A 133,169-nucleotide genomic window follows, 5' to 3' on the forward strand; every position below is an offset into this window, starting at 1 on the left:
TCACAGATCTTTGACTTCCCAGTTTCCTTCAGTTCTGCACTGGGTGGCAGTGATGCTTACAAACTGCAGACCTCAGAATATTAAGTGAAAATTGTTGCCAAAGTGCTATATTTAGTAACATGTTAAGCAGAAGTAGGTTTAAAAGATCAATGGCAAAATTAAGGAAAGCATCTATCATTATCAAGCTAAATAAAATTTTGGAATAATGGGGAACAGACTTTAAGAGGATGGTATCAAAACTTCTAGAATCAGAAAAAAAAAGTGTTTTCCCTTAAAACATCTTTAGAACATCATCACTACAATCCTTTCTTTGAGAGTACATGTGTTATTGTAAGGTATCAGCTGACAGCACTGAATTCCTGGCACAAAGCAAAATGAAGGATGCTATTCCTGCTGCTTCAGTTTGGACATACAAGGACCAGAACTGTGAAGAACTAATGCTTTTCTTCATTGATGGCTTTTTTTTTCTAGTGTCCAATGTGGACAGCTCCAAGTCTCCTCCCCCAGACAGAGCTTCTCATGAAGGAGACTGATTTGAGGACAAAAAGAGATGCAGTAATTCTTTCAGGCCCCATTTCAGCAAGGCACTTAAGCAGATGCTGATGTCGATCACTGCTGAGCAAAGGACAAAAGCACATGCTAGTTAATTTTTTGTAAGCATCATGCAGTCTCCATGAGATGTTTGAACAAACCCTGGTGCTTAGCAGAATCGGAAATAAAGCTGATTAAGTAACTTCTGTGTTGTGAGTCCATTCAGTACCCACCTAAGGACACCTTCTGTGGTGACTGCTTCTTCACCCTGCACTCATGAACCCAAACGGGACTGAATTCTACCATGAGACTAAGAGCACAGATTTGCCTTCAAGAGATGAAATGTGGGAGGTCTACAAGTCCCCACCTACACTAAATGGCTTCTCTGCTATTGCCTATGCCACATCTCTATAACATCATTGGCAATGAACTGGGATTACTCCAAGTTTCTACAGTCTACACTGATATTTTTGCAGTTTTGTTGCCTCAATGAGACTTAGTTTAGCTTTGCTTAAATAACACACCTGAGTGGTGCACACTAAGGAATGTAAAGTAGATACTGTTACCTGAATATTATTAATATCTATCTATGGTGAATTAAATCTGGAGGTGATATATTTAATTATTGCTAAGAAGTCACCCTTGGTGTTATTGCCTACATACCTACAGAGCTTTGCTGTTAACCTTTCAATACTTTTATGATCATTGGCTTTGGACTGAGAGTTACACCACTCAATAATGACCTGATGTTTCATGGCTTAAGAGAGAATATTGCTAAATATATTTAGCAGTAGTAAATTATTGCTTTGAAAATTACTGCTCTGAGTTTTTAGAACATTAACAACCTAATTTTATTCTCCAAAAAAATTTTGATAAAAATCTACCAAAAATAAAACCAGGGAAACACCCCCACTTCTTATAGCAATTCTGATACAGCTCAGACCTACCAAGTCTGATTTTATTTTATATCCTCTTCATTTTTATCTCCTCCTCCCCACCCTGGAGAGAAGTTTTTTTCTTCCCTTTCTTCCCTTTGAAAAAAAAAATCTGACTTGATCCTATTTTTTTTTCCTGCCACAAAAGGGCAGGCTTGTAAGCCACACAATGGAACAGTCCTATTTTGGTAGAATTTTAAATATTAAAGAATTAGTGAATTTAAAATATCCTCTAACATAGTCTAAACAGTTTCTCTCTCAGGCATTTGGAAAAGCATTACAGTAGAATTTAGCTCATTTCAGTTTACATGGCACACTTGGTAAAAGGACAGATGAGTTGGATTTTAGTTAATTTCCAACTCAGATAAATTATGACCTCACAGTGGAAAATGCCAATTGCTGTTTTGGCTGTAAAAAATAGTTCTGAAATTTTGTGTGGAATTTTGTCATTCTTGCTGTTACTTACCACGGGAAAGCCTCTGCTTTATTACCTGGCAAATTCAATTTGATATTCAGTCACTGTTGGGTTCTTCAGTTCTTCACTTGTCCAAACTGCCCAAGACCCCTGGCTGCAACCCTTCCAGGCCAGCGCACGAGCTGATTGATAACCTTGGCTGTTAGAATGTAGGAAAACTAGACCCATGCACTCTGTGGTTCTTTTCTGTGTAACATAGATGCTAAAACTTCCTCGGGAGTTCACTGATTTGTCATGAGGAAATGAAGAGCCAAAAGCACCCAGAGAATGGCTGTTCTCTGAGTAGCTGAAGTGCCTGCAAGGGAATGATTATAAGGGAAAACAACCTCTGAGCTGTAAACACACACTGAGAGGGAGTGAGCTACAAATATCCTTTCTCTAGCTAACCTAATAAAGATCTGGACATAAAATAAAAACAAGTTGGTGCACGTCCTTTTGATCATAGTCTGCCTATTCCCCAAACCCTGTCATACCCTCTAATTTACAAACACACACGTACTTCAAAATAGGGAGCCTATCTATGCCCTAAGATGATAACTCACTTGACATTGACAGAAAATGTTGCTTACTGATACCTTTCTGTGCTTAGACATGCATAAAACCCCTTCATTCTTGTTCCCTGTAGCTTGCAAAGATACATGTGCTTCCTTCTAACCCAGTCTTATCTTGGCATATCTGCTCTAAAAATCAGAACAAGAAGTCTTAACATTCACAAACTAGCATTTTTCTATGAAGCTCTGTGGCTTCTTCCTTCAATAAAACTGGTTATTATTTCAAAATATATATACAACTCTCAGCAGAAATTTGGTGCTACATCTTCAAGTGTCTGAGGGAGCCACAGTTCTATGTGGTTATTTACACTTCCACAAGTCCTCATATGTAACCTCATCAAGGAGCAAACAGATAGAATTTGTACTGTAAGATCCCACATGTAGTTAAGCAGTTCACCTGGAATGGGCCATTTATAGTGGTGGAGTGCACACTAAGTGCCTGTGCAGATGTGCAGGTGTACAGCTGCATGCACTGCCAGGATTCTGTTGGCACATGTGTGTATGAGTGTGAGGAAAAAATGCATGGAGATCCCTGCCTGCCTCACAGGGCAGACGGCAGAGCAGACAGTGAAGGCAGACACACACTCGTATGGTGGAGCGTGGCTACTGCACACCTTGTCATGCCAGTGTGAAAAAGACAGTTGCAGGTTGCTGGTTTTGCAGCCATTCATTTTACATCTTGTGGGGAGGGGGGTAGAAAAAGGATTTTTTCAGTTCCTTTTTTCCTTTTGCCCCCCAGTAAGCATCACTGGAAGAAGACCAAAGCAGAGCAACTATAAGTTAAATACACACTTGAGCTTAGCTGCATTACATAACTCTGTAGGAGAAGCAGGCTGAAAAGATTTTTTTGTTTGTTTGTTTCTTTGTTTCACTTAAATCTCTGTGTTTTATTTCTCTTTCTTTTCATCTCTTAGCTCCCATCATTTTTTCCTCCTAGGTTCCATCATCCTCTGAAGAACGCTGGGTTTCGCAGGCAGGCGGCTAGTCACCTGCAACAACCGAGGGGTCCCGCAGAAGCTTCCAGGCTGCTGTCCGTGTCAGACGCCAGGGTTTGATCCGTGGACATGGATGAGATGTCATTGACAGATGAGGATGGAGGGAGGCTCTCACTGCTGTTCACTGCTGCACCTGTGCTACGAAAATGAACACCAACGTGATTAAACCCGAAACCCCAGAAGGTGCCACGTGATAAAGAGCAGAGGGTGCTTACCTGGTGGTACGCAGACCGTTGTATCCAGTGGCAAACCTCAGCAGGAAATGGGCCATACAAACTTTAGACATTGGATAATATTAAATATCTTATCAGGAAATTCTGTCCCTCACCAGTCTGCTTTGAAAAGTTATAGCTCGTAGAGTGTTTGTCACCCCATTTCGTTCTAGCCTGCTTGGATTTCCAAAACACACACCAGTCAGAGGCATGGCAGGATCACGCAATGATCACACCTATTCCTTGTCACCAACATGTTTTATGAAAAATCCTTTCCTTAGGATTTTTTCCTCCTGAGAAGCTGAGAGGCCCCAGGAACAAAATGTAAACTATGGTTATCTGCTGCTGTAGAATGCAACAGGTGATCTGTGATTGGTCTCATGTGGTTGTTTCTAATTAATGGCCAATCATAGTCCAGCTGTCCAGACTGTCTTGGCCAGAGACAAACCTTTGTTATTCATTCCTTTTCTATTCTTAGCAAGCCTTCTGATAAAATAATTTCTTCTATTCTTTTAGTATAGTTTTTAATATAATATATACATCATAAAATAATAATTCAAGCCTTCTGAAACATGGAGTCAAGATTCTCATCTCTTCCCTCATCCTGGGACCCCTGTGAACATTGTCACAATTCCTCATAAATTCTTCTCATATATTCCTCATATTCTCATAATTTTTTTTTTCATATTCCCCATAAATTCCTCCTTCTCATAAAATTCCAGTTTTCATAGTGGCAGTCTAATAGAGTGGGTGGGATCAAATCACCCAGTGGAAATGCAGAGTAGTTTCTTTCTCTTACTAAGGATTAGGGAAGTAAGCCCAGGATTTCAGCCTCGACTGTATTTTTGTACAGCCAAGTTTACCTCACCTCTCTAAAATAATGATGGTACCAGATATTATTGCAAAAACTCACTTTGACTTTATGAAATGAAGAATGAACCTTCCTGAGGTTATCATTAATGCAACTGAATATTCATCACATCCCTGAATATTATCAGAAATGATCTGCCTGATAAATTGAGACAACTGAATGACAAATACAGAGCCATGTAAAGAATGTATTCATTGTGCACCTATGACTGCTTAACTGTTACTGCTTATTAACCTCAGCTCAAACTAAAGTTTGCAGAGTAGCATAACCCTGTTTGATTGGTTTTTTTTTTCCCATTGAACTTTTTTGTTCTCTTTATACCAAAATTAGCATTGAATTCAGTTTGAGAGGGATACATTAATTTCCATTAAATATTCATGATAATAAAATGTGTAATTTTGTATGATCTTGCATAGCTAGAAATTACAGCTAGGCAGGTGACACAGGTCTTTGTTCTGCAGATAGATTCAGTTTCATTCTTCTGTCTGAAAAGTATGCTCAGCCAACTTTTACAGATTTTCATTTCCACCAAATGGCTAGAAATGAACATCTATTATCCAGTGAACCTACACAACTCATATATTCCTAATACAGAGATTAAAAGTTATCTCTACAGCCTAGGCAAAGTATATGCTGCTATGGCAAAAACAAAGGATTTTGTCACTTTCTAGTTTGCAATAAAACATTAATTTGAGAAAACAAGCCAACATACTATACTTCCAACCACCATTCTAAATTTCTCAGCTTTTTCTTCCCTTAAGCCACATCCACTGTAAATATGCACAAAACAGAGACAGATATGCTCACATTTAGAGGTCCAGATGGGAACTACTTTCTGCTGTTCTAGTTGTACATAATGGCATCAGAACCAATTAAATTCATTTACTCTCCTGATATATTTGGAAAATAAAATAGTTAATTTTGTAAATGCTGCAAAAAGAGCAATCTTAATGAAGCCTGACTGGTGACTGCAGACAGCAATCATCCATCCTCTCTGTCAGAAAATGTGTTTTGCAAAGGGTTATTTATGTGTACCTCATCATCCAGTACAATACTGTTACTTCATGTTTACATGTTATTTAATCATGTGGTATTTTATGAAAATACTAATCAGTCAAGACAAGTGCATTTATGAGTAGTCAAAATATGACTGAATTCATTCATATTAATGACTAAACAATATATTATCTTTCTGTGTTTACCATGCTGGGCAGAAGCCTGCCATTGAGTCATGAATCCTGTCTAAGAATAAAATGGAAAGAATTCCAGGAGGTTCAATCAACATTTGATCAAACTGTTGCTGTGCTGCTTTCTTTGGTGAACATGCATTCAACTTAGCTAGGCAAAATAACTGAAGAAATAGCTGCAGAAATTGTATGTGTGAAGATTTTGTTACTCTCTGTCTGATTCAGCACCACTGAATTCAATAAACCCTGCTATGATCTTCTCAGCAAGCATCAGTGCAGCCCACGAGTTTCTGGAAATTGCATTTTTATGGCTATTCCTAGTTTTCAGCACAATTCCACATGACACAACACAGATGTGACAGTTCCTGCTGCAGCCCCAGAGCACCCAGACTCAAAAGGATCCATAAAACCAAATGAAACCACACTAAACCTCAATGACAGAATTAAAGAGCTCAGCAGCACAAAGCAGGACTTGGGCAGTAACACTCAGACGCCCAAACAAAGCTGTCCCAGTCAGTAAGGAATGCTCCATTTGCTGGGCTACAGCAGTTTTCTCCTGGAGGGATGTGTGCCAGGTGAGACAATGCAGATATGACAGAGGTGCACTCAAAAGAGAAAAAGAGCCCCACTTATGAAGTCGTTGTTTGGCAGGAAGCTTCTCACTGGCTGCAGGATTGAGGAAAAGTGCTAAAGGTGAGAGCAGGTGAGAAACAGCTCCTGGGATCTGTTCCTGGCTCTGCTAGAAGGGATTCCTTCCTGAGAAGGCTCCTGGGAAATGCTATTAAATAGCACCAATGTAAGTGCCTCTGAGACTTCAACTCAAGTGATACAGATTTGGGGTAAAAAAACTGAAAGGAGAACTGCAGCTTTTGCAGTTTCAAAAAAGCCCAGGGTCTGTACTGGGAATCTGCTCAGCCTCTCATAAATTGTGTAAATAGCTCCTGGGATCAAGTGTGGCAGTACCTGGCAAGTCCATCAGCTGCTCAATTTAGAGTCTGCACATGACAGAAGAGGTGTCCTACTAGTAAAGGTGTCCAGTAGTTCCTGGGTGATGGCAATTCAGACAGCAAGTAAAAGGCAGGAAACAAAGAATCAAAGATCCATTTTCACCTAGAATGGGAATGCTAAAAATAAGCTGCACTAAGATCTCTGCTATTTACTATTCTCTGTACCCAGAAAAGACAAGACAGTTGAAAATGTTATGTGTGAAACTACAGCTGGGTAGTGAAGGCTGGGGGAGAGTGTGAGAGGAGGTTAGATAGTATGGACAGAACTTAAGTTAAATTCTAAATAATCTACAGCTTTGTATTAAACTTTTGGGGTTTTTGTTTTCAAATGCTGCTGTTTGATAATAACAGAAACACTTTTTTTTTGGACAAGCAGAAGTAGCCTCTGCTGGGACCAATTTTTGACACTGTTGATTTTGTTCACTGAACGTAAGTATGAGGGGCAGCTGCTTGAGTTTCCAAGCTGATATGTTGTACTAACCAATTCTTCACAGAAAAGAGATTGACAGCCTGATACACAGGCACTCTAAGTGGCTCTATCAATGAGCAATTATTATCCCTGGTGCTGTCAGCTTCAGCAGTCTCCTCCAAAACTCTTATCAAGTAATCATGGAAACTAAGCTCCAGCTTGCTTGCCATGATTATTGATAGAGCACTAAATCTCAGCTTTCTGAATTCTTGCCAAGAACGCCAACCAATGAGTAGAGTCTCTCTCATTTTCCTTATGCTCAGAACTGGTGTTTTACCTCTTTCTTCCATTATTTCATTCAGCTGAAAATTTAAGTCAGGCACACAAAGTGAAGAAAAACAGGAAATCTATTGTTTCATGAAACAGCTTCATCTTAGAGCAGTTTGAAATATTTTCTGAACTTCTTGGTGCCTAACATTCAAAAAACAGTCAAAGGGAAACAGCAGAATAAATGCTAGGTAAAAAATTACAATTTTGTATGTTTGAAAATGTTTTGGATAAACAATAAAAACCTTCCACAGATCAAAACCAGAATAGGAAATTGATAAAGAAATTCCTGAGTAGTTAATTCCTGAAACAAGCAACTACTGTGTTTCTCGATCATAAATCACCCTGCAGCCACAATTCTGCAAGGGAGAAAAATTTAAGGATGAGGATTTATCAGATAATTTTTAGGGCCCCAGATTTCTTTTCAGTGGTGGCACCATAGTTAGGTAAATTAAATCTGCAACTTCTGTTCTTTGCCACTTGGCAAGAGCACAGCGGATTGTTTCCAACAAATTACTTCATCCATGTCAAAATCCAGGTGCAGGGCTTGTGCTCCAACATCACCACCCAGCACTTTATTAACTCCCTCCATTATTGCCATGTTTCCCTTTGTCATGTCAATTACTAGTGATGTATTCTTGTTCTAACATAACCTTGGCTCAGCAGCAAGTGAAAAATGAGAGTGCAAAAAAAAAAAAACTCTCTGAAAATATGCAGAGAACACTGAGTTAAATGATTACACTTTAAGGAAAGGCAGTTTTACTCATAAATACTGCTGGAACACTGTGCTCAAAATCTGGGCACTTCAAGTTTGCCAGTGAAACTGTACCTTCACAAGTATGTATTTCTGTGTACTGGCAGTAACAGTTTGCATTTCTGTGAAAAGACTGCTGATGTGAATTTTACTCAGAAAAAATTTACTTGTGATTTTTTTGTGACAGAACTTTAAGTGGCTGAAGACAACTTTCCCTTTTCACTGAGGTGTCATCAAGTGTTGTCAGCCAGCTGTTCTAATGTGGTTGGACTTCTGAGAGGAGAGACTACCAGATTAGTACCAGACACCTACATGGGGGTGGGGTGGAGGTCAGGTGTGCAGTGTTGTGTGCCAAAGAGATTAATGTGTGCTAACAACCCCAATTTTGCTTGTTTCAACTAGCAAAGTATTGGTTCAGTTATCCACCCATAAGCAGTATGAAAATACCAGTGTGAGAGAAACCTCCCCACTCAGAGGAGTATAATCTAACCACAGCCAATAGCAGCACAACTGTCTCTCAAATAGCAAGAGGACAATTTTTAAAGCCCTATATTAACATGACACTGGAGTACTATTAATAAAGGTCAACCCATTAGAAGCACTGGATCTCATAAAAACTTCTTCATTGGCCTGCATAAGTGCAAGTGTAGCCTAAGCCCTTCAGCAATCTCCATTCCCTCTTTGCCAGTACAGAACAACAGGTTATTCAATGGGGCTGAGTACCTGAAGGAGAAGGCTGTCCTTTTACTACGCCATTTTTAGTCTTTTCTTCAGAATTCATTACTTCTTTGTAGATGAGTTCTGGAAAAGAGAATTGGGACAGTTACTGACAGAGGCCAGTGCCTGTGATCAGGAACAAAACAACTACCACACCCTGCTGTAGCCCTGAGCTTCCCAAGTCTGCCCTGCCTTGTCCTCCCAGGTCTGACAGCTCTATTCACTCTAAGACCTCTCTCTTCCATTCCTCTCCTCTGCTCTCCTCTCCTCCCCTTTTAGAGCCAAATGGAGCCAAATGGGATTCAACCAGAGCAGTGGAACTGTTTAATGCTGCACTGTCTAGAAGAGAAGCAGCACAATATCACAGCACCTTTTACTGTGGCTAAAGTTCAGATGCATTGCCCTGCTGAACATTGTTCTCTTCTTGGATTTCAGTGAAGCACTGGAAACCACACCTCCTGTGTTAACATTAACCTGTGTAGATAATGATAGCCCTCAGAACATTTTCCATATTTTTTGCTATGTTTTTACCATTTTGCCACTAAAATACTCCTTCCCATGTAATTCTAAACTGCAATTACCTTTCCATTCCTCGATTGTATGTTCCCTTTCATCCAGCTGTTTATCATATATCTGAGGAGGAGGCTGCAGGAAAGAAACACAGCTGTTTAGTCAATTGTCTGTTATACTGTAAATAATCAGGACTAATTACTTAATTAAAGATAATTTCTCCTCTCTCTCTTTGGAATCCATCCTGTACATGCAAAACCATCTGAAACACATTTGAATATTAAGGGATTAACACTTCTGGAAGTCAACTCTTTTTGTGGAAGAAATCAACATACTTCTCTGTTTCCTTTCTTAAAAAGGAGGCATAGCTGCAGTTGAAATAAAACCCAGGTCAACAATATCATTGTGCTTCTACTGAGCCCAGAAACTCCACACCCAAACTATTTGTACCAGCAGAGAGGTACTGTCAGAATACCAAATAGGGAGAAGCCTGCAAAAATTACTTCTATCAAGTATAAACACTCTTTTTACACCTTCCATAGAAAAACTTGTATTTCTCCTCCAGACAGAAATAAGAGGATAGATTCCCTCACTACTTTAATTCCCAAACAAAATTGTAGAATCAAAAGGAACAAGTTATCAGATGCACCTGTTCTCAATTCACACAACCACAGAATCTTTGGTTTATTTATCTTCTAATTTAGTTCAGCTACATCTTAAGCTGGGGTAATTGGCTAATAAGCAACAAGAAAATCAGCAGTAATCATTGCCTGGATTAATACACTCTGGAAACAAAGGCATTATCTAGGGAGAGAGCCCAGAGTAACCTTACTCATTACCCAGCTCCTATTTTTCTCTGGAGTCAAACAAGGGAGAGCAACCAAGCTGTCCTTCACTGCAGGATGCCAGAAGCTGCACCTGCACAGCATTCTACTGCTCTGCCCGTGCTGACCTTGCAGACTTTTTACTTGTGAGCTAGCAGAACCCACAGCTATGAGGGAGCCAAGGGTAACAAAAATTCAGCAAGACAGTAGCATGAATAAATCCCTGCTCTACAGAGGCAGGGTCTGTAACCACTCCGAAGCCTGTGCAGAGCACAGTCAAATGGAGCTCTGCTGAAAGCCCAGGCCAGTGCTTCACACTGGGAGAAGTGAAGCTTTCCCATCCAAATTCCCTGAGTCCTCACCTTTTCATTGATTCAAGACACAGAGATGAGCTGTGAATACCAAAACTATTTTAAGAATTTATTTTCCCACAATTCTCATTAATTCATAGGAGAACCGCAAAGCTTAGTGCACTATTACCAATAGATTGTAATCCTTTCCATGCTGACCACCCCTTTTCTGCTAACATGTTTGTTTTGTGGCTTTTTTAAAAACCAATTTCTAAAATTAGAGGGAGGAGGTTTTTAAGGATAATAAAATTAGAGGTTTTTAAAGATAATAAAATTAGAGGTTTTTAAAGACAATAAAAAAGTATTGTCTCAGCAATAGACCAATCAGAACAGCTATCATACCTATGCCCTCCTGGGCACCTGATTTTAGTCTTGGTGCAAAGCTTTGCCTAAAACTGACTTGGCTACTTAAATCAAACATCTTAGAAAATGACTGAGTTCATAATCATTAACTTTCCATGTGGATGCAGCTGCAGTGCCATAGGTATTCTTATAAATCCTTCAAAATGCACAGGCCAAATGAGAGTTACATAGTTTGCTTTTTTTTGGTGTTTAAAAAAAGACTGGATGTGGCACTTAGTTTCATGATTTAGTTGATAAGGTGGTGTTAGGTCATAGGTTGGCCTTGATGATCTCCAAGGTCTTTTCCAACCTAGTTGATTCTGCAATTCTGTAATTGTCAGAAAAAGAACAGAGTTCAAGTAGCATCAAATCAAGGCAGGGTGTGAATCAATCCTATGGGTGGCAGCATCTAGCTTCAGTTTAAGGCAGCCATTTTCTCCCCAAAACTGATTGATTTGCAAGCAGTTGCATTGGCAACAATAACAAAGAATGGAATCTATTTTTGGATGCGGAAGCAAAGCAGGAATTATATTTTTCTTATAGGTACTAAAACAACCCCCCTGTTTTTTCAATGGGTCTTGGCTCTTCCATTTTACAAATTGATTTTCAAAATATTTTTCAATAAATATAACATTCATTGGACATAATAATTTTTTTTTTAAAAACCCCAACAGAGAATACCCACATGGGTATCCTTCTGAGGAAAAAAAAGCAAACCAACCAAACAAATAAGTTAAACCAATCAAAAAACAATCCAAAAAGCAAAATACACAAAAGACAAGGGGGGTTTATGTTGTCAGATGAACAGCAGGAGACTACTGGATTTGTTAAATACCATTCTAATATCCAGAGAGGGGATATTCACTAGAGAAAAAACCAAAACATATGTTGAAACTGATGTATTCCCACTTTCCCATGGCAACACACATTGCTTTGCATGCCACTGCTTGAAAGAAAAGGCAATGGGCTGGAGCTCACACCCCAGCAAATCCTGCCATCTCTGTCCCTGCCTCTGCAGTGCTAGTGCCAGCACAGTGGAGACCTTGGGATGAGCTGTTTTTAGAAAGCTTGGCAGAGCAAGGCCTGAGTCTGCATTCTCTTCCCAGAATTGCAGGGTCTGGGGCAGTAGCTGTGGAGCAGCACAACGAGGCAGTGATGGAATTAGCAAGATAATGCAGACAAAAGAGGGACTGGAAGATGCAAAAATTAATAGTGTAAGGTTAAACATATTGTTAAATAGCTTAGATCCTTATAACAAGTGAATACATAAATTCCTTGGTGCTTTGCTGCAACCTAAATGGTGTCACTGATACCATTCATATATTTATTTTTGCAGTGCAATCCCAAGTACACCAGCGTGCTTGTCACCAGAGGTCTGGCATCTCTTCATTTACAAAGTGCTTGGGATTTCCCTCTGAATTGCCAAAGGATTGCACAGTGGGCTAGGCATGATCTCAGCTATGGATATGGAAGGAGAGATGACTCTGGGCCCTTTGTTCCTTAGAGTTTGTGCAGAGGCTTTTGGAAAACCCCACACATTATGTGCAGCAAGGAAATTGGAGATGGAGCTGCTTCTGAACAGCTGGACCATAAGGAGTCAAGATTACTGGGCTACACACAGGTGACTGAACAGCTTGAAGATACAACAAGCAAGCTGGAAAAAGATTAAGTCTGGTTCAAAAAAAGAAAAAAGAAGAAAAGAAATGCCTCTTTCTTCTCTAACCACTCCTCCTCACTGACATTAACAAAGATTTTTGTAGAAGCTGTGTTCAGCTTCCGTAATCAATCAGCTGTGAACAGATAGATGTTGTTGACTAGAGGAAATATCTGTGCTTGTGCACTAAGCAGAGCTGCACACTTCTTTTGTGAGACAACAGATGCACACCATCAATCTGAGCAGAAAACCAAGCCCTGTAACTGAGTGCTAAAAAACGTGGCAGCTCATTGAAGACTTTCCATATAACATCTATACATACAGAGCTGAGCAAGAGGAAAGAACAGCAGAAAAGATGCACAACCTGACAGCCTTGCTTATGTCATGTAGTGAAGGTGACACCTTCTTTGAAGTGTGTTTGCCAAGGTCACAGAGCTCTCCAAAGTGCTTCTCCATCATAATGGATGCTTAGCACTCACAGGTAAAATTAGTGGTGGGTGATTTGTTTGGGTTTTTTTTTAAATTGTGACAAACTAGTTTTAAAAATTGTCTTTAACAGCTGGTCATAGATAGTTTATATGGGGCTAAGACAATACAGCAGCAGTTTCTGTTCTAGACCTTAGACTGAGAACCATAAACCAAGTTTTTTTCATTAGCAACACTGGAAACAGCATCACATTAATAGACAGAAAGACACAGATTGGCATGCACAGAAAAATGAATGATAATTCACAACTCAGCCCCCTGTGGATGGTTCTAGATGCAGAAATACTCCAGTAAAATATAAATCCTATGAAAATAAAACCAGGAATGAGAGCTGTAGGAGTTATAGTGAATAAAACCCCACAAAACCTACCAGTGCTGTATAATACTGTCAAACATAGAGGAATGCTTGAAAGGAATATTTTTAACACCTAATGTTTCTGTTTCATAGAAATATAGAAATTTCTCTTCTAATGGATGGCACATATCAGATAATAAACAACAACTGCAGGTGCAGGAAAGTTCAAGACAAATTTTGAAACCAGTTAACAGAAACATGACATAATAATCTACAGCAAATTTTGCTGCTAGATTTGTTTCCATGAAATGGAACAAGTTTTCCCAAGCAGGAATCAATATGACATCACACATACATTGAAAAGGTTCCAAAATGGAATCCAATACAACATGAATGGTCTCTTTGAATATATCAATATGAAAATGAAGAACTTTACTTTTTTTTTTTACTGAACTTTTTTTACTTTTATTTTTTGTGCTAAAGCAATGTGTAGGAATCCATTTTGTTCACAATTTGATCATTTTGGGATAAAACCCAGTGACCTGCAAATAGGCATAAGCATTAGGGTAGATATGAAAAATTAAATACCAGATTTGGGATTTATTTGCAAACATCTCAATGAAGGATGAGAATGCATAGCAACTCCAAAAAAAAAAAAAAAAAAAAAAGGCAGCTGGGTAATTGAAAACAGTCTCAAGCACAGCATTTTCAGACAGGAAAATGGAGAAGCTAATATGTCATCAGGGAGATACTGAGATTATCTACAATAAACAGGAGAGTCTGCATGTAGAGGCAAGAGATATTGGAAACCTCTTCTTTCCAGAAAACAGAGCAATTGGAGGGTGAATAGGCATCGTGTGTGTCATTTATTCACATAATAGTCCAAATGCTGTTATGTAGGTAAATATCCCAACATCAAAGTAATAAAGATAATATTTGTTTAAAAGTGGATCTTAAACAGCTGCTGAAAAAAAAAGAGACTTCCAGGAGAGTCTTGAACTAAAGAATAAAACAGAGAAGGAAGTTCTATAAGTTCCTATTCTGATTTTGCAGTAGATTTCCTGTGCAGTATTAGTAAATAACACTTTTGCCCTGTGAACTCTTGTTTCCCTAGATTTAAATTAGGTGTGAAGATTGATAACAGGTTTCCACATCTGGAAATTCCACACAACCCAAACCATACACTACCTGCACGTTCTCCTGTTTTTTAAAAACACACATTTTAGCTGTCATTGGCTGAATACAGAAATTACCTTAACTGTCATGCTATTCAAAATAATTTCAGAACAATGGTGTATGCTCTGGAGAACCTAACACTGTGACTTTCTCATCAGAGATACTGTGGCAAGCTGTGTGTGCTGAAAAGAACCTGGCAAGCTACCTATGTTAGACCTAAGAATTCCCTGTAAATCCAAAATCCACAGGTGAGCTCCAAACCTGTGCAAGGCTGTTTCTAGCTGTGAGTAGGATGCTGTTTCAGAGCTGTTGAGGGCTTTGGCTGTGTTTGTTTTGTGCAGAAGTTCTGTGGGAGAGCCACAGCACTATTTGAGTAAGCTCCTGTGGTTGGTGAATAGCAAGTCCCACATCTAATAACAGCTCATCTTCCTCTCTGGGTCAGAGAATCACACTTGGCATTTAGGGCCACCCAGAAGAGTTTAATGCTGTGACACATTGTGGGAGAAAGGGTATTGCATTCCCAGCACTTCCCATTTGTGCACAGTGTTTGCCCATTAGAACAAGACATAATAGTTTTATTGCCCCCACAGAGTCTCTGAAAGACCATAAACTTATAACAGACTTATAAAAAAGGACTGCAACTGTCTCACTAGTCTGCTTTTTAACTGGCTAGGGCTGTTTTATCTGTTTCCCTCACATTTATAATGCTGTAAATCTGAGCAGACACAGAGGGTTGTTACCTCCAGGTTAAACTTTGACACCAAATTCTCTGCTTATTCCCTGAGCTGGCTTCAGTGCTCTGCACTGTCTACTCCAGCACATGCTGACATTTAACAATGCTGCAACAGCTCACTTCAAAATTCCTGTCACAATAAATGCTTTCAGTTACCTGTGCTCTCATGCTCCTGAATGAAATGGACACTGTACAACAGTGTCTGCTGGCTGCTTTTGATGAAGCCATTTACTGGGGAGAAGGAGAAATCTAACCAGACAGCAGAAGTCACCTAATTCCTCCCTCCCCAGTACTACACTGGCTGAAAATGTCATCTTGTTTAATACCTCTGTATCCTAATTTCTGTTATCCCTACTGTACAGGATTACTGATAGTGGGAGGAATTCTGTCTCATATCACAATATGGGAAGAGAACTTAAAAAAATCCCAAAACATCCCACTACCAAAACTTTACTTACATGATGAAAAACTTCTGTGTAAAAGTGCTTATCAAGTATTACAAAAAAAAAAAAAAAAAAGAGTGCTATGAACATGGGCACATGGAACACACTGCAGGTTTCTAAATCCCAGTGGGGAAACCAGGAAAAATAGTGGGAGATCAAGCAGTATGCAAGTTACCAAGCACAACTCTGTCACTAATTTTCCCATTGCTTTCTTGTCAGGTTCCCTGGCTGCACATTTGCAGGGCACTCTGTGAAAAAGCAGGGTTGCCTCATAGAGTCTCATCATGCTGCAAATTCAACATTCACGAGCCACATGGTCATTTCTGGGCTTTGAAATGTCATTTCAATGCTACTTTCTTTGTTCAGTTGTACCCTTCTGTGGTTTTGTTTAGTACAGTCAAATTTACAGAGTCAGATTATTAAGTGAATAAGCAAAAGTATCTACCTCTCAAACAGCTAATTTGTTGGGTGTTTTTAGATGTCTTCTAAATTCCAAGCCCACTATAAATATGGCAAGATCTAACAAAAATACATGAGATGAGTCATTGCCCCATTGCTCATGGCATTAGAAAATATTTACTAAATTTGATCCTAACTCTTCTGCAACTGTAACAGGGCAGATAACTCAGTGGAGTGCTTGCTGGAGAACTCAGAACCCTTCTGAGCAAGAACAGAAAACCACCAATATCCCACAAATATTTTTTTTTCTCCAGAAAATAATTAGTAAATGACTTATAGCTAACCACTGAAGGTGTGTCAGCATGAACAGATGGATATTTATAACTTAATAAACTGTTCATTTTGAAAAGAAAGCCTTCCAATTTAAGTTTCCCTCTGAAAATGAGAGTGGCAAAATAAAGCCCAAAAAAGTACTCCTAAATAACATCCTCTGAAAAAATCTCATGTGCTCGAAATTTGATGGAGGTTTGAACATTCAATTTACTTTTGAAGTTTACTGTACTTTCAAGAACACAGACTGAATTGGAGGATATCACTAAACAACAGTGATTTAATTTTACTAGGTCTTAATTTCCTATGGTGGCTAAATCAGATTTCTGAACCTGTTTTCATACACTTCAAACAAGGCATTGCAGAGCACCTCCCTGAATTTATACCTATAGCCATTATACAACATCTTTTATACCATGTCACTGAAGTGCTGACAGATTGCACTTATCCCTGTTAACACCAGCCTCACCAAGGCTTACAGAGAGGTGTCTAGAGCATGACAGGATTATAAGAAAAAAATCCATTTCTGTTTGCACACAGTGTACATGATACTGTACATTGAACCATAGCCCAGGAAAACACAGGAGCCCCTCCTTCCTTTTATGGAAAAATTTATGTCCTGCTAAGATTCTTCTGAATTCTGACTCCAGGATTTATTTTTTTTTTAGAATCCCCACTATTTTTTTGCTTAATTCTCCTCCTCTCTACATATATCCTTGAACACAGACATAAAAAGTGAAAAAAGACATAAAAGTTTGCTCTCTTCTACAGGGAAAGGTTTGGAAAAAAAGAGAGTATCTTTTGCCAGATTGAGTTCTATAGCTGAATAGGTGAGCTAGCGGATTCAAAATCCTTACGAGAAGAAAGCAGAAAATGGCTTCATATGCTTGAAGTGTTTTTGTTCCTCCCATCTATTATCAGTGAATGTAATAAAGAGAGATATCCTGTTCCTACAGATCTCACTTCACATCAATCCCCAGCCCACCCGCAGCCCCGGCATTGTTCTTGCCGGCACGCTCATTGTTGTGCTGCTGTAAAGCAGCAGGAATCCCTGAATGCCATTTGTGCTTGGCATGCCGAAGGGAGGAGTGCTGCCTCACTTACCGCCTCCACCTCTGCTGGGTCGTACCAGACGTTAATGTATGGATGCTGTAAGGCTTCATCTACTGATATCCTCTTGGCCGGATCAATGACCAGCATCTTTGACAAGAGGTCCCTGGCTTGGCTGGCTGGAACAAGGGAAGCAGAGAAGCACAGAGTTAGTACAAAACAACCTCTGCCTCCAGAGGAGGCTTAGTAGGGGTAGGAAAAGAGCAGTGGCACAACCCTTTGAGAGATTGGTTGGGTATGCATCTCTGCTCCCTTGCCTCCTCATAGCAAGAGCTCTTCAGCAATCAGTCTGATTCATTAGAAAGGTGCCAAAATCAGGGCTGACACCAGAAGCTCCCTAACAAGCTTTAGTGACAGTTTACATATGTGCAGATTCCACACAGAAGAATGAATAATACCCTAAAAAAACACACTTGATGTGTCTGTGATTATTAGGAGGATCAGAGTCCAGAAATTCACATAAAGTCTAAAATCATGGCATTACTAAATCAAAGCCTGAATCTTACAGGCACTCTTAGACTGGCTCAGTAAAACATCTGCACTTCTCTGGATGTTTTAAAGTTTCTCACCTAACCTGCTGTGAGGCATTAAACATTTCAATGAGGCATAGAGATTAGGTTAATCTTAAGGCATCCCCTTAGAAGCAATAATTTCAAATCTGTAGCCTTGGGGAATGGAAGTGTTTGGAACTGCTTGAGTCTTGTTTGTCCTGCATAATGAAATGTAAATCAGTGGGGCACATCATCCTGTACTACATATATATATATATATATATATACACACACACACACAAACATTAAATTTTACATTGCAGCATTGATTTATTTTACCTGATAATATATTCCATCGTGCCAATCAGGCAAACAATGCCACAACAAAGTCACAAACTCAGCTTTACATTACCCAAATGGATTTTTCCCAGTTGGAGTTTGTAAAAAATATAACAACATCTTAACCCACATGAAAAAATTATAACAACATATATTTCTGTTATTATTGCTATTATTAACTATGTAGCCTTCTAAGCTCTTGGATGGTCAAAATTATTTCCTGTGTAAACGAAAAAGACAACGAAAGGAAAAAAAGTTGCAAAAAGCAGTAAGTGCAAAAATATTATTAGGTATCTCATCATACATGGATGAGAATCTAAACCATTAATATTACATTGTATTTAGGCAGGGCATGGGATGATACAAAGCTGCACAAGCAGGGTTCCTGAATGCACTGTTTCTTGTTTCTTGGCTATATCTTCAGAACTGGCATTCAGGATGCTCAAATGTATGTACCCAAAAGAGAACAGCACTGTTATCTTTTATCAATGTTTGACAGTCATTTTTATTCATTAGCTGCAAATGCAGGAAAATTCCATTATTCAGTTGTGTTGTGGCAGGAGTATAAAATTCTGTGTAACTGAAAGCATCTGCCCAGACCTCTCCCCTTACTCCCAGAGCCAGGACAGTAGCTTGGCTATGAAGCAGTTGTTAACTGGAAGAAAATTCTGGGTCGTGTTATGACATGCAAATTGCAAGCAATTGAAAACCATTAAATGCCAGTGTGGTGAGTGGCTCCAAGGACTGGAGTGGTGCAGAGCCAGTGCACAGCACAGGTCTGCAGGGGCTCCGGGGCTGCCTACTAAAAACACAATAATCACTCTTTCCCATTGAAGGTCAATGCCCCATTCAAGTGAAAAAAATACTTCAATCTATGATTAAAATCACGGCAATTTTTTCTTCTACAGGGGGATATCTAGTCACACTGTAATTAAGTTAGTTTTCTACTTCACATATCTTAAGTGACCCACACGATTTTTCAAAAGAAGAAATACACCTCAGAGGATACTAAACCTCGGCTACTTCATTTTGGCTGATCTTGATAATATATTTCTATTTTCTAGTAAAGGCAGAGCTATGAAAAAGGCATTTGGCTGAACTGGTATTTTTCATTTAAAAAACCACGAGTGCAAGTACTGAGATCTCCCAATGGAAGTTTGATTGTTCCATTGTGTTAAAAGTTCAAGAATAAGAGTAAAGGAACACCTCAATTCCTTGAGGCACAGGATCATCACATGGAACACCATGGGAACATTCTCAATGCATCAGTGACTACGTTCCCTTGGCTGCCTGAGCACCAGGATCTCCAAAAGCCATTTGCAAAGCCTGCCTCTCAGCTGAACAAAGCCCATGCAGTCACTGGTCTGCAACTAACTCCATTAAATGGAGTGCAACTAGAGAGAAGAAAAATTGGAAAAGCCTTCATTCCACTGCAGCTGTTGCACATGAACCACGTCCCTTTGTCAGACATACCTTTGAGTTTGTTGTGTTCTGAGTCCGCTGGGAAGAGAGAGTCTGGAAACAGTTTGGGGAACGTGAGGCCAGCATACTTGGGTCTGTTCTCAACGTAGTTCCGTACTGTTGGCTGCAGCTTCTTCATGAATTCTGGACATGGTGTTCCCAGCTGCTCAATAACTTTATTCCACTGATCAATATCTGAACACCAGTAGTTAAGGGAAACAAAATGCAAACCCCCACATAGCCTCCTGTCATTTCTGCTTGTGTTCTCTGAGAATTCTCAGAGGTATTTAACTCCCTTCATAACATCTTTACAGTCACTATCCTTCTCACTATTCCTCCAGGTCCAACAGCCTGCAAAGGGAAAACTCTCTCACACAACTTCAGAACATTGTGTAGTTCTAAAACCATGACCACCACAGAACAACACACACTTTGGGCCTACACTTGTTACCTTTTTTTTTAAAAACTTGAAATCCAGTGACTTGCACTCCCTTTTTTTACATGCAGGTAATTGTCACTACATCAGCTTGGAAGAACAACATATGCACCTGCCTCTCTATTCAGTCTGTGGAGAGGGAGACCCAGCTGGCTTCAAGAAGCTCTGCACAGGACAAAAAACTTCTTCCACTCATCTGCTTTGCACTTTACTCTCTCCAATAACTTCACTGATGCTAATTTTTCCAATACCAGCCAACCAGCAACCCCTCAAAAACAATTTGTTTGATTTTTTAAGTACACACTGGGACTCATTTTCTATTGACAAATGATGCACAGGTGTAGACAGATGTTTCTCTTTCACTGAGAAAGTGACAGCTACATTGCTAATCTGATACTGGCTAATGGGGAACAGGCTCTAATGCCTAAAAAGAAAGTGTATTACAGACATTTTGTACTGATCTTTTTATTTGTTGGGGCGTTGATATTTTAGTTTTCTTGTGCTAACATTTAGGCACCTGATGGGTGTTATGTAGCTCTTTCAGCCATGTTCAGAACAAGACTGACTGCGCCAACAAAAAAGCAAATTATCAGTAGCATCTCTAGATCACACTAATTCACAGAGCTAAGAACCTGATGACTACATGGGGAAAAACTAAGGAGGGTTACATGTAGCTGTGGGTACATTGATACTGAGAAATATGACAAAGGGAGTTTTGCCGAGAACACACTGGAAAGAAAAGGCTTTTAAAAGACAAACATTCAAAGCATTTCAGCACAAAGATTTCTTTTTTTAAAAGTATTCTTTTAAGTTATTATTTTCATCAGTATCAAAAGTGTGGAGAAGTTTTCCAAATATTAAGACAGATAGCAGAAAAAATATAGTCAAGCAAAAACCAGTTCTTGGTTGCAGTAGCAATTTCAGATTTTAAAAAGTATTTTAATTTAGAGAAATGAAAACAGTCTTTTCACATATCTTGGAAAGTAAAGACAGACAAAATTTGGATTTACCTGAACTATCTTATTTGAACATAAAAAAGCTAATAATTAATTAAAAAATTGCAGGTTTACTAATCAAAAATGTTTAAAGGAATGAAAATCATTTAAATATACGCTTTAAGGATTCCAAAGCAGTGTTTTAAATGGTTTTATTTTCAGCTGAAAAAGGCTGCTAGAAGTAGCAGCAGTCTGGAAAGAATTTTCTGAATACCTCTTATTTTTTAAACTAACATGAATATTTATGTAGAAAAGCCCCTCCCACACACACCCTCTGTAGGTTATACGTAGCTTATCTTGTGTTGTCCTTAAAAAATATTTTTTTCTCAACAGAAAACTGAGCAATTGCAACAACAGTAAAGTTATCTAAGACTACAGCTGCTCAAAGAGTACCCTGAATATTTCATTAAATATTTCATTAGAAAATAAAGTGGTTTGACATTTTAGACTAATGTTCAGGTCAAGACACCTCAGTGACTGCTGGCTGAACTGCTTCAGAAGCAGCTCTCTGAGGAACTTGAGAATACAGAGTGTGTAAATGCTTTGCAGAGAAGAACAGAGAGTACAGAAATGAAGAGGCTGTTAGTGGTACCAAGAGAAGCTAAATGGGTGAGAAAGCCAAGCTCTAAAATCATCCCTGGAAGCATTACCTGTGCATGTGGAGTGAAGTGTTTGATAAATAGGGAGGTCCAAACACAGGAACTTGTTTCAAAGAAGGTCACCTCTGTACAGAGCAGGTGAACAATCTCCCAGGCATTTAGTGAAGGCCAAAGGAAAACCGATCTTTGGGATCACAGAATTAGGTGGGACTTGGACACACTGAGAGGGAAGATGTAGTAAGATGCCCTAGACATGAGCAATAAGGGAAGAGGGGTACAAAAAGTTCCCATAATAGGGCCTCCACGATGGGAACCACCGTCCGTGGTGACGGAGAAGGGAGAAGGAAAATCCACAGACAACAGATCAGCTCCCACTGCACACATTTCTTCTAAGCTGACAGAAAGGCTCTCAGTAAGAAACAACACACAAGCAGACTACCACCCACAACTGGGACATGTTGAGATGGAGTCACCACTGCAAAAACCAGAGCCAAAGGCAACAGAACAGGCAGAGCCACCATGTCCTGCTCCTTGACTGGACTTGATTTGCAGGATAGCACTGGACCTTTTGCAGCCCTGCTCTTGCCAAGAGCCAAAAGGTCAGGCTTTATGTCACAGCACCCTCAGAGACTGGTTTTGAGTAATGAATGATCTGAGCTGTGCTTCTTTACTGCATTTTTTCTGACTTATGTTGTTCGTATACTACCAAAACCCTTAAATAAAATACATTCATTTGCTCTTTAGATACATTTACATGTACACACACACACAAACTGACATGATGGAGCACTCAGAACTGCTTTTGACCTGATAACAGCAATAACAAAACCATGTTAAGTGAAAGCAGATAATGTTTGGGTCAGCTGGACACACACATTTTCTCTCTAGTAATGGTTCTCCCCTTACCTAGACCTTAAAACCACTGGATTATATTCTGAGGTCCAATCGATGAAAATGTGCAAGAATGTAATAAAGCTCTTGCAGAATGCTGGTCCAGCTCCATTTCACTGTAATGTCTTATGCAGTCACCACGTGTGATGCATCTGTGATACACTTGGTGATAAGAAGTTGTACTTATCATGGTATGAGATTACAGAAAAGTCTTGGAAAAAATCTGAGGTCTACACATGAAAGCAAAGAAACAGCTTTTTCTAGCTGCCAGCCAGCATTAGCTTCAGCAATTTTGCAGGAAACAAATGTTACTACAGGACAGTCCTAATGTGAATCAAAATCTACAGTAGGTGATGTGATTTAATTAGAAATTCAAACTATTGATATTATTGAAAAAAATGGTACTAAAAGTTAGTGACCACATAACTCTGACAGAAGTTTTCCAGAAAAAAAAAAAAAAGGAAAAAAGTTCCTTAAAGAACAAGAAAAAAAGAGGACCCTGTTTTTCCCCTTGAAATTAAGCAAATGTTAGACAGACTGACAGTTGGAAAGAATTCTAACCCAAAGCTCTGGAAAATGATGGAATTTCTGCTTAACAGCTATTTGAATCAGTTCAGCTGTCCATTGCCCCAAGCAGGATCAAGGGAAATGTGTCAACCATTCATAACAGCATCTCTATGATTTAAGACAGAAGAAGGGGATCTAACCTGGATTTATTAGCTTGCCTCTGGCACTAACAATATGGCATTTTGTAGCATTAAGTTGGTCACACAGAGTTACAGCAAAGATTTGAAAAAATAGATCTAAAATGAGTATCTTTTGAATGAAGATTTGTCACTGAGGCCTCAGGTTGCCTCAAGCTCACCCGCCACCTTTTCTCTTTGCAGCTTTATACTCTCCTAAGGATTGTTCTCCTTTGCTTTCTAAATACTTAGTTATTTATTTGGAAAATAACATGAAGCTGAACTGCAGATTAAGTGACATATTTTTCTAAAGCAAAGGCATAAAATTTAATGGGAAAATAATATTGTGAATAAACGATAAAGCATTTCTTTTGAAAAAAATCAGATTTCACAGTAAAGTCATCTATTTAGAGGAACAGGCTGAAAGTGTATCTGTATTTTTTCTGTGTGCACTGATGCAATATAGTTCAAAAACATGGATTAAAAAATCAGTGTTTTGTTCATTCAGTTGTAAACCTCAGATAAATAAAATTCCTGAAAATTTCCATACAACTATAAGGAAATTGAGTTTGTCTATAAGAGAAAATTTACAATACTTGTCTGTCTCAATCAGAAAATATTAAAAGCATTTATACAGGGTACAAAGTAGTAACTTGTAATTAAGAAAACAATTCAGACAACAAATTATTGTCTTCCTATCTAGCCTCAAGATCATAGCAATTTTTCTTTTTCCTTCTCATGATGTGTCTGTGTAAATTACACTTTTTTTGAGCAAAGAATTGGGTTTTGTTAAGTTCAACAGCAAGGTTTTGCAGGAGGAGTTACTGTTTGCCTTAGGATGTTTCAGTTATACTGCAATACAAACAACTTATTCTCTCATGTTTGTTCATCTGAAAGAGGAGCCTTTTTCTGAAATCCTCCTGGAGCAGTATCAATGGACTGTGGTGGGGGAAACAGGAGTAATGGTGCCAGAATGGCTGTTTGTAAGAGAGCTGCTGGAATTGTTCTGGACAGTGGTGGTGCTGTGGGAATCATGCTCCCCTGCCTGGCACACTGGACTGCTCTTGCTCCACCTGTCCAGCACCAGCTTTGCTGCACAGGAGCAGGATTTGCTCTTTCTGGATAAATGGGCTGCTTCTGGACATCATTAAAATTAGGACATGTCAAATCTTGCTTTTCTTAAGGTAGGCACAACATAAACAAAACAGACACAGGATGTTTTGTTTGTAACAGGCAGACAGGGGAAGATCATCTCTTTTCAATCTCAAAATCTTGAGGGAACCACCTTGCTAATTGTTTTCTTCATAAATCTGCATATTCCACAAACAAAAACTAACTGCTCCACTTCAGGCAATTTTTTAATGCTCATAACTTGTCAAATTTAGAATAATTACCATAAAAAGCTCTGCAGTTCCCTCCCCAACACCAAATTGTGGCAACAACTGCGAAGATGATAGGCCAATTTTTTTTTTCATTTTTAATTGGACCCTTCTTTTTAAAATAAATCTGCTAAAAAAGACACTAACCAGCTTCACTGTGGGAGACATCAGTGTCATATTTGTATTTTTTCCACAGTCCCACAATTTACACATTGATGCCAACGCAGTTTACAAAAAAAAACCCACACAAAAGGAATTGAAAATGCTACCATCTGACAAGACAGTAACTATAAAGCATTTTCTGTTCCAAGGTGAACACTTTGAGAAGAATGTGGCATTTGTAAAAATTAGACTGCAACAGAAAATACTGTGCACTGTTCAGATTAATAATTGCTATTTATATGGAATAACAGAATGTGGTGATAACAGGAACTAACATGTAGCACAAATAATTTACTTAAGAAGATTACCATTGATCATTCAGGAGTTAGGAGTTCATTGTGCAGATGCCAACATAACATTTGGGATGCCCATTTGTGGCTCCTTAAGTAAAATTTTCAAATACTATTTTTTGGCTGGTATTTCATTCAGCTGCTGCTCATCTGTGCTTACAAAGCAGCAAGCAAATCATAAAATCATAGAATGGTTTGGATTGGACCTTAGAGATCATCTCATTCCATGTCCCCTGCCCTGGGTGGGGACAGCTTTCACCAGGCCAGGTTGCTCAAAGACCCATCCAAGCTGGCTTTGAGCACTTCCAGGGATGGGGCATCCACAGCTGTTACACCACAAATATGTTACAGGTAAAAAGCCATAAAAGCCACCTAGGAGTTGGCATAGGAAGTAGGATCTCAGTGATACATTACAATCCTGAAATGTTTCTGTTTTTACTGTCAGTAAAAACAGAAACATTGCAGATATGGGCTCAGTTTGCTTCTGAATCTCAGGTGAACCTGCAACAACATGGATAAGAAATCAAGAATAGACTCCTCAAGCCCAAAATATAGAAAACAGGTTCCTGGAAACTGTAGGGTTTCTCCTCTTCCAGAATCAGAAGAAAATGCAACCATTCTGTGTTTCATTTGTGTAATTATTCAAAAGTTCCGTTTGCCTTTTACGAGTGAGTTTTTACAATAATTAACAGTTACTCAATTCCCCAGTGTTTAAGGAGAGACAAATTTTGGCCTCAAAGTTCAAGAATATTCAACAACATACACCATTCTATATATTCATGTATCTATCAATCTATTTCTATATCTATCTATCAGCTGAGCCACCTCCAGCAGCCCTCAGCTCACCAACACTTCATGAATTTTTATCATCAGTTCTATCTCTACATTTTCTCTGACTTCCAAGGAGTGGAAGCTGTACACATCACTCAAAGGAAGGAAAGTCAGCAAAGAGAAAAGGCTGAATAAAGAGAGAAATAAATAAATCTTCATGAGTAAATATAATAAATATGCAATAGAGCAGTTGTCAAAATGTATGCTCTGAAATGTATTATTGGATAGGAGCAAGTGTTCTCATTTTCCTTGTATTTACATACAGATGGCAGGTTTTCCAAAATAAAATGATAAGCTGTTAGCACACTGCCAAAGTTCAAACAATTTGTGTTTAGTACAAACATTTCTAAAAGAGTTACACTGCTGTATTGAAAATAATTAAGTAGGCAATGAATAACCTTTCATCCATTTAATAGTGCTGGGAGTGGATTTTTGCAGCCTGGGCACTCATTTTTTGGTAGTTTATCCAAGAGCAGCACTGCTTCCATGGAACCACTGCTCATCCAGTATTATTACTCACAGAAAAACCACACCAAAAAATTACTTTTCAAACAGAGTATAATTCTCATCTCTGATTTAAGGCAGAATTAATTTATTGTGCAAATACGCAAAGCTGCTTTTCCTAAGGAGTTTATGATTTCTAACTGCCACTGATACCCTGAAAATCACAAAATGCTGTTTCTCTTACTGTTGTAACCTTTAAATCTGTACTTGTTTTAACAGGTAAGATCACAGTAGACTTCTGTGCAAAATTTCTGCAGGCTCTATGTCTTTTTCAATCAGTTCAGATTTCTTGACAAAGAAAAGGTACAAAAAATTAGTTCTTAGAAGGTTTGCTGGAACAGTTTCCAATAACCTGTTCTCATGTTTTCAGAACAGTCCCTACATCTTCTGCTTAAAGCAGAGAAAGCTTTAGGGCAGTTATTGAGATCTTCATGCCTGAGAAAATAATTTTTCCACTAATCCTAAAAAGTACAAACCCATCTTTCAAAAAAAAAAAAAAAGAATGCAGCCTGTGCTATAATGACTTGTGTACAGATATTGTGGGACTTTATAGATAATTCTGACTCAATACAGCAGCATTTGTTTATGGATCCTTGACAAAGTTATTAAGCAAAATGTGTATATTGAAAAGTATTTTCAGAAACTACTGTAATTTTTCTGCTTTGTATTTCACCAGAAATGCAGATCAATTTGATGCAAAGTTTGTAAGTAAATTAACTCTAGTTGCCTGCAATCTATCAAAAGGTGAAACTACTGTTTCAGAACATGAGTCTTGAAAAACTCGGTTCTGTTTTTGTTGGAATAAAATGGCCAGAAGTGTGGATTTAAAAAAGAGGTCCTTCAAGAATATTGATGGCTTACATGTATTTCTGTTTATTTTCTGCATCTCACACTGGTCATGTTCTTCACTTTCTGAGCACTGAGTCTCAGCTCAACTCCTTCTCAGCTGAAGGAGTTCAAACTGCGAGAATCTTTATTGATGTTGCTTATCTTCTGAAATTCAGCTATCCTTCCTGAGCTCAAAAAGGCCCTGTTAACCTCCTGAATTCCACAAAATGGCTTTGAAGCTCTGCCCAGCATTTTTTCAGCAGCTCAGCCCAAGTATAAGCTCATCAAATCTGTTGATGGCTGGAGAACTTCCTCTACAAACACATCTGCTGCTGCACCTGGCACTGGCTGAAGGTTTCAAGAGCTCTGATATGACTGATACCTAATAACTTCAGGGAGAAATTTCATGTAGTCATAGAACTGTTTAGGTTGGAAAAGACCTCTAGGATCATTGAGCCCAGCACTGACAAGACACCACTAAACTCCACTGAAGGCTGCCGGGGCTGCAGCGATCCTGCACTGGTGGAGTTTGCAGTCCTGAGGGATATGGGTCAGGTGAAGAGTAAAGTCAGGACCCCAAATTTCTGGAAAGCAAATTTCCAGCTGTTCAAGAAGTCTTGAACAACAGGACCCTGTGGGAAGCTGCCCTCAGGGATAAAGGAGCAGAACAGAGCTGGCATGTGTTTAAGGACACTTCCACAGAGCACAAGAGCCAGAAATCCCCTTATACTCCAGTCCCTACAACATGCATGGCATGATTGCAGCTGTAGAATAAGGTAGAAGAAGGCTGCATAAGCTTGTGCAGCTGACATCTCTCTACTGAATATTGTCTCCCCGAGCTTGTCCAAGTACAGGATTTAAAGGCACATTCATCCTTGTCTGCCCAAACTGCCTGCAGCGGCTAAAAAAAATGTGTAACTACACTTTCACAGCTCAGCAGAGGACTGAGGCACCTCCTTCACTTCTCCAGATCATCCATGCAGCAATGAGAAAAGGTTAACAGTCTCCCTCATTAAATCTTGAGGAGACCATGTGGAACAAGAGTCAGACTCAGGTACAGCCAGCTTATCCCATTGTTCCTGAGGCAACACAACACACCACGTCCTTGCTCGAGGCACAATTAGATGCAAGCTTCATGCTGATTGCTTTCTGAAAGCAGAACTACTGCTGCCAGCATTGAAAAGAAGTTTTCATATGAAATTTAAAAATTCAAAGGAAAACAAGAAAAAGCTATAGCACACCAATTAGGTGCATCACATGCATAAACCAAAAATGGTGGAGAAATAGTAAAATTTTGAGGATTTTGGACACCGCCAATCATTCTTCTCAATTGGGAGCTAAAAGAGAACAGAGGTGGGTTCTGTTCTCAGCTTCACCCCAGTGATTTCAGTGAATTCAGATGGATTGCAGGAGTGGGACAAAGCAGCAGCCTAGCAAAGCACTCCACTCTGCACTTACTCAGAGGCATTTTCTGCTTTTCTGCTTCTGAATTTTGCTACTGAAATTTTTAAAGTTAGCTGAATGGTCTATTTAATTGTGTAAACAGTAACAGCATCAAATGACCTGTATTCCTTAACCACTGGAAAATGGCAAATAGTAAATTTTGCAGTCAAATATATGACTGACAGTGCATTTCTCATGAATATTCAATTTTCTGGCTTCAAAACTGCTTTTCATGGTTATTTATGCATAAAAATTGACACAAATTAGTATTAAATACTCTTCAAAACACAGTGTGGATGTGAAATGAAAGACTGCCTGTTAAGAAAAAATTGCTGATAGCAGATTCTGGTACACTGCCAGGCTTAACCCATTTTATGTCAAAGAGGAAACTTTTTTAAAGAAACGGATGTTTAATTACTTACATCCCTAAGTATGCTGCCCTTGAGCTCTGAGGGCTTAGAGTCCCTGCTGATGGAATTATCCAGCTGCCCAACTCCATCACTCCTCTGAAGAAATAATGTTTTTTACAGCAATGCTAAGCATTTTCTGTGCAGGTTTAAGGCAGAGGATGGCAGGAGGTCATTGATCTCAGCAGGCTGGGTTGGAACCTGCAGCTTCCTGACTGCTTCTCAGCTGCACAGATGGGCAGGGGAGCCAGAAGTGTTGAACCCCTGCTCGTGGCTGCTCAGCAGCAGGGAAGGGGTGTGGGGGATGGATTTGGAGAAGACGTGGCTTTGAGGAGCAGCCTGAAAGAAAGCGATGGCATCGTTCTCTGTCCATGGAATTGGCAGCCATGGAAGAGCAGAAGAAAAGCAGAGAGGTACAAAAAACACAAAGCAAGTTTAACAACGTATCATAAATAAAATGAAGAACGTGAACTCAATTACAGACCAATCCCAAAGAATTCAGCAGCTGGTGATGACAATTTCTGTGGAGTTATTGCAATAATAGATGGCACACAATGCCTTAATTATAGAGGCTTTGTGCAAGTTCTTTTTAACAAGCCTGCAGCTGTGTCAAAGAAACCAGTTTTTGAAGTGCTATTTAAGACATACTCAATTCTTTTTGGACTTATTTGGGAATATCTTTAAATCCTAGCTTATAAAACGTAGGTCTGTGAACATAAAACCAGTTATGACTACATCACTGAGGGATGCTTAAATGTTTGACTCCACAGTGACAGGAAACAGAAGCACAGCAGATCTGGAGCCCAAATCAGTGCTAATGATTTCCATTAACACACAGAAGGGAAACGTTTACTTTCACATAGGCAGAGGAGATGTGCTCCAGATCATACAAAGACACAAGGAAAGTGCATTGCTCATTTCAATATGGGTATGCTCACCCAGCATTTGGGACAAAACACAAATTAGAATTTTACTAGGCAAGGCTGTGAAAATATTAATGATATAATTACCTACTTTCATTTCTTTAATGCTCTTCAGATGATACTTTTTCCCCTATTTTGATCAAAATATTGAACCCTTTAAAATGTAAATGAGGTCAGAAGTGCTGAAGTGAGCTGGTAAGTATGTGCATTTACACACACAAGTGTACATGCACACCTACCCAGAGAAAGTTACATAAAAATTAATAATGCCTGGAAACTTCTCTGTCATTAAAGTACAGAATTTAAAATAGAAGGAAAACTCACACACAGGCCATGTCCATTTTTCATATTCATGGTCCTATGGACAGTAAAAGACAGGAATTAGATCAAATGTACTGCTCTCAGTTATTGTTACACACAAGGAAGTGTTCCACAATCTGATAAATACTAAAGTGCTTCAATAAAGCATGGAACACAATAAGAAATATGGCTGCCTCAGCCCTGAGTGCAGAATGGTCTCTAAGGAAAACAAATATATTCTTAGTCTGCTTGTCCACTGATTTAGTGTGTTTATCTGTAAATCTCTTCTTGTTGATGCCAAGAATATATTCTGCTTTCACATAATAGTTCCATGTACTTAAATAAAAGATGGCAGACCCAAGTCCATTACAACAGTTTCCCAAGAAACATCCAGACTTCTGAGTCATTAAATTATTACCAAGTGGTGATTTTAGTCTTGGGAAGAAGTTGTGCCCAAACTGAAACCATTTCCTACTTTTGTACTTTAATATCACCTGAAGAGCAACCAAACAAAGCAAATAAGCAATTCTATGAGTCTATAACAAATAAGCATTTTTACGATTTATGTCTGAGTATCACAGAGATGCAGAAATGCAGGTGAAACGCAGAGCCTCTAACATCTCTCCCTGAAGTAAGCAGTGACTTGTGCCTCCCCTTCTACCACCTTCAAAAAACCCTCATTTGTGCAACACAGCCCTCCCAAACACACACCACCAAATTAATAGAGACATTCATAACACAAAGCTGTGGTCACTGGCTGCAGAAAGCGATGCTGATGAGCTCTGTGGGATGCTGTTTTCCATCTCCTCGTGCTGTACGTACTGCGGCTTTCACCTAAGGCTTTTGCTGAGAGGCAGTGATGGTTTGTTGACATTTTGGTTTGCAGGGATTTTGCAGTGGGACTTAAGGCAGCTCTTTAGGTACAGAACAGAGGTGTGTCAGCACTAGTCCAGTGGGAAGGGGCTGGAAGGGAAAGGGTTGGAAGTACCTACAGGGGCCAGGATGGCTGCTAGGAAGGATACGATCAGTGCCAGGGAACAACACAGCACCTTTAATCATTTCTCCCATGATGCACCCTACTGACCACATGTCAACTGAAAACAAAAATGAAATGAAGGTAAACAAGAAAACAGGAACAGAACAACAAACAAATGAGAAGACTTATCCAATCATGCTATAGCACAGAGCCTGCAGACACAGAGCTGCCTCTTGCTCTCGGTGGCTGCTTTTCTGCCTGAGCACACAAGTTTCATGACAACAGAGCAGGTCTGAGAAAAATCAACTCCAACAGTTTCCATTACCCCAGTGAGGATGAAAGACAATGCCATTAAATACAGAAACCCAACTGAGACCCACGGCTGGCTACTGTGTCATAATAAAACTTTGTAATTAAAATTTACCAATTAATTTTGTCTTTTTCAAGTTTTCATTTGTATTCATTGCCTAGGTTTATGATGCTTTGTCTTGTAAATGAATGCTGGTCTCTGTATTCAATAAGGATATGCAAATTGCTATTCCTTTATCATTCCAGCTACCAGAGATCCATGCATATTTTCACAAGCTGAACTGCCAGAAGCCACAAAAGGAACTTGGGTCCTTGTGAAGACATATCCACTGCTGATTCAGGGTTATTAATAGAATTTTTGAGATCATTCAACTCCAACAATGCTTGCTTCAGGGCCTGTTGGCTCACTTCCAGCAAATCTCAGTGAAGCCAGCAGTCCATCACAGGGATCTTGAGAATCTCATGAGATTTCCATATGCCGTAATAGGAAGTGGTGATTTCTAAATAGGCCAGTTGAGACACAGAAGTGCTAAGCTGCACCTTCTGCAGTGAAATTCAGAGAAAATCTGGGGCCTATTTACCTCCTACAGGGAAGAGCAGTTCAGCTGGGTCAAACAAAGCTCACCACAATTTACACTGGACCACAAGATGAAACTCAGACTCCTTATATCCAGCACAGGATTAAGGTGGCATTTTCCCCCATACTGATTCCATGTAACCACATTACCTCTGCTGTCCTTGCTCTATGATAAGTCATAGGGCATGAAAGCAAGCACAGGGACAGACTGGTGTCTCAGGGCCAGGAACTGGGGAAAAAATATGAAAGCATCATGCTGCTTGGTTAAATTTACTCTTACAATTTCATATTTAGCAACAGTTTAAAGTGCATTTGACTTTGAAGACAAATGCCCTATTTGTGGAAATCTTAACATGCCTGGGTCTAAGGTTCCCTTGTTGCTCTGTTTAGCATATGAAAAGCTTCAACACTACACAATAAATAAATCAATCAATAAACAAAAAACAAAGAACTAAAGAAAAGGCTACTTGTTTGGAAGCAATAAGCAGACCTAGAGATGCAAATTATTGCTGCTTTCATCACAAGCTAAATGGCATGCAAAATGTCAGGAAAAGATAGAGCAAGCAGTTGTTTGTTCGTCTGTTTTTAATTCCTTTTTCTTTTCAGAAGCTGCCTCCTGACATCACTGCTCTATGCTGTGCTCCAGAGGGCACACACACAAGTTGAACTAGTGCCTTACTAAACTGCAAACCATGTAAAATCAGAGATGATTATTCCCCTCTGTGCCTGAGATTTTGGGAAGGAAACTCTTTGAAAATTTCCAAACCAGAAGGAGCAAAGATAAACACCTAAATATAACCAACGTCCTTCTTGACTGCTGCCTGGTTTTCACCTCCTGAGGCAATTAGAAATAAATCAAAGTGGAACCAGGATCTGGCTGCATGCTAGAAGTAGTTAGTTGGAGGTTAAGAATTTTAGCACATACAGCAGCAGCTGTCAGAAGTCCCAGTCAGGGCACTGAGACTTGTGCAAAGCTCCAGAAAGGACTGCAGAACTGAGATCTATGCCTTGATCCTCTGCTTCATTTAGTCCAACATCAATCCAGATGTTGTAGTCCAAGTAATTTCACTCATACAAACACCAGAAAAAAATCAAGAGCACCACAATCTCTAAATACCTGTATTCAGCTCCAAAGCACTGAAAATCTACACCTGGTAAAAGTTTTTTTTTTTTAAATGTGAGTAATCACAAATGCTGGCAATGCTGCAATAACACATGGAAGCTTTAATCAAGGGCAGGCTAACTTCTAGTGACAGACCTCTTAATGATTCAAGGTAAAGCTTCAGTTTAGCAACTATCTTACCTTCTTCATGTTTTTAAGATCATGTGAAACAGTGTTAAGGAATTTAACCTACAGCTGTTCAAGACTCTGAAGTGGAACTGTCGGGATTTGGGTAGCCCTTGATGGGAAACCCACTTGCCACTGGAATATCCAGGTCCTGGACTACCAGGAGTAGGGGATTTTTAATGTGGTCAGAAACTCTACAAACCAGATTACTGCACACTCTGGAACACATTCTTAAATGTGTACACACACTTCAGAATATGAATAAACTTGCCAAGGACACCAAATACCACCCTGGCATAGCCAGCTTGAACCAAATGCTCACCAAAAACCAAATGCACGTGGCTTCCTGACCAAAGGAAAAAACATTTTAACCATGCAGAAAATCTTCTCTGGGCCACCCCCTGGTTCTGATTCCCCACCAAACAGGTACTTCCTGACTCAAATGAGTGCTTGCTCATCCTTCCTGATTTCAGATTCCCTCCAGCAGAGATGCAGAAGGGTCAGGAATTGTAGAACTATCCAAAGATGTTTCTATATGGAGAGGACCTAAGTAAACCTTTCATAGACATTTCCCTGATAAATCTACATTCTCTTCCTGCAAAACTGGAGGTTCTCTGGGGCTTCAAAAAACATTGAGAGGGAGTCTATAGGGAGAATCTGTACCTGCTCTTGCCCAAACAAATTCCCACTGAGGAGGCTTTTCAGTCTTGCACTCAATAAGATCTGACTGTCATTCAATGAAAATTGTGACATTCAAAATGAAATTCATTCAATGCAAGCCACAGGACACTCCAGAGACCAGAGATGCATGCACACCTGAGTGAGCTTTGCAATCTTTTCCAACCCCATGGGCTGGTTCACACTTTCTTCCCAGAGCACTAGTGAGAATACCAAACATTCCCATTTGTAACAGCTCCTGTTTCAGTGATGCAGAAATCACCCCTCTGCCAGCTGAAAAGATATGCTCACCTCCTCAAAACTAACCGAAGAAGATAATGACAGACATATTAATGAACCAAATCATGACACCTGATTTTTCTTGTCTAACTGTAGGCCAAAATATTTAGCCCACAACACTGCTTGCCAATGGCTAAGGTGCAAACTCCAGTAAAATGTCAAGGGAGCTGAGTATGCCTGTGATAACAGCGAGCTTCTCTCTCTAAATTCTCCTAAAATGTACAGACACCTTTGCTGGGCAGGACCTTTCTTTACCTCCATCTCTGTTTTGAGTACTCCTACAGATCTGTACTGATGTCTGCTCTGAAGAACCATTTCTAGGCCCTTACTAGAATTTTCAGTGTGAAAAATATAATAGCCTGTACTGTATTAAAAACATTTTTTAAAGGTTTTTCTGTTATTTCTATGCAACCAAAAAAGGGCATGGTTTATAAAAATACAGGGTAGTTTTCAGTAATACATGGGCAAAGATTTTTTTTTTTTCACATGCTTCAGATACCACAGCTATAAAGGCTCCAGACCTGCCAATGCCAAGGAAAGTCTGTGATGTGTGGTACTCCCAATGACCATTGTGTAGATGGCTCAAACTCTTGAAAAGGATTAAAGCCCTCCCCAAACCACCAAACCCTTATCTCCCTCAATTCTGGTTAAGTCATGGCAAACTCCCAGTTTTGTGACACTCCAATCTCCTTGCTGAGATACCAAAACCCTCCCCTTTGTGCTTGTATTTGTTATATGCTTGAATTTCAACATATTTTAACAAGGGCTCGCCCAGCACAGTATCAGCTCAATCCATTAATGTTTCCTGAGAAAGTTTTTCCTTTCTAATTTGAAACACCACTTTCCTCATGATGTAATGAAAACCTTAATATTTCTCAATAACAGTAATAAGGTTCCTAAGTGTTTGAATAATTGCCTTAGTAACTTCTAATTTTTTTTCTTGCCAAATGCCATGGAACACAGGTGCTCTCCTGACAGATGCTATATGGAACCAAAAGGGAATTGCCACCATTTTACAAGGGTGAGGCTTCAAACCAACCTATGAATTTCTGTCTTTTTTTAAACTTTCTGTGACCCAGTGGGAAGCCTGCACTGGAGAACGCTCCTGCCTCTTAGGCTGCAGTGCCAAACAAGTGCTAAAAAATGACTGTTACAAAATGACTGAAAAAGCCAATGGAATCCTGAGCAGAAAGCTCAAGAATGAATGGAGGCACAAGGGATGACTCACACCCTTCCCTTTCTCCCATTTTCTTTTGGATATATCTATATAAAAAAACCATCACAGTTAAGAGAGACCTAGAGATAACCTTGCCAAGGAATGTGAAACACACTACTCTGTGTCTGACAGACCACAGCACTGAAAATCTGTTTTGTGGCTCCTGCATTTCCTAGCTTCAGGTCCTCTTTTAGCTTCTTTTACATTTTGATTTCAGAGTATCTCTTCTCAGGTCTCAAAGACTATTCAAGTGCTCGTGTTACCTCTTCCAGCAGGAAGCCCACAGGTAGTCTCTCTTTCTACAATACAAACAGATCAGCAGATCATTTGTATGGTTTCATATCTGGAATAAGAATCACAGAACATGCTGAGTTGGAAGGGACCCATCAGGATCATCAAGAGCAACTCCTGGCACTGGTCAACACCCCCCAGAAGTCACACCCTGTGCCTGAGAGCTTTGTCCAAACACTCCGTGAACTCTGTTGGGTTGGTGCTGTGACCACTGCCATGTGCCAGTGCCCAATCATCCTCTAGTGAAAAACTTTTTCCTGATATCCAGTCTAAACCTCCCCTGACTCAGCTTCATGTGATTTTGAAGGCGTTCCAGTTCTTTATTTTGATCCTGTCTAAATACCTGCATGCTCTTGACAAAAGGCACTGCAGTACTCTTTTGTCCACATGTTCTAAATCCTCTGCTCAGCCGTCTCAGCTCACTCAATTTAGCACAGCTGCCATCAAGAAAAAAGCTGACTAAGGCCACAGAAAAAAAACCCCAAAACATTTGAGACCATCCAATTCTCATAGGTGCCAGAAAACACAATTAAAACTTGCCTTGGTTGAAATTCCTACAAGGCAGCAGTACATCCTGAAAACCTTTAAGGTGAGTGATGGGAAACAAGCAGTGGATCATCTTCACTGTAGCACCTGGGATCCAGTCCAAGAGCCACTCAGATGACAGACAGCATGGGGGTTTCATGCTAAGTCAAATTACACTCTAATCTGTTGGAGTATTAATTTCTAAAAAAAAATTTTAAAATTAAATTTAAAAAAAATTAAAAAAAAAAAGGAGAAAAATGGCCAGAGCCAAATCATCCTCACATCTACCCTGAGATCTCTTTGAAAACAGGACTCACTTCATATGAGCAAACTTTAAGACAAATCCTGAGTCCAAAACCAAATACCCAGGGAAGAATAATCCAGGTCAACAAAATCCAAACTTAGCTATCAATTCCATCATAGCTAGCACACACTTAAGCAGCAGGCTAACATGAATCAGCCGATCCCATCTGGAAATCCAGGCCAGTCACACTTAACAGTATCTTTTAAATAATCCTGATGCTAGTTGCTGGTTTTGATTTTAAGACAAAACAATCCTTAAGAAAATACCTCCTGAAACAAGTAAAACAACAGACTGTACTTAAAAAAAATGTAGAAGTTTTTATTATACTGTAGTTTAGGAAACACCCAAAAATGCTAAAATCACACCTATTAATCACTGGAGATCAAATGCAAAGATAAATTCTCTTTATGATTGGTGGAAAGGCAGCACCTTTCCCCAAAAGACTTTTTTGTTGAAAACTCTTTTTCTGAGGCAATAGAACACTTTCTGTCAGATGTCAGAGAGCATTTCTTAATCCCACCACTCTCAAAGACAGCTGGTGGGCAAGGGAATTTTTGAAAATCTGGCCACAGAAAACATTAATTCTCTGTTAATGCTGACTTCTCTTCACAATTCCTTTTGGATGTTCATCATTACACAGAAGAAAGCTGGAATTTTTCTCTCTTCCTACTTTAAAGGTATTTTCTCTTTTGACTGTCTAAGACTTTAAGCTACTTGCAGTAGGAATTCTGTTCTCCATATTTACAGTAGAAATTCAGGCCTAGCCAACCTAGGACACTTGGCTATTATCACAATGTATTTCTATGGCTAAATCACTGTTTTCCTTTGATCTGCTGAAGGACTCACAAGTGAAATTGCTATAGAACCATCCTCTACATGCCTCCTCCTTTCCAGTACTGAAAAGAAATGCTCTGATCACTTTATTTTCCCCACTAAGTCACGTGTGCCTGTAGAACATCTCTGTGGACTTGGAGCTCAGATCTTAATAACACTGTCTCACCTGAAAGCATTCATTTTAAGTTTTCCCTTCTCTTCAAATAAAAAACCAGAAATACATTTCCAATCCTTAAACTGAAATCTTATGAGATTTTGAAGATGTTATTACCTAGAGCTGAACCAGATTTTGGGAAAGCCCTGGGGTTTTCTAACATATTTCCAATGGCATCCAAGAGTTTGGGCAGTTTTTAGCTGCTCAGTTCTTTCCAATTTAACAAAAATTGAATAAGCATCAAAGAAACACTGAGCAAGAAACTCAGAAGTGGACTACAAAAGCTTACTGGAACTTGCCATGAATATTTTGGTTTGCAAATCCATCTGAAAATGGATTGAAAGGTGGATTTCTTCTTGAGAGGGTCTGATTTCTGACAGGAAGTTTCCCTGACATTTTAAAATGTCTGCCCTAGCTGAATAACAAGGAATGAGGGTACCTGCCAGGCAATTTCTACCCTGTGCTCTCCAGGACACTGGAGGCTTTTCTTACTTGTCTGAAAACCAGCTGCAGTCTATCCAGATTCCAGAGCTTTCTCACAGCAGCTTAAGAGAGGCTTTCTTGTTTATGCAGATGAGAGGTTCTAAAATTAATCACCTCCATGTTTTAATGTCCACAAAGACTTTAAAAATGAAATTTCATTTCAAGTCAGCAGCACCTGAGTGCAGTGGTAACTCAGTGGGATGGTTTAGGTGAGATTAAATTTAAAAATATTTTCTTTCCACAAAACATGGCAGCAGCTGTGGTTTTTTCCTTAGATGTATACTGTGCCATACACAAATGTTCCTACTCCAGACTAGAAATGAGTAAGCTCATATTGACAGCAAGTGCAGACAGGAGACTGTCTTTTGAATGGTTAAAAAGAACTGGTAGTTTTCATTTCTATACAGACTTCCCTCTTCCAGCCAGAAAACCCTCTGCTGGAAAGCCTTAAGTAGCCCAAGGGAAGTATGTCATGTACTTCTGTGAAGTTTACCTGCAGCTGCACAAATGCTTCTCCAGCTCTTCCTGCACCTGGGAGGGAGGGAGGGAAACTAGATCTGCTCCTCAAAGCCATGGAGGGGTGGGAAATCACATGGACCCATACACAAACCAGTCCTTCCAACACTGACCACTCATTCCTGGGATCAAACTGGTTAACAAATGAGTACTGACTTGGAAATGAATGTACAATTTTTTTTTTTAACTTCTCACTCACCTGAGTAAATCCACCATTAAAGCATGGTAGTAATTGTGACCTGGCCCACATTCTATTTCAGGATAAAGGATTTTCAATGATTTAAAAAGTAGGACTATCCCACAATTTACACAATGTTTCCTGCATTTGTTCAAAAATTCAGTTGTTTTTTGCAACTGATGCTGAAATGTTAAAAGAAATTTTAAGATTATTTTACTGTTATCCCTGAATACAATGCTGTCATAAGAGACTGTTTCCACAGCCAGACAGAAACAAAGCAATTCTCATGTTTGAATGATTGTTTAAAAGCTACATTGTTTGAATTATATAGCATTAACATTTTTTCTAGACAGGGGCAAAAGAACATATCTCCTAATTTGTTGTTGAAAAAGGAGAGCAACCCATTAACCACAATTCTATGCTTTTATCCTGAAACCATTCTTTGTATGAATTCTAGCTGCTCATCAACTAAAATCTCAGACTTCACTCAGAAAAGATTAAATAGAAATATCCTCAGTATTTACAGCTGAACCTCAAGTCTATTATAGATAGTTTAGTTTTTTGTGATTTTTGTTGTTTTTTTCTTTGTTTTTAAGAGGAAACGAGTGCATTGTTTGGAGGAAGCATTATGATGGTATTCCTGAGGTGGTGTTACCACTAAAACACAGCATAGCTAGCACACTGAATTACAGATCTTGGGGATGCTAGGAGCTGCTCTGAACTTCGAGGTTACAGCTGAAGGTGGGTGTGCTGCCTGCTCCTCATGCTGCAGGGACAGCTCTGCACCTTTAAGCATCTCAAAGCTACCTACTAATAAAGAAAATCACCATTTTAACCTCTCTGCCTTGTTTTGCATCCAATAACTTTCGAGCCCCTCCTCCTATAAGACTGGAAGCAGTAAAGTGCCTGCTGTCCCTCCATCTCCCTGTTAGTGAAGTAGAACTGCATCTTCACTGGGCCACCAAGCAGAGCTCAGCTTTCAGAGGAAGCTGACAGAGCTGTGAAAACAGGACAGGCAGGACCCAACTTTGACAAACATGACAGGAATTACTCAAAAGTCAGCAAAAAAATAATTGCTTCCATGGCTACACGTCTGTGAAAGCTGGGTTTTCTTCACACCAACTGCCAGTGGCTGCTGATGCCAGATTTTCTTGGTGCCTTTCTGCCAGCTAGCTGAAAATAAGATTCCTTTTTGTTTCCAAAAGTGAAGAGATGTTATGTTGCCTCATTTTATTCTGATGGGCAAAACACACTTACTTACATTTCCAAGCCAGCAGGGGCAGGTTTAGCCTGTGATAAACAGGAGGCTAAATGCACACCTCCTCTTTTGTTTTCATTTTCTAATATTGCTTTCACCACCTTGGAAGGGGTAAAAATAATATCACCCAAGACAAGAAGAACAAGATGGGAGGGAAATACAGTTTAGTTGACAACACAGACCTCATGCAAGTAAAGGGAAGTACATTTTTAAATCAAGAGAATCTGATTTCAGGCCAATTTGGAAACCACAGCAGAAAAACGGTTGCCTTAAACTGGGTGAGTCAAATTCTTCATTTTGTTTTAAAGAAAAAAAAATGTTGTATTGACTCAACACTGAGCCCATACAGCATTGAGATGAATCCAAAACCATGATGCATTAGCAAGCAAAAGATTATGATGTCACCACAAATGTTATGAAGTCAATATTTCCAAAACATAAAAGCAGAAAAACAGATTTACAGGAGTGACATGGGCCAAAATAGGACTTTTTTTTTTTTTCTTATTTTTCCTTTTAAGAGTAGTAAATAAAGCTGTCCAATTTGCCATCATAATGCTTTTCTTCTATATTGCTTATTGACATGACATAAATAGTATATAAAATAGAATGATTACAGGTTTTAGAGTAATTTAATTGACTGAAATAATTCTGTGCATCTGTTTTTCATTTTCAATTTTGTGCATATCATTAGTGAGCTGTTTTCATTTAGCCATACCTCTGAGATTCAGCTTTCTGCTTCTATCTTTACAGTCCTGGTATAGTCATTTTATGGTAAGAGGGATGGGGTGGAGGAGAGGAACAAATAATAGGTGAAGCTGCAGCAAATGGCACAAGGATACAGTCCCTTCCTGGAAAGAGGATTTTGTGGCGAACCATTTCTCCCATAATGCATCCCACAGACCATATATCCACTAGAACAGCAGAGACAGGGAAGTGAAGAAGGAGGGAAAAAAAGCAAAGTTAACTACAACATTTCACTCCTAAAGGAGAGGAAAAAGGTTGATCAGCACAGTACAGTTTGCTTTGCGGTTTTGTTGGGTTTCTTTTTCATGTCTCACCAAAAGCTAAAATAAGTAACTAAACAAATAAAAGCTGTGTCAGTCAGCTCAACAGCAGTTAGTAACAACAGTGGAAAAAGTTTAAAATCAACATTTTGGGTAAAGGTCCAGAGCTAGCAAGTAAAGATCAAGTAACAACTGCACAGACCCATGGTATTGATGAATGAATTTATGGCTCCACTCCTTTTTTTTTTAGGAAAAAACCAAAACAACCAGATAATGATAATCTGAACAAATCCTACTTGCAGAGCTTCTAGGCTTTGTTCTTCAGCACTGAGTCTCTCTGACAAGAGGTTCCAAACGGAACTGCTCACACAAGTAAAGGCCATATGGAAAAAATACCACCTCTAAAGATTATTTGAAACTCCTCTTTCAGGATCTATACCTATATCCTATCTATAGGTACATATCATGGAGCATGACTCGAGTGGACTCTGTTTTGTACTGTGTAGGCACTCAAAATAAATGCTATAACAAAAGCTCCAAAGGACAAATATCAGCAAGACTAAGAATATTTCTTATTCCCAATCCTGCCTTCAGATTTTAGATGAAATATGCACAGTTACCTTATTTGCTTGACTTGGATAGGAATTTTTTTTTGCCCTTTAAGTCTTTAAAAAAAAAAAAAAAGCTGGATAGATAGAGACAGTATTCACAGGAAAAAAAAAAAAAAAAAGAAAAAACCAACCAAAACCACCAAAACCTGTCTTCCATGTGAAGAGGTAAAAACTGCTTTGAAATGCTTTAAAAGACTACTTTGTTTCTGAGCCTGAAATCCTCATTTTCTGGTTACGTTTGACCTACACAACCAATTTTCTTCTCTTTTTCTTCCCCTTTCTTAACCTTTAAAAGCGGTCCAAAACAAACCAAAGAAACAAACAAACAACTCATTTCTTGGTGAAACAAAATAAAGGTGAAATGTTCCATTTAGGAAAAGGAGGGGACAGGTATCAGGGGCATGGGACAGCAAAAGCATGCCAGAGGCAGAGGCAGTTTTCTTCCTAGTGACAGTTTTAGGACTTTCCATAGAAGTGCAGCAAACTGGTGATAATTATGCATCTTTAGCCAAGTGCAGAAAGAAAATGAAAGCAGTGAACAGTCCTTATACAGGCAGTGTACATAGTCAGAGGGGAAAAAAGTTGGGGAGATTCAGTAATGTGGCAGCATAGGCCAGAGCAGGGAAGCAAAGAACAACCCTTCCTGTTGACTTCCTTGGGAGCTGGGTCAGAGCCTCCAAGCAGAGTAGCTCCTCTGACAGCTGAGCTTCATTTTCAAACATTTTGTTCTCTTCCTCTCTTTATTTCAGCTTTGTCCAAGTAAGACAAAGTAAGACATTCATCTTAAGCCAGATTCATTGCCCAGGGAAGTCAAAGGAAGTCTCTGTGTTAACCTCAATGGGCATTTGATCAGGACCCTTGGATGTGGCACCCAGCTGTGTCACAAAAGTGTGTCTAACTTTTTCTTGGTGCAGTTTTAATCATGTGAAAAGCAAATGCTCTCTCTGTCCTTTCATGGACAATAACAGCAACAATAATCCTAATCATCTACTAAATATCTGGAGCGGGGAAAAACCTACAAAAGAATTCATTTGACAATAGAAGGACTCTGGATATTGACTAAAGAACTACCTAAAGAGTGCTAGCTCAAATTTCTAATGGCACTTAGCAAAAATTTCAAACTAAATACTTTAAGGAATATTATTCCTTTATTTTCCGAAAATATCTAAGCTAAGACTCTGCAAAATAATAATAATAATAGTAATAAGAGTAATAATAATAGTTTCTCTACTTTTTAGACTTTTGTATTAAAATTTATACTTTAAACTCATAACCATTACAAATGATCCATACAGGGACTTGCTAATTTTGGAAGAGGTTGTGTGATTATGTTTTCAGTAGATGCTGAAGCCATGGAATTGGCTCCCAAAATCAGTTTCATTGCCCTTTACAGGATGCAGTTGGCTGATAGTAAAAGCTCTCCTGCAGGTTAGCTAACCTCTTCAACATAAATTAAGTAGGACACTTTTTAATAAATTCCTGATCTTGTCACATTTGCTGTATTTGCCATTAAAAAGTCTCTCCGAACAGACAAATTATACCTTTGACAGCAAAATCTGAGCCATAGACTATTCCCTCATTTCCTGCCTGGTCTATCTGGCACTCAGATGCAATTCTCAGTTTTGCTACAAAATGAGAACCACTTTAAAAGTTTTCCCTTCATCTTCTGCAAAATTTGAGTTTTTCCTTATCCACTTCTCTATAGCAAGCACGGCCACCTGCTTTTCACAATATTTCCAAGGACCAAGATCTCTCAGACTATTCAGAGGAATATCCTATTTACTTCTAGGGAGATTACATACAAATTATGTGTTTTGTTTCTTTTTTTTTTTTTTTTTTTTTTTTTAGTTTCAGCTTTTTCCTCTTCTCTGCAATTCTACTTGTCATTTTAAAAAGATAAACTCATACTGCAAAATTTATACCTATATCTTGGCAAGATGAAACCTGTCAGCAAAACCTAGGACTTTGTTAAATTTATCACGAAGAAGGAATTAATTCCTGAAATTCAGATCTAGCTCTGGATTTAGAGAAATGCTGGAAGGGCTAGGATTTTCTATTTCAGCTTGTACTTCTTGTTCCTTCAAACAATTCAGAGATCCAGACTCAAATTTAGAGCACGTCACTCCTTCAGCAATTCCAGTGGTTCCCACATTATTTCACAGCCACAGAAGACAGAGATGAAAGCTCTGGTCAATGACTTGACTGTAGTTGTAACTTCAAACATAACTAAGAATAAGTTTTATGTTACTCTGCAATCCCACACTGATAATTCACCAGCAGTGCAGCCCAAATACATTCTGTAGCTGCAGTTCACAACAGCGAGGAACTGCTCTAACTCCAGGTGTCATTTCCCACTACATTTCCTGTCCCTCCTTTGGGTCTCCCTTACAGTGGTGAAGCAGAGCTTGCCCTTGAGGGGAGCTGGTGCAGTGGCACTGCAGCCCTACCGTTCTCCTTGTAGCCCATTCCCAGGATGACCTCCGGGGCTCTGTAGTAACGTGTCACCACATATGGGGTCATCATGAAGCTAGTGCCTGCAGTCCTGGCCAGTCCAAAATCCAGAATCTTCAACGTGCAGTCAGATTTTACTACAATGTTACTTGGTTTTAAATCCTGCAAAAGACAGTGGAAAAAAGCCCCATGTGACTGTCCTTTATAAAGTCAGGCACAGCTATGATAGCGACAGATACTTTAGGTCACCCTTCAAATACTCTTTCCCTCTTCTGACTCAGTTGTTATCAGAAATACTTGTAAATATACAGCAAATCCTTGCTGTTGTTTCTGTAGCAAACTGTTCTGGAAGTTCTACCTCAGCATACTGGGCTTTACGTGGGTAACAGGAGCCTACATTAAATTAATTACATTTACTAGGATTACTATCCGAGTGCTGTTTTGATTGGATTATTTTCTCTTAATGCTGTGAACCTGATAGAGACATTCCACCTGCACCTGGAGAGATACCCTAATGCTTCATTTATAATAATTCAACTCATCCTTTGCTGGATGAATATCTGGCAGCCAAATCTATAACCCTCTGCTAAATACACGATGTGCCAAGAAAGGAGAACTTTGTAGAACAACATCCATTATGTGACCCACTTTATCAGCCTTTCTTTTCTTTAGGGAAACCACTTTTCCATTTTCAATCCATTGAGAATTCCCTCCTGCTCACAGTGACATGACCTGATCCCCCCCTGCTGTCAACTATCACACATCCACAGCCAGGTACCACATCCTTACCAGACACAGCACTGATGTGGAAAAAGCAAAATGAGAGGATGCATTTCACATAGACTCAGCAGTCTTTTCATTTGCTTCAGCACATGTAAATGATGGCAAATGCCAGTTCCATATCCCCTGATCTCTGACTGTGTCTTTTATTTATTGCACTGGGACACAGGGCTTTGATCCACAGTACACAAGAGATCCAAGTGGCATTTAAAGTCTTCGTGATCATTTTATATGATGCCTTAAGTTTTAAGCCAAAGGCCCCTTACCCTGTGAATAATCCCTGCAGAGTGAAGATGCTTGATTCCACAGAGCATTTGGTACAGAAGGTAAGACATTCGCTCATGGTCCAGCTCCATCTGAATGACCTGGCACAGGTTGGCATCCATTAATTCCATTACCAGGTAGCTGAATGGAAAAGCAAAGCCACAGGGTTATTTTTTTTGTGTGTTGAAGGCAAACTACAGCATCACCTCAAATAAGAAACAATGTCTTTTCTTGCTTTAAAACTCACTTTACTTCTGATGACTGGGAGTAACACATCTGGAGGCTGGGCCCACTAACCACAGCACCATGGTGGTGTTTGTATCTCACTGCTGAGACACCATTCAATCAACATACCAGGAAAACTGGTGGATTATTTGTCCTTTCTTGGTGCATTCCCCATGACACAGACTATACCTTACATGGGCAATCAGGCAGCACCACAAAGATATGCACTAAACCAAAAAACCCACGAGCACCAGATGATGTAACTGCTTGGCCTTTGACCACTGCAAGGATGGCTACCACAGTACCCATAGGAATCTGAGAGAAACAGAGGTGTCTGAGAGGGTAAAATATGCATCCCCATGCAAAATGCCTTCAAAAATCCTCCTCAGCTTGCATGACTTCACAAATTTCTCATTACAATTAATTGGTTACTCCTGGTATCAGACTACAGAATAGGAACAGATTTCCACGCAATGTATACAGAATATGGGAAAAGCAGGAAGATAAAAGGAGACCAAGAATATAAAACAGAGAATATTTAAAATTTCATTCACAGCAGGTTCATACTAGGCACAGTAGTGGTTGTCCAGCAGGGCAAGGTTTTGACAGAGATGCTGACTGTCTTCTGCACCGACCCCTAGTTCCCCAGGCAAATAACATTACACAACAAATATGAAACTGGTGGTTTTCACCTTAAATTATCAAAAGAGCTCTCAATATGGGAATTCAGAATATTTTTCTACCCACTAGACTCACACTATCTTTTTTAGAGGGGACTAAAACCTTTGTATTTTGCTGAGTTATTGCAATCAAGGTACAACATAATGCCCCACACATCCCTAAAGCTTTAGTTTAATAACAGTCCCTGTTACTTACACATCCTGGAACTCCTCCAGAGATTTCTGTGGTGTGAAGACATTTAATAAACTTATAATCTGAAAAGCAGAGTAAGACAAAAGAGTAAAAATAAGTGATATGCACAATCAGTTGAATCTATATTGAACTGTGTCAAAGAATAAACTGTATTTTCACTGCTCTATTTATATTAACAATTCTCACTTCATGGATCAGTAAAAAATCAGCAGCATAAATACCATAAATAATTCAAAATAAAATACCACAGATCTCTCAGCTTTCTTTTAGGTGCACTTGAAATCATCTGAAAGAGGGATAACCAGTGACAAAACAAAGTGCTAAGGGTGAGACACTCTCCTCAGTTTTGAAGTTGCAGGTTCAAAGACCAACTTCAGCTCAATCTAGCATAGCAGTCTTTGTGCTACAGCTAGAAATCTCTTATTCATGAGGAATGCTAATTTGAGGGGGCAAATAACCAAGGACTATCTTTTCAAACAGTAGTCCTTCCTTCTCTCTCACATGGCCTCAATTGCTTTGAGGGCACACACGTGCACAGGCTGGCTGACACAAATTCCATTGTGAGAGGTACAGCTTTTCAGTAGAAGCACTTTGAAACAGAGACATCCTGAGCAAAGACATCTTGCACAGTTCAAGTCCTTTTCTACTTTCTCTTCTTTGGTTAGCATTTTTGTTTGGTTTATTTTAAACGGGCTGGGCTGCTGAAAGACACTGGTAACAAGGTGTGAAAAAGAAGAGAGGAAACAACATGACCCCACAGATCTGTATTTCCCCTGTTTTTCCTCTGTGCAGGTAACAGAGGTAGATGACACCATCACTGCTGCCATGAAGGCAACGTCTGAATGTCTCCCTTCCCACATCCATCACCTCTTTAGGTTTTCTAACTGAAATTGTTCAACATTCTTTCTCTTTACTCCACACATTCTGACTGAATCTTACGTCTGCAAATGTACATTTACAATCCTCTCCTTCCTTTGCACTTCTCTGTAGAGACAGAAAATATAAAAAGCTCTGATCCAACCCATGTGGTGCTGGTAGCAGCTGTCATGCACCATGCACATAAAATTATGTATTTAAAATTAGTGACACTCCTGCTGCCCCTCTGCTCTTTCCGGACCATTAAAAAACTTCTCCCTCATCCCTGCATTTTCAAATCCTCATGCATTGAGCTGGCTGGGGGTAGCTTCCCTCAAGTCAACAGGGAAGAGACAGGAACAGTCCCAATCAACACAGTGGGAATGTAAAGATAAATAACTGCCCAGAAGTGAGGCAGAGAGTCTATAGTGTCAAGTCCTGCAATTTGCCATTTTAGGGTCAGTCCTTTTTCTTTCCATGTGAATATGTGATTGAGAACAAGTGTAAAATTTCCCCTTATATCACATTGTTTTAAGCTCATTTATGCTTTGCATAAGGAGAAAGAGTCATTGCAAGATCTGAGGGACAAGTAAACACTGCAAACTGAAAAATTCTCTCCTAATGAAAAGGAAGGGCCACATAGATATGGCAGCAGGCAATCCTACATATTTCACTACAAAAAAGCAAGTTGATACAGTGTCAGGCAGATAGCTCTAGCAGACAATGGTTAAAATAAGCATACAGCTCTGAAAGAACACTCCTGGTGCAGCATAGGAGTATTTTCATTCACTATGGATACTAAGTGATATACAGTAGATGGTGCAAGAAGCAGGAAAGTCTAGAACAATCCCAGCTTGGCAGAGCCTTTAAATAAGAACATGGAATACCCTCAGTCTCTCCTGTGGGCATGTAGTACCAGACAGTGTGTAGCCCTTGAGCATAATTTACTTGTAATTTCTTCCATTTAAAAAAGGAACTCAACAAAACTTCCTTTCTAACACAGCAATGCACATAGTATTTATCCTGCTGAACACTTACATTTTTATGATTCACACACTTCATGAGGACCAGCTCCCTGTAAGCTCTCTTGGCATGAGTTTGGTTCTGAAATGGTCTGCTGAGCTTCTTAATGGCCACGTTTCTGTCAAGGACGGCATCATATGCAGCACTGTAGTGATGACAAACACAGGGGTTATGCATCTTAGAGGGTATCCAATGCTTCTCATGGCAAATTCCTGAATCTCAGGTCTACCATTTCCTTTTTTTTTTTTCCGCACTGAGAAAAATACTGGGACAAAAGAAGAAGAGAGCTTCTAGTAAAAAAAAAGTAAGAGATCAATAGGAAATGTAGCACCACATCAGCAGAAGACACCACTACTTCTGAACTCCAATTCCATTGGAAATTAACTCTTATTTTCCAGGGGTAAGGCAAAAAATTTAAGTAACTTCAGATAAAAATACAATAAAAACTGGATGAGAAGGAAGCTGTTTTATAAAGCAACTCTCTGTGCAGGGCTACAGCAGAAAAGGGTTTTGATTTTTCTGTCACAGTAAAGAACACTTTCACAATGTGGCTCAATGACCAAGTGCCCACTTACCCAAAATGAATTTTGCGTTTTCCCTATGATATTTCTAATGAAATCAAGTTATTTAGTCATTCTTTGAGACCATATCATCCAATTTCAATAACATACCAAGGAATAGAACCATTTCACAAGGATTTTTACCAATTCCTGGTAACAAAAAAATTTGTTACATATGCACAGTTACAACTTTTGAAAATGAAGAAATACATTGATTGAGAAGTGAACTTTAAAAGCTGGGGCCCTGAAATCCTCCTTAAACTTTTATGTGTTTTTCACAACCTTCAGCTATTTTTATAAATGTCACTTCTTATGTATATGAGACACTTATTTTGGTGGTTCAAATCTGACTAGATTATTTCTGACTTCTAAATACCAGAAAGCACACTAAGTTCTAGAAGCATTCCCAAATGGACAGCAACCTCAGGCCCTCTTCCTGATTTTTTCCTTTTACCAAGAAAGAGGAATGGCATGACACAAGTTTTCTTCTAGTCCATGGAAAGCAACAGTATATTTCTCAGGAGATAAATCAACCAAACCATCCATTGTTCTAAAAATTGCTTTCCTAAGCATGAAGTAAATATTCAGAATCCTGCAAATTTTCTTCTCATTAACCCTTGCTTACTTCAGACACTCAGTGACAGAGGCCAACTAACCAAGTTGAGCAGAAAGCATGCAAACATCAGAAGCTTAGTCACAAAGCCAACAAAAACGTACATCTGTTCAAAACAGGTAAGAGACTGTTGGTAATGTTTGTCTGGGAAACCACACAAGAAGAGAAGGATCAGAATTACGGAATTTTCACTTCATCTGCATAAATAACACACCAAATGCATCTCACAAATAAGAACAATTGTTTCCTAAAGGAGAAGTTTTGCAAAGATAACTCTTAGGACTTATTTAGGAAGTCTCTTGAGAGTGGGTCTAAGGAAGTGATCTTTGCATGGCCACATCTGGAGTTCTGGGTGGTACTCCAGGCTCTCCAGTATGAGAAAGATAAAGACTGGAGCAATTCCACTGATGAGCCATGAAGATTATTAGGGACTGGAAAATCTTCTTACAGGAAGCAGCTGAGTGAGCTGGAGCTGTTTAACCTGGAGAAGGCTTAGGGTGGATCTTATCAATTTTCTTAAGTATCTGCCAGAAGGAGTAAAGAAGATGGAGCCAGACTCTTCCAGTGGTCCTGGGCAACCTGCTCTAGTTGACTCTGTTTTGAACAGGTGGGTTGGAGAAGGTGTCCCATATCATCCATTCTGTCAGTTGGTAACAATTCTTTATTCTATTCATGAATAAGGCATGAAACTTCCATGACCCAGCTAGTCACATGCACAAAGATAAACCAGTTAAACCATACAAGCAGCAGCTTAGGTGACAAGGCTATCAGAGATCCAGCCTGACTTTATTTCTCTCTAGCCACAGAATTTCACTCAACTAAACCTTGTGTTAGGAGGAGCATGGCATGTGATTTACAGCCTAACAGGATGTAGCAGAAAGCAAACCTCCTGTAGCAGCTGTCAGAACCGTGTCTCATTCTGATGTAGTTCAGCCACAATAGGGCATCATAAAGGCCACAACTAAAATACCCTTTAGTTCCATTAAGAAAGAATTGAACAAATAAAATGCAAAGCCCAAGGATTTAAATATACAGGATCTTTTAACAGTTAAATATTCTGTCCCTGTTGTTCATGGACATATACTGCAAATACACTCTAGCAGAAAAATCTCTCAGCTAATCCATACTACTTGATCACCCAACTTCTTTTAGGATGAAAAGCCTATGTAAGACTCATCTGAGCTGTGTAAGAGTGCTGTGAATCATTTAAATAATCTTTTGTCATATTTTAATCTCATTAGATACATCACAAAACTACTGACTAGGAGTTAGAAAACAACAAAAGTTTCTCTGAGCAAGCATTTTCTTCAGCTTCTGATCTCTGTTTGCTTTTCTGAATTTTCTCTCTCTTTCAAAGCAACAGACAAAACAATCAATTTAAAATGAGAAAACCAAAGTCTTCTTAAGCAGTTGGCTTTTATGACCTATTCCTGCCCCTTTGCATACCATGGAAGAACTAAAAATTCCTAATCCTTTGTAGAGGATATTTACTTTGAGACAAAGGATGTTGATTGCAATTCTATCATGGTCTTCTATCAAATGGAAAGTGTCCAACTGCTTGAAGAAGTCATTACATAAATTCATTGCACTGGGTAAATCCACAGCTCTGATGGTTTTTTTCTGTGTTAACCAGAAAGAAGCTTTTGTTTACAGCCAGCCAACTCTGCACTTAACTACAATGAAACTGCAGACACCAGATGTAGGTCCTCTCTCTGCTGCTTGCTACACAAAACCCTTACCTTGGAACACCAAGGTTAGTGCTGATGATAAGCCTTCTAAAGACAAACCTCAGTCAGTGGCAGAGGAGTGGCTGTGTAAACACAAGGCTCCAGGGACCAGGAATAAGAGAGAGAGTAATGAGTGTCTGTGAACTCTGGTGCAAAGGCTGAGTATGAAAGTCGCTCTGAATCTCAAATAAGAGACTGGACTTGCATCTAAAAGAGTTTCTCTGGAAACTCTATCATAACACCTCTTGCTCAACAGTGAATTTATTTTTTGATTTGTACATTTTATTGATTTTATAGCAGACTCTAAATTACCCCTGGTCTTGTAATAAAATGATAGCTTTACTGCAACATGAGCTCAGAAAAATCCTCAAAGTTTACTACCATGTCTCTGGCAGATGTACAGACAGAAAAGGCAGTAAATAAACTCTTTCCCCACAAATCCTCTTTACAGTTAGTTTGACATGGTAAATGTTAGTGCTAAAAATGCCTTTTAAAACTGTAAATAATTTGAAACAAACCTATTTAGCAGAGATAAAAAAAATTAGTGAATATAAGTTCATGACTACCAAGAGATATATGTAATCACAGTTATTTAACAAGGCTTTTTCCTGATTTTGGCAGGAAAAAAAATGAAACTCCTCCTAGCCAGATTTTCACAAACCCAGATCATCATTTACCATGATATTCTGTGTGAGCTCAGACTATGATGATCAATGAGCAATGATCTGTTGTCATGCACTTGGAGGACTAGGCATTCATTTTTACACCTATTTTGAAAATAAATGGAAAGCATTCTTGTTTCATGTCCAAGTTTCTATTTCAATAGACACCTACCAAATAAATACTTAAATTTATTCCTCCCATCTTTTCATCAACAAGCAAACTTAACATTTATCAATTCCATTATAGTCTACCCGTCAGAAAAGACTGTTAAACCCACAGAAAATTTTTTAAAGCCAACTCTTAGAGATGGGTTCTTAGGATAATAAAGGATAATGTGAAAATCACATTTAACAAGAATGCAAATGATGGCTCATCCTCAACCACCGAACCCCACCAATATATGGACTGGAACACCTTCTCTGGAAATGCTCAGATACACATCTAAATGTATTTGCACAGAGATAAAAAAGACAAGCCTAGATGGAGGTATATATTAATCCTTTCCACAGCAATTTCTCTGTGGCAATTTCAAAGCCCTTGGTTTCAGATAACTATCAGTATTGCAGTTTCTGAAGAAGTAATTTATAGGAAGGACAAGAACCAAATCTTCTTCCTGTGTCAAGCAAAACATCTGTAGGTGTGGTTTGTGAAGCTTTAACCATAAAATGCTTCAAGTACGTTACATTCTCTCTACTTGTGGTCCCCTTTCAGCCAAGTACTCCAACAAAAAAGAGTGAAAATGTTATTTTGCTTCAAGCAAACTTTTCTAAGTTTACTGTGACAGGGATTTTTTGGTGGGTTTGGTTTGGTTGCTCCTTACATTGCCCTCACGTATCAGTTCAAATTTTAGAATGAAATTAGACTTTCTCATTCTTAACTTGTTTTTTCTCCTCTTGGCATGTAACTTCCAAGTTTTTAAAGGCAGACATTCATACAAACAGTGCATATTCTGCTCTTCAATAATTACTTTTCAACAGAAAAAAGTTATTAGAGTGAAAACTCTACAGAAAGTTAATTTAAATATAGTGAATGTTTTCCATTAAACCAGTGGAAATAGAAAAGAATTCCATATATGCACCAGGGTGCAGAAAGTTTGCCCCAAGCAATACAAGTCAAAGGCCACTATAACAAAAAGCCTTTAAATGTCCTTATTAGGTTTGGAAGCAACCCTTTGTGCTGAAAATCCAAAAAAAATCCAGTATGACTGTACTGAAGAGCTGCAGACCTCTTGTCAGGAATGGATACTATACTCTCTGGATTACTTCCATTCCCTCTGAAAATGCAGAGAAATTGAGACAGTATTCTGAGCTGATGCTAAAGAAGACCAATACAGCCTCACAATGGATAACTGCTGCACTTTTCTTGTTGCCAGTTATGGCTCCAGCCTGATTTTTTGTGTGCTTCCATCAGCTCACAGCTTCTTGCAAGCCAGTGGAAGCAGCTAGATTAGAAAATATAACCAAGCTGCCTCCCCAGCTGCTACACAAGTCAGTTTTTCCCCATCACCAGATTCCAGTTTCACAGAATAAATAAATCAGTTGCCAAGGTTTTCCATGAGGTCCCTCATCATTGCAGAGATTATTGATTGGGCTCAAAACATTCCTTCCTGCATTGCAGATGCAATGTGCATGTAAAACATGCATGTAAAACATGTGATCCAGTATCCTGTGTTGGAAAGAAGTAACACAAGAGAGGACTGAAGTGCCTGTATTTTTTGGGATTATCATCCCAGTCCTTGAATGGAAATGCAGCATTGCTGTCAGGATTAATAGTGAATTCTGTAGTGCTTAAACTTCAAAGACGTGCCACAAAAACTGGAGAATTTTAAGAAAGAAGTTCAAAGTGTGTGGCTCTATTTTTACATTTCAGCATTTTATCAGGAAAGACAGCTGGGCTCACTCATCCCCTCCCTTGCCCTTTGGATGCAGCCCAGGATGTGTTTGGCTCTCTGGGCTGCCAGTGCCCATGGCTGGGTCATGTCCAGCCTCTCATCCACCAGCACCTCCAAGTCCTTCAGAGCAAGGCTGCTCTGGATCTGTTCATCCCCAGCCTGTGCTGCACCTGGATTGGGGTTGCCCTAATCCAGGTGCAGCACCTTGTACTTGGTCTTGTTAAAGGTCATAAACCTCCAAATCTGCTGTGATCTCTTTGTCTGTCATTAATGAAGACATTAAACAATCCTGGTCCCAGTATGGACCTCTGAGGGGCACCACGTCGCACTGATGTCCATCTGGACTCTGACCTGTTGACCCTCTAGGATGCACATGTCCTCCCCTCAAATCCACCTCTTGCCATTTTAGAGAGAGGGATGCTACAGGGGACTGTGTCAGAGGCTTCACAGAAGTCCTGATAAGTGATGTGAAACACTTCCCTTGCCCACTGATGGAGTCACTCCATCACAGAAGGCCACAGGGTTGGTCAGGCAGGACTTGCCCTTGGTGAAGCCAGGCTGGCTGTCCTGAATCACCTCCATGTCCTCCATGTGCCTTAGCACAGCTTTCAGGAGGATCTGTTCCGTGATCTTCCCAGGCACAGAGGTGAGGCTGACAGGTCAGTAGTTCCCAGGATCCTCCTTTCTATCATTTTTAAAGATGGGTACAAAGTTTCCCTTTTTCCTGTCATCTGGGACTTCACCTGACTGCCATGGATTTTAAAGCATCATGGAGAGTGTTTTGGCAACTACATCAGCCAATTCCCTCAGCACTCTGGGGTGCCTCCCATCAGATCCCCAGACACCTGTACATTCAGGTTCCTTGGTGGCCATGAACCTGATCTCTGCTTACAGTGGGAGGGACTTTGCTCCCCCAGTCCCTATCCTGCTGTCCCTCCACTGCAGAGGTGTGGGAAGAGAGACTGCCCCTGAAGACTGAGGGAAGAACTTGAGTACCTCAGTCATCTTCTCTCTGGGAGGGGGATCTATTACCTGGCTCAACAGCCTACATGCTTGCATGCAAACACCAAGTCCAAGCTCACATATCATTCAGTCCCTTTACTCCCACCCATAAAGGATTAAACTGTATCATTGCAATATTCATAACAGTCCAATTTTGAATCTGTATTGCTCATTCTTTGTCAACTACTACAGTCATTGCTTAAAATGTCAAAGCCAAGCAGCCTTTTGCAGCAAAAATAAAAGTGGAAGCAGAATTCATTCATAATTCTAAGGACAGCTGGATCTGAAAAGTTCTCTGTGAAATCTATCTCACAATTTAGTCATGCTGAGGAGAGCTCTTATCTGCCAGAATTTCAGATGGGAGGGTCTGAAGAAAGGTGTTTGAGCCATCATATATAAGACAATGTAAAAGAAGCTGCAGGGATAAAAAAGAATGGAACACTTATTATTAATAAACATATTTACAATAACAGGTAGTTATCTTTCTAATTACATGAGCTGGTGATGCCCTAACAAGAATCATTTTGCAATCCACCAGTTACCAGTTGTGTCTATTGATGCAAGCTAAAACTCTTCCCGTAGTCATTTTCTCTCACAAAGACAGTGGGGATACAGTGGGAAAGACGATGTGGAAGCAGCTATAAAGTTCACACATTGCCTGGCACACCACTCAATGGGCTCTGGTTCTGTTTGCCAGGAGATGAAAATATTCATGAGGATGCTGAATATGGAGCATGTTTACATACTTCTCATCTGCATGTGCTCTGCTAATCCTTCGTACTTGGCTTGGAAAGTCGCGCGGCTGTTTAATACTTTTCTGAACAGCACTGTAAAACCAGCACTTTGTACTTTCTGGTCTTGAATGTCTCTTGTCACTAACTCACTACACAGTCTGCTAGCTGCCAGGAGCTTTTGTTAGCTGCCAGCCTAGGAAATTCAACCTGGGCAGCAAAAGGAGCCAAGTTTCTTTTCCATCCTGCTTTGAAAGGGCTCTAGACCAATACGCTTTCTTCTACATGTGAAGCATGTAAGAGATGACAACCTCATGGTTTCCAGAGTATCCTACACTACTCACTCTTGGCATGCTCAAGGACTTACCAAAGCAGAGCAAAGTAAAAAACTGAAAAATGGAGCAGAGCTGGGGGTGCCTACCAATATTCATTGGCAGGAAATGCACGGGCAAAAGAAGCTTAAGCATGATTTGCAGGTAAACCATATTAAGTAGATGTTTACCCCACATGTGGAAAATGGGTATAAGACACTGAATTTGGCAAAGAGATCTGACATTTACTGCTCTGAACTCAGCAGGGAACACTTTGGACAGTTTTCAAGATTGTTAAGCAGCACAGCCAGAAAAAGTCAAGTTTCCTTGCTTACCAGCAATTTAAAATACATGGGAAATAATGGCACTGAGGCAGAGTCTGTGCACCTGGCAGAAGCTGAGTACCTACCACATTCAAAACTGTCAGTCACGTGATAAACCTGCTATTTTTTGGACCTAAAAACTGGAATAGAAACAGCTACTATCTTACTATTATTCCCTCACAACCATAATTTAAAAGACTTGCTTGCTTGCCTGACAAACAGAACAAAAGCTGTCACTTGGGTGAATAAGAAATGCTATTTCATTTTTCTTGCTGCATTTCTCAAATGCTTAAAAACCAAAATTCAAGAGTGGAATAAAAGTGTGCTGCTACCAATCCTTCACCTGGAACATGATAATCATGGGAGAAAAAAAGTAAGTTTAACCCTAAAAGGCTACTCAAATTCTCATTCCCCCCAAAACTGACCCTGCAATCTCTACGAGGCTGTTCTAAGCAGACAAAACCAGCATATTTTACCTGCTGCATAACAAGCCAAAGTGTCTTTTTCCAGTGGGAACAAAATGAAAAGTATTAGGTGCTGCATAGAGGTAAAACCTTACAAACAGAAGGCCATGTAAAATCATGGCTCAGGTCTACTACTTTGGCTAAGTAGAAAAGGACTGTGGGAAAGAGACTCAGCTGAATTAGGGGTAGAGAAGCGAGTTATACAAACCTAGCATGTTCACATAGTGGTGAATGGTGGTTGGCTGAACTATGTTAAGATATAAAGCTATGAAACTGAGAAAGGCCTGACTGCTTCAAAAGGCCTGGATTTTTGAAAAAAGCAGCTCTCCTTTGCACCTGCCTGGGGACTCTGTGTCACTCCGGACCCTCACCCCACAATTAGGTTTTTGAGTTGCCATGTTACACCAGAAATTTCAAGACTTAGATGAACAGACAGAATTTTAAAACACTGTCTTTGAAGGCAGAAAAGAAAAAAAGATAAAAAACCAACAACCAACCCCCTCCAAAAAATTACAAATAATACCCATAAACAAACAAACCAACCCCTCGATGTCCAATTTTTGACTTGCAAAGGGACTCCTGTATTTGAGTCTTGCTACTTTCTGCTCCCTTTTCTAACTATCTGTACCTATTGCACATTCTTCTAAGTTTCCCCACCCATGTCATGGCAGACATGCCTTGCATTGTTCACAAATTTCACGCAGGCCTCACAAAGAATATCTTCTTTCATACTGTCTTTCTATCTTCCACAACTTTTTAATATTTTTTGGCTGTCACTGGCTCTTATGATTGTCTAAGGACAGGTCCTTAGACACAAGTCTTAGGTACAATATATTACCTTCTGTAAAGAACTGTGAAAATCTACATTAATTTTAGGGAATAAATATCAGCAATATATGCTGATAAACAGCATTTAATTACCTGAGCTGCACTTCTTTCCAGACTGGCTCTAGTTATTTTAGAGTTCCACTCTTCTAACTAGTTTTTCTGGTTCCACTGCTTCTTTGTTCTGATGCCTGCCCTTTTATTTAGGTGCTCTGTCCTATTGCCCCACCTCCCTGATTCCATGTGGCCTTGGCCATTCTCCTACCCCAGGAGAAACCCCTTGGTCCTAAGAGGGAACAGAAGTGTTTTGTGCAATTGGTGTCATGTGAAACACATGGTGAACAGAGATGATGATGATGCAAGGGTGTTCATGTCAGTGGGGATAGGATTTCAGGTGAATGACATGGAAGGATAAGCCTGAAGTCTCTTAAGGAGCAGCTACAATGCACTGACAGTAGTTAATGCCAGTCCTGGTTTTCCAGGAGGAGCAAAGAGAACCTTGAAAAAATCTGTCCAGTTGAATCATAGTAGTGACCCCAGACAAATATAAGAAAAGGGAGATCTGTCAGTGACCAAAAGGAAGCTTTTGACAGTGCAGCAACAGACAGGCACCTGACATCTCTAAAGAGTGCTTGAAAATATCACTTTCTGATAGCAAAATGTGTAAATTAAATGGAGTGTCTAACCCATCAACACAGCTTAAGTTTCACAATCATCAGTTACTTCCCTGCAGACACAGAATTTACAAACAGCTGATACATTTTTAATGGCTCCAAGAGGACCACAGGTCCAGCACAGGTATGAAGAAACCTGCTCTATGCCTAAGAGTTGCACCAATCCAGCTGAAAACCCTGGCTGCCAGGGCTCCCAAATGAGCCTGACCCTGCCTTTGCAATACTGAATTTGTGACCAGGTAAAGGGAGCATTGCTGCCAGGGTTCACAGAAACAGATTGCACAGAGATGGTTCCCTCACAAACTTATTTACTTTTTTTCCCCCATCAACTTGCAGAGTATAAATATGGAATAGATTTTGCCTGCTTAACTGTGGTAGTCATGGAAACCACATGAGTTCTTTAAGGAGAAAGGAGTCAAAAAAGGACATAGAAATATAGGCAGTGTATTTTAGAGACAGAGGGCATGATTTCTTTGCTATAAAGGAATACCGTGGCACATTTTATTACATACCATTTGTGTTTACCACTACATTTTAAATTTTAGATTTCTCTCTAAAAGCAAAGGGAAATGAAAGAAAAGAAGACAAATGTGAGATATGTGGTGACTCCCTGCCTACTAGGAATCTCTGCATTCTGAAAGAAAAAGGACATTACCAAAAAGAAAAAAAAAGAAATGGAGAAATATTTTTCGGTATATCCTTTTTCTTTTTTTTTTTTTTTTTTTTGCTTCTTTCTCACTTATAGTCGTAGTACATAGAAGAAGCTCCAATAATTAAAGCAAACAATGACTCAAACCCAATCCATCTGTCCTATTTTTTAGATGTTATGTATAGTTCGTCACATGGCAACAATTCTCTGTGATCCTAACAGCATTCCTTCCACATCCAAGCCCAGTCCTTTGCTGCAAGAGCACTCCAAGATACAGCCTCTATCTCTCACTCCATATGCAAGCAAACTGTCTCTGGGTATGTGTTAATATGCAAACTCTAATAAATCAGCTTAAGAAACACAAATTTGACCAGCTTAAACAAGCACCTCCATTCAGTATTCTGGAGGTCAAACACAGATTGATACTCAGCCTTTGCTGTACCCATTGGGAATCTCTCAGCACCTTAAAACTCACATGCTGGTGATCCAGATTCCAAATACAACTGGGAAATTTTCTGTCTCTCTCAAGAACCAAGGCATAAGCACATCAGAACCACAAAGCAGAATGTGCTGTTTCACATGTACTCCAGATCAATGGGCAACCAAATACACACAGTTCTTGGTGTTTCAGAGCAAAGACATGCTAGAAAATCCAAAGAATAGCACAGTGTAACTCCAAACTGGGGGCTGGGGAAAAGCCCTGCAATGTACAAACTAATGAGGGTTGAAGCTTGCTGTGAGTTTAACTTCTGGTATTGCAACAAGAATTTCCCAAACTGTTAAAAAAAAAAAAAAAAAAAAAAAAGGAAAAAAACTGAAATCACCCTGTGCTGCCATGTGTAAAGGACGATATTAGCCTGGGGGAAAAAAGCTGAATTTGTACAAACTTATTTCACTATCAGTACAGCAACAGTTCCCAGAGCAAAGAGACAACTATTTCCTACCTTCCTCTCACAGAACACACTTGTAAAAATCTCTAAATGTTGTTTTCAAAAACCTCCTCAGGAGCAGGATGTCAAAGCACACAGCAGCACAAGGAAGAGAACATTGGCTGAACTAATGGACACAATTTGAAAAACCTACAACAGAATGGGATCAATCTGCTGTGCCAGCCAACAGAATGTTAAGCACAAGAAGCCTGCAAGATGTAACTGTAACTGGAATGGAAGCAACCAAACTCATGACATGTGCTCAGTTCTGCTTCATGTGGGACTCTGGGGCTGACAAAATGAATGCTGCCACTTTTCTGCAGGGCCACTGAAATTCTGGGTATATCCAAATACATTGTTCACACCCTTTTGCCTCTGAATGACATTTATTCTTTGTTCTCCTCTTCTGAGGAAAATTAGTGATTGATCCCACAGAGAACATCTCTGAACTTCAGTGGAACTGTACCAGTTTCTACATGCACAAAAGTTGATCTCTGCCACGGAATACAGTATTTCAATTCAGTGACACAAAGAAATCAAAACAGTATTACTGGGATAGCAGGACCACAATGGAGAAAAATATTGAAGTCTCAAAACTTGAATATACCAGCGTCCAGCTAAACAATACAAATAAAATTTTGTGTTAGCTGTAAGACACTGATATGACAACTCTTCTTTGTGTTTTTTCCACTGTACTACAGCAGAAGTATGAGCTTGGAATTGATTATGGTCAGAAGCATCAACTGCTCTGTCCTATGGCTTTTGCCATTATTCCCATTGCAATATCCCTTGAGATCCTTATAGCCAGCCCAGGAGTCAATGGTGCTACACAAAACCAGAACTGAAGGATAATCATTGTGCAAAAAAGCTCAAGTGTTTCTGCACCTTGTAGTGGACAATACCTGTCACATTTCTCCTCCAGCCTTTGAACACTCTGAGTTGAGTCACCATCCCTGCAGGTACTGAAAAAATTGTGCAGATGTGGCACCTGGGGACATGGTTTAGTGATGGACAGTGCTGGGGGAATGCATGGACTCAGTGATCTTCAGGGTCTTTTCCGACCTAAATGATTCTGTGGTGCTGCAATTACTTTCGGGAAAGAATCAGCAGATTTATAGGCTACAACAAGCACCACCATCAAAAGAGGCTGATCTGAAAGAACCCTGTACTCCATAAGAGTCAACCACCAAAATACAATTAAATCAGCAAAGGAGAACCTATGGTAATGTCAGGCAAGACAGGAAGCTTTTTATTGTCTTGCTGGCTCTACCTATTTACAGGGAACACTAAAAGATTGTTATCTCCTTTAGGTTCAGGCTCAAAAGTATTATCAAACCCCCTAATTCAAAGAAAGGTATCTGCAGCACATTTCCCAATTTACTACTTCAGGAATATATTTACAGTCTCCTCTATATCTGCAGATAAGTTGCCTTTCTAAATTTATAATGCATTCACTGAAAAGCTCTCACAAAAGCATAATTCCTGCTTCCATATCCTCCACTCAAACATTACTCACACAGAAACTTCCTGCATCAACAAGACAGAATAAAGCCCTTCCCAGCCAACCCCTCCAGTCCAGCTGACACATCATTAGGCCACATCTCAACATCATGCAGCATGAAAGCTTGTGCTCACTTTTAAGAAAAGATCAAGATAAAAGATTTCAGCTGAAAGGCATCATCAGACTCATTTATTTGATGTTCACCCAGACAACTTAGTTTTCAAAGCTATAACTTTTTCTCCTGATAATACACACAGGCATAGCCACCATGTGGTCATAAACCAGGACAAATGTCTTCTATAAGATACTGCTAAGATTTTAATTACTTGTGTCCTCAAGCCTGTAAGTAATGTCTTCCCTATCTGCCTCAGAAACCTGGACTTCACCCTTGCTTCAATCGTAAATTCAAAAACTGTCAGAGGCCCTTCCAATTGCTTTTGAAATATTTCTGTACAACACCATTTTTCTAGACATCACAGAGAGTATCAAAAATATCACAGGCAACATAAAAATGATGGCTTGCAAACCACAGCAGAAAACCTACAGATCAATTACCTTGCTTCCAGGCAAAAAGCACTCATCTAAACCATAAAGAAACACCCACTCCAACATCAGCATATTTCTGTTGATTTTATGGAACATGAGAATTCCTCTCCATCCACCAACATCCACCATGCACAAACCTGAGCTGAAAGTGACCTGCCCCTCTTTCTCAGCCCCTTGCAAAATGAGGTAGGTGTCAACTCCCTTCTAACATTGCAGAGGGGTATCAGCTACTTCTTCTCTCAGCAGTTTAATGGCACATATCTAATTAAACTCAGAACACTGCTTTCTGTTTCTATGACAGACTCAAAGATTAACTAGTGTGGTCACAGGCCTGTGCAGTTTTTACAACTACAGTTTGGTCTAATAAACTCCAAGTTGTGTTTCAGCCATGCCCCATCATTGTCATGCCTGTAATAACAACATGATAATAATATGCAAACACACCCTTCAGAGGCTCTCTCACAGATGTCAGTGTGATGTACAGTGGGGAAACAGCCTACACTTTCATAAAGAGCAGTGTTTGCAGGGGGAAGAGCAGCTTCCCTGCTCAAGAGATTCCAAGCAGCTTGTTTTCTTTCCTTCTTTCGGCTGCTAAAATCATTTTGTGACCATAGTTAACACAAAACCCATTGAAAGAGACCAAAGATTAATTTCCAAAGATTCTACATATACTGTCTGTATAAATACTATTCCCTCACTGGGTTTATAATTATTCCACATGGGCACAATTATAACAATCACACTACATGGTTTTGTCTTTTTCACATAATTCACTAAATTATCATCTCCTGAAGGCTTAATATCTTTGATGCTTCCATATCAAGAAAATAATTTTTTCTTTGATGTAATTTTTAGCACAATCCAGTGAAATCAAGTCCCTACTTTTTTCATAACCACATTTCCTTCTTCATGTGCCTGTTTCTGTTCCACGACATAAACTATTTTCCACTGACATTTTCCTGCTCACAGAACTGAATGGGAAAGGTTCCAGTATTCTGTGGCTTTGCCTAGGAACCCTGCAACACCTTCCAGAACCTGAAAACCATCAGGCCTCTCCTCCTAAAAGGAGTTAGCATTCAGCAGCCATGCTCCATCACTCCATAAAACCAAGTGTCACTATGCACCAAAGCTGTCTCCAGTAGCTGGGCAGCCAGCTATTCCAGTCAGTATCAGGTGGTGTCCACACCTACAGTTATCCTGAAGGAAAATCCAGAAAATGTCCATGCACTGAGCCTAAACCCCTCTGTGCCATCCTACCTGTGCCTGCCCTTGTCAGAGGGAATAATCAGAAATCACCTATTTGGCTTCTAAACTTCTCCTCATTCTGGCAGCAAGGGACAGAATTGCATCCCAGATCTGTGACACTTCTTGAACAAGCCATCGAGTATAAACAGAGCCACTGGATCTTAAGGAAGTTATGACCTAAGTTTTCCCCACTATTTTCAAAGAGGCACTCCTCATGGCTATTCTTTGCAAAGGAACAAGAGAAGCAGGGCAAACTACCTCCACCAGAGCAAGTTGTGCTGCATAAATAGGCAGGTTTTTGGTATTTTTTTACCTTAATCAGCTTTTTCTAGATGTAACTCTATTTCCATCAAAATATTTCTAAATAGAGTAAGCTGCTACAGTGGAAACTTTATTAGAATAAGTTTTCTGTGTAAGCTTATTATTAATATTAGGTAAGGAGAAACTTACACAACTGAAGATGTTTCTCATCATGTATTGTTTTCTCTTAGCTAAACTACAAATATTTATCTCCCAATTGTTTTTTCAATAACTAATCACTTCACCATTGATTCTTCATGCTTTGATGATGGATGGTTTATTGTATTTCTAGTAAATTATGCCTTACAAGAGGCAGTTTATCATGTAACACAAACTAAGGAAAAAATGCTCATTATCTTCCCCATCAATCGTGTAATACTTCTATATCACTATCATCAAAAAGGCCTTTTATGGCCTCTCCATGCTACTCACCATTTCAGGGGATTTGTGTTAACTTTCACTTGAACTTGCTTGTTTTCTGATTTGATTTTCTTTCCTAAGAAATTCTTAAATTTTGCTGTCAACTTTTAGTATGAAAGTAACATTCACAAGACACTTTTGATTTTATTTAGCTTACTTTCTCTATTTTTTGCTGCTCACAATTGATCATTACAGCAATTCAGTTGCAGAGAGGTTCAACCAGAACTGATTTTCCTCTGAAACAAATAGAGGATGGAAAGGAGGAAGAAAACCATCTTTTCTTTCTATGGAATTGAAAAAACAGTGCAAAATTAATTTCAGTAGTACTGAACACAAAATATGCCTCTTTCCCAAAGCTGATTTAAAAGCAACCTTGAGTTGTTTTGTGCTTAAGATAAGGAACATGGTACATGGTCATTTAGGTCAATCTTTGGACTTGCATGGTCTCAAAGTATACTAAACACTGGAAGTCATGGGCTGACACATAAGGATGTGATGTCAGTGCTGTTACACTGGCAATTCTGGTGCCAATGCCAACAATCCATGGAAAAATCATTTGCCACTGGATTAAAGGAACATTTGCTTTACTATTCCCTCCACCTGTAAAGCAACACACATGACATCAAATTCTGAAAAAAAAAAAAAAGCAATGACAGAGGTCACAGATGGATTTAAGACTTCACCTCTGATCAAGTTATAGATAAAAGATTGTTATAGCTATGCAAATGCCTCATAATTAAACAGGTAACAAACACAGACATTTAAATACAAGCCACAGAAATTTAAAAGCCATGTCTAAAAATGCAGAGGCAAAAGTCACCCAGGATTCCACAGCTTTTGAACAGGATAAATTCAAATTGCATTGTTTAGGAGAGCTACTGAATTTATCTTCTGTTCATATTATTCACATCGCTGCAACATCACTTTTAAGAAATAAAGGAAGCATTAGCAGTTGCCTCGATTCGAAAGGCTTCCACCCTGAACATTTGAGAATGCTATGGGATGTGACAAGTTTCTGTATTGCTCTCAGTGACTTTTACTGCACAAAGACTAAAATTACGGGGTTTTCTTGGGATATTATTTGCACTGCCTCTGGAAATAGTGCCTCAGTTGTCAATTATGATAAGATCTCTCTCCTGCTTTCTTGCTAGTTCCATTTTGCTGTGTGGAGAAACAAACCCAGTGCTATCGCTCTCACCAGCCGGGGAATTTATTAGCAAACCACTGGGCTCCCTCTGCCTCAGGATGTCTGTTGCCTGACTGCTATTTTTGCAATTTTAGACAACAGCTGTGGCTGGCAAACTGTGAGGAGATGCAAAATGCCAATTCTGTTTCCAAGCATCAAAAGAGAAAGTGCTGATACTCACCAAACTATTCCCTGAGCCCCAGAGCCAATAGGTTTCAAGTTCTGGTAGCGTTTGAGGACTGTGAAGGTCGAGTCACCTACTTCCACGCTGTAGAACTGGTTGTCAACTTTGCTTTTGCTCATGTTGTAATGTTTGGCAATATATGACACATCCACTTGTTTCCCAAATCCCTGTCGTACAGAAGAAGGGAAGGGGAGAGGGGTTGGTAAAAACAGAGAAACCAAGGCTGGTAAAGCATTAGAATACTGATAAAGCACTGTCAGCTTAATTTTTCAATATAAATTCTTGTCATTTTCCTAAAGACTGTGCCAAAACTTCTTTCAGCTAGGAAGTCACCATAAAAAGGCACTGATTAAAGAAAACCAGTGAATTCTCCAGCTGATGTTTGTGACACAGTCGCTGCCAACTGCTGGTCTCTGCCTGCCATCACTCCGGCCTCATGACTACTGGATTATGTGCTCATGCTCATTCTGCCCTCATTTGTTTTGCAATTAATTTAAAATAAGATGACTTTCATCAGTGTGCAAGTGGGACAAGAGATCCAGGAATCAGGCCCTTCATTATGGATCAGACAGAGCAAGCAAATGTATTCCCATGAGTGCTGAAACTTTCCCTGAGCACCTGATAAAGGCCTTGAGAACCTTTCAGAAGGGGTTGCAAAAGAAACAGAGCAGTTAATGAGACAAACTGTGACCCAACATGGCTCAGTATCATGGAGATTCATACAGAAGCTCCAGAGGTCTTCAAAAGTTCTGGGTTCCTAAGGATAGGAGGGACAGTTGCTCTCATGTCTTAACAAATGCAACAACAGCAGTTTTCATGACACAAACCCAAGCACTGTAGCTAGCACAGCACAGCAGTGCTCCTCCCCAAAACTGTAAAATTAAAACCCAATAATTTTTACAAGACTTAAAAAACCCTCCCTCAAATTTGTAAAACTACCATGCAGCAAGTTACATTATAACCTCTTTATGACTACTGCTGAGCTCAGTTCCCTATGGACTACAGAGCAAATTTATAGTAATTTGAGATAAAAATCAGAATTAAGTGCTCATAATTTAGGATTCTATAGTACATGATGCTGAGCACAGGATTCAAAAGCTCAACATATTAATACAGATCTGATTAAAAGAGTTAACAGTTCAGTCATGGAAGTCAAGATATGCCCAAATGCCTTCCATAAAGCAAACCCAAAAACCAGCTATGCTTCTGTCTATGCTTTTTTTCAGTGCTCCCAAACACGGCTTATAAATTTTCTTATTTGCTCTATTATAAATTTCTTTCCCCCAAAAAAATCTGGATGATCAAATGCATTATGTGTTTATGGACAACTAAGTTGAAATTTGATGGAGCTGGGAAAAAAGTAAAGTTGACTTTGATTTGATCATTCAGTTAAAAAGGTCATCTTTTCAGTAGACTAAAATTCTGGCCATTGAAAACAGATTACTGACCTTGCAAAGAACTTGGATTTTAGGGTTTGCCTTGGAAAAATTATTATTATTTTTCTGTCCATTATCTGACTGGAAGGCCCTTTGGCACTGGACAGCATCATCCTAAACAGCTCATTTAGAGACTTTGAAACATTTTAATAAATGCAGCTCTTCACTCAAACACAAAGTCTCATCTCAGAAAAACAAGTGGTAACTTTACATTAACTTGTTCATCAAACACTGTGAGTGGGAGAGCAGGAGAGGCTTTGCCCTAACACAAAAAGTGAGAGATTTATGGACACTGACACAGTGCTAAATTGAAGCTTCCAGAGAGTGAAATGATTCCAAAAGAGGTTTGAATTTCTCTCATTGGAAGACAAACAGGCTGCATATGATTCGCACCATGTAGCCTCAGTCTTAAAACACCTTCCATTCTGTTAAGAGAGATGCATAAACTTGGCTATTCAGCTCAGGCATTCATACCAGACCTGAAATTGGGAGGTTTTTTGGGATTTTTAATAACATGCTCCTGATTGACAGGAATTTCACAACTCCCTCTGGCTAGACAAGCACATTTGGAGCATGTTTTTCCTGATGTCATTATCAGAACAATGCAGGACATATTCAGCATTAACACCCATTACTCTAAAACCAATGTTTATATATAAAGTGTCAGCATAAAAATTGCATTCCTGAGTGAGCCTGACTCATATCCAGCTCCTCTGGAAGTACAGACAGAGTGAATTTTTAAAACAAACTGGATGACTGTGTTAAGGCTTGGATGAGCCAGGCCTGCCACAACTTGTTTGTGTCCTCACTCCCAAGCTCCCTGAGAGCTCCTTGTGTGGCATGGAGCTACATGGGAGCACATATTTTATCACTCTATGTCTAGAATAAAAATTGCTTGCTTTTGAGTTAGCCTGACCGTGTGAACTACTAGCCCTGGGAAACTCAAGCTGCGTACAGCGGGGTTCCTGAACTGCTGCGGTTCCAGCAGCTAGCTTTTTTAAATGCTGAAATGTCTTAAAAATCAATTAAAACAGCTAAAAAGAATCACTCTGTAGTACCTCAGTTATAGAGGTAATTAACAAATCCAATTGCTTCAGTCAACAGCAATTAAAGTTGTGGACCCAGAAGACCACAACTGATAGGAAAACGCAAATGTCCTGATGAGGAGCTCTCCTCTGCACAACACAGACCATTCCAATGACAACCTGCTCCTAACAGTGTGTAAGAGGAAAAGGTAAAGACTGTTTCATTTTTATGGAATCATTTTTTCTTTTTAGATTAGTATCTTTCTCCCTACTTAAACATTTGTGCCCCATAAGGTCTTTGAAAGAAAACAAACACTAAGCATTACTTGGAAAAATTCAGGGCAGGCTGATTTAGTATGAAGTTTACATCAAGCAGAATGCCTCCTCTGAGTGACAAAAATTTCAGCTTTGTGGACAGGCCAAGGTCTAAGTTGCCTCCTTGCTCTAAACCCACACTGCTAAAAACTACCAAAAAACCCCCTACTCTATATTTTCCAATTTTTATCAAAGCCTAAAAGAGCAAAACAAAAAGCACAGTAAGGTTACTAATGTCCAATGCACTGCTTACTTCCATAACAACAGGAGATGAATGATATAACTATCTTTGTCATGATGCTGACTTAAACCAAATCCCAAAGTCAATGAATTAACAGCATTATTGGATTAATCACCTTTGATCAGATCCCCAGGCCAAGCTGACACATAATCAAGAACCCTCTCTGGATGATTCAACAGCCACTTCCTATTGAGGACAAGGAAATGGCAGCTTTGTTTCACTCCAAAATTAAGATAAAACATCTTTTCCCTTTAGCAAGGAAATTCATACTCTTTACAGAGCATGTCAATGTTAGTTTTCATTTCAAACCCTGATGAAAAGGCTTTTCTCCCAATCTTCAAATTCATATAGCTCATCTTAAAGAAGCCTACACACTACATTTTGCTCTTCTCCTCTAACATCCTCAGTGCTCATTTAAACCCCTTCCAGAAGCCTTGGTGTTGTCACAGATATTGATATTCCCCCAGATGCCCCTCTGTACACCACTGAGCTATTTCACATTCAGGTTTAACTGTACAGTGCTTACAAATCCTGTACAGGCAGCTTAAGTTAAAGCTTTGATTATGGGGCATCAAAAGGGAACCCAGAGCTAGGAATTTCCAGTATACACCCTTCTCTAGATGCACCTAACCATAAACTCCTTTCAGTGGTGGTTGAGGCTAACATAGTAAGAAACCAGGAATTAGCACCTCATTAAGAAATAGATGGGGGAAGAAAGTTTAGAGATATACATTGCAATCAGGATATCACAGTAAAAATGTATAGGTCTCATATAGTAAAGTGAATTCCAATGAGTTAATACATTTTCAGGTGAACTTCAGATGAACTTGGACAAACTACAATACTGAGGCCCCAGAACAACAGGAAACATTGAAGCTGTGAAACTTTGAACAAAACACATCTAAGTTTCTCAGACCTCTGTGTAGGAATAAAGATTATTCCTCAGAGACAAAGCATGCATGGAAATGCCATTTGTTCTCAGTTTCCATAAACATTTGGACAATGAAATTGCATTACTTCAACACTGAGAGCAACTTAGTTTTCATTTCATACATACAAAAATGCATGAACCATTACTTTCTCCTTTCACTACCTAATTGAACACTTCTAGTGCACACACACACGTTCCCCAATGGCATTCTCTTTCCTCCATACTGAGAAATTTAAGAGTAAGAGAAGTGAAAGTTTCTCAGCCCTGAAAACCTAACTATCCTTGTTAGCTCACTTGAGCACATAGCCATATTTGCAACGATGTTTGCTTAGTAACCTGACAAGTGAGAAAGAGAAAAGAAAATAAACTGTCAGGACTCAAGCATCTGAGATGAAGGGAAAAGATACTCTCACCATTGCTAATTGCTTAGAGAGCATGTATTTTGCTTTCAAAGGATAAGTATTTAAAAACTCAGTGGAACTCAACTCACTGCCTCACACAGAGCTACAAACTGCATTCTTTTCCTTTCTTTCAGAGAACAGAGAGCAAGAGAGTTAAAAAGCCCGATAGAAATAAAATTATGTTATTTTCTATATTTTAAGGTGAATTGCTTCCTGATATCCCATTTCATTTGTTCATTTCTATCCTACAAAATAACTATACTTATCATATTTTACTGACAGACCTTTGTTTCTGAACACCATTCCCTCTATTACTGACGAGCCTAAAATACAGCAGTGTCTTGCAGCTCAGTATCTCATACATTTCAGCTTTTATAAATACAAACCATGTTAGCAGCAATTTAAGGCAAATTGCTCTCCCTTGCATCTCCAAGACAGTGAGCACTGTCACAGATTCTGCTGGCAGCATCAGCAGAGGGGAAACTTTACCTCAGCATTCATTTCCTACCCTGTCTGCCCACAGAAATCCTGGCAGGAACACCCATTCGAGGGTGCCATGATGCAAGGCTTCTGAAATCAATTCTAGCCCTCCAGGTGTGTGTAAAGGCAGGTGAGGGAAGACTGGGAGGCTGACTCCCAGCTGGCACGGAGCTCAGAGATGAGCAGGATGAAGCAGAGAGGATGCTCTGAGCCAGACACCATGATGGCTCCCCAGCAGCCCCCACATCTGCACCCAGCCTCAGACAAAGAATCTGGTGTGGACCACGACACATTCCAGAGGTGGATGCCTTTGGATCCCTCAGGATATCTTAAAGCTACAATTTAACCTTGAAAGTCAAATGCTGAGGTTGAACAGACCAACATTCAAGAGTCTGGTAAAACCCTCGGGCTTCTGGCCAGCTCTGCAAACATGCACAGAGGCAAGCCCTGCTCACCTGGGTGCACCTGCTCAGCCAGCAGCACTATGAATTTAATGGCTGTCCTCCCACTTGCACAGCTCTGATTCTCACAGAAGTTTCAAGTGCCAGAATTCTGGCATGAACATGAATTTGCTGGGCCCTCTGCTTCGAATTTCATGGTCACAGGTTTTGCTGTGTAAATTTGAATGGCCACAGAAGCTGTTACTTGGGAAATACAGAGTGTCTTTGCATAGAAAGATCTACTATTTTGTTTTAAATTGTGTATTCTATACGTGACACATTTATGGCAGAAATTTTATCTATTTTTTTCTCTCCATAAAGCCAGACTTCTCACTTCTTCTGGCTCTCCCTGAGCTCAAAAGTCCATAAACAATGATCCCACCTCCTACACAGGGTTTCATCTTGTGTGTGTGCATGGTTGGATGTAATATTACAGATTTTGATCTTACCAGCCACATCACACCACAGTTCTCCATTCTTCCACCTCATTCCCCTCCTGTGAGGCTTGTATTAGTCACCCAGTCTTCCTGATTTTAGCGTGTTTTGAGTGGGATTTTAAAGCTAATTTCTGGCCTTCTTTTAATCTCTCTCCAGCTGCCCTGTCCCCCAGACAGGGGGCTTTCTGCACTTGACCTTTTAAGGAGACAACAGACCCCTGCAAACAACTCAGCCTTGACTGACCAGTGATTGATCTTTTCACATTTGCTTTATTCACTCTATTTCCACACACCATATTAAAGCATTTTATTAAATGTAGTACAATATTTCTAAGTGCTGGTTGGGTTTGGTTTTTTTTTTGTTGTTGTTGTTGGTTTTTGTTTGTGGGGGTTTTTTTTAGGTTGGGGATTTTTTTGAATAGTTGTTGGTGTTTATTTGTTTGTTTAAACACTCTGTCCTTGTTCAGCCTCTTCTAACTGAGATACCAAAAACCTATCAGCTTACCTACTTCTGATTACACAAAAAGCAGTAAGTCTGCCTTCTCCTTTTCAATAGTATCTACTCAAAACATGAAGCAAAGCACTATTTACTTATTCTTCTCTTGTCCTCCATGTGTTCACTGAGTTCTCAGTACTTTTAATTCCTTCCTTCCTACAGATACCAAATTTTCATAGCTCATTTCTAACTGTGGTATCATGTATTGCAGAAGTCACTGTGTCCCAGAGGTGGGGCCCTCATTCCAGGCCAGATTCCTACAAATGAGCAATCTGAGAGTACCTGCACAAAAAACCCACTACTTCCAATGATTGGTCCTCCCCCTGATGCCTGAAGAGCTCAATGCTGACACACAGGTGACATCCAGGCCTGGCCATCACACCAAAGAAGGTTGAAAGGACTGATCAAGAAACACTGAAAGAAAAGGTTCCTTGAGACTGAGGTTTCTTTATGGAGAGGAACTAAATCAGTGATCCAAATGCAAAATTTAGCCAATGATACTGGAGAGAAAGTAGATTTCTCAATAGAACTATATAATTACAGTATGTGATGTGAAGACAATAGCTAATGGAAGGATTCTCCCTTTTACAAATAAAGAATGTATGGAGCTAAATAATCACACTTTTAGCTAGAAATAGACAGCTCTTGACCCTATGAAGAACCATTTTATTCATAGAAATCTAACACATTGATTGATGATAACTTTTGAATACCAACTAATCTCACCTTGGATAGAAGGCATAATCAGAGGACACACTACATTCAGAATTGTATTCTAAATAAAGGTATCCTATACATCTACAGCTTAGGGAACATGTAAATTCTGACAGGCTGTACATGTCTTGATTTTAAAAAAAGATACTGAAAGGCTAAATGGAGAAAAATATGGATGAAGAAGTCAGTATTCTTCCGGAATTACTAGATATTGTTAATATGTTAGTATTAAAATTTAATGTCCTGTTCTACTCATGAGACACTACTCTGCATTACCTTGTGCTACAATAAAAATGTGTAGGGCCCTACAGATAAAAGCTTGTTGGTGATACCAGCCTTACAGAAGTGTAATGAAATTCTATGGGCCTTCTTGTCCTACTTTTCTATTTTGATAGAAAAGCAGATGTCTTTTTCCTCAGCCTTGAAAAAGGTGTCTGCTTCAGAGCATGAATTGGCTACCCATGCCCAGTAATTCCAGACCTGGGTGTTTTTACACTGCAAACAGGGTGAAGGGGTGGGGAGGTACATATTTACCCTACTTATGCTGCTGAGTGTTTCTCAGGAAGGGCAATTCTTTTTTCCTTAAGCTGGAAATCCTTAAAATTCTATTGCTGCTGAATTAGCATTTCATTGTCCAAAACTGGTATGCTCAGTGACATAAGCTCTATGTCAAAGATAGGAGCCTTAATTATGAAAATGTCACTTTCCTTCAGAGCACGTAAAGCTTTGCCTTTTAGGCAAATACATGTTACAAGAAAAATACACCCCAAGTACTAAAAATAATTGGGTTCTCCTCAATATGGAGCTTTAAGGAAGGCACTTTGGCACAAACACTTTGAAGAAAGTCTGCAGTGAGACATAAATTTCAAATGGAAGCAGGAATAAGAATGGATAAACAATATTACCACCTGGACACTATTCCTAGTCTCTAAATAAAGATCTGGATGCTTGTACCAAGGACAGAGATATAACCCCCATCCCACTCTAAAAAATACAAATGAACAGCACCCAAGATAGGCCTTAATGCAAGCAGACACTTAATTTAGAGACTGTTCTTGCCCATAGTTACAGCTGTTATTTGGATCAGAGCCTATCTTTATGGAGAGAATAAATTAACATGAAGCTTAAACCAGTTTTTATCCTCAAGAGAATCGATCTGAAGGTCTGAAGACCTTGAAAAGGTGTCTGTGTGGTAAGTGCTTGAAGGATGGAATTCTGTTCCCTACAATGCCAGGATAGTATCTCTTTGTATGTATTTAGTGGATGATGCCATTCTGGGTACCTGCTGCAGCCATCAAATAGGAATTAATCTCACTCAGTGATAAAAATGCATCCAAAATGGTCTAAGTAAAAAGGAGAGGAGAGCTATGCAAAAAAAACCTCTATTCAGCACAGTGAAAGTATTTTTTGTCAATAACACTTTTCTCATACAATCTGAGAAAAAAATTGCAATTTCTGCAATTTTTTTTTTTTTGGAAGCAAACTCTGTCAAAACATTACAAAAATACTACATTTGACAAAGTTGCCAGTGGAAGAATTAAGCCAGTTAAACACATGCACATGAACAAAATTAAATAGAAAGGACAGTTAAGGAGATTATCAAACTGAATAGCCAAGACCCATCCCAGAGCTGATGATTCCTAAGTCCAACTTCAACCTTCTCAGCAAAATTAATATTTAGTGTCCCTGAGTTAAAAAAACATAAAGCAAACTTTCTAACACCTGTCACTGTCTCATGTTAAATGCTTTCACACAAGTAACAGCCCTTTCCTTTTTACAATTGTGCTTTCACTTGGACTCCACACGTAATATAAGAGGAAAAAATAGTGTTGTTCATAAATTCATCTAGGAATTCATTCTAAGAATGCAGCACTATTTTCCACTTCAAAAAGTGAAGAATGTCCCTAATATCTCTCCAGTTAATTAGATTACTGATGTCCCATCTCACAAAAAAACCTTAAAACTATGAAGAGACAGAATTCAAGCACAAAACGTTGTTCAGAAGTGAGCAGAAAAAGTCATCTTGCATTCACAAGGGAAAATTATGCACAGAGATTTGTGACTAAATATGTTAACTAAATTAACCAAGAAAACCAAAAACTGGATAAATCAAAAAGTTTTTTCTTTGCATCAGAGATTTAGTTTCAGCTTTGTGGGCTTCCACACATTGTGACCAAGCCATTTCAAGGGTTATGTAGAAACACAGCATTGGCTTTAGTGCAGCCTCATGGCTCCAGGACCTCAATAGCACATGGTGTTCAGTGGGAGACAAGACAAAGACCACCATTTTCACTACACTTCCTTCATTTCCAGTATAGGTAAACAGAAAATTAGCCACAGGCTACAATGTAAAAGGCTCTGTCTCAGAAGAACAGAGATTAAGATAAAATAGTTTCAATTTGCAGTTTTTCTGTTTGCATACTGTGCCATTATTTTCCGCTAAAAAAACCTCAGAATATTAACTGATAGTTTATTTTTAAAAAATCAAAAATCACTAAGAACAAATTACAAAATAAACTTGAGGGCAAATACAAAAGTAATTCTTTGTGATGCATTTTTCTATTTTTTTTATTTATTCTTGTTTTTATAACCAGTTACTTGCAGTAAGCTTCTGAAACTCACTTCTATTTTTCTCTTATTATAGCATGTATTGCAAAAATGAAGTACAAGTATATACTGTACCTTGTTTTACCTGTAAGGAACACACACCTGACAAAAGGCAATCTTCACATCCAGAGTAGGTTCACCACAATAATACAAGAAATGGCGGCTCATAAATACCTGCAATTAAAGAAAAGTAGACATAGAATTCTTATCTGGCTGCTGATGTGCAAGCATAATGCAGCTCTAGCTTCATCTGGATTATAAAACCAACCTGATTTGTTACCCAGCTTGTCAAAAACAGAAATGTTGTAACACTGAACAGTGAAAACGCTTTAAATTCTGTCCAATGCCTGTCAAGGTTATGGCCCCAAATATGACTTGGTTACATCTGGAAAACTTTACAGTAATTGGTGCCATTAATTATAAGTTTATCATGTCACTTGCATATTGCTACACCAAAAATAAAAACAACAAAATCAGGTCAATAAGGCTCTAAACAATGTGGGAATAGGAGACACTTCCTATTATGAGGAGGAAAAAAAAAGTCCTAAATTGACAAGTATTAGAAAAATTACAGAAGTGGAAAGACTAGCTACATCACTGTGAAAATTCATCCACTTTGTGAGCATCCCATGTAGTTCTGGTTCTGGTCTCAACATTCTATGACTAGAAAAGCTACAGAAAAGGGCAGTAAGAAGGGTCCAAAGCACAATGACTTTTTTTTTTTTTTAGCCTAGAAAAGAACTGTCTGAGCAGAAATATGCTGGAGATACATAAAATGAGTGGCATACTGGAAAATGAAAAGGAAAACACCCTTCCATTTTTTTTTTTCAAATTAAAAATAAAAAATGGCCTCAAGTTATGTTATGAGAGTTAGAATCAACAATAGGAAATAATTCTTCATACACTGTTTCATCACAGTGAAACTCTGTGTCTCATGTTGCTGTGGAATCCAGAAGTCAATATAAGCACTAATATGATTAGGCAAATTCACATAAGAAGAAATCTGCTGAAGGCCATTAACCTCGGAAATATCACCCTGACTCAAGACACCCCTGAGTCACAGTCTGCCACTCCATGCTCAGCCTATTTCTGGATTTCCCAGTCATCTGATACTGGCCCAGGGAGCCATAGGAAAGACTAGACAGGCCTCCCTGTGCATCCCATCAAAGCTGTTTTAATTTAGTTCCACAGCACCACATCCAGCTCTGCCTAGCCAGTCCTGTCCCAGCTGCATTCTAGCATGCACATCAGTGACAAACACCCCCAGCAATGTTGTCAGGCTGGGATAGGCAGCTACGTCACTAGACTTTGGAGCACATAGATTCTTCTGCATGACTCCAAAAAACCACAAACAACCCAGCCAAACACACAAAACAACAACAAAAACCTGTTAACAGTACAATGAAAAAACTAGCAACTTTCAGCTAAAATTAGACGTTATATAGAACTTAATGATTTTCTGTTAAATATAAGCTCATTGTAAAGACTTAAAAATGAAAACAAAACAGCCATCCAGCCATCACTCCATAAAGACAAAGCTATGATTCTGAAACACTGTGTAGCTCCTTATGGCACTTGTCTTCAGTACGAACTAACTTCAAGTGTAAATGGCACTAAATAAGACCACACTTAATTTGGAGTAATTTCAACTCACACCAACTTATCAGGAGTAAAGAAACTACAAGAAAGTATTCACCAATACTTGCCAACTTCAATGCACCATGTGTTCCCACATGTGTTTAATTTTTAATGAATAAATATATGAATAATCCTGTTATGAAAGCAATTTTATTACCTTTTCTGCATCATGTTACAGTGTCCAAGATTGCTGTCTCACTGCCCACTGAGTCATTACCAGAGTCTCACATTCCACAGAGGGTTTATAATTTATATTAAAACAAAAAAGAAAGGAAGCTTTTTTTCAAAAAAAAAAAAAAAAAAAAGAAGGAAAAAAGGCTTTTAACATTAGTCATATTGCCAGTGATTTCTGGAAAGCCAGCAGGTAATTACACTGTCATGCTGCAGATATACTCCCTGGCTGTATGCATTACATTGCTATAATAATCAATGACTGCAAAGTCAATAGCTATGGCACACCATGCTCAAGACAGAGCTTAATGGTGGAAAGTGAAGAAAGGAAGGGAAGAAAATTGGGGGCATTTGATTTCTCCCTGAATTTGCTGCGAGGGTCTATTGAGAAGATATACTTGATAATATGCATGCATTACAAGTCATACCCTGCTCCTCAGCTGTCCACAGGAATTACGGTGACTGTTAATAGTCACCCTGGGCAGAACAATGGACTGCTGAGTTTCATGAACTGGAACACACTTCAGAATTTATGATGTTGTCCTTGTGGGCAGTTATGCTTATAAAATAATAGAAGTATGTTATGTTTTAATGGCCTAGATCAATACTCATATTCCTCTGTACATGAGATACACCAAATGAATCACTATGGAGCTGAGTTCCTCCAGTTGTACAACAGGAATGAACGCCAACTTTCCATGGCACAGAAAGGTGTACCCAGGACAAAACAGACTTGAGTTCATGTTCTAAAATGTTCATTGAATTCATACAAGGCTCCCTCCAGTGTCCTGTAAGTGATCCCACGTGTATGTAACTTCTAATTCCTTCAGGCAGAAAACAGATTCGCACTCAGCTGCGCAGATCTCCTTGATCACTTCTCCTCTTGTGCGAGCTGACACCACATCACTAGAGATGTTTAAGAAGTGTCAGAATAAAGAACTGGCCTGATGCTGAGATAATTGTGTTACAACATACAGCAGTTATAAAACAAAAAGCTACTGAGACAAACAGCTTCACTCACCAACAACTGGAGCTTTACATGAGAGCATAAGCATCCAATATTTCTTTACCCCACTTCTGGCACTTTACCTTCCCAAAACTGAGTGAAATCTCCCAAGGGGCAGAGAACTTGGAGAACAGAACATTGCTGACAGAATAAAATGCTCTAGGAAGCCAGAGACTTCTGTAGCATTACAGGGAGAAAACCTGTCTGGGGTACAGGAAAGCCACAACTGGATCCCAAATCTTCATTATGATCAAGGCATCTGTATGTCAGAAGCCACAAAAACATACAAGACTCAACAGCAAACATATGTCATACTTTCAGGCAAAATAAAACAAGGAGGAAGAGGAAACCAGCCATGAAGGCAAGATAAAGAAAATCCTGAAAATCCTCTGAGCTGTACAGTGGCACAGCCCCCAAGGGAACTGCTGGCTGGACCCACTGAGGCTTGGCCTCTACCCAGCCTGCTGCTTTGCCATCCTCTTCTTCACTCCACTCTTCCTTCCTTATGGAAAGCTGTTCTTCAAAACAGAATGTGGACTAAAGACATGCCCAAATTTCAGGCATGAACTTCTCTTTACTTGCAGCACTCCTATCAAATCTTCCTTTTCTGTACAGGGACTTTTTAGGGCTTTTTTTACTTTTAATAATGGTTATCTCTCTCTCCAGGGGTCAGGAGGATTATCTAATTATTATTCAAACAGCTCTTTGAAGACTGAAAGGATTAAATCAATACTATTAGTATAATTACTGAGAACAGAGAAAAACCATGAGAGCAGTTAAAACAGACCAGAAAACCAACAGTAGCTGTAGTTCTCAAATAGAGCCTCCTGCAGTAAAACCTTTCTACTCATTCTTGAAATCTTTCTTCACCCTCAGTGCTATATGATATTGGTAGCCAGGGAGTGTCTGGGCAATTTGGCCCAGTCAGATTAAATCTTTTTGCCTAGGAGTGTTGTTTTCTACCCAAGCTGCCTTACCCTTCACATAAGTGGTTCTTGGATCATGGACAGGGAGACTGTGTTTGCCTTAAGCCCAAGAGATGCAAACCTCCAGTCTGAGGAGTCTGGGCTATTGCTCTGCTGGCCCCAGGAGAGCCTAAGCACTTGAACTCACCACGTTGAGCTCCTTTATCTGGAAAAAGCATCACAGTCACTTTCTAGCGAGAAAATACCCTCACCATCCCTCATCCCCTAATCAAGAGGTAAGTCCCTCGTGCCCAATGGACAGTGCCTCAGCCTGACACAGTATATTTAAAGCCGTTTTTGAAAGGTCAGAAGGCCAGTGCTGAGCCTCAGTACAGTCCCACGTGACTTTTTATTCAGAGAGATAAAAGAGCCAGCTGCCCTGCTTCCTTCATCCCAGCCCAGGCAGGCAGGGCTGCTCATCTCACCCCAGCACAACCATCTGTGTCCAACACACTGACCCAGGGCTCAAACAAAGCTCTTCATGAGGAAAAACTGCAGCAGCTCCTTGACTTGTATTTAAACCAGTGTTGCTGTGTCACCCTGATATTTTCTGAGAAATCCTTTTGCCAGGATTTCTTCTCCTGGGAAGTTGAGAAGCCTAGAGGAAAATGTAAATAATAGTTACCTAATTCACTTCTCCTGTGTTTGGTTGCTTTGGAATGTGGTCTGGAGATTGTTTACCAACAAGTGCATGTTTGATTGGTTCCATGTGAATTATTTTTAATTACTGACCAATCAGTATCAGCTGTTTCAGACTCTGAGGAGTCAGTCATGAGATTTTATTATTCATTCTTGTTAAGCCTTCTATCTGTATCCTCTCTCTTTCTTTAGTATAATTTTAGTATAGCATTCTTTAATATAATATAGTATCATAAAATAATTAATCAGCCTTCTGAGAATGTGGAGTCAGATTCTCATCTCTCACCTCGCCCTGGGGACCCTCACAAACACTACATTGCTGCACTTGAAATGAATATCCCAAACTAGCCCTGCTACTGTTCTCATCACCTCCCACCTGCTCCTATACTTTGATAGGTATTTACATGCCTACAACAAAACAAAATGGAAACAAGTGCTTAAATTCCTAATTTAAAAAGTAGCCCCACATGGAATTTAAAAAAATATTAGAAATGCAATTCCAAATTTAAACAGGAATCAAATGGCAGCTGGAGATAAAGTAGAAAGAACTACTTGTATGTAAAACTTCACTCGATTTAAACATGGCATTGTGGCTGCAAACTGGAAAGTTGTAAAAGAATCACAGAACATCCACCAATATCTAGGCCAAGTCCCATCAATTGTGACAATCTCAATAACATGGGGAAGCAATATATATTCATATCAAGTAACCAAATCCAGCATTTCTGCTTATTTAATATTACCACCCAAATCCATGGCATGTGCACAATGGGCACAGTGAATGTGCTCCCTATCTTCATCAACTTGCAGTTCTCTACTTGTCCTGAAAAAGGAGAATTAAAGTATTTATTGCTACCTCATTATGTTTCATTCATAAACAAAAAGATTCAGGGCATGAAAAAAATTAATGAAATAGCACCATCACTTAAAGTTATTTAAAAAACTCATCCTGTCCTAATTCAATGAGGGGGGCAATTGATCAATTCAGTTGTCACTTAAAAACCTCCTTTAAAACATTAATGTTCAAAGATGAACTTTCATGAATTATTAATGCTTCCTGTTTTGAAAATGTGCTTGAACAATTTCATGCATTTCCAGTACTGGAATTCCTCTCTCCTTCATCTGAAAATACATACTCTCACCACAGCATAAGTTCTCTGAAGCTTTCAGTAATGTTCTAACTCCCGTGACTACATTTTTCCTTTACTGAAACTTGGCTATTCTGCTCTGTGTAAACAAGAGCGTAGGAAATAATGAAGACCTGAACAAATTCACACAGCACGACAAAGTGTGCCAGCAGAGAATGGCAGTGTCTGATCCCCAAACTCCTACAGAATTTCAAAGGTGGGCTCTGACGTCTTTAGCATGCTGGATCAAGAAAGAAGTCCTGCAATTCAGCCACATTTTTCATATAATTGCTGCCAGTTATAATAGGGATCCACATGTTCAAATATCCCATCAAATTGGTCTTCACTTCAGAGACCAAATCTTTAGGCTTATCAGCTTTTTTATATATTTTTTTTCTTTTAGATCTAATGTACAGCACTGCAACAGGAAGCCCACTGCTAAACAAGAAGCTTAAAGACACCTCAGAGGATAAATATGAACTGACAATTAAAGTGGATTAATAATAGTCATGGAGAGTGTTCCTACTGCAAAAGAGTGCCTTTCTGTTGTGTCTACTCTCCCATTTTAATTATTCTTGTAATAACCAGAGAAAGCAGTGTTGTGAACAATGTAATTATTAAGGTTATATCCCAGCAGAAACAGATCATCTTCCACTGGGAAGAGAAGATGATGGCATGGTAAAATTCACAAGAATCATGCAAGTAGCTCTAAAACAGCTGCTGGAAAAGAGAGTGAAAAGGAAAGAAACAATTTTGGAATAGCACTGAAAAGGAAATATATATGAAACCAAGAAGAACAAACAAACTGAAAAGACAAGGGACTGACAAGCAGATATTCCTAATGAGCACAGCTCACACGCAGAAGACAGGAACAAATAAGCCCTAAGTCTGGTCCTGCTACCAGCTTCTTGTTTTGTCTCCAGCCAGTTATTACAAGAGAGAATTCCTCACCTGACTATACTTGGTATAAATGCCCAAGATACCATATCCAGATGAAATACTTACTGTTATAAACAGGTATTATGAGAAAAAGAGCCTACTCCTGCAAGATGCTGCAGCAGATTAATTAGTCAAAGTTTATGATGATCTTGTCATAGTCGCTCATAACATCTTTTCACTTGCAGCTGAATAGCTTTACTCCCTGAATAAATCCTAGCCACTTCCTAGAGTCATAAAATTAAACTTTGTGGAAGCAGATCTGAATTTGCATAGTATGAACCTGGTGTGTCAAGAATGCGAGACTGTGGCTACTACTGTTAACAAAAAAAAAAAAAAAAAAAAAAAAAAGAAGAAAAGCTAACTGGAAAGAGGTGAACTGCCTGCCTCACATAAGATAACCTTTATCACAATAGAGAAAGCAAGATTTTTTTTTAATGCATTTTTCCTGTTTTGGCACTTAATTTTAATCTGCTTTCTCTTTCCGATGAAAAAAGTTAGAGATAAAAAATTGAGGTAACTGTCTCAGCACAGCTGAATGAAAAATTCTGCTCTCTCAGAACTTTGTTTTTCTCTATTAAAAAATAAAATCAATATAAAGCTGTTCCTTGGATAAATGTCAGTGGCAAAGCTGCCTGAAGGTATGCACTGAATCACATCAAAACTATTTTTAATAAACTCCCAAGTCAACCTCCAAACCTAATTCAAATTCAGTTACATTTGCCTTCAACACAGATGTCCCTGGCACTTTATAATGGGTGAAAATGACCTATATTTTATGGACTACATAGAGAAAAATACTTGATTACTGTCTGTATCAAGCAGCATCAAGAAAATTATTAGATTTGAATAGAACATATATTTTAAATTTTAATAGTTTGGAGTTCATTTCTGGTTAGTTGAACTGTAGGGCATTAGATCTCATTCTTACAAGTTGCTCTGTTACACATGTTAACCACCCCATTAATGAAGGGTGTTTGTAAAAAGAATTACTATCCCAGCCAAAAGCAAAATTCTAACTTTGGGACAAATGTAGGAAAGGCCAGGGTACTTAGATCCTGTTATAGATCCTGCTTCAGGGTTCCTTAATTATGTGGCACTGCAGTAATCAGCAATTTCTCTCAGCTTCATTCAATTTAGGGGTAAAATTGACAGGTTTGGTCACTAAAGAGGAAAAAAAAATGGCAACCAAAATAATAGTTAGCCATGCTTTTACTTATTTGATAAAAAATGTACTACATTCGACCAATGCCCATCTTTCCTGTATCAAAGTATGCATGATGGAGATATGAAAAGCTGTTCAGGACTCAGCTCAGCTGCAATATCTGTATTTATCATCACAGCTTTAAAAGGGCTATGTAACTGGCCACTGAACTGAGCCAGCTAATTCACACCTCAAGGTTATTCAGGAAGAGCCAAAATATCACTCACCTTGGAAGGGACTTTTACACCTATAATAACCTTTCTAATCAAAACAAGGACAGTTGCTTCATTATTTGCAAAGTTAGGGTGCTCACTCCCTGCCGTGGTTTGTATTTACATATTTGTAAATACATATTGTATCTACAAATAGTTGTGTGGGTACATCCAGTAGCCACACAACCAAAAACACTCTTACTCTAAAAAAGGTAAGAAGCTTAGTTACGGAGCACAAGGCTGCAGCCATGAGCAGATTACACTCTAAATTCTGCAGCTACAAACCAGTTTATTTCTCAAACAACTAAAATAGAGATTCATTTGCTTCTGAAAAGCTTTTCCCCCTTCTAAGCTTTAATATTTGCAAATTTTAATTACTCCCATAACAAAACACTACTAGAACAACTCATCTCCGAGATGCAGGCAGGATTTATAGCAAAATCTCTGCAAGCTGCTAAAATCAAATGGCAGTTACATATTGTTTTACAAAACACAGAAAATATTTTGATACTTTCTGGCTGCTTTTGATTAAAACCCTAAATTTATGAGAAAAAAAAATAATTCTTAATGGAGTAAGAAAATACCCTGTGTTTCTGATGACCAATAACCGAGAGGAAAGAACAGCTTGTCTAGTGCTGGACTACAGCCATTCACCAATGCTGCTGCTGTTTAGAGTGTGTCATACTAATGTAGAATGGCTAAAGAAAGAAACACCCCTTTGATCCAGGCAGATACAAACCCAGCAAAAGTGGGTGTTTCCTTGCTCCAGTCTAGCTGTAGATAATGCTGGGTAAATGTTCTTCAAAGCATAAGGGATAATAATGAGAGTTATTTTTGCACTGAGTAAGGTTAAATTTCCAGAGTATCACAAAACACTGGGAGATGAACTATTTAAAGAAAGCATAATCTGCTGCTGCCAAGGGGTGCTGCTGCAAGTGCCATTTGCTTTTCCACATGCAAAAACAGAAATACAGGAGGTGATTAATGCAGAAATACAGAATCATGAAGGCAATTGTTAGTTTCCTATTATACAGATAACTTCAAACTAGCACATTAGGGAAGAATTCACAGTCCTGTGAAGTTAGACTGGACAGGTAAGGAGTGATCAAAACCAAGTCACGTTCTCTTTAGGTTCCTATATAAAAGTAAAACAAGGAAAAGCATGTTAAAATACAAAAGGTAATCACCACAAGAAAGTAATTTCTTTTCTTTGGCTCTCTTTGTTCTGTAGCATTGGAACAAAGTGACTTTGATAAAGTCAGGGGAGAGGAATTTCTTCGGTAAGGAAAAAAAGGAGCCAAAGAGGCAAAGTCTGCAATTTTTTAGACAAATCACTGGGGAAAAGAAAAAGCGGAAACCAAAACAGGCTATTTCATAATTCCTCCCTCCTCATTGCCTCTAAGACACAGAGACACTAACTCATACATCTTTCTGACTGCAGGGAAAGTCTCTCTGCTATGGGTAAACAACAATTTGGAATTGATTTTTCCAGGCAGAGGCCCACAGCAGCCCTTCAAAGCATGGGTGCCCTCAGAGTTAGACAGAAATGCTGGAACTGATTAAAGCTGAACTGAAGCACAGACATTTTAGACAAACAGGTGACTCTGACTCTCCTATCCTTGGGTTGCTGAGAAATGTTTTCTGAAGTATTTGACTCTGCTGAGGAACACAGGTTCAGAGACAAGGACAAAAGGCTTTAAAAATCTGCATAAACATACAAAGTCCAACACCTCACATGAAAATAAAATTTTCACAGGTACTGAATGTAACTCAAATGTGACATGACATTAAAAACTCTATTCTTTCTTGTATCCCAGCTCCCCTCAGAGCTGGGAAAAGGGGCAAACACAACAACTATGGGTGCCTAGCCCAGCAAGGCAAGGGAGCTACAGACAATAAAGGAACAAGCTTAATTTACCTGGGTACACCAGATCTATTGAGGACTTCTTTCCTCTCCCCCAAAACGCTACCATTAATAAGGTGAGGCATACCCCAGCAACAACAAGGTGAGCATCCTTGAGACAGCCTTTGCCAGCAGCACTCTGTGGTGAGCAATGCAAGGAAGCACTAGGGGAAGAAGGACCAAAGGAAAACTTAAATAACAAACTTATGCATTACTTTGAAAGAATTTGGACTGGACTACGCAAGATAAGTATCACAGAGTACACTGACATGAAAAGGGTAAACATATTTTACATGAATACTTATACTAAAGAATTTAAGAAGTACAAGAACACAACCTTATCCAACTTTTGATTCCCTAAATGTAAGTGCAAGAATAATTCTCAGGTTCTTCCTTTTAGAACCTTCTTCATTTTTTCAACTGCTACAATCCATAGCTTGTTCTTCCTATGATTTTGGCTTCTTTTTCAGCTGTGACTCAATTAGCAGAACTCCTCCACAGCTAGAAACTTTCTGATGTCCAAAGTGCCAAGCTTTCACTAGGCTCACAAGAAAATAGCAAGATAAGTATCCTTCACTTTGTCCAGCCTTTCACACTTGATTGGTTGTATTCCCTATAAATCCTTAACCCATCTGCCTGATACCCATCCCAATCAGACCACAAGCTTGGATTGTACAAACACTGCATATCCTGCAAAGCTTCATGCACACAAGCCATCAGATCAGTAGCAATAATAATCACACCCCTTACACGTGTTCATAATGCTCATGGTCATCTGAAGAAGAGAAAGCTCTTAAGGGAGATAGAAACCCAAATGCCCTTTTTGTTCTAGGAAAATCCCAACCATTTAGTGTGTGTGCCCAAGGCATAAATGCTTCCTAGAGCTCCCATGGGGACAGTGCAGCTTCGCATTAGTCTCAGTGGAGGCCCATGCTCATAAAGCATAACACAGCCCTTGCACAATCCCACTGGAGCACTGGCATTCACTGTCCTAAACTAGAAATGTAAACATGAATGAGAAAAAAGTAGAACTCAGTCCTATGCCAGAGCTCTGGAGTTTGGGATTAAGGTTTCAGGACTTTACCATTTTTGGGTTTGGTTTTTTTGGCGTGGCAGCCTTTATCAAGGGCTCGCCAGGGGATCATTTTCTGTCTCTGGAACATCTGTTGGACACTAAAATCCCAATCACACTTAGTTTTTTTCTTGCAGCAGGCAAGGAATTATGCACCACAAGCAAGCAATTGCAGTTGGAGTGAGTGACAGACCAGCAAATGTAAAGGTAGCTGAAGTCACCTCCTCCTGCTTTTATACTTCAACTACAAATGTAAACTCTCCTGAACTGGGCAGAGGCTACAGCACCTTGCTTACTTTAACTCTGTTGCTATCTTCTAGACTTCTAAACAGGTATGAAATATTATTAAAAACATGCATACATAAAATACATAAACATAAAAAAATAACTTTATACATTTCCTTGTTCTCTTGAACCCTGCAAAGGCCACATGTCCAGAAAGCACAACCAGCCAGCTCTGCTGCCTGCTTTTCAGTGCCAAGCTGAAAGCACTGCACTGAAAGGCACTAATTCCCTGTATCATAAGTTAGTTTGAGCCTGCTTCCTAAACAAGAACAGATGCTCAGAGAATCAGATATGACTGAGCCTAAGTGTTTTCCGATATCATTTCCAGCTCCCGTAGACACTAAACGTGAGATAAATCAACTTAAATCCAACTGACCTGACATCACTTCCAAGGCATTATCCCACTGTGAAACAGCTGATTGATTCCTCTTCTCCATTTCAACATGGTAGTGTGAGCTACTGCAACATTCAATGAATGCCACAAAGCTGCTCAGCACAAAAATTACTCTCTGTCCATGAAAAATAGCTGAATTTAGACAAGAAATTGTCTTCACATGGTTTCCAGCCTCTTGTAGACTACAGGATAGCTTTCACTCCCTATGCTACATAAGTCCCTTGCAATAACATGCATAGTAAATGTATTTCCAAGGTAACTGACTGTTTACTGCAAACTTGGTGATAAAACCACACATTTTAGACCTCTCCCCTCTCCAAGCATGGTGCACCATGCAAAAATAGGATCTAAATGTTTTACAAAAATAGTTTCTTCTGTAAAGACTTCAGGAGTTCCTCCACACACATTTGACAGATAATAAAACAAAGGCACTGGAAAATAAATTATATGTTCACTCAGTCAGGAATAGCGGCTTGGATGCCTGGCCTTAATCCACCTACTGAAAATTAATATAAATAAAAAAGGTCAAATTCCTAAACAAAACAGAAGTTAAGGAAGACTGTGTTTCTGTCAAGGAAGACTTATGTGAAACCCATCCTTGTTTCCAAGAAACAAAGGAACAAAATCCAATTTTGCTTGCATAACCAAGTCCTTTCTTTTTTTGCATTTCCTTTTCAAATCCAAACATATTGGAGTAGAAATGAGCAGCTGAATAAACTGATATATTTCCCTGTGAAATCTTGTATTTCTATAATCTTTTTTTCCTAACATTTTTTTTCCTACAACACATTTCTGGGTTTTGGTGTGAAATCAAACAGATACATGAACAAACAGATACAAGAGATATCATGTTCTTTTGAATAGCAGGGAGCTTTAACTTAGGCTGGACAGAAATTTGTGAATGATCATGGGATACAGGAAAAGGTAAATGACATTTCTGAAGCAGGATGAGCCTTTAAAACCCTTGTAAATGTGGCTATAAAAGTAACCATGCCCCTACCTCTCTACATGAGTACAAAGACTCTCTGTCAGTAATTCTGTGTCCCCCTGATCCTCTTTGTCCTCAATACTCTGTTCTTTAGGGCACGACAAAGAAGAAGGCTGAGATTTTGTGTCATTTAAGTACCTAGAACTAGCAATACACAAGTTGGAGCCTTAAAAACAAACAAAAGAAAAAATCTTACACCAGATTCGGACCTCACAAGAAGGTGTTTTATAACACTGTATTTTTTTAAATTTTATTTTTTAATCTCAATAGCCCATCAGCTTGAATAACAATCTTGCAAAAGGCATTGTTTATCAAAGCAGATGCTACTTTCACAATATATTTTATTTTTAAATCCTTCCTTTGGTTTTTGTTTGAAGTAGAAGGGTTTTGTTTAGGTTTTAGTTGTGGCTAAAACTAGAAGGGTCTTCTGGCTTTTTTTGGCCTGAGCTGACCACCACAAATAAATTTGCTTTAAAGCAGAGTTCCAAATGTATGCCATATCTTTATATAACAGTAATGCATCCACCAAAGAAAAAAAAAATCAACTTTTATTTGGCCTGTTTGCATTATGAAAAGATCTTTAATACAATAACACTTCAGATACTTAGAACAATAAATAAGGACTGGCCAGATTGGTCACCATAAGATGCTTGAAATCTGGTTACCCTTCACTGCCATTTTCTAGTTCCAAACTTTATATCCAGCTGCCATTTGTTACCTAAGAAACCCTTTTGTGAGTTGTACCAGCCCTCCTGCCTTAGAGCAGAGCACATCTGAAAGGTGCCACATGGAACCAGTGCAATTCCAGTGAAGGGTTCCTGTAGGTGACTGTCAGTGCACCGTAAACTGGACAGGCTGAGACAGCTCCTGTCCTGTCCTGCAGCTCCTCAGGGTAAACTCTGCCATTCCTGCAGACATTGCTAAGCAGCATCAAAGTTTTAGTTCTTCTTTTTTTCCCCTAATGGAATAAAGCTTGTGTCTTCAACAGTGATTCAGTGTTGAAGTCCTCAACACTGAATCACTTTTGGAAGTGTAATTAATCAGGAACAAGAAACATCGAGAAAATCAGGTTTTAGTAGTTTAACTGTTCATGAATTCACTTGAGTGAATTTATGGGCATCTTGTCCTCTATAATATTTAATGAGTTCAACAAATTCCCTGCAGCAGATGTCTGGTGAGACACAATGTTATAAAAACATTTCACCCCTGATTTACAGTAAAGGGGTGAAAACTGAAGGAAGACATTTTATACCATTATTGATTTTCCACAAATATACATAGATATGTGCATTATACACATTATAAACAAAACTGTTCAAACACATTCCAATACTGAAACTCAATCAGGAGAAATGCCTCTTATTGGCCTCAACAGAACAGCAGGGAAAATGCTGCCTGGTTCTCCTTCTCATGACTCTAGCCTATTTCTCTAAACTACAGGGCCAAACCTCTGCAATAAAGAAGCATCACTATTAATCCCTTGTGCCAGCTGTCTTTACCTTGCTCACACAGGGGGTCAGTGCCCCATGCTATGTAATTCAAATAAAACACATTATTTGAAAGAACAAGAGGGAATAATTTCAGGAGATTACTCTGAGTTGCAACTGATCCTGCCTTAGTCCTACCCAAAAACTCTGCCCGACTTCAGTTTCTTCTCACAATCTCTCAGGCTCTCTGATTAACAGCAACATTTTATCTGCAGGTAGCATGTCTTCAGAATTTACAGCTGAAGATACTAACTTTGAAAAATGTAAATTGACCATGTAAATTTGTGTCTCAAGAAACACCAAAAAAATCTAAACTGAATGGAACAGGTTTGGCAGAGTAGACATGTGAAACAGATACATTTTGTGAATGACAGGATTTCAGTATCCAGTATAGCACATTGAAAATGTTCCTGTGCTGAAGTGTGCTTTTTATCCTCTGTTCTACGACATAAAGCATTTGCACAGCTTCTGCTCACTTTTAGATATTCTGAGCCATGTATGGCAAGAATTTCTGTGTTTTTTCACACCTAAGCTACATAAATACTGACCTCCTTGGAAATGTAAGCCCTGACCATCTAGCCAGCAGAGACTGTGGTCTCAGAGGACTCATTTTGTTTTCTATTGAGCACATAGAAACTACAAAAATGTACAAGAAATTACTACTGGGGAGGCATGGAGCCTGCATGCTTCAGCCTTAATCCTCCTGTCTTTAGCCATAAACTGCCAGCTCCACCATTTCAGTGACTTGCTGCTGTTGGTTTGTTGCTGGGAATGTTAGAGAACCCTGGTACTGAGCAAGGTTTCGCTAGACACAATGTGAAAAAGAAAAAAAGGTTTTTTTTCTTGTACTAATGTAGTCAGAACATGGAGGTCTTAATAAGCTCAGAGTGGGTCTGCCTTGCATTTTGAGTTGCCATCAACTCTTCCACAACACAGATTCATGATCAGTTCTGTCTCCTCTCTAACCTCTTCTAGACAGGTAGGAACAGACCTCAACATCATCATGACAAGGCTGTTCCCATCAAAATAATCCTGGTACAGGCTCTGCACTGGTGGTCCCAAGCTGACCTGAGAGGGATTCCAGGCAGAACAGGTGGAACAGCAGCAGCACCTCCTCTCCAGCAACAGCCAAGCATTGTTTAATGGTAGGTCATCTTAACATGACATACTGGGGACCCAGAAATGTAAATAGAGCCATAGAATCATAAAGGTTGGAAAAGATTTTTAAGTTCAAATATTAAAATCCTCATTTATTCCAATTTCCTGTGCATGCACTTAACAGGCAGCCAACAGTCGTACCTCCAGTAGGATCGGTTCCTAGGAAAATGAGTTTACCCAGTCACATCCTATCATGAATTTAATTGACTATGTTTATCAAACTAAAAGGACCACAAAAAAACCCAAACAAGTTAAATTTAAGTAAATCATTCACCGAGGCGGAAAAAAAAGTAGGCTACATAAGATACAAGAATGCTTTGTGATTTCCTGCAGCTGTTCTCAGCATTGCTTAGCAAATTGATTTAACACAGAATGTCATTCAGAACTATCTTTAGTCCTTCTTAGTGTTTTAGCACATTATACCAATTAATCATCTTTTATTAATTCACGGGCATTCAAAGATGACCTAAGAACAGTCATATTGTACTGGGTACTGCTAACTCATCTTTTATATTAACATTTACACAATTATTCTTCTTAGTACTACACATCCATACTACACAGAGAATTCACAAGTGTATTGAGACCTTGATTTTGGAAAAAAAATAAATACAGGCCTAAAGGGAATATGAGCATGTGCAATATTCTCTAGACCACAGAGGTAAATATGTGCATAAGGCTTTGCATAGGATCCACAGCTGCACAGTCATTCTTACAGAAGGGAAATAATATTAGAACTAGATTTAGTGGTGAAACTTCACTGTAAGATATGCAGATAAATAGGTCAGGTCTGCCTCCCCTTTTTGTCCAGGCTTAAAGCTGTCATGTATACCTACATATTTTCACTCAATATTTTTTCCAGGATTCATTGGCAGGGCAAATCAAAACCTGCTCTGTCCTAACACATACAGGCATTTTTCATAAATGAATCTACAGTCACAACCAGTTCTCCCTCAGAGGAGGCAGACTAAAAACAATGTCTAAAACCAACAAACAGAACACCTTTAGAAAGTGTTTCTTTTCCAGCACTAGTTTTTTTCTATTACTTTGCATGCAATTTTTACAGTATGCTCATCACAGCCTGACACAAACATTTCACAAACACATAACACGTCCTAGTAGTCCCCTTATTTTACAGGATATTTTCCTTTTTATTAAGCTTGTTTTCATCAGTAATTAGCTGGCCTTAGATGCCTTACCAGGGATAGGACAGTCTGACAGCGAAGTTTTACATTTTGTCCAGGTGTCACACTTGTAATTGTTCTCAGGTCTTCCCGGGGAGAGCTGCAAATCTGGGGAGCAGTGCTCAACAAACGCGGTCTGTCCAAGTTTCACCTCTGTCCCAGTGGAAGACAGCTGTCAAAGGAGTTAAACACAGGCAGGGTTAAAGAAGCCTCAGCTGGTCCGAGTTGGGTCAGTTAGCACATTTTGGGATTGTTTGCCCCATTTTTCCATGTTCCAGGTTAAAACAGCACAGATACCAAGTAGTCTGTTTTCTCTCATTAGAGTAGCTGGGTTTTTTTAAACCCTCTGCAATTTTTCCAAGGTCAGTCCTTTCATGTACTGCCAGAGTCTGTTGGATTAAAAATGCCTGGAGATCACTATGATGCTTCGTAATAGGCAGATACCTGTCAGTGGCAGAGAACATTTCTGTTGCTATGGACCTTTAGTTATAGAGAGCTCTTCAAAAGGCAAGTAATACATTATTATAAACAAGCAATACATTATTCCTTAAATGTGCCATTAGAAAAGTTTAAGGAGTCCACATCCTGCATCTTCTTTCTGCACAGAGTTGAAGGCTTATGTGAAAAGGACAACTCCTGATCTGGAGAAATAAAGAAACATTCTGAGGAGACGTAAATCAAAAACATCAGTGTTGAAGTAATCAGGAGTAGAAATTTAAGGGAGGAAATCAATAAAATCTCATCAGCTGCATATCTGTGAGGAGAGGGTACATTAGAAAGATGTATTGCTGTCCACTGTTTAAGAATGATACTGACACTTCAATTTCTACCAAACTCATGAAATTACAAGAGCTGTTTACCAACCTACCTGCCGACTATACATTTCCATCTTTCTCTTTTGCCTTGCTATCCTGAACAACTCTAGCACATCTCATGGCAAGGGAGGGAGGACAAAGGCAATCAATAGCCTTGCAGCTTCTCCCATTTACTCATTCTGCAGGATGCTTAAATGTCACTTGCATGGACGACTTGGCAAAATAAACCCTTCAGCCCATCACAGGGCACATTTACCTCCAGGTGTCCTTAGGTTCCTACAAAGGCTTGTACTATGTGCCACATCTGATTTAGGATACAAACTTCAAAAGGAGCAAACAATTGTTTGAGGCCTTTAGGACACCCTTACCTGATAGTGAAAAACAGGATTTGTACATTCAAGAGCGTCCACATCTTAAAAAAACAGCATCAATGATCATAGTCTGCTTTCTACACAGGCATGCAGGAGTAAGGCCTGTATCACAAACCACCAGGCAAAGTCAAGAGTAGAAGATCAATAACCTTTCCTTTCTCTTTTTTTTTTTCCTCTTACAAGTGACTTTATCACTATTTTGAGTTAGATGCTAATATTCCTGATAACAGTGCTATAAAAAACACTGCTGAGGAAGACACCAGTAAATTATCCAATCTATATTCCTGCCTGACAGCAGGATCAGCTGTAATTATTTCTGACAGATATTTTCATAACTTGTTCTTCACATTGCAACATGTCCTTGCAATTTACATTACAGTCAGTGGAGAATTCCTGTTTTCAAAGAATAAAATCTGTAGCATCAGAAGAACAGTGCTCAACAGTGTGCAAGGCTCACAAAGATATGCAAGAATTCACAGCAAATTTATACACCAATTTAATTGCTGTAGAAAAGTTAATTAGGGTTTATGACCACTCCCATGATGTTTTCCTCCAGAAAGTCTGAGAGTTGTATCTGTTAATGAAGAGTCTGTGTGTTTAGTATCCTCTTGTGTCAGTTGCTCTACACATGCCAAATATCATCTTAAACAGCCACTGCATCTGAATTACCATAATCTGATTAAACAGGTCTAATCAACCTGATCAGAAGAGCTCAGTGAAGTTTTATCATTTGCCCCTGTTTCTTTTACAGGGTTATTGTAATGTATTATTATAATTGTAGCTCTGTATAATCCAAACAATGCCCAAAAGCTGTTCAATTAAAATGGTGGTGGTAGACTTTAAACAGAAGTTCCTACCTCAAAGACACACCAAAAGACAAATAAAGCCATATTTGTGGGTTACTATTCCCACATTATTGCAGAACAGCCTAGTCTGTAAGCTGTAAAATGGCCCATTCTTTTATGAGACATCCATCCATCCATAATATAGTAGAACAGGCTTTGCCCCCAACTGACAGCCATGTACTACCAATCAAACAATTCTACTGGGTTGCAGAAAGGGCAAAAGCTCTGGACTAATCTTAACATTTCAATGAAGTTAAGAAATTAAGCCTCTCATTTAGTAAACTTGTCTCAGACCTAAAGAACCAGGCAGCATTTGCTGTCAAACTGATGTTTGAAAGTTAAACTCGGAGCACATAGTGCAATGTTTGGGATTTTGGGGGGTTGGGGTTTTTTTGTACACAGAGCTTACCTGCAGTCCTTGAATGGTTAGAGAAGATAATCAGGTCTTTTTCTAGTCTAGCCAGCATGTGCTGCTCAATAGCTAATCACTCCTGAACAACATTCAATGATGACATAAAAAATAAATCTATTGTTATAATAACATCCTATTGTTAAACAGGATGCAGTCTATCAGCCCATATGTTGAAAGAGATGCACAAATGAAATTCACAGCAGCAGCAATAATGAATGGGATGTTTAAAAAGCAAGATGGGTGCCTCCAACTCTCAATCAGAAAGGCACATTATACCAGTCACAGAAAGATGTTTCCATTTCCAAGATCTTTTAGTGCATTCATGCCTAGTCCCAGCTGCATTTCAATGAAGATAAAAATAAAATTACTTATACACTACACCAGCTCCACAGCAGAAGAACTTCCATTCCTGGGAATGGAAGAGACAACTGAAGCAGAACTTCTCAAGACAGCAGGGCACAAAGCAGCTGTTGCTGCTGACAGGATGGAAACTGAATGTGCAGGAATTCTGCACTGAATTGGAAGAGAAGGGAACAAGGAGAAAAGGTATGTGGCCTGTGCAACTCCACAAAATTTACCACAAGTCTTCCTTAGATAAATTTCAAGACTCTAATGGGAAGGCCAACACTACCAGCAAAGAAGCAGAGTTCTGTTGCAATTATAAATAATCCTCAGCAAAAGAAATGTTTAAATTATTTGCTTAAATCCATAGCATGGTGTAGCCCTTCCAACTTCAGGTGTGTACTGTCCTCCAAAGGACATGATCCACTGCCCAGCAGGGCCAGCCTCTGCTCACTTCTCCTATGTCTACTACAGCTATTGCTGACAGGTCTTTGGCATCACAAAGTCCAATGGTATTTGTTGCTATTCTCAAAGCTTCAGATTAAGAATTTTATCTTTCATTTAAAGGCCGTTTCTCTTCCTCATAGCTGCATAAAGGCAACAAAGAACATATTCAATAGCCTCAGAAGGTCAAAAAAGAAAGATCATACAAAGATTTTTCATTCAGAAACAAAATGACCCAATAATCTCTTGCGACTCCAACTCGTGATTTCTGAGTATATGAAAAAGGAAAGGCAGACCTAGGCATGAGCTTATTTAACCAATGTGTGGCCATAAATTCAAATAGTTTCTTGTCTTGAAAAGAGCCTTACTCTAACACCAGTCTTTAAAGGAAACTCACGCTGTTCCTGGAGTGGGAGGAAAAGCAGGTTCATTGGTGACTGGTGTCAGTCACTGCTAATGAAGGCTGAATCACCATGCAAGAGTTAAGAGTCCAAGCAAAGGTATGCCAGCAGGGTGGACAATTAATCTGCTGAGAGAAATTACCACTGACATAAAATTCTGCAGCATTTACTAAGGGTCAGCTTGGTGTAATGCAGAACCAAAATACAGACAATATCTCATCTACGCTGTGACCATGAGCACTGCACAGCAAACATTTTTAAAAATCTAGTCAGTGTATAAATCTACTGCAACCCTTATGAATACACACAAAACAAGTACATGTGTTGGGGATTTTGTAGTACTGAAATCTTCTTGGCTTAATTTGAGAAAAAATAGCAACTTGTAAGGGAGCAGCTGCAGGGCACTGACTTACAGGACAGGATTTTATTCACCAGAAATTGCCCCAGTGTATCAGAGATCCTCTGTAACAACACATTTCAACATATTTGTTTTTATGCAAACATGACCACATGACACAGAACACCAAAAATGTGCAAATAAAAGACTTGCATAAAAATTGTAAACCATTTTCAATAGTAAGAATTGACATCCTGTGTCTCTAGACAACTTTCCAGTTGATGCTGCAACAACTGACTGGAATAATACTTGTACACTGTCCATCTAATTGTCCTCCCAAATGCTGGCCCAAGTGAAGTATCCAAGTGGCTACTGATATGAAACTTCATGATCAGAATGACTGCTAAACATTTAAGCATGAACCACAGAATCCTTGAATAGTTTGTGTTGGAGGGAATCTAAATCCAAAAATATCATCTAGTCCATTCCCACTGCTGTGGGCCAGGACATCTTTCTTTGGGTCAGGTTACTGAAATTCCCACCCAAGAGCAGCCTGCGTGCACTTTGTTTGAGCCACGGCTCAACATGAAGACAGTCTGCCTTTCACAAAGATGGTTTCGATGATGTATTGAGTTTGTCTTTCCACTGTCCTTTTCTACTGACATTACACAGGAGCTTTCTCGGTACAGTGGGCATTATCCAGCCCCTCTGAGTGCAAAATCCAAGCGCCTAAAGGTACAGAAGTTAAGTTTTGAACTGAAGTAGTAAGACAGACAAAAGAATCCCCTACTAGCCAACATATTTCTCATCAGCCAGGGCAACAAAGCAGTGTTTTTCAACCAGATTGAACTATGAATATATGCAAAAAATTAACATCAGTGAGGGAAATAAGCTCATTATTGTTTCACTGTTTAATTATGATTTCTTTTCCTCATTGCACTATAGGTATGAATTCATGCTGCCACACTTGCACCTATTACCTCTCATGTGTACAATAATGTAAACCCTCGTCACGAAGTTGCTTCTAATGAATCCAAATCAATCACTGCTCACTGAGGAAACACTGAATGGCACTTAAGATGAAGACTGGAAGAGTTTTAAGGGCTGATAGCTGGGGCAGAAAGGTATAAGGGAGAGAGACAAAAACAGAGAGAGATGGACTCTTTTTGCTTTCTTTCTCTGACATTGCCTAAACTAGCCTATTTCAAAACACTGCTGTGAAGCAGTTAGGCACTTCTATCACCATGCAGGGTTTCACAGCACAATTATTTTTGTCACAACCATTACATCTGGTAAAATTACTGCAAAGCGGGTGTCAGATATAATTCTGAATTTCTCTGACCTAGAGAAACTGTGAAGCACCTGGCAGTGCAGGTTATACAAGAGCTATTAAGAATAAAGATTGGACAAAATGTTTCGAAGCTATTCTTGACAACATCAATAGGTCATGTTTATAAACCACTATAAGATTTGAATGCATTAAAAAATACAGCTGTAAAAGCTCATTAAAGATTGTATTTGGTTTGATTTCCAAGAGGTAATCACACACCTTAGTTTTGGGCTGAGAATACGTGGCCTGGTTTTGGACAGACAAGTCTTTCTTTTAAAAATAACTCCATCAATTTTCACCAAGGAGAAAAAAAATAAGGGAAACTGGGGTGGAAAGGTTAATTTCTGAAAAAAAGTATATTTTACTACATTTTTTCTTTGGCTGGTTTGTTGGAGGTTTTTAAATGAACTTAAAACGAGCAGCATAAACCTTGGATTCCTACATGTGATTTTGAATAGAAAGGCCTGACAGAATGAAGGACCTCACCAGAACTGAGGGCAGAAAAAAATAATTATTTTTGGTACTGCCTGTCAGCTTCAGAGGGAAGGAAGGAAACCAAGGTCTAAGTACAAAGGACTTAGTATCAGAAAAAAAATACATAATAAAAGAATTTGATACAGCTTCAAGTGTTGAAGCTTCCTGAAGTCCTATAGGTCAGGACATGTCACTGTCACAGCATAGCATAAGTCGTGAGGGTGACAAAACTTTCTAAATACTTTCCTATACTCCCACACCTGCAAGGCATGCAATTATCTGCTGAGGAAGGAACATGTTTCCTTTCTGAGTACCAAAATTCACTCTGCTCCACTGATGAGCCCCTCCTTATGGGCCTGCAGCTGTACTCACAGCCTAATGACACACCACACTGAGTATGGACCACTGTGCCTTTGCACTTCAGGAACACACCCCCTTATATTCACACAGATCCTGTAAGTGTCAGAAGTCACAAGTATGCAGCCTGGGATAAGCTACAATTCTCTCCAGTTTCTTCAGGTTTTTTTCTCTTACAACATTCACAGCCCAATTAGCAATGGTCTTATTTTGGAGGAAAACCTCTGTTTAAGTATCTTGACTGTACTGAGATTCCTTCATTTCTCTTAACACTAAATGAGTTATGAACAGGCAAACTATTCCTCTACAGTCAGCTTCATGTTGGAAAACACTGTGAAAATACCTTTTCTTCAAGAAAGATGATGCCATAAGGAGAGAGAGCCATCTGATGTATTTAATTACAAATGTGAATGTGGTTTTAGTTCATGAAAACACCATGCAAATGCCCTGTTTCTCATTTCATGTCAACCCTAGCTCTCTCTGTGTCTACCACTGTTTCAGACTTTAGAAAGGCCACCCCACAGGCCATTAGGTTTCACTGACAAACAGACAGATGTTGTCTCTACTTACAGCACACAGCACTCTCACACAGCAGCACTACTTGCCAGCAATGCAACATCTGGGATTTCCTCAGCTGGCAAAATGCACCACAAATTCTAAGTGTAATTCACATTAAAAAAAAGCTCAGATTAGTGGGTGTGTACAGATTCATTAACATGCAGCAGTCCTTGCAAGCATGTGTCTTTGCATAGCTGCTCAGATTTCTGTAACTGTGACAAGTGTATGCAATCCCATGTTTTATTCCATTGACCTTCTGTGAAGTGCTCTTCAGCACTGGTTTTCAGACAGGGTATATTCAAGGAGCTCACAGAATGAGCAGCCAGGATATACTGATGTCTTTGCAAGAACCTCCAACATCCAGTTATCACCAGCTGCAGATGGGGAAGGCTAAAAATGACAGCATTCAGAGACTGGACTCATATGTAACTGTTCCCTGAAGTAAAGCTCAGAGGCACCAGCTCTGGAATACCACCAGTCTCGGCAACATGGAGATGGTAAGTTGAAAAACATATCCATGAAATTCTCATTTCTTTACCTATCGTGCAAAATCAAATACAAGGAGGTCTATAGGCAGGCTGGAATAACTACTGTAATTGGCTCAATGGCCTTTCCATAAGTAAACATATTAGAAAGGCACTCTGAAAATTTACTGAGGTACACAGGAAGAACTCAGTTAGCATTTTTCTCAGATTTGAAGGGATGGTCATTTTAATACCTTTCCTGGATTTACAGCCACTTCTCTATATATACTGCTAGATCACTCATGCTGAAACAACCTACAGCTTTTCTACATCCTCTACAGTGCAATGAAGCACTTTAAATGGCAAGATATTCAAAAACCTCTCTGACTGAGAGCAAGCATGGGTCTGTGTCCTGTGCCACTTTGTACTGTCAGATATGCACATTCTTGATGCATTAGTGCTCATCAAAAAGGTCAAAACAAAACAAGCCCCTTCATTAAAATCCTGTCTGAAAACTGCCAGTGCTACAATTGTATATGTCACACTGGAGGACATTGTGAAGTTTAGGGACAGATTAATAAGGACATGAGAGCCAACCCCTTTTGAAAAGGACAGTCTGATGGCTTGGCTCTTTTCTTTGTTTTGTACTGGACCTGGACAGGAAATCCAAATGCTTTCACATTCTCTGAACAGACAGAGAGATAATTCTCTCCCCCAGGATTTTTCCTGGGGAAGGCAGTGAGAAGCTCAGAGAAGAAGAGAAAACAACTCTTATCTCTACTTGCTGCTCCTGTTGTTTGGCACATGTGGAATGTGTTATGGAGATTATTTACCGAGAGTGATTTGTTAATTGGACTCTGCTGATTGGTGTTTGGATTGATTGGCCAATTGGATCAAAGCTGTGTCGTGACTGTCAGAAGACAGTTACAGGGTTTTTTTAGTATCCTTTAGTATACTTTTAATATAGTATTAGTGTAATATAACCTAGCTTAATAAAGCATTGTTCAGCCTTCTGGAATCATGGAGTCAGAGCACAGTATTCCCTCCGATGGGGACGCCCCACATTGATATCAGAGGACAGCAAATTTTTTTATGAATCCCATGCCCAAAGTCAGGTCTCACACTACCTGTTGCAATATTGAAAGCAAGCTTCATTCCCACAATAGGTTCCTGCATTAAATTACGAGTAATTTCAGAGTGCAGCCTGTTCAGCTTTGCAAAAGCCATCCTGATCACTGCTAATAAGACATGGAATCACAGAATATCCTGACATGGAAATGACCCACAAGGATCATGATAAGTTCAACTCCTAAAATAGCCATGGAAGCATGCAGTGGGAGCAGCACCAGCTGGGCATCAACCCATTTTTAGTGCAGTTCACAGAGAGTCCCACACTGCTGGGACTTGACTCTTCCCAGCACCCAAACTGGCTGATTTAGGACCAGTTGCACGTGCACTATAAAACTGCACTGGCTACAGTGCAAACTTACTATCAACAAGTACTAAATAAAGGAAATAGCCAGTTCAGTACATCACACAGTACATCTACCTAAAGTTTGTAGATACTTCACAATAATTTGCTTTTTCCTGCACTTCACATATGGATAGTTTACATAACTGGCAATTGTGTAAAAAAAAAAAAAACCAGGGAAAAAACAAATATTAACAGTATTAAGTATTAAAAAATAAATTAAAATAGACAAAGTAAGATCAACAAAATCAATGTACCTACATATTTTGAAAATGAAATGGTATCTGCAATGACTAGGCATAGAAGAAAATGGGGGAAAAAGGCAGACTATTGTTTTAATATTTTATTCTTATCAACACCAAACAAACTCGTCGATTCAACAGAAAAGGACAGCAATGCTGAAACATTAAAACATTAATTATCTAATTAGATGAAATATTAGTTAATATTAGATAAAATATTTGCACAAAGTTCTGAATAGAATCTGTATGGATATAAATGTATTTGTTAGGTGACATTTATTTCCCATAAAAAAAAAAAAAAACCACTATAAGCAAGAGCAGCACAACAACTGAGTCTGAAAAGAATGCAACTAAAAAAAAAAATGAAAAGAATGCAACTAGACACAAAGGGAATCCATAGAAATACAGCCTGTTCCCAACTCCAAAAGAAACAGGCTCTGCAATTACTTCAGTTTTTCATAGAGGCTACAGTTCAGCATGTTTAGTAAAGAAAGTACAAAATGTGTCACCATGAAACAAAGTTTTCAAACATAGAGACAAATAGTACTAAATAAAAAGCAAGAAATTAATATCCACAGTTTCAGCCTGGAGAAGATACAGAATATCTCCCAAAAGGCATTCACATTCAGAAAAAATTAACTAGCAGTGGCTCAAAATAAGATAAATCTTCGTGTAGAGATACTGACAGCATTTGCTGACCCCCATTTTCCAAATATCAGTGCTATCTTTTCTTTGGCTTACATTATTTATAAAAACCACAAGATTTCTTACTCTCATAACAGAGAAGATATCTATAATTGATATAGAAGTTTCAATCTTAGGAGTAATTTTTTGTGCCAGTTCAGTAACTTCATTTCTGATTATACAACACATATCAAGAAAATTACTCAAGAAAATTACTGCGGTTGACATTTTGTCTGGTAGTGAGTTATTGTAGTCAATATATATATCTTTCCACTGATTTCACTGGGCTTTGGATTATTTCATCAAAAGGTGTTCTGCTTTGCAATAAAGGTCTCATATTTATGGTGCCAACCTAATAGCTTTTGGTTATGTTTTACAGTACAGATTCAGCAAAGTAATTAGTCTGGACCATTCTACTTCCCTGATGGACAGGCTGAAGTACTTTGTGCAACAAATCCAAGATATCAAACTGAAAACTGCTTAACTGATAAACTGAAATTTAAGCTAAAGCATCCTTACTTCACTACCTCAAAAATGTTATTTTAAGAGGAACTTATCACCGCTTAAATATTACATAAAATCCAAGACCAACCAACATATTTTGGTAAAAGCTGTTCAAGATGAAGCAAAAGTAAAATAAATTAGAAACTTCTGGTTATTAACATGTTAACATAAATCAGTGTGGCATTACTGAGTGAGCTGCAGCACTAGGTCATTGTCCCAGTTAATCACCAGAGGAAAAAAGGAATGCCATAGAGGAATGGAAAATGTTTTTCAAGCCTGGCACTTGTGATACTGTGAATAGATGGCGGCTGAGTCCTACTGCTGTGGGAGCAGCCAGCACGCTTCTCGAGGCACAGGAGCAATGGCAAAGCCACCTGGTGAGCCTCTGTCCTCCTGCACTGATTGTAAGCTGCTGCTGAAATCAGGTAGCTAGTCATATTTTTATGGTGAACTATTTGCTATTTGCTTATTTATTTCTTCTAGGCACTTAACTGTCATGTCAGGATCATGATCTCATCTTTCATTAATTATATATACTCACAGTAAAGTCGTATAATGAAATACGTAATATGTTCTTACTAAGTATATTTATGTACACCTTTATTTATATTTATACAGACCTTTGATGATATCACAGATTTAGAGTATTATGCTTTACCTAATTTTTCAGTCACCAGGGTTCTAGAGTTTAAAATGCAAAATAAAACAGTTTGAAACAATTACTGAAAATAGATGCTACACAGCAACCATGGGATTACAAGAAACAGCAGCTGCCTTGGATGTCCCCAAACCAAGACACTAAGACAGGTTCATCAAGCAGGTTTTTACTGCTGGACATGTGAGGCAAAGCCCAATTCTCTATCACTGACCTAGCATCCCCAAAAAAGCCTTAGACCACCACAAACAAGTCACATGCAGGTTAGATAAAATGTCTGCCACTGATGATTTTCAAAGTTGCATTTCTAATCCACTTTTTCAGTCTCAAAGGAATCTTTACTAAGTTTTCTTTTAATAATTTGAGAGTCTAATAATGTAACTAGACACAGTTAAATACTAGGTCAGCCTCTTACTGTCAGTGTCTGCATGAAGCACAGGTGGAGAAATGTGAATAAAGAAGAGTGCTTCCTAAACATGTGAATCCTCTCACACCCTTTGAAAACTTAATTTGCATAAGAAAAGCAGCAGGATATCCAAAAGGTGAAATACCAAAGTGAATTTACTGGTTTATATTTCATTTAGCTTTGGTCATATTTCTGGTCTCCTCTCATTTCATTTCACTTTCTTCCTTGATGTAGTTACCCTTACCAGTTTTGTGGTCTGTGGTAGCAGAGACTGACTGACACAGAAGCTGCTTTTGTAGATGTGCTGTGACTTTGTACATGCTCAAAAAGATTTAATTCTCACATTCTTACTACTTAGAGCAATGAGTGAGTTTTGGGCATAATTAAAAGGAAAGCACTGGAAAGCAAGGTTGCATTTCCACGTAGCTGCTCTTTGTTTGAGGGCCTCTCTAAGTCAGCACCTGAATTGCCTTAGAACTCTCCAGTCACAATCATAGAATGGTTTGGGTTGGGAGGGACCTAAAGATTGTCTTATTCCAACCCCCAAACATTGGCAGGGACACCTTTCACCAGAGCAGGTGTTCAGAGCTCCATCCAGCCTGGCCTTGAACATTTCCAGGGACAGGGCAGCCACAGCTTCTCCGAACAGCCTCTTATGGTGTCTCCAATGTCATAGTAAAGGACCCATCATGCACCTGATCCCATTTCCCCATCCAATTCTCATCCACACATGACTTGCAGGCAGGCAAGACACCATGAAATTAGTGTTGGTTACCTGCCTACCCCATTACCTGCCAAACATTTCCAAAGGCCATCCCACCACATTCAACTGTGCCACTTGGACAGGACCTCTCCATATATACCACTGTAACCAAGATCAGAACAAATGAAGGCCTGAAGGACAAGACTGCCAACTGCAAGGCTAAAATCAGATTGTTTTCTTTAGCCAAGAATTTTATTTTAGATTGTATCCAGTAAAAAAAGGCAGGTCAGTCAAAAATATAACTGGTTGACCTAGAAACCATGCACCATAGTCAGTTATTTTTACATCTCTTTCCATGGGTTTATGTTCCTGGACAAAACTTAACTCACAAGCATTCTTACAGTTGACATATTTAGACAAAAATTCCTATGTGTGAAACATTCAATGGGCACTGTTTATACCATTTGCAGCATCTGTTGCCTCAAAGTACCTAAAGATGTATTTTCACTAACTTTAAAAAAAAAAAAAGCTTTTCATTTTCAGTTCAGAAATCACAGGTTACAAGGATTGAAGAGAGTTCTGTCTCAGTAATTCCAGTTGGCTCCTCCATCAGCACAACACAACATGACAGCTTTCACAATGCATCACCTTCCTTAAATATAAACGCTATCTTTCTGAAGCACTGCCAAGAAGTTTGGCACAGTTGCCAGCCTGGATTACAAGCAGAAGACCACTACAGCACTGACTTGCTCAGAACAGAACACTTTTGGTGGAAATACATCCACTCCTTTACAAAAATCAAAGACAACTGGTAAAGTACCAGTCACAGCCATGGGAGTCACCTAATTACAAGACATACAAGCAGAATACCTTTGGTGGCAAAACTGTGAGCATCAGCAGCTGATGCTCCAACCTCACTGCCACCAGTGGCAAATGCTACACCAGCAGTTCTTTCTAGAGCCACCACAACCAAAAAGACAGGATCTGTGCCCCACAGAGCTGTTGTCCAAAATGGCATTAAGTGGTACAACAAGAAAGAGCAAACATGAAACAGACAATGACAATAGCAAAAAGCTGAACTAAAACTCAGTTGAATCGACAATAGATAAATATAATTTATTTTTAATGCTTAATTATTAATGCTGTTAATGATACCATCTCCTACTTTTGCCACGATGATCAAGAAGAGAGGTCAGTGCTTTCCTGAGAAAACATGGGACCTTTCAGATGCTGTTGGGAACTGCAAAGCTCACTCCCATTCCTCCTCATCCCACAAGCCTGTACAAATTGACTGTCAGAGTTCCCAACTTAGTAAGCCAACTGGTTTCAAAAGCTGAAGGTCACTATTAGTAAGAGCTCCCCAGCTCCTGCCTTCATATCAGACACTTTGGTTGGTACGAGTTGCCCACCAGCCAGAGCTATAGCCTGCAACACAGCCATAAACCTCAAATACAGTGAAATATAAGGTAAATTATGAGTGTTTCCATACTGAGTGGTGTTAAGCTCCCAGTGGACTGGCAGACAAGAAAAGAAGATAGGGTTTTTTTTTTTTTAAATTTAATTTTTTTCTTCCACGAAACAACAGAAAAGGTAAATAATTTTTTTGTTTCCTTTTTTTTCCAAGAGCAAGTCTCTTCAAAGTATACTATTAATTAAAAAAAACAATCTTCTAAAATTAAACAAAGCAAATGGAAGGATTCTTTAGAGGTCCCTGAACCCCCTCCCCACCTCTCAAAGCTTACTATTTACCAAACTCTGAGAAAATATTTGTCTCCTTAATGGTACTAGCACATTTTCCAGAAATAGCATCTTTGTATTGCCTGCATGCCCAATTCCCAAATTCTGCATTTCTTTTATTGCAATGTTTCTTATCATGCTTCTTTTAACATACTTCTGCGTGTGTGCGTCTATTAAAGCCAATGATACAGCATTTTTATTTTAAGCATTTTCCACCCCCTTGCGTATTTCCGTGACCTATAAAGGAACTTCTGGAGCCACACAGTGTGAAACTGTTAAAATTACCTATTTTGGGCATGCTGATGTGTCAACAAATTTATGTACACCAGAAAACTTCCTGGAAGATGCCTCTATAATCTTTAGGAGAAAAAATACTATCCTTTCATCTAACTATTGTATGCTTTGGTGTTCTAGGTATATGTAGATGACTTTAACCCTCTTTCTGAAAAAAAGCTTTTCTTAATTTTGCTTGAAGATCACTTTGTCTCCTTGTTAGCTGCAGTTTTTTCTAGCCTGTTAGCTCTTTTTAGAGCACCTAATTTCTGATAATTTCAGTTTGCTGCAGCACCAGAGACTGAGGAATATCCATTCAAACTACAAATACAAAAACACACCCCTACTGTTCCCATGTGGGCTTTCTTTTTAGATCCTTTCTTTGCTCCTCTATGATTAGAAACTTCCAGCAACAATCACATTCAACAAGTACCACTGTGCTCGCTGCGTTTCACCAGTTTTCTGCCCATCAATGAGCCCCATTAAGATCCCAAGTCCCTCATGAGTGAAACACTAAACAAGCAAGGTTTTATTTCTTGACTCACTTCAATAACACCAGCTGTAAAATGTAGATTCTAACTTACAAAGTCTGTTTTAATAATTTCATACATAATGAAAACCTTAGAGAAAAAGTGGTCTGTTCTGACTCTTCCTATCCATCCTTCTCCATGGAAACTTGGTACACCCCTATCCCAAGCTTTTTTCCCCTAGAGCTCGTATTTATGAAGCTGCATTATTTTTTACCAGCAATCTAGACAGATAAACAGTGTCCATTTCATGCTGGGAGTTGCACATCTTTGTCCTCCAAGCTTATATTTATCTCCCATTGTTCCTACCACAAACCCTAGAGCAAACAGTAGTCACAAGCCCGCAGTTGTCACAGTCCTATAATTTGTCAAAAGCAGTGAAAGCACAATTCTGTACAAGTAGAAAAAAATGAACTGGACTTCTTTCAGTGAACTGTTTGTCCTTCAACTTTCCAACAATCTGGACACTGAATCGAAAGATATCTTCAGCAGCTTGAAGAACTGACACTAGAGTAAAAAATCTGAGTCACCAGACAAGGAAAGCCACACTTCAGTGTGACTATAAGAAGTACAAAACAATCAAAAGTAATAAGCTATAAACTAGTTCCAAAAAAAGTGAATTGGCTTCTGTTCCCTGCCAGAGGTTATCGAAACCACTTTGAAAAGCTCCTGCATGTTGCCAAGCAAATTTGTAAATTACAGCTGCCAACCCAAATCACTAAAAACTAAAAGCAGTAAGGGAAGCCTTCCAGAAATTATTTAATGACATGGAATTATTTCTACAATCACCTCCTTTCTCTGGGATGCATAGCAAGTTGAGCACTCCTTTGTGTCTGCTTTCTGGAATGGGAGTTCACTGGAGCAGAAATTCCCTTAGTATTTGTAGCTTGTGCAGCACAGATAATGTCACCAGTATTCTGCAAATACAGCACTGCAGCAGAACCTCAGCACTAAGCAGCTGATTGTCAAAGTGACTTTATAAACTTAAAACTTTGTTTCTTGAACATGGGACTTTTTTCAAAGCCTGAAACTTATGAAATCTTAAAACAGCACTTCTCTACCTCTTCTTGCTCAGGGAGATAATACATCTGGTACAAACAAGCTTTTTTTATTTTGCCTTCTCCCCAGAGTTTAGGAATTTTATGGCAGTTCAAGGCTGGCTGATTTGTTTTACAATATTACATGCAGCTATTCAAAAGCAATGTAATTAGGACAAAAATCAACTCAACTGCCCTTCTCTACACCTCAAACCTGCTAGAAAATCAATGGGTTTTCCTGGCATGCCAAAGCAAGGTATGATCCCAGATTGAATTGATAAGACCAATCTTTCAGGTCCCCTAAGGAGAAAAAAAAGACCACTTGGTATGAAAAAACCTCACAAAGGAAGAAGTTGTAATATCTGTATCTTTAATACCCCTTATCCCACATTAGTAATTGAATGGAGGTGAGGATAGTAAAGAGGGACAATTGCTTTGCTAAACAAAATGCCAAAGACTTCTACTTTACTTCTGTAAAGTACAACTTCACCAGTTTCATAAGGGGGCCAGACAACTTTTTGCATGCTACATTGTTTTAAATGAAATGAACTCTCCTGGGTGTCATAATCTGTTAGTTAATTCTGGAAGTGGCCTGAAGGCCCTGTAACAAATGTGACCTTCAAAAAATGGCAGCTCAGATAGTCTCAATGCACATCAAACCAACCAAAGTGGTCCTCATTCAGTTATCCCTTAAAAATCAGCTTTGACACAGAAAAAATTCCCACTTTGAGCCTTGGGACAGAAACATATTCTTAAACTTGGACTTTTTCAGCTCCCTCCTTCTTTGAGAATGTTGTTACCCATCAGTTAAAGCATTTCATAAGCCATGGTTTAGGGAATTGACTGTGAACTGCAGATACTCTTGTACCAGAAACTAGACCAGAGATGCAATATAAAGAAATATTTTTCTATTTTTGCACATCACTCTGGTCTACAATGTCCCAGAGTAGCTTATCAGCGTTCCATACCAGAGAGTCAGATAAATAACACTTATTGGACAGAAAACAGCAAACTGTAAAAATTATAGGAATACAAGAGAAAGAGCCTTCCATTGTAGTAAAGAAGTCTGACCCATTGGGGAAAAAACATCTGTAAAACGCCATAACAAGGAAGGAATAGGAGTAGAAAGAGAAGGATATTATTTCCAGCAGATTACAGCTGAAACTGTTTCTCATCACTCAGAAAAGTGCATCAAAAACCACATCAAATGTCTAAATGTAGAATGAATGAGAAGTGCAAAAATAGAGGGTTTTCCTTCAAATAATTTATTTTGAGTTTTTCTTTCTTCTTGTCATTCAAGTGTTCATAGACATTTTCAGTTTAAAGTATTAAAAAATAAGTGGCAATATATTTTCCATTTCTCAGACCGTTGTCCAACTTGTAACCTTTGATGTGCCTTGCTGGATGCTTTAAAGAATTAATTGGTCTGACTCTAGTACAGAGCTGTATTCCTGTAGCTGAGCCTGTTTGTGCAACAGTTTGTCCTTCCTGGCATTCTTCCTAGATTCTCTTAAGTCCATTACAAGAGTAGGCAGATGTCCTTTCTTAATGACATTTCTACTTGTCTAGAAATATAGAATGCTTGTCAACCCTTTTCCCAGTCCCAGACAAAGATATCCTATCATGTCCTTAATGATTCCATCCTTATTGTAATGAATTTGCAGGAGTTGCTGGTTCTTTCTCTGTAATTGAATTCCAGAACCAAGCTTTCATACTCAAATGACAGGGAGTCACAATACTGCTATGGAAATGGTTTTTCACTATCATTTAAATGCAAGGATGTTTTCAATGCATCAAAAAGTAAATTCTTCTTTGTTAACAGGAATAGAAACAGAAATTGTCTGCTTTCCATGTTATTAAAGGATTTGAAGCAAATGATACTAATTATTTTCAGAACATCCTTTCAAAATGGTCCTTTCACTATTTCAGCAGTTATCCTAAGATGATAAATTCTAGCTTGAAAAAAATTAAATTCTTCATATAAGGACATTTTACTCACCATCCTAAACAAAAGTAGAACTCTATTTTTTTCTATTTTTCTATTCCTCTGCCACCTTATCACTGTTCTTCCTTTCCTGTTGCCCAATTTTTTTTTACCATTTTTGTCCCAAAGTAACCTCTGCTGTCCCAAAATGTGGAATCTTGCTAAATGCTAATCATCATTTTAAGGACTGGCTGTAGTTCACAGAATATCAGTTTCTATATCTCACACTTGAGCCAAAGGAAATTTGGGGTGCTAAGTTGAGGCATTAGCTTTAGCAAAGACAAAATAAGCAACTACTTATATTAGCATAGCTCTGGGCACAGTATTTTCCCATTGACCCCTCTGCCTCATATGTTTGTGCCCAAGTGCCAGAGGAATTCTCCTAAGGAATACTTAGGAGACATTACCAGAGCATTTTAAGTATCAAAGACAATGAGACCAAGAGATATATTTGATAAATTTTCTAAACTACTGGAATACTTAAGTAGCAACAAAGAGCTTGGTGATTCTGGCACAAGTTACATTTATCTTCTACTTAGAAGAATATCAACTCCAATAACTTCTTTTTGTAGAGTCAAAATTCATGCTGCTTCTATTACTACCCTCCTCTTTCTTGTTTTCTAATAAGAAACTATCAAAGCCACCTGTTGTATGCTACTAATGCTGATAATGTAATACTTATAATGGAAAATGTATTCTCTATTCCAAAAATGCTTTTATTTGTCTGCATTGTCTAGATCCAGAAAATTAATATATGTCTAACTTCAAAGATAACAGTCGTTGCATTCATTTCCTTGGCATTCCTTACATGCTTAGGAACCCGCTAGTGTGCACTGATCAAGGGGTGCAGCACACTAAATATAGAGCAGCAGTGCATTCCTGACCTGAAGTTACTCACTTTGCATGGAGATTTGACTTTCTAATTAGTTAGTTAAAACGTCATAGCAAAAAGCACATTGTAGGAGAGGAGATTGAGTGGATAACCTGAAGTACCACCTGGATGTGCAGTGTGATTTCGGAATGAAGTCCTGCTGTTTTGAAACTGTCATGTGAGGTAGAATTACAGGCACAGCACACCCTAGCTAGGAGAGTCCAGCCTCTGTTCTTTGTGTGGCACCTTGCCAATCATTATTTGGAAAGCTATGGTTTACTTGCAGCACTGCTGCCTCCATGATCACTTGGTTTATTTTACTAATTGCTCTCCCTTTTGGGAGTGATGTCTTAATATCCAGCGAAAAGTCTCTTCCTCCTTTAGCTTCAGGCCATACATCTTCCCCTAGAATCAACACAAGCATTTGCAAAAGCAAACAGGGAACAAAAATCCCAGGCTGGTCTTGTTTCATTATTTTTCAATCTGTTTTCTGAACAATAGATAGCAGTACTTTGTTGGTACAACACAGAAAGCCTCATTTGGAAGAGCCGTAGGCAACCACAGTTCCGCCTGTGTTTAAAATATCATCAGCTGTTCAAGGGGGGAAAAAAACAGCATATGAATAATATTCATATCCAACAGCATGCTGTATATCTGACTCTTATCCCAGATAAAACTGACCTGCCCATATGAAAATATTTAACCAGCCAACTGCCAAGAAACTTTTGTTACCATACCTGTAGTCTTCCTCCTTGCTGCTGTGGAAAACAGCAAAATACCTATTCTCAGTTCTAAATATAAAGCCATCACTCCTGACACTTTGAAATTCTAGTCATTTTTAAGGTTTTAGACTACAGAAAATCTATTTTGAATCAAAGCCATTGATGATCAAAGTAGATGCAAATTTGTTTATTTGGCTAGTCTATGATACCTTTGTATTGCCAGGACAGAATAACGTGAGCAGACCATAGCCTTAATCTGGATAAAGAAATATGAAACCATTGCAAACACAGGAAAATCTCTAAATAAAAGCACAGCTTACAGATGAATGGGTGTATTAAAATCTACAGTAAATTTATCCAAATTTATCTTAGTAAGCTTTGCTACAAATTCCACTGTATCAAAAAAACCAAAAAGCACTGATAGCAAAATAAATCAAAATTATCTAAATTAATACAGACTCTATGACATTTTCCATTTCATCTTCCTATGGGCATTATCCTGCAAAATATTATTTCCAAAACATTAGCTAACATCTGCATCTAGTACTGAGAGTTGGAAACTGGAAGAATTAGGAGAGTTAGAAATGATTTCTCAGCATAGGAACATATTAAAATGCAGATGTCAGATAAGGTAGATCTGGCATGTTCTGTGTGAGTGATTTAACGTGTTAAGGAAAATGCAAATGGAGCTTCAAAAAGCAATTTCACCTTCAATCACTTCTCATGTGTGAAACACAGTCTATGACAAAGCCTTCTAAAAACAGATGCATTTTGAAAAGATGACAAACTGGAGGAAATAGAGTACATAGCACAAACAGCTTGAAATTGACCCAGCTTCAGGACATTTCTTAACAGAACTCAACATGTTCAGAGATTAAATGATCCAACAATCCAGGTGAGGCTGCTTTTACCTGCATCTGCAATGTAAAAATTCTAATAATCTGGGACTACTCAGATTATTAGAATTATTTAAATTATTATTTTACACACATCTCTCAAAAAGGCCATTCTACCTACAGTAAATGAGGCTGGAAATATCAAACATAAATCACAATATCCACATGGACATTAGGAACAGTCAGATAAAACAGTCATAATGAAATCCAACAGCCATACCCTACTACAGAAAACACAGAGAAATTGACACAGGAGAGCTCTCTGCTCGCTGAGCGGGCTGACACTGCTCCCACCCTCTGCCTTCTTGCTCAGCTCTTCCAGGGCTTCCAGAAAAGCTTCCCAACAATCAAATTCCAGGCAACTAAATAATTTGTGTTGCTATAAAAGCAATTCTGGTGGTATAAAAATGGATAGGCACTTAAAATTCACAGGAGGCAGTTAACTTCTTCATCCTGCAGTAATTCTCTTCATCCTGTGTCAAGCTGTATGTGAACTGTCTGCAAGAGAAGAAATCTAGAACCAGTAAAAGACTCCCAAGTCCAGTGACTTTCCACAGGAGTCTGAGCACATTCAGCTCCAAAGTATTCTTTCTTTGAGAACTCAAAAGTGAGAAATATTCCAAAACAGTGGAAGCCTTCAGAATCTTGCTTTAATTTCTGCATCTGCTTCAAAAATAAAGGTAGCTCTATATTTTTTCTCATTAAGTTGCTGTGAGGCTTCCCAACTGCCTGCATACAAACAGTGTTTTTTAAAGAAGACAGGAAAAAGAAAAATTATTTGATTTTTTTAAAAGTGCTTTAACGATTGTATATTAAAGTAGAAAATAAAGACACTCTTTCTTCTTGTTCTTTCCCTTTTTTCTTCATCCAAAACACAAACAAACTACCCAGTGAGCGGAAGCTGATGGAAAACAAAATTGGACTATAAAAACCCCAGAAAGATTGAGAGCTAATTCTCATTTCCTATCCTCCAAGAACAATTCCATAAATTCTTAGCTTTTACCACACTAAATAAGACCAGATACACAACGGTGTAAAAGAAACTACAACAGGGACCATTTATCCTGTTCATATTAATGTTATTTACATTTCCTAAATCAAGAGCACTTCTAAAGCCCACATTTTACTGTACATCTAGCGCATACACCAGCTATCTGTAAACCACTTGCATATCTCTAATCAGACTCATTGAGTATATGTGGTTCTTTGAACATGGAAACCTTTTAACTTGGCAGCCAAAGCAACATTTCTTGTCGCTTCTCCTATCCTTCCCAGTGAACAGCAACACTGATTATCTTCAGCCAAAAACGGCCAGCAGTCTCATTTCTCACAGGCTGTCTTCCACAAGAAATTTACTAACTGATCCCTCACCAGAATGCAGATTTGCTTTGTTACAAAGAGTGAACCCTAGGAACTCTCTATACAATCTAGTCATGCCCCTGCTATTCCAGCTTTTAAACTGATGTTAGACATAATTTTAATTTAAGGTGTAACACCTGCTTGGTTTTTGGTGCCTTTTGGAGTGGGGGTTGGAAGAGGGGAAAAAAAAAAAATCACAGTTTTAATGTTTCATCTTCTAGTCCTGAACAGCAGGTGTTCAGATGAAAGCTCTGAGATAATTTGAAATTAACTCTGAACATTTTCCACTGCTGACAGTGCAACAGTTGCTGATCATTTTAATAGTATTGGCAAATCCTCCCATGTCAATAACAACTTATCTTCAACATAAGTGGGGTTATTTGCTTCAGCTTAGATCCTGAACTCTCTAAACAGCTGATTAATGACAGTTCTCATCTGTGACAAGGGACTGAGCACTCTGAGAGTCAGTTTCAGTTCAGCAGGCCATTTGACATGCCAAAATTATTTCAAGCAGAAGTGGAAGATCAGTTCTGCTTCACATCCCAGATGTTTTCCATACACAATGACATCATGTGTTGAAGCACCACCAAAGTTTCTTCCACCCAGAAAACAGGAGTATTCCTTGAGGACATGTGGAGAGCCTCAGGACCTTTCATTGCGTCAAGGCCGTACTGCTCAGCAAACAAACAAAAAGTTCCTTTGGCTGAGCTAAATGCTTTCCTATGCTTGCTAATATGGGTTTCTGAGATGCCAATTTATCATCAAAACACAACAGAACACAAAGCCCAGCATGCTCTGAACTCTGGGATTTTCAATCCTTTCATGCATCACACTTTGTAAAAAGTTGTTAGTATGAGCTGTGTCCATTTTGCTCTCAGAACAGTGCTATGAAGTCCAATGTAGGTATGCATGCTGCTGAAATGCAGAAAGGTTGCTGATGAGAGAAATGATGAGAAGAGTGGTCAAGTATCCAACCTATAACTTTGTTACTGTCACCTGGTCCAGCTCCATTTACACACTCACAAGGAATTAGTCTTTAACAGAACAGTTACATTTTCACCCTTCCTATACTTGTTAGGAATATTAGAATTCATTGATCAAACTATTAGCTAAACAAACTATTGATCAATACATAGCTAAAGACCCAACACAAACGTAACAGTTTGAATTGCTTGCAAGTTGTATTTTGTACATCCAAGTACAGGTCAAGTTATGGAAGGCCTCCATCCCTTGGCAGAGATGTACAAGAAGGGGCGTAAGCTGCTGTTCCCTCTCTGCAATGACCCAAACCAGCACCTCCCTGCAGACTTTATAAGGGGACACGTGTGGAAGTCACTATCTTACCAACGCCATTAACAGCAGCAGCAACACAGGCAGTGAACAGCAGCCACTGCTAAAAACCAACAGAGCTTGCATTATTCATCACCCTAGCACTCTATCAACTGCCTTTTCTGAGAGTCACCACCAGCCATGTCACTGAGGGCATCAAGTCTTGCAAAAAATTTTACAGAAGACGCTGGAATGAAGGTCTAACTTTCTCATGGTGGAAAAAAAAATGTCCAGAATATAAATTTAAAATTCTTCCTATCTTTTGGTCTTGCTTATCTTCTATATTAATTTAAGACTATTTTTATTTCATTTTTATTTGATCTCACTACACTGAATTCAGAAACAAATACACCTCACACAGTAACATTTTTTTTCCATTACTTCCACATTTGGTTTCATTGACTTCTGTCTCTGGAGCTAAGAAACAAACAAACACACATGACAGCAGCTGTAAATACATAAAACTCAGGTGTAAGTCTAACTAGTTCATCTTCTGCTCATTATTAAACCTTGCAGAGGCAAACAGTGCTTGGATGCACTGTACTGAGCATAATAATCAGCATCAGCTCAAGAGGTCAGGTCTCACTCAGCAGCATTTCACAACATCTGAACATCACACACGTGACAAGAATATGAATGAGTTCTGTGCAGCAAACACACACTTTCAGAGGGACAGGCAGAACACATTTCTGACCTGTGCTGTCAGTCACTGCCTCAAAGCAGCATGTCTCTTGACAGATGCCAAAAAGGGGGTGAAAAAGTGAAAAGAAAAAAAGAGACACAAAGTAGGAATTTCAGACTGCCCAGTTTTTACATGTTTACCTTTACAAAAGCCAAAGATAAAATCCCTGCTGTGGACTGGTCTCAAAGATATGTTTCTCCAACAGCAAGTGGTGACTGCCTTGGGAGTTACAGCAGCAGCCAGCAGAGCTCACTTCTACCCTCATCAACAGGGGTTTAATTCTTGTGAGGTACAAGGAGAAAACCCACAAAATCACCAGCTCTGTTGCTCGCACAAAACAACCACAGACCCAGTTCAATTGCTGGCAACAGCTGCCACTCCTCTGCAGGGACTGTAAACCACCAGAGAGAGGAATTAGTGCATGGAACACAGAGGCTGAGTGAAGATGCCACAGGAAGACAGAGGAGACAAGGGGGATGGTTCGTCTGAAATTCTTGGAGAAAAAGGCTTTGTAGGGAAGCAGAGAATTCAGACAGGGGATGGAATCTTTCTTCACCAATTTCAGTCCTTCTTAATTCCATTCCCAAACTTGCTTACTGCCTCACAATTCAATGCAATCCTTCTTTCAAGTATATTTTTTCCTCTGCACCTCATTTTTCTATTTTTCTTGTTTTGTTTTTTTTTTTACTACATTTTTTACAATTTCTTTTCTTTGCTTTTTCTGCCTATACTGTCTACCCCTTTTCTAGTCTGCCTGATTTCCTGGTGATGTGTCCCATGCTAAGTTACCCTGGAAACAGGGATTTGGATATTTAAATTAGCAGCAACTCTACCTGAAATCCCTAATATTGCTGAGTATGTCTGTGAATTCCATACACAATCTGAGGCACAACCTCAGCAGGCAAATAAAATCAAAAGAACACAAAATAGTAGGTTTTCATACATTGGTAAAACAAACAAATGGTCAAGTCATCCCAAAAGTCAATCAGTGCATCGAAACCTGAAACAGCTCCACACAACTATTTCCAGAAACTCCAAGGCCAGGCTTTTTGTGTTTAGTATCCTTAATGTCCCTGATCCTACAAGTTGAATAATGAAAAACAGCCTCTTAAAATTTACTCCAGTGGAACAGACAGCTGCCAGAAAACATGGACGAGCTCTCTTAGTATAGAAACAAATGATGCTCCTTGGGAAACTGTTAACTTAACACAGCTGTTCTTTGTCAGATTTGTGAGGAAAGTTGTAAGAATACAATCACACAACCTCCTGAACTCAGAATGGCCATATTAACAGCTTTTCATCCTGCCTGGGTAAACTTCATTAAACTCCCTTCATACTCAGCAGTTGAAGTCCAATTGATCACATACAGAGTCAGATGGAAATGCAAAATTAGCTGATTTAGATATGCAGGGACACTTAAAGGCAGCTGAGATTTTTTTCATCCCATTTTCTTAATAAAGAGCAACAGTGACTAAATTTAGTTTTACTTCTCAGATAAAAGAAAAAAAAAATGCAGGTGCAAAATCAATTAAGACCGGCAAACATTCTACATTCATTTGAGAAATTACAATATGCCAAGCAATCTGACAACAGCCCCATTCTGGTCAGGGACACACAGGATTTTAAGAGCCATGACACATGACAGCCATCATCCTTCCAAGTCCTTTAGCAACTTATCTATTCCTCAGTTGCCTCCCATTAGAGACTCCATTTCTACACCTCCAACTGCCCCGAAAGGAAAGCAAAAACGTTTCTGAATGCCTTAGCATCTATATTCTCCACGTTTGCCTAAAATAGCTCTAGGAGACAGGGACAGAACAGTGCAGATTTCAGCTTCCCACCAGATTCCTAAGGCTGCAGAAATAAGCGTGGTCCGCCTCTGCCATTCTCGATTCAGTCCTCCAGTTTCCAGTTCAGGATGAAGGAGGAACAGGCCAAGATAAAGACAAGGCACAAGATAAGCCAGGTCCCATAAAGGAGGTGAAACAGAGCACTGTGCTGATGGAACAAGGCCTCATGAATTTATGCCTTACAAGACAACAAAAAAAAAAATACTGAGAAGGTTGAGACTCAGGAAAAGCATTGTAAATAGGAAACATTTTAGATATTAGCAAAGAGATTTCCCTGTTTCAACACAGACACCGCCAAAATATGTCCCTGCAGCTAATACCTGAAGAAAAAAATGGAAGGAAAAAATATCAGTTAATTCTCTGCCTGTTTCAGCTCTTCTTTAGAAAACCTTGATTTGAAATTTAGAACGGTTCACAGTAGTGACAAGGTAAATTTAAAAGTAAAATATTTCCTATGGTTAGAAACTGCCTAACAGTAATTAATCCTGGCTGGAGAACAGTTCAGCAGAAAAATGCTGTTGACTTCTCACGAAAACAAATCCCAATTTTCTTTTCTAACATTCCTTCTCAGATGAGCTCCTATAAAGGTCCCTCTTGATCTCAGTCCCTCCTAAAATGTCCCATGAAGTATGATACCCAAGGAGTAGCCCTCACATCAGCCCAGTGTCCATCATCCTGTAATCCTCATGCTCACTCTGATGTAAAATCGAAGAGCAATAACCTCCCAGTGCCTACTGAACAACTTCAGCTTGCTGTCACCTTATTGCAAAGCTCCCATGATTTCTCATGGGCAGCTCCTCACAGCGCTGACTCCTTCTTCACAGCACAGCCAACAAACTCCAACCACTCCTCAACCAGCTAACCCACACTTTTGTAGCAGTTTTCGTCTCACTAGACACAGCTGTGGCCTATTAAGGGCAGGCCTGTTCCTAATCTTTGGTGATTAGTACAGCTGCAACTCCTCAGGGGTGAGATTACCTTCTGCACTATTTTCTTATATTCTATCCCCCCACAACAGCTCACTCCTTTAAGCAACAATTTTCCTGGACATACACAAAGAAGAGCAAGAAAGACCATAAAGCCACAGGAAGGGCCATCGCTTCCACAATTTTTTCCTTTATTTCAAGAAGAAACCAGGAAGAGACTGGTCAGATTTTAATCCAGGCCATATGATTTTTCCAGAGCTCTCAAAATACCATTACAGCAACTCCACCAGGCATGGGGAAAGGCCATAATAAGTTGACAGAACCCATGGAGAGTTACAGAAGTACAGATGTAAAAGGGTGATGCCCAGTACTTTCAGCAGTAATGAATTATTGCTAATTTTTGCCCTTATAATTCTTTACACGTGTAATGGGGAGGTTATTTTTTAACAGGTATGATTATTTGGTTACTTGTGGGTAAGTCAGGTAGGCTTCTGGACAAAACCAGGGAGGAGGTACCAATGCACTGTTCAATTTAGCAACTGTTGCCATGGAAATATCTTTTTTACTGACTGCTGATGATTATCTCATGTTTGAAATGTGATTTATGCACATTTATGCAAGAGCAGAGAAGCATATTTATAAATGAGCAAACCATGGTTATTCCAAGATTAAAATGCAATGTCCTCCATGTACTTTTCAGAAATACATTATTTGCCAAAACAGATTATTAATCATGAAAATATATTGGTCTTCTGCAGTATGTAACCCAATTACCAGAGTAAAGCAGAAGCCCTTTCCAGATCTGAAATTAACAGGAACAGGAAACATAATGCAATTCCCATTTTCTTCCTCTTATCTTCTCACAGGAAAGGACAGGGAGGGAGCCAAAGAGACTATCTGGTGCAGCAGCTGCTATTGTTATGAATTTACAAATGCACAGGCTGCATGAAGACATATTCAGCTTCCTGCTGCAGGATTTTTGTCAGTTTTCTTCATATTGGTCTTTGTGTCTAAAACTAGTTTTTAGAATCAATGCTTCTCCCCAAGCTTAGACACATTTTCTTAATCTGCTTTGTACTGACATTTGCCTGCCAATCATCTCTCATTCCACACACTTTTTTCTATTTCAGCTATTTAAACAGAGACTCAATGGGGATGATTCCCTTATTTTTGTGTGTGTGTAAAGCAAGCTGAGAGATGCCAAAAAATACCTCCATGACTTCTGACAACCTCTTGAATGGGCCAGAAGTGAGGGTTTCTTTACCACTTGCAACAAAAGATAGTGAATGAAACTAGCCAAGAGGATCAAAATGGATGGTGGTGAACGAAATAACTTCAAATGTAGGGAGAAAAGTGTTTCTAGCTGCAGACTGACAGAAGAAAACACTGAAGTCCCAGCAGTTCCAGCAATTCTAACTAGACAAAAACTAGAGCTATTGAGAGCTCTTGCTTTAAGGTGCAAAAAGCAACATAAATTGCAGAGCCTCAGAGAACTGAGACTTCTTGTATTAACCAGCCTGCACAAAAGTATTTTCAAGGTAAGGAAAGCAAGAACTGGACCAGTGAAAGTGAACACAGAACAACAGGTCACACAAATTGAAAGGACTCTGCAATTGCACAAGGCCACCCAAAATATGATCAGTGCTCAAAGTACCAGCAAAAATGCAGAAAATTAAATGCCTCTTCTCCCATGCAAATAGACAAAAAATTAGTCATTCAAGACCTGCAAATGATTTGTTGAAGCCAGATGTTATCAGGATGTTTTTGTGTGTCAGACCTCACAGATAGAGTGAAAAATCTTTAAATGAAAACACCCAAACTGCAGACACGTTCCATCAAGGCAATACAAGTTATCAGTCAGGCTCCTTGTGTGTATTAGGTCTCGTTTCTGAGCCATACTGGGAATCCTGCTAGTTCAGTGGAAGACTGGAGTTCAACTGCTCCTTGCTCACTGTGAAAGCAATATACCCACACATTTCAGCTTTAGTACTGCAGCTGAAGTTCATCTACTACCCTGCATTTGAAAAACGTACTTAAAAAACCACCTGAATTTTAGTTTTGTAACATATGGAGATCAGAGAACAGTTGGTAGCAAAATCCTCCATTTCAAGAATAAGACCACTCTGCAATTCTCCACTTCTATTTTAATGTCACCTGGATAAATACATAAAGTTACAGGTAGCATGCATTAAAAACTTATTATAAACAGAGACACAACACCAAAAGAGAGCTGATTACACAATACCGACATGATGAAGTACAAGAACTCTTGAATAAGCCCAATTAATACATCAATTGTTGAGTGACAACCATCATATGTGGGTGCAGAAACAGATTCTTTGCAACAACAGAGCTGGTAAATGGAGGTACTCACAGCAGAAGCCCACTCTGCATGAGCCTGGCCAAATTTAAGAGAGATATAGCAAGAATAGAATCCACCTCTGCTTCCATTTTCTTAGCAAGGCTATAGAGACAGCATTCCTCAGTTCCCACAGCAGACATTCAGTGCAGCCACATTGCTAAGAACATACTTAGTCATCCATACAGATACTGACAAATTAGATCAGAAAGTCAACTGTCTGAAGCATATACTTTGAATGAGGGGGGAAAAATGCTTTGCATTCTTATTATTTCTGGGAATTAAATTAAATAGGCTGACAAAGTATTTTTGCTAATGACCACAAAAAAAAAACAAAAAACAAAAAAAAAAAAAAAAAAAAAAAAAAAAAAAACCCTGAAGGTGTTGCCAGCACATAATAGCTAATGACAGCATAAGAACATCAGTTCAGCAGAGACTGAAGCCAGAGACAGCAAAGGCTCAAGCAGGAAATTTTAAGGTCAGTCCAGGTAAAATTCAGTTTGTAATGAAAGAAGACAAATGCATGAGACACCTACTCTTAACTGAGAGAACCCAGCCAGTGAATTCAAAGTCAATTCTAAACCCAAAATTGTAAAGATTGTTCCAGAAGATCCAGTTGCAGAATATGCCAGGTGAAACCTGTTCCCCACTGCAGCAACTGCTACATGACAGCAGATCAGGAGCAGCAGGACAAACACTCCTGGGAGTATCTGAGCCAAGCCACCTGCTCTGGCCAAGACTGTGCCCACTGGTGCCCAGGGCTGCAGCCACAGCAGACTGAGCATCAGCACAGTGTGCATGGGAAGCAGCTAACACTGCACTAAGGGTGTGCCATACCTACAGCACGCTTATTTATCCTCAAAGGACAGCAGCCACCACCACTGACCTGTGCACCAGTGGTTAGAACTGCCACCACCATCTTTAGAGAGGCATTTTATACAAGACATGTCAGTAAACAAATTAACAAGTGGGAACGGGTCATGCATCCTGGCTTGACAGAGTGACATGTGTGACAGCTCCACTCAGGCTCTGCATGAAGAAACAGGCTCAAAGAGTAATAAAGATGGAGCTTTGACTAGTTAAGTGTTAATAATATCTGACACACATGGATGAGGATTAATCAGGGAGTTGTCAGGACTGTTATAATAATAGCTGCTTGAAATGCTGATCAGTGGGAGGGATTCTAAATATGAGAATACATTCACTTAATATATTGCAGAGCTTGCTTTAAAATTAATCATGAATAATCATTAGAGGGCTTCTGGTTGGAGGGAGGGAGTATTTCACATGACCCAGATGCTGGCTGTACATCTCCACAGATGGGATTATAGCTGTCTGGTACCTAATAATGAGAGCTCTGTTGCAGCCTCATGCCTTTTATTTCACTCTTGGTCTAACTGCAGTGGCAGTGAGAAAGCCCATCAATTTTAGCCAACAAATGTCCTGATATTGCTGGGGTTGAATAAAACTAGGCTGTACATGCAACTGTGCTTGTGGGAGGTTGTCAAAGACTTACACTGCAGACAAACTGACTTCTGTCTGTGGAAACTTTGCTCCTGCTCTGTTCCAATTCTGTTTTCTGCATTCAAACATCATGCAGCAATGTTCTTAGTGCTGTGCTTAATTTTAGATACCTGGATAGTCTGATTGATAGTCTGATTCAATCGCTTAAAGTTAGATGTGTAACACGGATGCTTCAGTTGCTTAAAATTAAGTTATGCATACAATTACCCTGGAAAAGAGCTCTCTCTTTTTCAGTCCTGTGGGTAATACTGCGTCCAGCAATGCTGTTGATAGTAACAATAAAGCATCCAAAAATGACAGAATGCAGCCGAATTTTTTTTAATAAGAAAAATTCAGTAGTCAATGAATGCTGCTCCATCTCAAATCAAGGTTAAACAAAACTAACTGCAGGCTAATAATGCAGAGGAGTATCCCAAACTTTTATTTTCTTCCATTTTGACTCTAGTATCCTGATTACATTGCTTATTTGGTTCCTTATAAGACCTCCTAGAGACAGACTAGGTTTACTTCTAGTCTACTACTAACACCAACAAGGCAGCAAAAGATTTGTATTTTTTCCTATTAGAAAATAAAACTTCCTTATAATTGTTTTTCACTCCTAAAAATGAACCAAGAGACAGCACTGCTTAAATTTTTGCTCCTACTGTAGTAGTCAGGTACCAACTGACTCATTGCCCCTTTAATCTGTGGGTAAGTATCAATATTCATGAATGTAACTTCTATTTAATAATTAATTTAAGGATAAATACTGCTTAGATATAGTAAGGACTTTAACTTCTAATATGCACCAAGGTTAAATACTTGTCAGAAACACCTTATGTTCTCGTATCTCATTTACCTCTCAGGAAATAGAAAGAAAAAGATTTTTCACTCATATCTAAATGTTTTATCTATAAATTTGCAATATTGAATTTCTAATAGTCAGGTTTCTATATGCTATACAGCAATGCATATGCATTGTTATATACAACATAATGTTATATGGCGTTTTCAACCACAGTAATGGATGTAAGCTGTTGATCAAGGTAAATGGCATTAACTTCTGTATTTGTGAACTTTACACATGCTACATATGTACAGTGAGGACATCTCTGAAAAATATCAGTAAGCAATGCCAGAGTGTAATTTAAGTTAGAAGCCAACAGCAGTCTTTGGCCACACTGAAATTCTTCATCTCCCAAAAAGGTGGGTTTTTAATTTTCAGGTGGCTTCATCACTATTTATGAGGGTTTGCTTCTAATTTTTTAATCTTTTTTTTTTTCTTCTTCTGAAGGAAGGAAGGTTTTCTATTCCTAGCCTGCTGTGGCATGCCTTCATTGAGGGATCTGTAATTAGTTAGTCTGCATTTCCTGCTGTGGTGCAGGTGAGGATATATTTCTGGAAGTGGCAGCAAAGTCAGCTTTAATTCAGTCTAATTTTACTCCATTAGGTTTTTTATTCATTAAATGCACCTTGACAATCTCCCACCAACCAGCTTCCCAAAAGAAAGGAAAGTTTTCGCTATGTGAACATGCAACTGACCTCAGACTGCTTTCTTTTTCTATTTGCACACATTATCAAGAGGTTACATAAAAAGTCTTTACTTGGAAGCTACTGGACAAACTTCAAAGAACTGAGGTAACACACAAGGTCCTTCAAATCCAGCTTGGGCTGGGCATTTTGTCAAGGGATGATCAAAGTCCTATAACCCAGCCAAGATTCAGGGTCTTCATGTTTGAACAAGTGAGGTGTGAAATAAGAGACTGACCACGATGCTTTGCTCAGAGAATGCTCATGGATTGCTTTTGTGGTCACCCACTCATCTCCACAGCAGGAGAGAGCACAGACATCTCCACCCTTGCCAGGGTGACGCACCACAGACCTGTCTTTTCCACCAGAATCTCAGAGCCACATTTTGTGCCACAATGCATGTTAATTACACAGTTTTCCATCTACACTAAGCATTGTTGGGGTTGTTTTTTGTTACTAAGCCTCAATACTCAAGGATCTAGCCTGACACCTGCACTTTAACACTGAGGTTCACCGAGCTGAAAGGTACCCAGGAGGTGCCCTTTTCAGGATTTGTCACTTCAGACTAAATCACTTACCCTCAATTATGTTTACCCAACTATAAAATAGGGGCAATAATACTTATTTTTCAAAGATGATATGAGGCTTATTAATGCTTGTTTAAGTGCTTTGTTATGCTTGAATGGAAAAGGAAATTATTATTATAATTTTAAGTGAAGCTTAATTATAAAACTGTTAACATAAGCGTATTAGAAAAATGAATTCTGAATTGCAAGCCAACAATTGCTCACTCTTAAACAGTGTGAGATGATTTTATATGCATCTTGCTATCACTAATCCCCTCTTCTCTAAATCCTACACTTGTTTTCCATACTGCAGCTAAGAAGAGGCAACATGCAAATTAAATTTAGTGTCGAATCAATCAAGAAACAATGCCTGGTAACATATTTGGTGATCTGTCATCACTAGAAGCCCATTTTAAAAATATAAAAATAGCCTCCATACAAACCCATTCTGTTTGCTGTATACCAAAATAAACTACACATATGATTGTCCCTGGTACAATCTCTAACCTGGAAAACAGGCTAAATTAGCTCTCCTTCAAAGGCAGGAAGAGAGTTGGCTATTTTCAGCCTGGAGAAGGGAAGGCTCCCTGGAGCATTCTGTACCTAAAGGGGCTACGAGAAAGTTGGAGCCCTTTGGAGCAGGAGTATACAACCTTTTTACATGGGTGTATAGTGACAGCACAAGGGAAATTGCCTTAAACTGAAGAAGGTAGGTTTAGATTAGATATCAGGAACAATTTCTTTCTTGTGAGAGTGAAGCACTGGCACAGGCTGCCCACAGAATTTGTGGATGCCTCATCCCTGGAAGTCCCAGGCTGAATGGGGCCCTTGAGCAACCTGGCCTAATGGAAGGTGTCCCTGCCCGTGGCAGGGAGGCTTGGAACTGGATGATCTTTAAGGTCCCTTCTAACCCAAACCATTCTATGGTTTTATGACAATCAAGTCACCAAGTTACCAAGATAACATAAAATTTGCAATGAGGTTCTTCCACAAATTTGTCAATCACAGAGAGCACAGTTCTTCCTTTAACCAAATAACAATATGAAATCCTTTAAATGACTTGCTTGAAGACAACTCAAGACTTATAAAAGTACATAACACTGAGGATTACACAATTATTGTACAGAAAGAATTGAGCAAAATAATTTGCTTTTACCTGCCATAACATGTTTGTCAAAACAAATATCACTTCACTCCCAAATCTTCTGCAAATGTGTTCTATGAGCTTAAGCTCTGACACTTACACAATGTATACAAATAAAGGCAGAACTCCGGGATCATTTCCAGACAATAAACAGAAAGAAAATAAGCTCACTCCATTTCCTCCAACCCTGTCACCAATTTGTACTTCAGAGGCTCACCAGAAGAGGTAAATAAACAAAAAAAAATCTGTTTAGATAAGGCACTGCTTATAAAGTTTTCAAAAAGAGGATAAGTATTTGATGCTAAAATGTAGTGCCTTTAAAAAAGCTCCTCTAGAGCTGGGGGCTTGTACTGTTCCCTGCCCAGAATTGCTGTCTCTGGGAATGCAATGGTAGCTTTCTATGGTCACAAAAAGAAAAAGATACTTCATGCTGGGGAGGGTGTGTGGGTAGGTGCTGTGTGAAGCAACAACAACAAAAACAAAACAAGACAACAAGAAACCCCCAACAAAGCAAAAACTACCCCAAAATGAATATCCAGTGAAAGCCAAGACTTGAGATGAAGAGAGGCAACCAATATTGTCCAATGTTGACCCAAACCAAAGGTCTGTATCAACAAAAACAATCTGAGCAGAACCGAAGGAGACATTAATTCTTCACTGATCACCAACAGGACTATTTAATCTAAATTAAATTCTGTAAGATTAAAAACCCAGTCGTAAAGGAAACAGCTCTCCAAAATTTCAGCTGAAAACAAAACTGCCAGTAAGAAAAATGTCAGTAAAATCAAGAAATTTCAGTCAGCTGTGGCCATCATGTGTGGCTGGACCTTGCCTGGAAGAAGGACTGCCACCACTCTTCCCTCCCCACTGCAGCACTCCTGGAGCATCACCTCACGTGCCACTCCCAACAAGATGAGAGGGGGAAAATGGAGAACTGGGACAGTAAATGCACCAAAATTACTTGATAGAGCACCCTATTTGATGCCTTCTAGACAAAAGGAAAATAAGAACAGTTGCATCAGTAAAGCCTCAGTACTGACAGGCCTCTGATGGACCAGAGAACGCAATGTCACGGAGCTGCAGCAAACTGCTGCTGCTGACCAGGAAATCTCATAGTTAAGGACCAGCATGTGCCTGGTTCTCTCTGTGCCTGTGGCTTATCTTCTCCCCTTAATGATATTTCAGCCACAATTAATTCAGAAAGCCACAAAGTTTTCTACTGGTTTGCTGGGTCTTCCCTCCTGCATGCAGCCATGGTGTCTTCAAAACAACTTCTCATCTTTGAGAGAACTTAGCTAAAGTCAAAAGTTTTTGCAATCTGGAGCTACCACCAGTGTCAGACACTTGCTTGTATTTTCCTACTCCTAACTTTATTAACAGATTGAAGTCCTAATTTGGATGAATAATTCAAATGCTGGTAACTCATTGCACTTGTTCCCTCGGCAGATTTTTCCCATGGCACTTGCTTGTCCTACCAACCAACTTCAATGACAAAGGCTTAATGTCATATTAGCAGCAGGCTTTTTTTGCCCTCTTATGCAAACACCCTTTTCACTGTCCTCCATATTTCTAGGGTGCAGGTTCTGCAAGCATAGCACACTTGTCAGCTGGACTTATTGAATGTTTAACAAACCCACACTGACTGTGTGAAAGCCTCCTGCAAAAATACTGCAGGATGTCACGAACAGCATCCAAACCTGGGCTCCAAGAACAACTTGGAGTCAAAGCTGCTGTCCTTTGTCCCACATCATCCTCACTTTTTCTTCTCCTTGTTTTAATCCTTCAGTTACAACACATCTCAACAGCAACCAAGGTACTCTGCTAACAAACACACTTACTATATGCAAGGATGAATCAATTCATTCACTGACCTAATTTTAATTCTGAAAAGCCACTTATGATTTACTACATATTCCATTTATTTAAAAAAACAAGACTGACATGCCAATGCAAATATGCAATGCTGATAATGCACTTTGCTAGATAATTAGGCCATAAAATTCTATAGCACTGAAAATAGCACAAAATACCACATGCACAAAGGAGCCAAGTTCTGCATCCTGAGGAAATAGCTTGCAATCCATAAATGTACAGCATTTTATATCTTACAAAAAAAATTGCAGTAAACCCCAGAATTGAAGGTTTCCACCCCCAGTCACCATTATATGTGTTATATGGAAGCCATCACTAAAAGACTGATATTGAACATGAAAAAAATAACTGAGTATAAAGACGAAGTTCCAAAACAGAAGGGCAATACCATTTTCTGATGGTAAATTTGAGCAATTTAATGGCAACATCTGCTCTTTTTGATAAAGAGGCAGATGTATTTTAGGCCTCACCCTAAGTGAATGAAAATGAATTCATCACTTACTAAAAAGCAATATTTTACATAAACTCATAATACCAAACCTACAATGAAAATCTTATTCATTCTGATGACTTACTAGCCTAGCAGAAGCTTTGAGCCCAAATATTTCTTTTTACTATAGGAACAAAGTGATTTTCTGCATGAATTTCATGTTATCCATCTGCAGAATAACATAGTATTGGAGATGGAATACTGGCTTAAATCTCTCTTGACACCATGCTTTATTTTCCTGCATGGTAATAAAAAGCAGAAAGTTTTATTAATGTAAAACCATGAAATGTACCAAGAGATACTCTAATACTATTCACCATGAATATAGATTAACATTTCAGGGTTTATGGCTAGTTATATATTCATTAAAGTTACTGTAAACAATATCAGATGGAGGTGAAATAAACATGAAAAAAGCTCTCCATGGGTTTAGGTATATTCAACATCACAAAGCTCCTCATGTGCTCATTAAGTGCAATGATGTAACAGATATAAATCCAACATAATGACACAGTTAACCATAAGTCTTCCTTTGTTTAAAACTCATTCTGCCTCTATTTTGCTGCATCTATCCCTGTTCTGCCTCTATCTGGCTGCTGAGCCAGTTATCTTTACATATGCTTGTCCTTCAGAGCAGTGATACACAGTCCTTCCAAACTGCAGCTCATTGCTCCAACACAGAATTTCTGGAGGACAGGAACATTCTTCTCACAGAAAAACAGAAGGCATTCATAGCACTCTCTCCCTCAGATAACTCTCAGCTCCAAGTGGAAGCTCTGCACTAGAACATAAGGATCGAAAATAAATAACATAAATTTGAAGTGTCAAAAGCAAGTGCCTCACACAGGGGGGAGGAGGGGAATCAGCAAGATAAATCCCGCAGAACATAGGTACACTGCGTTTTTGCTGTGTGTTCTCCCTCTTCTCCATCCAGAGACAAGGTGCCCAGTGAAATAACTCAAACAGCCACTGATTTCTGGGCTGGATTTACTGATTGAATAAAGGAGCATCCCAAACAAGGAAATCTATTTCTTTTCCAGCATGGCTATTAAACAGTCTCATCACAACCAAGCTTTTCCAGGTACAGACTTGCTTGTCTGAACTTGTTCAATATGTTTAGGCTGACTTTTTCTTTCGAAGTTGAATTTTTACTGTATTGTTTTGAAGACATCACGCAACCTTCTTTCAAGTTTTTAACATCACATTTACTTACCACCCTGAGCTGTACTAGAAGGAAAACAAGCCTGCAGATCAAGCCAAAACCATGCAGTTGCTCTGCTGGGCATTTCATACAGCACTACTTAGAGCATCTATTTTGGGAAACATCCACTAAACCTTTTCAAGGACAGTTTCTAACACAGAGACTGCAAAAGATGCAACTACAAAGCAACATACCTGAAGAATACTGGACACTGAAAAGAAAACTGAAAACAGGTGGTGGATGCAGAGGAGGTACAATGGTTTTGTCAACAAGGCACAGGAATAAGAAGAGCTTGATTCTGGAATCTGTTGTTATTACAAGCAGGTTCTAAAGCAAAACACTTGCAATCCTGATGGCTGAAATAAAAAGAGCAAGCTTCTTTTTTTACACCCCTCCAAAAGTTCTGAATGAAATCCAAACCAGAGTTCTGCTGACCTCTGCAGAAAGATCCAGCATGCAGAGAACGGTGTTAGTTGTGAAAATGACATGTATTTTAACACAGTGCCTCAACTGCAAAGCAAAAAAGAAGCAGTGTTTATCTGGAGGAGCAAGAAATGGAGTAGGTGGTGGGACAGAAGTAGTCCACATCACAAGATCAAAGCAAATGGGCTTTGTAATCCAGCAGGATGGATAGGAAAAACCTGAGGCTTGATGACCCCAAAGCCTGTATGAGGCATCAGTGGGGAAGGGAGGATGTGAGCAGGGCTAGGTCAGGCTGCTCAATGAGCACAGCCACTGTGAAATAGCATTAGTGCACTGCAGGGCTATTGGTTTATCTACTGAACAAGCTCTTATTTTCTTCCATTTTGATTGGAAGGGACCTTTGAAAGGTCATCTAGTCCAGTCCCCTGCAATGACCTTCAACCAGATCAGATTGGTCAGACGCCCATCCAGAATGATCCTGAATGTTTGCAGGGATAGGGCATCTATCACATCTAGACAATCTGTTTCAGTATCTCTATACCCTTATTTAAAACAACTCCCAAAACTTCTTCCTTATATCTGCTCTAAATTGACCTTCCTTCAGCTGAAAACCATTACCCCTTGTCCTGTTGCCCCTACTATGAAGCATCCCTATCTTTCCCTATCATTTTCCCTATTCCTAGAAGTCCCTTTTCAGTACTGGGAGGCTCTTCCCTTGGAACCCTCTTTCTCCAGGCTGAAGCAGCAGTATCTCAGCCTTTCTTCAGAGAAGTGCTACAGCCTTCTGATCATATTTTTGGCCTTCTCTGGGCCTGCCCCAAGAGGCCCATGTCTGTCATGTACTGAGCTGGATGCAGTACTCCAGGTGAAGTCTCCCCAGAGAGGAGTGAACCTGCTAATTGAACTGATGTGCGCTTGCAGATGATTAAAATTTGACCACTGAGCAGTACAAAGTTTCCTTGCAATATTTCCAGGTGTGAGGTCAAAGGTCAAATTCATTTTAGTAATCACCACTACATTGTATTTTGTTGCTGGCAGTCATATCCTGACACAAGACTTAGAACACGTTAAATGTTGTCCTCTCTTTTACACTTAGAACTCAATAAAAAAATCATTGTAACATAACAGGGGCTACAGTTTGATTTAGGGTCTCTAGGCAGTAATTTTATGTGTAATACTTTTTCTTGTTTTAAAAACTGCCCCTATTGCCTTCAGCCTGTTAAAGCAGCATCTACCTCCACCAGAATCAACCTTCAGATTGTTTCCATGACCCCACCAAGTTCTGCTTGGTTTTACATCTTTTTGATTTTCAGAGCAAACCTTAACAATGAGACTTGAAGGTGGCCTACAAGTCAACAAAATCAAAATAAACCAGTTCAAAGCCTGAAGGTTTCACTGCAGGCTTTTGAATACTTCAGTTCTGACAACACTGCTTCCCATGTGACACTTTCAGCTTCATGCTCTGTGTACAGAGCCACATATGGAACCTCAACTAACAACTGCCACCTCTGCCCTAAGAAGCCAAAACCAAGCAGGTATCCTTGTCTTTATTTTTTCCAAATTCTCAAAAGAAAAGCAGAGAATTGCACTACTGGTTGGTGACATTGAGGACTCTATATATTCACCGTCAAAACACTTTATGAAAGGGTTTATAGATCATTGCTGTCTGTACAACCATGTGGGTACTTTTTTGACAGTGGTGTATCATGGAAAACATCCATGGGATTCTCTTTGCACAGCTTGGCAGATAGAAAAAAATAATTTTAAGTACAACAGCAAATCAAGCATTCATAATGACACAAAAACATTTATCTACATGCTGATGACTGAAATCTAACATAAAATTAATGCAGGCATTTAAGTACTATTATGATTCACAATTAAGCTATGCATATCTTTTTCAGGAGCATCTCAGAGAGAATTTTGTGTTTCAAGAAAACCAGCATTAAAATGCAATTTTCTTTTTGACTTGCCCTTCAAGTCTCTGTTTTAAGAGTTTGAGTCAATTTTTAAACACTGTCTCTGAATTTTTGGTGGTGAATCACATGTTCATACTGATTTGAACTAGGTATGGAAAGTGAAGTTAGAAATTATGATACACAGACATAGCAGTAACCACTTATGTTCAGAGAAACAACTGCATTGAGAGTACAGGCACAGGAACATTTGGATACCATTTTAGATCATTATTTTACCTGGTTCTGATGTGTGACCAAGAAAAACCATCACATCCACTCTATGAAGATCAGGGTAATTATTTCCACCCTGCCTTCTCTTGTGTGCTCTATTTCAATCCTAACAGGCTATAAATCAAGAAAATCCTCCCATTCATGGCTCCTTTCATGCAGTGTTGGCAGGCCAGAATGGAGAGCACTGACACCTGCTCCAAGGAAAGCAGCTCCACTAGCTGGATACCTAACTGGAGTTAGATTTTTAAACAAAGGCAGTAAGGAAGCAAATCAGAAAGCCCCTGTAACCCCAGTTAACCCCAGAAAGAAGGCCTTGCCTTCCAAAGTGCCTTCAGCCCAAACCATTGTATTACTCTACTTGCTGCACTGGTCTAGATAAACCAGCTTGGGATAGTAACAATGTGAACACAAAGCTATACGCAGAATAAATTACTCCACAGCCTACTGTATAAATATTACCTTTAGCCATGATTTCATATCTGTTAGGAACAGAACATCTTATCAAAGTGCTTTTATACATTTATAGTATTTTTATATATTTATAGTATTTTTAAGGCCCCTGCATTTTTACAGTGGGTCCACACAAGAATTTTTTTCTTTTTTTCCCAGAATACGGGTAATATGCACACTCAATACCCCTTTTTAAAACAAATAAAATCCCAGAATTTCAAGGCAAACAGAACTTGATCATCATATTGAATATCTAGAAAAGATCTCATAAAACCCATACTAGGCAGAAAATGATGGATTAGGAAAGAGATTTTTTAAGACGAAGATATAATTACTATGTCTAAAAAAAGTCAGACTGCCAGAATACAGGAGGACACAAGAAGAAAACCATTGGTAAATGCTTATCTTGTTCTCACTTTCCTTCTCCAAATATTTAGCTAATGGCCACTGAGGACAGAAGCCTTTTCTAGATCGATTTTTTTCCTGTGAGACTACTGGCTGTTCTTATATTCTTACTATTCTTTAAAGTGATTAAAAACTGTAAGCCTCTGATTTTTATAAAACTAATCTAGAGCTATTCAACATCCAGCAGCCCAGGAATTCCTATTTAATAATTACATCTCCTCGAACTGCTCACCAGTGAATTGCTCCCATTAATTCTACCTGGAATTTGAACACATTAAGAATGCACAAGTACTGCACCATGCCTGCAGTGTTCCTTCTCTTCTTGCCAACCTTCAGTCTGCATCCAATGCAGGAAGGATACCAAGTGCTGTACATGAGGCTGTGGATGTACAATGAGTTGGAATGACCTCTGGATGACCTCACTCTTCTGGACAATCTTGCACCATGCATTTTTGCCTTTGTGCTTTCACCTGCCTGCCACTCTCCATCCCAACAAGGACAGTTAAGAGAGAAGGAATATGACATTAATGTCACACTTGCTGCATTGCACTGATAACCCCCTACACACCTTTGGCTTCTTTCACTCCCTTTCAGAGCTGGGAAATGACTGCCCAAGAGCTTAAAGCTGTTCACCTAATGCCTGCACAGCAGTTGGCACACTGCAGCCTTGAGCCAACTCCACCTAAATCCTTGTGCAGCGAGCAGGGATGCAGCAGCTGATGCTGCCAGCACTGTGGGTGCTCCTCCCTACAAGAGCAACACCCTTCACCCACAGCCGGTGCTCCCCAATCCTTCCAACACACACAAGAGCAGAGGAAAAGCTGGCAGTACTACATAGTATGTTCAGGTTTCTGCTCCTGCTGACAAACTGTGAGGAGGAAAGGCACTTTTAATAAGGACAGGCCACAAAGCAATAGGCACAGAGACACAGCACCCTGACAGGCCTTGAAGAGGAAACAGGCAAAACCTTTTGCCCTGTGGTCACAAAATACTTCCCACCACTTTATATAAAATGGGTTTGCATGCCATGCCCATTAGCAGAGCTGAATTTACTGCTGTCTTGGTGTCTTTTCCACCTTTCTGCTGGCACCATCCCGGGTGTTTTTTGCTATTGATTTGGCATTTCCATTTATTCTTCTGTAGGCTATTAAAATTATTTTAATACAGCTCATAAGAACCACGCTGCAAAACTACTCAAAGGTTCAGAAGATATTTGTCTGACATTCTACTCCCATATTCCACAGCAATAGTCCTGGATATTCTCCATAAGGTTGGAAGAAGAGCCTGCCAAATACTGAACTAGCCTGGCAGGTGGTTCAGAGCTATTTTTTCCACCAGGAACTCAAAAAATACAGCAGACACAAATATTTCATGGGATATATTCACAGGTCATGCCTGACACAGGAAAGCATTAAGCTCATAAATTAGGCTGACTCCTTTTCAGTAAGCTGAGACTGATATGTGGCAGAATAAAAGCATTTGGTCCAGCAGTATTCCAGAGCAAAACCAAACTAGAGATCCCTCAAAGACAGACACCAGGTACTTGAATTTTTTGGATAAATTTTATTTTCACTTTTTAAATGTGCAAATAGCTTGACCTTTGCTGGGCCAGTTCAACTACTGGGGGAATACAGACATAGATACAACATATGGTATGTCTGTGTCTTTACAAGCATTAGAAATGCAGCAAATACTCACTTTCCAAATAAATAAAAATTATTTTTTTAAGACTATCTGTCCCAAATTTCTAAGATCCATGTTATATGATCTCAAAATTCCAATACGCCACTAGGGAATAATCTTGGTGGGAGGGCTGCACATTTTTGAAGCTTCACTCTTTCATATACTCAAGCTTC

General features: G+C 39.2%; 1 protein-coding gene across 3 annotated transcripts; it reads right to left on the minus strand.

Annotated features, from left to right (window-relative positions):
- Window positions 1-3,378: 3,378 nt before the first annotated feature.
- On the minus strand, window positions 3,379-74,978 carry LOC103826066 (mitogen-activated protein kinase 10). 3 transcript variants are annotated; one of them, XM_030239596.2, is made up of 12 exons: window positions 74,907-74,978; window positions 65,279-65,448; window positions 48,553-48,682; window positions 46,663-46,721; window positions 45,564-45,702; window positions 44,514-44,679; window positions 41,291-41,362; window positions 19,927-20,109; window positions 17,618-17,742; window positions 9,553-9,616; window positions 8,978-9,055; window positions 3,379-3,620 (listed from the first exon to the last, which is right to left on the minus strand). In XM_030239596.2, the coding sequence occupies exons 1-12, from the start codon at window positions 74,970-74,972 to the stop codon at window positions 3,478-3,480; spliced, it is 1,395 nt and encodes a 464-aa protein (XP_030095456.1). In that variant the 5' UTR covers window positions 74,973-74,978; the 3' UTR covers window positions 3,379-3,477. The 3 variants fall into 3 exon arrangements, with proteins under 3 accessions (XP_030095456.1, XP_050829655.1, XP_050829654.1); XM_050973698.1 differs by lacking the exon at window positions 41,291-41,362 and adding an exon at window positions 31,608-31,679 and having other exon boundaries at window positions 74,907-74,972; XM_050973697.1 differs by having other exon boundaries at window positions 65,279-65,504; window positions 74,903-74,972.
- Window positions 74,979-133,169: the final 58,191 nt, after the last annotated feature.

Source organism: Serinus canaria, chromosome 4, assembly GCF_022539315.1.
Source record: "Serinus canaria isolate serCan28SL12 chromosome 4, serCan2020, whole genome shotgun sequence".
Lineage (NCBI taxonomy): Eukaryota > Metazoa > Chordata > Aves > Passeriformes > Fringillidae > Serinus > Serinus canaria.

Coding starts and splice junctions, on each gene's coding strand:
- LOC103826066 (XM_050973697.1), bottom strand. CDS start 74,972: ATGAGCCGCCATTTCTTGTATTATTGTGGTGAACCTACTCTGGATGTG. Junction 65,505..74,902: donor GATTGCCTTTTGTCAGGTGT/GTGTTCCTTACA, acceptor ATGCTTTACCAG/CCTTGGTTTCTCTGTTTTTA. Junction 3,621..8,977: donor AGGACAGCCTTCTCCTTCAG/GTACTCAGCCCC, acceptor TTCGTAGCACAG/GTGCAGCAGTGAACAGCAGT.